Source organism: Cydia amplana, chromosome 14, assembly GCF_948474715.1.
Source record: "Cydia amplana chromosome 14, ilCydAmpl1.1, whole genome shotgun sequence".
NCBI classification, from domain to species: Eukaryota; Metazoa; Arthropoda; class Insecta; order Lepidoptera; family Tortricidae; genus Cydia; species Cydia amplana.
Genome location: NC_086082.1, coordinates 6,530,345 through 6,643,069, shown reverse-complemented (window position 1 = coordinate 6,643,069; position 112,725 = coordinate 6,530,345). Strand labels below are relative to the sequence as shown.

Here is a 112,725-nt window from a genome sequence, read left to right as displayed (position 1 = left end):
ATTGACGTACGCAGGGCGCGCTCAGCGGAAAAAAAATCTTTTGGTTCCATGTACATTGCTGCTTTTCTTAGCGCAATACTGCTCTTTGAGTGTTGCCCTACTTTAGTTTGCTTTACATTGCTACTGACAAGATTTGGTTGACGGACTATATATCGCATGATTAGTATTGGCGAGCGAGCTTCTTCCTGTAGCTAGTTAGCCGTATCGCGATATCTTTACGCGAGTTAGATAAATCCCCAGAATTGTTATATCGTGATGCATAGATGAGAGACTATTAAAAGTTTTGATGATTAAAGGGAACCTAGTGAATGCTGTGATAAAAGCTGAAACTTGATTTGTTAATGACTAATGACATTTTTAATGCAATCGGCAGCAAAATGCGTTCTACTACATGTCTGCCTTATTATTTTAATGAATGTAAAAACTGTTTGGGTTTTTTCCTGGTTATTTGGGATGTTGGTAAAGTCTCTCACAGGTATTTTGATACGTAAGTACTTAGTTAATTTTAAACTTGTTATAGCAATTGTTGACCAAAAATTGCGTGTATCGAGATGTTGCGTTTCAAAAGTAATTGAGTTATATTTAAGGTTCCCGTTATCGCAAATGTTGTGTAAGATCAGTTATGATCAGTGCCCTACAGAAAAGTGCCATCGACAAAATACGTAACTTTTGGTATAGAATTTCATTAGTACAAATTTGTTAAATGTCGGGAACATTTTCTAAATGCCACTAACATAAAACGGGACCTTAGAATATACAATCCGTATTTCTGTAAAAAAAAAAATACAATACCTGTACATACCTAAATAATTATGTTAAGTATATAAGTAAGCAGATATTTAAAACATTCTCAGACCCGTTTGAACAGTACCTACTCTTGAATCTGATCCAGCTTTTAGATTTTAATGTGGGGTAAGGAAGGGTTAGACTATCGGTAGGTAAGGGTAACATTGCCACTATACCTTAACTCCGTTTATGAAGTCCGTTTGTCATCGAAATGGCCGTCATATGAAAGAGTTTCTTAGGCAAGGTGAACTTTTCTAACCGCGGTCTTATCCCCGGTCTTTCCTATGCTAACTCTAAAAGTGTGGACCTGATTTCTCTACGGATAGAGCAAAAAGGGAAATCAATAGCGCGACTGAATTACGTTTTCATTAATGGAAACATCTCCAAAAACTTCAGTATCGCTTAAATATGAATGACATGGAGGCCAATACGAAGTTACATTCCGATATCAAACTGATGTCATTTTGTTTTTGTTGTCATTCACGCAAAATGTATGTTTGAATTGGCTTCATGGTCCGCAGTCTTATAGCGTTAAGTGGAACCCTGTCGTTATTACGATAGCTTAACACTTCAGTCACAGTCGTAGTGTAGTGTAGTGTCTCTATGTGATATTGATAGAGATTCCTTTAAGATCTGGTCATTGACTTCAGTTCGTTCTATTTGTATTTGTGAAACCGGCCCTCAATATATAAAATTTAAATTAATTTAAAATTTATTTTGGCAAGACCCATGTGTTAGTAGGTATACATTATTCAATCCAATTCGGTTAATACATAGGAATATAAATTAAATTAAAAATTAAATAACAGTTAAAAATTTAACCCAAACGTCATCGTTTATTTACGGTGTGCACGAAGGTTGTCTTTGGGGGTCAAATGGAATCATTTGATTTCAATCGTCATACGAACGCCGATGACGTTCGACTTTTCTATTGCGCTGTTTGACGCTAAGGTCTGTTTACTTACCAAGTTTTCGACTTTAACTTAGGTTAAGTAATGTAGTGTATTGTTACTGTGGTACTTAGTCAAACTAAGAAACGACGAGGATGTGATAGCGATTACCTTATACGATATTGTAGCGACATCGATATTAATTACATTCCATAATTAAGTTACCTTTTAAATACGTAATCATCAAATGTACCTACTAACGAATAAACTCTGCACCCACTAAATAAGTACCTAAATTGGACCGTTCCGTTGGCCTATTTCGAATATCTATAAGAACTTTTGAGATCAATGAAAAACTTTCAGGTCGAATATTTTAAATATCATTTGAAATAGTGACGACATGTGTATGTACAAAAGCAGTATTATGTAACGCTTTAGAGAAATTTAATGAAATGAAGATTTGCTGTCTCTATCATTAACTCGTCTCTACTATTAGAACTTTTACATGTGCTAAAGTATTTCGTAGCGAAGATAATTCATGAAAATATTTTTATTGTAGTGAAACTTCTTATGCTGCGATTTGATAATCGATAATTTGATTAGAATTAGAGAAATCCCGCTGAGTTAACATCAGAGAGGGGACAAATATGATGTAGTAAGAAAGAAAAACACAGCTTACACATTTTTCAAAAGTTTACTCTCTTTTTACGCGTAGGTTCGGTGCTGTCTGTATATACGATTATTTATACATTCCCGCTTTTTAAGTGTACGGCCTGAGTGAACGCTCGAAGCGGAGCGTTCGGCGGGGCGTGCAGCGTGGCGTCGGGCTTACAAGTGATTTGAGCAGCCTTAGCCGCTCCTATACGTTTGCATTTGTTTAACATGCACGCCGCACGCCCCGCCCCGCTGCACGCACAACTCTAGCGTCCACTCAGGCCTTACACTAATAGGTACACATCTACTGTGGGTAAAGATAAAAAATAATTTCTTCAATTTGTCACAATTAATATTAAGTTATTCTCAACGAAGGTTGGAAGTTATTACTAGGTAATACTAAAGCATATTTCATTATACTGACCATAGGTTGTAAGGTAAACGTGAATTTGAAATTTGCTCAATTTTGGCTTAGTATATGTCAATAAATTACTTTTAATTCGGGTGTTAATGGGCTTCCGTGTAAGTGGATGTATATAATTAATAACGCGGAAATGTGGCTGTTTCATTATTGTCTTAAAAAGGTATAATACTTAATATATGGTGTATAGCAAATTACGAAAAATTTTCAAAACCATTGTGACATTCTTAAGCAGGAGGGAACATAGAGCTGTGCATTTATATTAATGCAGCATACATTGTAAAAACTAGTGCCCACGCCAATTACTGGGATTAGTTGCCAAGCGGACCCCAGGCTCCCATGAGCCGTGGCAAAATGCCGGGACAACGCGAGGAAGATGATGATGATACATTGTAAAAGCACCTGGGGGGCTAGCCAAGATGACAATGAATAGAATAAATGTAGGTACTTATTAAATTGTATATTTCGGAATTATTTCCATACATTACGTTCACTGTCCCGTGCCCGACATATGGGTCACGGCAAGCCTCTATTAAAAGGCCGTAAAGTTGACAGTTAACAGTTGGGACAGTGATCGTTTCGATTATTGTTTTCTATCCACGATTGTCATGTTGGCTAGGTTGTCTGCCATGTTATACGTCCCTGTTCCTTGAGAATGACACATTCTACTGTACATTTTGTTTACCTACCTTATAGAGGGACCGGTAAAGTTGCATTTATTGCAATAAATCCAAAAAAACCTGTTAACTGTTCAGTTAAAAATATATTTGTAATATGTTGAAAAAAGGGAATAAAGATATAACTGAAATGTTTAAGTGTGTTTTATTTATAAACAAGATAAACAGTGGTAGATCTGTTTACAATCTTAAGAAACCTGATGAAAAGTTTAAAAGTCAAAATTGTCATTAAGTACGTACATCCCTATTAAATTATATTAGTAAGGTAACTCTTAACCGGTAAAAATATAACGATAATAAATTATCAACATCAATAAATACTGTAACATGCAGTAATACTTCAATTAATACAAATTTAACGCTGTTTTAAACTATTGTGATTTGTTTCGTAATTAAATATGAAGAAAATAATACACTACTTTATCTTTCAAGTGAATGTTTTTAACTAAGTGATGCAAGGTAATATGAAATAAACGAACAATAAAATTGACAACCTTAAAGCTAATCAACAATATGGCATTATATTACTAGGAAATATTTCAATTAATCATCTTATGTACATTAATACACAATACATAATGCGAAAGACTAGCAAAGTTACGTTAAACATTAATACGTAGGGTAGGTGATTGGGATCACTGACAAAATCGAATGCAAATTGCAAACAAGAATTTCGGCCAATTTCTCGAAAAAAATTCTTTAGATTGCGACTAGTTTGGCTTGCAAAGCGGTATTATGCGTTGGCTCTATCCCAATACGAGGCAAATTGATTTTTGGAAATGTGTACGACTTTTTGTTTATAAAAAATCAAATGAATTCTATATTTCAAGTTATTGAACTTTTGTATTATTTAATAAACCTTTTTTCTTTGCCTGCTGAAAAAATACATTTATTTAAGTACCGAACCGTTCCGTACCAGCTCCGGTTCGCCTCGGTTTACCCTATGTTACATACTTATTATTGACTCAAATGTAACACGTAACTATCAAAGCACCTAAAGGATTTAACTCTCAACATGTAAAATTACTTCTAAAATATCTTACTTGAAACTTGAATAGATTAAGTACCTACCTACATATTTTTGGTTCCGTAAGTTTTATTAACATTGAGCTGATCTTTGACCAGACCATCAGCTTATTGTGTATCTAATCTAAAGAAGTAAGTACGAAGAAAGGCACTATCTTGAAATACTTAAGAATACATATGAATATATGTCTACAGTCACTTTGAGAAATAATTATATCATACTACTAATTACTAATTGATATTATAAATTATTGAAATTATAAACCTACTTTGTTACTTTTAGCAGCGCATAAAATTTAGATATAGGTAATATGTACACCCTCCGTCCACCTCGCAACGAGGATCTATTTTGAAACAGAATACATAAAAGAAATACTCAACCCATATCCCATCCATCATAATATACACACTTCAAAGTTTTTCAAACTAATCATTCTTATCCCTAGGAAAACTGTCCGGTAACCTGAACTCAGTGATCGGCGATATATACAGCGGGTTCAATTCTTGAGCGTTTAACCTACTCATCTCCGCTTCCTGGACAAACTTAGCATATGCGCGTCTATCTGACACTATCTGTGCACTCTTTATGCCCATGATAATGACTATACCACCTGCTATCACACAGACCATGATGATTAGGGCACTGGTCATGAGCTTGGCGCTCGTCAGCTGTCCGCATTGCTTGGAGCGGATGACTATTTCCATGGCGACCATGTCTTGGGCGCTGGCGCTGTACGTGTACCTGTATTCGCATTCCTGGTTGCCTTCTTCTACTCGGAGTATGCAGGATACTTCCTCGCTGCCTTCCGTAACTGTAAAACAATTCGCCATTTTGCTCCAAATTATTTAATCAAACTAAAGGGAGTGCATAGGTAAAATACATTTAAATAAGTAATTTCATATGTAGAATTGTATGGGTAATAAACATTCATACACCTAGAGTTAACTCACGTTAATAAACTTTCTGAAATGGCGATCTGCATTCGCTAATGAAGTTAATTTTAATAGTGTGAAAGGCAGTTAATTTAACAGTAATTTGTTCACCACAAACCGCATTGTGCGACCGTAACGATTAAAGGGGCTTTCGAGTCGCCAACGGACGACCACAAAGTAACAGATCATAATTAACCTATTTTCTACCATCATTACTCAAACATGCATGTCACTTTCTTGATTCCCGCTTGTTCATAAAAAGATGATTAAGTTTAAATATGATGAAGAGTCTTAAGGAAATAAAGTTCTTGATTAAGAAAATTTGATTTTACTCAATAGAAAACTGTTCTTGAGTCATTATGAGCTGTTAATATTTAAGGTGTTGTGAATACTAATGATTATCATAAAGACCACTAGGTACTGTTATATGGACAGTTATATTTTTAATGAATTATCTATATATGCGATGAAATCAACGCACCAGCTTTGGTTTTTAGGAACGTATCTATATAGCGTTCTGCCGAGACTTTGCCGAGAGTTTCTAGTAAGGCGTTTGATATGAAAAAGTTTTTCGAAACATATTTTTGGGGTTTATTTTTTATGACTTCTATTTCATCGACCGCTGACAATTTGACGTTAGTGTAACCAAGTAATTATGATGCCTAATAACTTCAATTGATAACTCAGAAATGCAGAGATAATTATCAATACCTACTAACAATTGTCCAGTTACCTATTGACATTAGATCTGTCTACAGATCTATGTTATGCCATATAGATACCCTAGGTAACCTTAGCTCTTCTTTAGAGTTTCTCATCAGCCACAGTATAGTTGCTGCCTCCAATGATGCCCACCTCACGACCTCAGTATTAGGTACCTACAGTTCTTGGATTGGAAAAGGTGACGTAGGGCTCTGTATTTACGCAGAGAGGGCTAAAATCTATAACCTAGAGCACCTAGACCAATTCTTAGGATGTTACTCCCGGGATCAGTAGCTGGAGTCACGACTGAGAACAAACTGAAATAATAAGAGTAATGAAGACCTCACCTGTCTCTGAGAGTTTTTCAGCCACAGTATAGTTGCTGCCCCCAATGATGCACACCTCAGTGCAGTTCTTAGACAGGAAACATGTGACGCAGGGCTCTGCGTTTGCGCAGAGTGGGTTCTCGCACGTTGCGCACGTTTCGCAGTACGCGCCCGTGTACCTGCTGCCTTCCTCCGAGGATGAGCACTCGCAACGACCTAAATATTGGAAAGGTATTGACGATTAAGGCAATTATTAGTAACCTACATATTCCACTCCAGTCTGTTCTGAGAACTTTTACAATCCGGCTCGAAGGACCATGTCGATACCTATTTGAATTTAAGGTTTGTTAACAAAGATCAAGAGGCTTAAAAATATTTGAGATTGCGAGTAGAATAATTATTAGAGGCCCTCGCCTATACACATATTGTACATCGGCTATAAACCAATCAACTACTATCAAAGAAATATAATTATTATCAATTTATCAGCTACCAAGACTAATGCAATTTTCATTTGTCAAAATACAGAGGAATAGAATTAGCAATTAGACTTGAGGCTTAATGCTAGTTTCAAGGGGAGGGGGGGAGGTGGAGTCACCCCCGTGTAAGGACAGCAAATAAAAGGTCATATTTCAGATGCACCGGCCGTATATCAAGTCGCCGCGCCGTAACAATACCCGTGATGCTTGCCGTCTCATTGTATGTCATAAGCCCTGGACATAAGGTCGACTTTACTCTAGCTCATGTCGTAACCGGCGAAACAGTCACACGTGCTGCCGTATTCTGTGCCGTACGGACTGGACGCAAGGTCCACTCTAACTCACCACAAACACAGTCCCCGCGCCCCGAGCACACCTCCCCTCCCCCCGGCGCGATGCACGTGTCGTTCCTGTCGATGCAGTCGCACGCGCTGCCGCTCCAGCCTTCAACGCAGACGCACTGGCCGCAGGCGCAGTCACCGCGACCGACGCCGCCGCATTCTATGCCGTTCTCCCTGGAGATAAGAGTTTAAATTAGTTTCACAGGGGTCATCCTCTGGTCAACTTAAGCGTAACTTGTTGTAAGTTGATAGTGCTCTTACGAGAAACATTCTGAAATTCTATAAAAAATACGATAGGTAGGTACATATTTTTCTAGCTGGTTGTCCTGGTTACTACGTGAGCGGAAAGAATGAGCCATGAGCGTTCGGATTTGCTTTAAGTATAAGTAATTCCAACCAGTATTCTTAAATGCAACAGGTTTTAACAAATGTATCGTTTCATTATAAAAACCCACCATACGCATGATTGAAATTATTGCAACCAAGCGCCTGAAAAAATAGTATGAGCAATATTGTGTTAATCACATTTACAATCGGGTCTATCGCGAATTTATTTTGTTACCTTTATTTACCGATATCTAATGTTAAGAAATTCTGACGTCAAAAAAATCAGTAGAAGAACCCGCATTAGTAACTACTTTTTTGTCAATAACTGTTGGCCCATTGCTCGGAATGGTCATCAAGAGCTTAATTTGAGCCATACCGGATGATTTCTGAATTGGGTTAGGACTTTGTCTATCAATAGAAGAAAACAAGAGACAAACCGATTAATCTCGCACGCCTTGCACTGGCAGTATTTCCCGTTGAACCCGCGGTCGCAGTTGCAAATGCCGCAAATGCAGTCGCCGGCGCCCGAGCACGGGATGTAGTTCGTCGCGTTCGGCGCGCGGCACTGCGCGATCAGAGCCATTGATTTCTCCTCGTCTTCTATAGAGCAGTCGCATGACGGGCCAGACCTGGGTAATAGCACAGAATATATAATAGTACTACGGTAATAGTAAGTTTTTTTAACAGTTTTGAATGATTCACGGTTAGTTTCACTAATTTATAATGTATGGTCTTATATAAGTCTAGTTAGTTTTTTGTCAAAAACACAAATGTTGCCGCTGACTGTACTTTTCTTGCAACAGAAGCGCTGGTGGACTAGCGGTAAGAGCGTGCGACTTGCAATCCGGAGGTCACGGGTTCGAACCCCGGCTCGTACCAATGAGTTTTTCGGAACTTATGTACGAAATATCATTTTATTTGATCATGATAAGAAGATAAACATAATTTTGACTGTAGCAAATTTATAGTGTAATTTTCATCTTGAAATAAAGAAATCTAATCTAATCTAATCTATTTACCAGTCGCTTTTCGGTGAAAGAAAACATCGCGAGGAAACCGGACTAATCCTAATACGGGCCTAGTTTACCCTCTGGGTTGGAAGGTCAGATGGCAGTCGCTTTCATAAAAACTAGTGCCCACGCCAATTACTGGAATTAGTTGCCAAGCGGACCCCAGGCTCCCATGAGCCGTGGCAAAATGCCGGGACAACGCGAGGAAGATGATGATGATAAAAAAAACAGCTATTCTATAGAAAACATCGACCCAAAATTATGAGACGGCAGATATTTACTCGTGGTTTCGGGGTTGGTCCCATAGTAAATCTTGTTAAGTATGACCTAAATACATAATAATATGTATATTCACCACTCAGAGTTTGGTCAGATATAACAATTTCATCCTGTATAGTCTTCCGTGTTAATAATAGGTAGGTATTATAGATTACATTTAACCACATAAAATTGACCAATTTATAAATAAAACAATAATAATCATGATAACGATCATGTTGCAGCTGTATTAAATAAGTACCAACAATTTCCCTATCTTTTGTTGAATGTTAGAAAAGCCTGTAAACTAGAAAATTATTGGCACTTACGTGAAATTTACGTGCCCATTAGTCTTGTTTACGAAAGCGGTCTAATTAACAAAACCGTTTGCAAGCTTCTAGCCGAAATATGTCGTTTGAAATGGAACCGTATTTTTTCAAACTTAAGGCTGAAATTTAAACTCAGTACTGTGTTCTTTCTGGAACTCAAGTTATACCACGGAATGAAGGAGAATTGCCTAGAGCCGTAACCAAGCCGTAACATTGTAAGTAGGTGGTTCCTGTTCCGACTTTGGACCCCCTACGTCGTACAACATCGCTTCAAATTCTGCAAAACACCTAGCTTTTAACAATAAGTTTGCAGTAGAAACATTTTAAACACTTCGCGCCGATTACATACTTCTGCTGCTGATCGTAGTTAAAGTGTATGTTCTGTCATCAAGATCCGAATTGCGAGTGTCATGGTTTTTATTAAGCTGATGTATAATAATTAGATTAGATAAGAGCTAAATAATTAATAGATGAATCCACATTCCACAGAGGTATTGTTTTAATTAATAATTAGCTATTACAAGTACATATTTATAAACTCTGAGATGCACAACCCTCATAAATTCGAATTTATCTGCATTTTCTAGCGCTATCTATCGGAAGTAGATAGAGAAATTTCGATTTTCGATGTTCGAGGCTCTTGGTGCTCGAGGTGTATGAAATGTCTCAACCCCTTAAATACTGGTTTTTTGTTCTACCCTTACTAAAAAATGGCTCTCCCAAAGTCGAATATCGATATCCTGCCACTGCCAAAATATTCGTACCTATATGAAAAAGCCATTTTTTTCACGATTCCGTGGTTGGGCAAAGTAAAAGTTACTCACATATTCATCTCGCAAAATATAGCTAAGGGTTGAAAAAACACCCCGTATTTTATAATGAACTCACCATCCCTTATTGCACTGGCACACGCCGCAAACGAGGTGCGAGTTGGCCGGACAAGTCCGCGAGTCCTGATCGGTGTTGGTCTCGCACTCGCATCCGCACTGGACCTCCACCTCGAGCTGCAGCGAGTCCTGGCCTAGCTGGCTCTCCGTTATGCGTATCGTTTGGTTTGACTGGAATTTTACAATGTATGAAAGTTAGATATACGGTTTTTGCACTGCCGTAATAATATTTACCTGCCACACCGTCATATATACATACATATAAGGCTACGGTTTTCATAATATCTTTAAATTAATGATGAAATGAGTACCTATATAGATTTATTGAAATTAAAATAATGGGAAGTAAATCGCATTTCAACATGTAAATGTCCTCTAGACGTTGTCCTAAAATTAATCTGAACCCAATGACACAGTCACACAGTGGAGTCTAATTGAGTAATTCGACTGATTAACAATTCGTTATTACCTTATTACACACTATTAAAGAAATTGACTGCTATGTCTATATTCGAAATGCATTGACCTAGAAGGTCCATATAGATTTTGACAGTACCTATTAACTTCTGTAAGTAAGTACTTCATATCCTACTTTGTGGGGTGCCTGCCCACAAGATTGTTGATATCACGTGCAGTCAATAAACAATCTCGAATTGATCCAAAACAACAATGTTGCTTCTATTTTTTAGTCGTATCTACATATGCATTATATTGCTGCCATAACAGAAAGCAAAGATTTAAGTACTGTATCTAACTGAAATTTTACGGCTCATAATAAACCGAGCCGCATATGAATACTCTACTGAGTGCTACAGTGTAGTGTGTCTGTGCAATCTGTGTTAACACCCAATCATAAACTTTAGTGCATCTTTTTCCGTATGGATTGATCCGCACTTCCTGGATGGTTTAGATTTAACTGAAGTTTACTGTTAGATATACATTGTATGTAAAATTGAATGTTTAATAGTTTAAAAGGCCGTTGTGTTCGTTTTATGTATAGTCTATGAACGCAATTTACATGCATGAGCCTTTTTTGGAGTTGATACTTTTAAGGCGCTGTGAACTGTTCACGGCTCCACTATTCCGATTTGGTTAGGCAATAGGTATGCCTACGCACAAACATTTATACAGTAGGGTCCTTAACCCTCAGTTGCATTTTGAAAGAGCACGTGGATGTCTGATTAGAATACATAATGTTAGCGCTGTCTTCAATTGAAATATTTCCTATTGCTTATGCGTTAATGCATAACAGAATAGAATTATTTTGATGTGTACATTTCGAGTGCATCTTCAAAGCGTACGAACGCACGTGAGGGACGTAACGGAACTGATACGACGCAACAATAATGCGCTGCGTTCAGCTACAGAATACTTAAACAGAGGCGGTACTTGATAGTAATTAATTGACTACCTTCTTGTATTCGGGGCATGACTCCAATGTGACATGGACCTCGTAGTTAAGCGTCATGCCGTATTCGACGCCGGCGCACCGCGTAGACTCTATAAGCGAGCCCCCTTTCACTCCACAATCCGTGAAGTACTTGACCTTCACTGGCCCTGCACTAGAGTCATCCTCGAAGTCCACGACACTCACGATGTCTTCGTAACCCGTTTTGACTAGCTTCAATATGTTCGAGCTGTCACTTTCGAGTTTAGCGACGTACGTGAAATCGGCCATCAGCTGGTGAATGCTGTCGTAATGATCCTTCACTCTTTCCGTCACGGCGAATATCACGTTCACCTAAAAATAACCACATCTTTATTCGAGATCATAACGATGTAAAGTTGTAAACAGTGGGCTCAGCTTGCATACATTGGCCGGACTTTGTGTAACGAAAGCTTTAATCCGGAGAGGAAACATTATTTACCTTGTACTTATCTAAGAGTCTATAGACTTGGGCGAGCGACGGATAATCATAAATGGAGTACTCGGTGTAATATCCATTATCGTCCAAATGGCACTGTTCGTCGTTTTTCCTGATAGCTCCACCTGAACATAAATTCAGATTAGAGTCATGTTGATGAAAGCGGCTCAAATAGAGCTTTTTATAGCCTCTATAAAAACCGGTAGCATTCAGGTAGAGCCCTTAAGGGCCCTTATCATAGTGCATAGAGTTTACAATATATGTATTCCTTTATGATAATATTAGGTATGTACAGTCGACGTCAAATATATTTGTGCACCTTACTCCATTGTAATAAAAAGAAAAATGTAAAGATTAAATTGCCGTCAACTGTACCTTGGTCTTACGTATGTGACTTTGGAAGCTTGGAAACCTTCCGCATAACATTCAAACATTAGAATATGTCAACACCAAAGGAACTCTGCACTCTGCTCTCTGGCTTGAAATTGGAAAGTAAGTACACAAGGTACGTTACTGTCACTGCTACTGTCACTAACAGTAACGTAACTACGAGTAGGTACGTAACCCTGAAAGTGATTCTTTTTCAATGCGATTTAGAGTCGATGTTAGCTTTACTGCGTATGTTTCTGAGCGTAGATTCGGGATTCGGTACTTCCATAACTTTTCAAATGAAAATTTAATAATGTAATAATAATATGAACAAATGTTGGCTTCACTGCGTATGTTTAGTTAGATTAACTGCTGGATACAAATATTTCAAATTTCGTAACTTCCCGGTGTATGATTGAGCTGAAATTTGGCATAAGTGCTATGTAACTTTCAAGGCGATGCAATAACAAGTATACTATTATTAAGCTAATCCGCTGATGTACGAAGAAAATGGCGAAATTTGCTCCTTGGGAAAAAAACGCAAACAAATCAAGTTAGAACTCATTGAAGGAACTGACTAGATATAGCGTGAGTTGCGTTCCCGCGCGCGACTCCATACGTCTAGCGCGACTTCAAGTATGGACTCGCGGGCGAGAACGCAACTTATGCTAGTTATATGCTAGACTTATTATGATAGATGTGCAAAGAAAAGAAAGGCATATGTCAAAAAAGACAGTTGATTCTTACCAAGCTTCCCATCTCCCGCGGTGTGCAGCAGCCCATCAGACAGTAGGATGACGATCTTCCTGCTGTGCCGTGCCCAGCCGACTTTGTCCCCGCAGGTCACGACCTGCACTAGGGCGTCTAGCTGTGCTTCCGCGTCGTCCAGGTTGGCTGTTACCTTGCTGTCGTTTACGTTCTTGATGAAGTCGGTCACCTGGACAATGAAGGATAAATAAACGAATGAATGAAGTAATGGAGTAAAAGTTTATTTTAACCTACTTTAAAGTGAAAGGAAATATATTTATGCCGTCGTTTGGAGAATGAGTTTTAGTAATTAATTTAGCTTAGGTACCTTATTTCACGCCAGCTTTATGTAGCAATACACAAAAATGGATACAAAAAACGTAATTATTTATCTCTGAAGTTAATATAAAATCGCACATACAAAATGTAAGTACGTATACTTACATCGATTGCTCAAATAATACAGTTTGTTAGTGTTAGCAAAAGTGCGTAACAAAACCGCAAAGTGCGGAATTCTAAACAGAACCGCTGACCCGTTGCCAAATGGAGCAGCTCATAATAAATTAGATTATATTTGGCATGTATACTTTACTATTATTAATAAGGGCAGTCACATGCGCTGAACTGCTAGACAGGCTTATAAATTAGTTGTCTGATTACAATTCTGATAGCTATGTGCGTGACTTCGACCAAGCCTTTTTAAAGAGTTCTTTAGTAATGTACACGTCTATCCATTACCTTCCCTATTTAGGCTCTATGATGTCAGGAAACTGATAAAATGGATTTCAATTATTTGATTACATTCATGGAAATTAGGTACTTTTCTCCGATAGTAGATTCAAGCGCGTGCACACAATATAATATAATTTAATAAGAAACTAACGTGACGTAATGACGTAAAGGTATTTTCTGTAAAAATACGAGTAACAAAGTGAATCGAGTGCGCCGACTTAACATACCGTAGTCTAGCCTTAGTAGAAAAAAATACAATATGAAATTCATTATGAAATCAGTTTATAGCGTCAAAGCCATCAAATTAATAATTAATTAGACATGGGATATAGTATAGATAGATATGTGCATATTTGTTAGGAACAGTCCTCCGTTGTGCTACGCATGCATAGGCAAATAAGGCATGTAGAATCAAGGGAGATATCACGTCATCATGGTAACACTTACCTGGTTAGTGAGAGAGAGATGGTGCCGGTAACTGTATGTAGGTTCGCACTTTTCCTCTTCGACGTTGCAAGGGTTCTCACGGCGTTTCTCATCGATATTTATATACGGCAACACCGGTTTGTCCGCGAAACTGCCGAAACCTAATCTGAAATTGAGATTAACATGGGTTAGCTACAGAAGAATACTAATAACATGTATTAATGACAGATGATACTGACCTTAAACTTTGTTTGAACACAAAGACTTAAATGTAGTTTAGGCTAGAAACTTTGTACCTACTTAACATTTTAAAGAATCGGATTAAGAATAAGATCAAACTCATTAATTTGCTAATCTCTTCAAAATAAATAAAAATCTACGTCTTAATATAGTTAGGTACCTATAGATAGATTCTATAAACATAACATAAGGATGATTATTGATATTCAACTAAGTATTTCATTGAAAATAAACAAATTAATGAGTAATTGTTCCTCTAGACTCTCTAGAGTCTAGATGACATCATGTTACCTACTAGCCTATAATTCAAGGTGCAGTAATTTCATGGCAGATTTAATAGTGCCATTCGTACCTACTCGTACTTTGTCCAATCATAGTACCTATACCAGCAGTCATAATATATATATTTTTAAACGAGTTTCTATATAAGAACTTGTTCCTGTTATAATTTTAATGACACTTCATAATAATATATTCTAGGTAAGTACTTATTATATGGAGTTTTGCGAATAGCCCACCAAGAGCGCGGCCTTTTTAACTTTGCAGGTCAATCCAGTCATACCTAAAATTATCAGTAAGGTTCTTCAGCATGCTCGGCAGGTCGTCTCTGAGCGACACCAGCGTCTCCTTGTCGTCCTTCATCGACCACGTCAAGTCCATCAGGTAGTACAAGTCGAGCGGGTAGTTCTTCGCAGGTCTATATGAGAACTTTACCTTCACCGTCTCTCCTGGAAATAATGGGATTTTTTTATTCCGGATCTTTTACCCGGTCCGTAAAATAAGTTGACAGGACGCCAGTTGCGTTACATTATTTTGCCAATGGAGCCGGAAATGTTTCAGCTTAAGGATTTATAATTTTATAAACGCCTGAAGAAAAACAGACAAATCTAAAAGTTCGGTGGTTCGAGAGTTTCCAAGTGACAGCCGGGAAAAAAAAATTAGACGTCGTCCAGAAATGAAAGGAATAGAGAGATATGGCAGATGCTTTTATGATTAACTTTACTACATGATAAAATCCCAAACACTTGAAACTTGGTTGGGCTTCCGACCTCTACTGACACGTTAGCATGACTTTCGATTTGACCCACACGCATACGGTTAAATTCAAAGGATCTTACGTGGTTTAAGTGACAGCCGTACCCTCTGCGGTTGTATCTGCACCACTGCTTCTACGTCGTTAGAGTCTACGTCTTGGAGTGACCGGTTCTCGGCCACCTGCCACACCGGCTTCGCTGGCTTCTGGATCATGTCTTCTTTGCAGCCACTGGCCACTAAACTGAAAACATTAATATTTGATGATGCGTTAAATTAGTAAACTAAGGTAAGTATGCCAATAGGTGCGCAGTCGGTGGAGGGGGAAGTGGCGCTGATCGTCACAAACACAGGTCTGACATTAGTACTAGCGGCAGCCGCTTGAACTAATTTTACTCCATAAGATTTAACGTAGAAAGTCTGCCAAAATGAGGGCAGCACCAGTCGTGCACCTAGCGAATACTTACAGTGTACCTATGATGAGTAAACAGAACATTGCAGTGACAGTTCTTTTCACTTGCAACAATGTTCTTTGCCAGGCCTACTCAACCACCAGTTTTTAAATGAAAGAGACTGATTAGAGAGAGAAATAGGTATTAACCTTTTGGACGCCAATGACTGATATATCCGCACCGTAGGTTCAACGCCATAGACCTACGCGCATATGCATAAAGTTCAATTACAGTTTTGACACTTCGGTGACGTGGCGTCAGCGTGACAGCTTTTGTGTTTGACACGGCGTCGAAAAGGTTAACCTAAGCCTAAGGAATTAATGCTGAATAAAAGCCGCGAGATTGTCAGAATGATCTGCACACGCTCTTACACTCTCAACAATAAAGGCTGCTCTATTACTGAATGTACAAAAACAAAACCTACATATTTTCGACAAATGCGAGGTAGTTAAATGTAAAGAGTAGGAAATAGGTAGGGAATCTTGGTTTTTACATAGTTAACGGCATTCAAAAACGTAAAAGGGTGGGTACCTTTATAAGAATAGCTTTTATTTTTATAGGTGCTTTAATTGTAAAGTTCCTTCGTCAGTATGCAAGAGACCTCAAAAGGCTTTTAACCGCCCACATTAAGATTTTAACCATTAATGAAAGCTCGTAACGATCCATATTTTAATTAACAATTAATTAAAAATCTATTCACACTTCCGGTAGCAGTGCTCGTTAGGAGGTAGGTCAGGTAATAAATTGACCAACAAATTTATTAATACACCCGTGGCTTCCGCACTCACATACTTGCTGTCTTACATGATGTCTTAACCAATACGATAAGTGATAACAACGCGACCTCCATATCCGTAGGTGTACTGTCCGTACTAAGAAAAGTGAGGCATTGAGAAATTTTCATTATGAATTTTGCATTGAGCCTGCAATTTTGACTTACAAATCGGGGGTCGCGGGTTCGAACCTCGGCGCGCACCTACATTGAGTTGTTTGGAAGTTGATTACGAAATGTCATTTGATATTGATTAATAGCAGTCGCTTGCGTAAAAACTAGCACCAATGCCATTACTTGGGATTAGGTAGCCGAGCGGACCCTTAGTTCATTTTAGCAAGTATAAGAAAAAAAGTACTTCTTTCGTTTGTTAACTCGTACATTATGTGTCAAACTTAGTGAGTAAAGTCAAGTGTTTTGCCACAGATGCGAGTAACCTTGGTCATGTAGGGAATAGAAGCCATTGAGTCATGCTAGAGTATATCTACTCGTTTAAGAGAGGTTTTTTTAACAGGGCGACACTTATTGTTCATAAAAACTATGCAGTAGGAATGTGAATACTTATGACATGCCTTTTGTACGCTCAGTCAAATTACCAATGAAGCAAGAGATTCCTTAAAATTTAAAATAAGTATACCTACGAGTAACTCCAAATAGATATACTTTTATGGTGGTCCATGTTTTTATTTGTAAGCCTGTACCTACGATGACAGAAGATGGATGAAGCTACAAAATCCAAATATTCTCACGTTTCAAATGATACGGACAAACAAACAAAAATTAGGCTCATGACCAGGGGTCGGACAAAAAGTGCGGATGACGTAAAAATGACGTAATCTTGCACACAGGATGATGTTTGAGTTTGTATTTAAACTTCCGTGTGACATGTAGTAACAAAGTAGTATTAATGAAGTAACAAAATAATCGTAAATAAATCCATGGAATTAATAATACATCAGGTGGTAGGGTGATGTAGTGAATAAAATAAATTTCACTAAACTTGTTACCATAAGGTATAATTATTTGAAATTAGTTAGAACACTTAGAACAAGTCTGTGGGATCCTCAGATAAATAGGTTTAATAGTCAAAAGTGGGAACAGTAGGTAAGATTAGTAAAAATAAAAAAAGATAATTTGATGTTATTATACTTTTATAGCTAAATTTTAGCTAAATATAATCGTGAAGATACAATAGCTAAACAATAACGAAGTCAATTTATTGTTCATCTGATTGACAATGCGTCAGTCAAAAACGTACTTACTCATTTCAAGTGGCGATATCGTTTAATAAAGAGGTTGATAAATGATAAGTGATAATTGTTTATGAAAATCAAAAATACTATTTGAAATCATCCTATAAGTGGTTTGACGTCATCCGCACTTTTTGTCCGACCCCTGCTCATGACGAAATGATGAGCCCACGGTGTTTAGAACAAACCCATTGAAAACTACTCATCCGAGTCAGCCGTGTAAGCACAATCAATAATCAATCACGCTGATCGTGGTTACGGGAGATCGGGCCTTTTTGGACCATCGAGACTAGTGATGTAGGTACCATTCCCGTGGATATTCCCGACGAAACTCGGCCTATTTCTCGGTAATATTCGTCCACTAAATGTAGAATTCAAAAGTTTCCTTTCTATTACACTAACAATATTAGTACACAGTTCGAAAAATGGGCCCCTGACCAGGATTGACCTTACAAGGGTGACACGTAAAACCGAATAGTTAAAGCGTGTAAGCTACACGACCATTTATCAATCACGTTGATCGTGGTTACGGGAGATGCGACGTTTTTGGTAAGTAAGTCGAATTTAGTGATGTGCCATTCTCGTGAATGTTTCCGACGATAATACTTGTTCGACTACACTCAACCCAAAACATCCGAGTCACAATCAATAATCATTTACGCTGCTTGCATCGAAGTTACGGGAGTTATGGCCTTTTTGGACAACATTTATGTCAAAATATCGCGAAGTACATAGGTACCTACTAATATTTTTAACTATTGTATAACATTTTATTTTGGTATCGCATATAAACAAAAATTATGCAAATAATAATTAAAAATCTTTGGCCTAAAGTTTAACTGGTAGAGAATTCCGTTATTAAGTCCGATTCAGTCAGTCTTTTGTAATTGTATATTTTTATTGTGCAATAAACAAAGGAACATTATTTGTGATTTATTATTATTTTTTGGATGATTGATGTTTCCCGTCACTACTCCAGCCCGAATGTCAGCGAACATCGGCATCGGCCGATGTTCGTCGGAACGTGGGAACAAAACGGGACCTCACAACCACACCGCACCGGACGGCTCCAAAGAATGCGCTAATGCAACGTCTACCAAACTATCAAATCAATAAAAGACCCGCCTTTTGTAAATCTTATCTCACAGCTTTTTCATCTGAGATAACGCGGCAAAGAGCAAACGCAACGTGTTAAAAGCTTAATACTAAATAACAAATTGACCATTAATGTTGGTAATTAGTCCCCTGCTGTGCGGCCCGACGCCTGCTGCTTTAGACTATGGAGTTATCAGAGTTAATTAAACATAGTGTTAATACTTTGGCATCGGGAAATACTTAATTAAGTGTTTGAGAATAAAAATGGAAGGACATCTGTGTTTCGTTAATTAAGTTAATTTGCATAAATATGGCGCCGCCGGGTACACTACATAATTCCGAAATATTTTATGCCGAATTTTAGAATATCGAATTTTATTATTCCGTTTTTTAAATGCTTGACCCATAAAAATTCCGACTGTCGTAATTAGGAACGATGAAAATCACGAAAGTGTATATTTCCGAATAGCAAAAAAGACGATCTTTTTAAATTCCGAACCATATAATTCCGAATATAAAAATTCCGATAGTGATAAACACCGAATTTAACATTTACGATTTTTCAAATCACGAATTCCGAAATGCCATTATTCCGAAAATTTGAATTCCAATTTGACGTGACTCCTATTTTAAATATCCCCATTTTTTTAATACAGAATTTATCGAATCGTGCTCCGCATCTGCTCCGGCGCTACGGGCAAAGCAGCCCCTTCGCCTGCGGCGGGCGAGGGCTGCTTCCCCTCCGCGCCTCCGGCTTTTTACATACACTCTAGGGGTAGGACAGACAAGACCACGTGGATAGTGGGGTGTTCCGATTCGGATATTGGTTAGTTAGACTTAAAAAAGTGCGTTTAAGTCTTATTTTGAAAATCACGAATTTCACTATTCCGGAGTTACAAAAGATCGAATTTCTGAATACCAAATTACTTTATTTCCATTTTTCGATTTTTCGGAATAGACAAATTCGGAAAAAATATTTTCGGATTTTTTCTAAATCCGAACTAAGCTTTCGTCCATATGACAATCCATAATAGCATTGACATTAATCAAATTAATTATTTTTCTTTGAATAAAATGGAGGTAGGTATACACCCCTTATTAATTTACAAATTAGCATTAAACGTGTGGGATACTTACTAGAAACCGGAAACACATCTAAATAAACGGTCACTTCCAAATATGCACACATTAGTAAAATGATGATAATTCCCACAAAACAAGAATATGACTAAAATCGTAATGAGATATTGAGGTCGAAGTTGACAAATCAAGCTAATGACGAGTCTTTTCCCAGACCGAGTTGAAAAATAATTGAATTACAAATAACATTTGGAGTATATACATTCTGTTTGTATACAAATTGACCCGTTTTCATTGCTATTTTATGCAAGGCAATGTAACTTGTACTAATATATAGTATAGTACAGTGGTTAGAAAAATTCATGTCGTATCATCAACCTATCCTTATACGAGAGACTCGTAAAGATAACAAGAGATTAACATAAGCTTCGTAAAGGTCACATAATCTAAATAGAGGTACCGTTAAAACATATCTAATAGAATTATCTTTAGTAGTTAATCCTTTTGTGGAGAACTTACAACATCAACAATTTTGGGCCGCAGACATACACAGACAGAGTTTTTACATCACTTTTTAACATGGCTTATTATTATTATTATTAACTCTGACCACAGAATAAGTAATAGTCACTGACTAAGGATCAATTTAGCATTTGTAATAATAAACAATTTTGCTAACTGCAGCAGATGCTGATGATTTTAGTACATGTAGTAAGTACGTATATATTTTACTTAAATATTATCTGTTCCTCCTTTAGTTAGCGAAACAAGGACTTATTTCACAAAAAATTAAGATCAACATGGGAAGATAACATTCAAAATAAACAGAATTCGGATGTGTGCATGATCTGCCAGTAGTGCAGTTACCAGATTAGGTACCAGGGCATTAGGCTTGTATGATATCCTTAAGGGAAAGGCATCCTTCTATTTCTTAGATACAACTGTTCATTAATAACTCACCTCTCATCATCATTGCATCTGGCAGCAGCGCTGAAAGACGGGTCCGCGCACCACCGACAGTGCGAGGCAGCGGACAGGCACGCGCCGCAAGAATCATGCTCGATGCACACCAATTTGTTCTGTATTTGTTGAGGCACTGTAAAAGAAAACTATGATAAGCTTGGCTCAGAGCAGCTTCGGTGTCTTAGTTAGGTTAGTACTAACCTATCAACACTCCTGGCCATCGGGGCACCTTATGTCGTCACAGTAAGGTTTTATTTATTTAATGATATAAAAGGCAAAAAGTAGACGAATTTTATTGTCCGACGGTAAGCAATTAGAAATGAGCGATGTAACGTGAACGAGAAAATCAGTGATTTTAATGATATGGGGTTTTCTAATCATGTTATGTGTAGGATAAACTCCTAAATAAAGTAATATTTAGGTCTGTTTAAAATGTGAATAGGATGAACAAATGAGTATTTTGGTAATGTTAATGGTATTGACCCGATTATCTCATAATTTATAAGTAGGTATTTTTGCATAGGAAATACAGATTCAAAGCCTGTCTAAAGGCTTTAAAAACAAAGTACCTAGTAGTAGAGTAGTACGAGTAGTATAGAAGTAACAAACGATGACGACGATCCATTCATAACTTCGAGTAAAACAGTAAAACGGTAGAGCACACCCGTCTTTATTCTTAGAAATAAGTAGTTAGGTCACTTTTTAAAGCATCGCATTACGGTTGGAAAGTTTGCTACAGAACCAGTCGCTTGGCAGATTGATATATGATAACTAAATAATATTATGGTTCCATTTATTAGTAAAGCGGAAATGCTGACGAAGATACTAATCTAAACTAAAAGCGAGATTGACCGAGGTAATACTCTGTATAGTGTTCAGCATGGCAATATCGTAACTTTCAATTTCAAAGATACTGAGTGGAATCATTAAATTAACTGTGTGGGTGGATGAGAGCATACATCAGACCCTTGAATACTGAGTTTTATTAGCAATCTTAGATTTTTACTACCAATAACCTATGCATGAATTGAACGCTCAATTAAGTCAGCACTGTCGATGTCGAGAGACGAAAAGCTCGTGTAGGAAAAATTAAATAAAATCGGCATACAGAGGACAAATGCAATAAACACACGTTACTTCATTGTCCATTTCTTCCATCTTAGGGAGACACTAGACAATATAGCATTGTCGAAAGTAAGGGACTATATACTTATATGTAAATAATCCTATACGTACGTTCTATCCGTGAGGAATGCCTCTGAAGTGCATAGGAAAGTAGCTAGTCCATTCATATGCCATCTAACTTACTTGTCAGTATGCAAAAGATACTTACGCTAGGAGAAACGTATAAACTCTACCATTCACACTGATGCAGGAACAACCTGCGTATTTATATTACTTATACGCTACATCAAGTCTCACAGGCAGTTTATTTAGGTTTTCAAAATCGTGATGGCACTTAAGTTTCAGAAAACTACCTCTAATGCAACTGCAATTTTATTTCAGTAATATTAAATACCTAGGTATTAAAGAAACAAAATCCATGCGGTAGGTACATATATATATTTTTATTTCATGGCACCTTTTTCTATGCTTTATATTTTTAAGTGCGTAACGCGCTCTGCTTAGGAACACATACAAATTGGACCTTAAATAATAACGAATAAATTCTCAAACTTGCTAAATTTATGTATTTTTGAATAAATAGCCCAAAAAGTACCTACTTATAAATTTGTCTTTATATATATTGGATTTTAGGTTCATGTAAATTCACGCATTCGTACGACTGTTGTAGGTACATAGCTAAATATTTTAATTATGAGACTGTATCTGAATAAGAGCCCAATTTTGTCTTCAAGCCCGTCACAAGCTGAGTACTAAAACTCGCCACAGATTTAATGTGCAGCCTACATTTTCCGGCATGTGTTTGCGAATGTAAATCACGAAGTCCACTCGTTAATTTTAAGTAAACGAAGTCGGCTTTCTAGTACCAACAGCACTCTTCACTGACCACTAGTTGACTGCAATAAGGTTTAGGTACCAATCTTGACTTTTTTTTTCGTAGAGGAACAGAAATTATTGAAGCATATTGTAATAAAACCATGCGACTGCAACACTGCAATATTACTTTTTTACAAGAATACAAACCATATTTACTATAAAACTGACGTGAAACGTGAGAGTCGAACATATTTAAAATTATTTACGGGTTACTCACGTATTATTAAGTCGAATAAACATTCGACATGTTTCGAGGATCTCCTTCTCGGACGACGACTAATAACGACTCCTTTTACTGGTCGAAAATCAAAAATTGGATCAAAACATCCCGATCGTTTATTCGACTTAATAATACGTGAATTATTAAGTCGAATAAACGATCGAGTCGGGGTATTTAAAATAATTTTAATAATACAAAAACCATAACTTGTAGAGTGGACTAGGAAAAACAGTATAAATTTGCAACTTGATTTAAATATAATTCATTTAGGGATCTTAATTTTTAATCAATAAACCAATGAGTATGCTAACTAAGCACCTATTGAAAGATATACATATAACAAACTTTGTTACAGCCAGTACAGCCACTTGCAATACAATCTTGCAAAATACATACGCAAAAAAAATAGTAACATTTTGAAGGGTCTATAAAAATATTGAAAAAATTGTGTCCGATACTTATGGGCGCTATGGTTGCGCGAGATTTAATATTAGCTACCTCTCTGTGTAACATGGCAAACCTGCATAGTGCAGCCACCGCGCGCACTGGCCGGTTGTAAAATAAAAACTAAGCCATTCGCCCGTCTTTTGTTTTTTCTCATCAATATTCAATTGGAATTCTGTTGCAAATTGCACAACTTTGATTTTATTTATTAAATGAGACTCGATGCTTATGATTTGTACTAAAAACTATATACGAAGGCTGCCACTAATGCAGGTAATATTTGTATTATTGTATATATAGTATTAAGTTTCTGTTTATGTTTAAATTAAACCTAATCCAAGTCTTATTTGTACGTCACTGGTTTCCTGTAACGAAATGAGGCTTGGGTTAGGTTCCGACCCGACGTCTAAGAACGTACGATTGTTGCAGCCTTTACTTCTGCCTTAAAACTGAAGAGGTACTTATTACTGTTGCTGTTTCTTTTGATGGATATTTGCTGCTGAAGTTTTTCTCTGCGTGGACCTTGCTGAGCCTACGACATCGGATGCGGTAGCACCCGCGGCCAGAATTGATCGTTTGGTTCGACAAAGATCGGGATGCAAGAACGTTAAGGCCAGTGACGATATTTTATTTGTTTAGGCTTACGTACTGACGAAAATTACTTTATTTTATTGTACATATTTTTAATATTATATTGTTTTACTATATGAACCTAGTTTCATTTTCTACCGCTCTAGTTAGCCGGTTACATCTGTACAAAAGTACAAGGTACTAACTTTGTACTTTTAACTAGGAAGTTAAAAAAACTACAAGACACACTTTCTAATCTTCAGCAAATTAGGTCCGTCGGCAGCCATGGGTATGTTTTATATGTAAAGCCGAAGAAATAAATCCTTACCAAATTCAACATTTCAATGGAGCGGCAAAGGAATGTCGCCTCTGTCGCTGTCTTTCTAAATTAGACTGTTTATATATGGACTCTCTATTTTAGCCGCGTCTCCACTTGACGTCCGCGCGGAAGTAAAATCAACCACCAAATAGGTTGCGTCGCTCACAGACATATACCTAAATAGACGACGTATGCACGGGAAACGTAAGGAAATAAAGATTGCCAGTTCAATAGGTAGTTAAATAGGGACATGAGATGTGAATATGAGTTTTAGTGAGGAGATGCGTACATTTTTATTTAACAATTTAATTTTTGAATTATATCGGTTAAATTTGTAGGTAACCATCCAGATACGAGTAAACTAATTTAAAAAAAAATGATTAATTACCCTCCTTCGCCAGTCGAGTAAAAAGCAGTTTTAATACGATACAAAAAATATTTCGAATTGACTGCAATGAATTGTATGTACTCGGGAAAGCATAATCACTGGCATGCTTAATGGGCTTTGGGAAGTAGACGATATATATCCGCAAGTGGTACCTATGTGGTTGTGGTAACGTTGTTTACGTTCCGTCGCTGTAATTTACGAGTGTGGGCGTGTAAAGTTGCGGGGTGAGGTGTTAAGGCTGATTTAGATTAATCCAGTCACTGGCGCGACGATGACGTCACCGATCGGCGACTATCGATACAAGCAGATGGCATTGTGTTTACTTTTATCAGTAGGTATACATGTGTGTGCAATGGAAAATGGTATTACATACTTTGTGAGCAATTATTTTTAGATTGCTTTTGACTAGGTTAACTTAGTTTCATATGTATAGAGCCCGTCTACAATAAGTTTGTACCAACTTAGTGACAATGCATGGGAGCGCGATACTTAACATAAAAACATAACGTGGTCAAACTCTAGTAACTAGGCAATGAATGGAGATTCATAGACATAGACAATAATGCAGTCATATTACATAAGCGCACGTGTAAATGCGCTTTCTCTACGAATACTTCCTACTTTGCAATCGATCCTATCGAAGCATTATTTACAAAATTGTCGAGAATACCTACTGAAAATGACCATTTCCAGGTTTAAAGTACTAAAATACCAGTTAAACCCAACAAATATTAATAACATTATAGTTAGGTATACGACATTGCCAGTACTTTTCCAGCAAGTACTAAATCAGCCTAAACGGTGGTGTACCAAAGTTGCTCTATTGGGAGCTGGCGAATTAGGAGCCGACAGCCGACATCGTGTAAAGCAATAAATTGTTCAGTAAATGGGCTTCCCAAATTAATGACAAATCCGAAGACAGGTAATTGTCGTAATTGGGGCTCTAGTGATGAAAAACATTATTATACTTGGTCAACCAGATCTTGACAGTAGAAAAAGGCGGCAAATTTGAAAAATGTAGGCGCGAAGAGATATCGTCCCATAGAAAATTTGAATTTCGCGCCTTTTTTTGCTGACAAGATTTGGTTGACCAGCTATAGTTTTTTTATGATTTTCGTGTGTCTTATAAGCCTCCATTAGTCCTGTATCTACCTCTGCTCAGATCTATACTGGACTGATAGAGAACGCTATTTGACTTTAATATCACTTATATACCTACCTTTGTAATAATAGTGTAATGTTTTAATAGAATTTATATAAATTTCACAATCTCAACCGGTGCGGGCCGTGGTTACATATTTTCGTGACGGTTCAATGCACACTTTATTTTTACACATGATTGTACATGTACAATTGTTTCGATATCTTCGAAATTAGGAGGGGTATTTTTATATGATGCTTATTATTTTAGGCGCTTATACTTTTGGAAATAGAAGATACACTTACCTACCTACTTTATATGCGTGTGTAATAAACTATAAAAATAATACATTTGTTTACCATACATAGATATAATTTATTAAAACATCACACGTGCCCCATACGGCTCGGACAAGGCTTAGATCGGGGTGATAACGCCCATTGATACATTAATTGCGTCAATTACTGGTTGGTTGTTCATTTTGTTACTATTTTTTAATTATTGTTACTGGCCAGATGTTCTGTTTATCGTGTCTCGTATTACTATAACTTTTGTTTTGACTCGACTAAGGGAACTCCATAGCAGTCTATTTTTTGTTTATGTCGTGTGCCGTAGCGTCAAAACTATTGAGCCGATTCTGACAAACTTATTGTTTTAAAAGGATTAGGATGTTGATGTTGCACCAAATGATTAGACACGCATCCATAGTAACGACTATTTAATTGAGGATGCGGTGACCGTTTGGTAACGCACAGATTTATATTAATAATTTGCATCCCGTAAAACGTAGGTACCTAAATGGAAATGATCCAGACAGGAAAAAAGTAGGCCACTTAGAAAACTGGCTAAAGCAGTAAATTATAGGTATTCGAAGGAAATATACTACGAATGTCAACTACAGTTGCTAAAGTTGGTGCATTTCCCAGGCGGGCCATAGGGCGCTGTCCTACTTTACTGTCCTACATATTCTATATTATTCTGGTGTTTATGTAGACCAGGTACCTAAGTATCTTTTAGTACCTCACTTAGATAGGTACTTAGGTACTTTTGTTACCTTACCTATTACTGGGATTTTTTTTTCAAAATTTTACAATTTCTTTTAAAAATAACCAACTTTCCTAAATACAAACATTTAAAATACCTAATAGAATCTGATCCATTAGAATTTTTCAAACCTACCTAAATAATATATGAAACATGCATCACACATACATGACTTAAGAGTCATATAATATAAGCATACCTAGTCAAACAGTATCCATTTTTTTACCTATGTATTTATGTAGGTACTGTAAAACTGCAGTAATCCAATTGTTTTCCTAAAGCTGTAAAAGCAATCATGTAGATAAATGGAAAACAGTGGGATGTTGTTGATTTTGCTTATATATCATATAAATATTTAAATTCAATATTTTATACAGTTTAATCATTTTTACATCGAAGTATTTGTTGCGATAGCTACCATCCTAACACGCGTCAATCAAATTATTTTCGCCTTAGCACATTGCCCTTCCTGCAGTTTTACACTTTATAAATAACACTGTCAATCTATATTAGCATATCTCCTATCTTAGTAAAGTAATGCCCGTGGCAGGTGGCGGAGCGGTGGCGCCTCGTCTACGTCTATTTTAGTATATTTTAGTTTAGACATGGATGTAAAATAAATCACTCCTTTTGAAGCCACGTAGATAAGAACGAGTTTTATTTCAGCCTGTAAAACCGATTAAAGACGCTGCTTATTTGAACACGTGTTTTCTTCAGACTTCAGCCATATGCATACCTATTCTTAGTACCTATGTGATACTTAAGTAATGCAATATCAGAACTTATTATTGTGAGTGACTTTCGTACAAAAGATAAGTTAGGTACAGAAAGTTTACTAGTTTTCGTCAAACTATGTCAATATCACATTAAACAAACACACGCCTAACACGTTTTCAGTTATCACGTACCAGTTTCAGCAAAGAAAAGCTTATCACTCTTATCAACTTACCTTGGCCTCTCGCGTATTCCAATAACACATAAACACACAAATTAAACACAATATTCCTGATCATGATCATAATTAAAGCTCACATATTAAGCGGGATATTCGCGAGTGTGCTGAATCGATCGGAGTTCGTTTGCGATGAGTAAGTGATAAGGTCTGATAAGGATTGATAAGGAGATATTAAGGGCGCGAGTAGCGCGCTCGGCGCACTCGCTCGCGTCTACGCGCGGTGGCATCTCATGCTACTCTAGGCAACTTGTTGGGCGCTCCCTCCACAGTTTAAAGGCTGAACACAGTAACCTATCTTAGAACTTTTAGGAATTCACTTTCGGCATTCAAATCTCGAATGAAATTACGACTATCTCTTTCTTATCGAGAATAGCTGTGCCCTTGTAGCATATATCATCAGTTTTACCTTTGCCTGTGAGATTTTTTGAACAGATAGAGTACTTTATACATACTAACTCTGCCCACTCGTTCCCTTCGTAGTAATGTCACTGTAATTGAGTGTAAGAGCCGATAAGATGTAGTTTCAGGTCTGTCGCTGTAATGAGTTCACGCTTCAGCTGTCCGGGCGTGTTTGGTTTGACGGGCCGATTAATGATACAGGGAGATAAATATTCATGTAATGTTGTTAGTGTTGTTAGTTTAGCTTCGTGTAACTATGAGACTTCGTTTGTTATTTATTTGAAGGAATACATATAGTAGAAACCGCACCATCTTTAGTACTTTTTCTACTCCAGCACTTAAATGTGTCAATTAAATGACTGACAGTGATATCTAAAGCAATGTCATTTGAATGCTTTGTCTATAGGCTCATAAGATGACTGCTAGCAGTCATCTTATGAGTATAATACAACTGCTTTATTTTTTTTAAAGATACAAGTTCCGATCATCTTGATTGAAAGAGGTATGTTTTCATTTACAATAATAACTCTTTTTTTTTTTTAATAATAACTCAATTTTTTTTAAATAATAACTCTTTTTTTTTAATAATAACTCTTTTTTTTAATAATAACTTTTTTTTTTTTTTTTTTCTGCAGCTGTCATAGAAAAAGTAATGTATGCAACAGCTCATAATTGGTTCTTAAAATTCTCGGGTCTTTTTTTACAAAACTCGACTACGTCTCGTTTTGTAACTTCGACCCTTGAATTTTAAGAACCCTTATTATATCACTGTTGCATAAACTACTATAATAGTAGCTGTACCTACGTAATATAATTTTGTAAGTTTAAAAGCTAGTAAAAAAACTAGTGGATCGGAACCCCCATAGCCATAGCCGTTTTGAAAAAATCCAAAAACTAAATCATTGAACCTGCTCACAAATCTTTCACAAGAATCGGAGAAAAATGCGACCTGTATACGAGAATTACGAGAACATCCGGTTATACTTACGGAAACAAAAAAAAAACACATAAAAATATAACGGAAACATAAAAATGCCCAAGCTGAAACGGAGACCTTCGCAAACGCTCAGTCAATTATATTTTATTTCGCAAAACAGAAACATATATTAATAGTTCATCCCAGGATCATCTTAGCATTTCGGACATGTACCTTCCGAATATGTTGATACGTCCATTGTTTCAAATATATATATATATATACGAGGGGCGTTCAAAATATTCTCGGTATTGATATCTTACGACCTCTTCTAAAATTTCTTTCGTTAGTGGCCGCTAAGGTTTATTCATTGACATTAAAAAAAAGTATAATTCGAACCGAGATAGTCTTTTGTTTTTCTGCAATTGCTGAACAAACTTGAACATCCTGTGCGAATTGACAATGTTAACTAAATTAGAACATCGATGCGTGATAAAATTCTTGACAAAACAGGGTAAAAATCAAAAAACCATAAAAGAGGAAATGGATTGTGTTTACCGTGAGTCTGCTCCTTCTTTATCTACCATTCAAAAGTGGTCAAGCGAGTTTAAACGCGGAAGGGAGAGTATTGAAGATGACCCTAGACCTGGCCGGCCTGTAGTAGCTACTTCACAAGAAAATATTGATAAAGTGGAAAAACTTATATTGGAAGATGGTCGAGTGAAGGTAAAATCTATAGCACAAGTAACCAATCTCTCTATTGGTACCGTACATGATATTATACATGACCATCTTAATATGTCAAAAGTAAGTGCAAGATGGGTTCCGCGAATGCTGACTTGGCTTCAAAAAGACATGCGTGTAGCTTGTTGTTCCGATTTTATTGACCTGTGCGGTGAAAATCCTGATGAGGTGCTGCAAAGAATAGTTACTGGAGATGAAACCTGGGTTCATCATTATGACCCAGAGAGTAAACAAGAGTCCATGCAGTGGCACATTAAGGGTTCAGCTCATCCCAAGAAGTTGAAGGTCATCCCTTCAGCTGGCAAGGTCATGGCCACGATATTTTGGGATTGTGAAGGAGTATTACTAATCGATTATAAAGAAAAAGGTGTAAATATCACAGGACAGTACTACGCTAACATTCTACGTCAATTAAAGGATGTAATTAAAGAAAAGAGGCGAGGAAAGTTAACCAAAGGTATTCTGCTTCTGCATGACAACGCCCCCGTCCATACTGCTCATATTGCCAAGGCAGCTATTGTTGAACGTGGGTTTAAAACTGTTACTCACCCACCGTATAGTCCGGACTTAGCCCCCAGCGACTTCTTTTTGCTCCCCAATCTTAAAAAGGATCTGCGTGGAAATAAATTTTCTGACGATGAAGCATTGAAGGCGGCAGTGGAGGAGCATTTTTACACGAAAGATAAAAAATATTTTTACGAGGGATTAAAAAAATAATTGATCGATCTTTTAAGTGTATGAACATAGGGGGGGAGTATATTGAAAAATAAAAATATCAAACTTTTCGTACTTGTTTGTTTTCATTCTCATACCGAGAATATTTTGAATACCCCTCGTATATATATATATATATATATATATATATATACGTAAAAATGCCTTGCGAGATAGTTATATACATTCAGACTGACATCCGTAGGTATATTACCTAAGTAAATGTGTATACAGATGCAAGTAGCTACTACAAGTAAATCAGTTACGTATGAGAAGCCACACAAGACACAAAGTCATTCATCAACATGAGAAAATTGCTACACATCAGGACAACTATTCAAGTGTCGTTTGCAATAACTTCATCTGCTAATAAAATGATTTCCTTGAAACTTAATTCGACCCAGATACAAGCGTCGTAAACCTAAAGTTAGTTCAAAAGCTAATCAATTTTCATACGCGTCACTATTAATTCCCTGTCGTTCTTGGACGTTATTAATACAGCGCTGCGTTACTCTGCAAGATACACGACTTCGGAACACGCATCATAACCACTCCTAGATCCACAAATGTTCATTATTCGGAAACCAGCATAAATTGGACCGCCTCTCCCACCGCCTTCTAAAGCACCTGTTACTGCGAAGGGGAAATGGCAGAAAAGTTAGAGGACATGATATTTTGGTGAGTTGTGGGCGTACACTCGAGGCCGAAATAACAAAGAGAAACAAACGTTCGTTAGCTAAAGCCTTAACATTATGTTTGGTCAAAGAAGACTCCGTGGGCGGGCATGTCCTTTATATTTGGTGATGCAAATTGTACGCTAGATTTGGGCACGCAAAAAGTTTGCGCAGCCTACTCATTGCGTGATCGCATACATTTAATTTTATATCTATTACAACATACTATTAATTAGGCGTGACTAGATCGTGAACATACTTGGTTATATGAGTGCCACAAATAAGATAGAATTTATTAATTTGGAAAGCTTTAACTTTAAATGAAAATGTTTAACGTAAGTACATAAAAGTAGCGTAGTGTTTTAAGATTTATTGATTTAACCTTTCACGGTTTTCACACATTACGTATTCAATAATGAACGGGACTTAACTATTAGTTACTTTTACGTTTTGATTTACGTCTAATATAATATTGCATTCACTACGACTTTTCGGATATGTTTCGTAAGTTACATTGAGCGTTGCGTGATCATGAGAACAAATATTAGGTAGGAATACAAAATTCGGTGACCGATTCTGTTGTAACATTTTTAAAATATGATTTTCATCTTACTATGATACGACCTTGACCGTGAGCACCAATAAGCGTTAGTGGCTCATGCTGATTGGTGCTGACGAAATGCAATTAGGATTCCTTATATAAGGCATTTTGCTGGCACCAATTTTTACGCCTGGGATGCCTGATGATACGACAGCTCGATGAGATGAATAAAACCATATCCAATTATTAAAAGAGAATCGGCTATCTGATCTTGTAAATTAGAAATCATATTTAAGATTTTGTCTCCATTTCAAATTATATTAAATATAAAATTAATTTTGTATTAAGCAGAAACGTCTGCGAACGATGCTATTAAGCTTCGAAATAAATTAAAAGTGGAAAAATTCACTGTCTTGGGCGGGACTTGAACCCACGACCACTGGATCACTAGTACAGTGCTCTACCATCTGAACTACCAAGACCGAACCCAATTCAGCGAATATTTCCACCATATATGAGCCCTAGGGAGGCTCATAGCGACATCTAACGTAAGAGTCCTACACTTCTTAAACGGCTACCAGAGTTCCAAATCATATTGGAAATCCAGTCTGTACTAATGGTCGTGGGTTCAAGTCCCGCCCAAGACAGTGAATTTTTCCACTTTTAATTTATATTAAATATATTTTAGATTTAATGCTAATTGTAATATAGGTACCCATAGTCATCCTTTGTGCAATCAACACATCAATGACTTACTATACAACTCACATTCTATCAAATTCACGGTTACTAACCCATGGAAACAAGTTTTGTAAATTAACAATACCATGTAGGTACGAAGTCGGCCCTTAAAATACCACTGCCACCGAGCATACCCACTTTACCGTAAGTGAGTTCAAAAGTGAAGTGTCACTCGCGTCTAACAGTTAGCGTGCAAGGTGCGTCTCACTAAGTGACTATTTTGTTTACACAAACGCATTGGTGGTATTCAGTGATGTACATTCGACGCTATGTTTGGTGCAAACCAATATAACTAGACCCTTTAAGCTTTTTAATTTTTATCATCACTGAAGTCGCGAATGAAAATTGATGTGCCTGAATTGGGAGCGGAAGCGGTTTTTATGGTAAGTGGTAACTAATACATAAGTATTCGATTACTAGGATATAATATACCAAATGAATTATACCTTTTAAAGCAAAAATAGATGGTTTCATGGTACCTACTCTATTTCCTGCCTACCCGTAAAAACAGTTTGTTGTGACTAGCCACCGCATCGACCACAAGTACACCGAGATGAATAACCACAGTTAGCGAGATACGAGATACTGTAGATGTTTACTTGAATCATTTGAGCAATTTCTTCGTTAGTGTTGGCATGTAGGCAAGTGCGATATCCGAACGAACTTAAAAGATGATCAGGCCGCGTAGCCAATCTGCCAATCGCTAACGCTCCGTAGCGATCGAAACGCAACAGTCACTGTCGCACTAATATGGAAGAGTGATAGAGAGACACAAAGCGTTTCGTTGTCGAAGCGATAGCGATTGTCAACTTGGCTAGGTTTGAAATCGACGCTCCAATCAACTTTTATTTTTAGACAAAATAAGAGGTAAGTATGTATTGTGAAATGAAATAAGATTTCGTCTTAAAATAATATAATCCGAAAGTAGCTTACACAGCAAAATAGCGTGCAATAGTGATTAGCAACCTTCAGCAAATCTGGGTACTAAGCAACTACTTATTATAGTAGGTACCTACCCAGTTAATGCGTGTCAAACACTTTGTCTGCGTAACTCGCGTAAGTACGAGTAGCCTTCCTATGTCAACGTTTGATATTTCAGTAAGTATGGAAAACCGTATTGTCAGTTGTTTTTCTAATTATGTTGAACAGTCCTTTCCTGGCTACTCTGCGATTTCTCACTCGGCCTCTCTAACTCCTGATAGAAGTGATTCCAAGGATCCAGCCGTACAAATCCGACGTCCGGCCGTCCCAACCAAACATGGCCGTTCGGATCTGTCAGCACCGTCCCTTTTACAGGACAGTTCTCAACAAAATCCGTATTCAACACCGTGCCATCGGGATACGTGTATTTGCCTCTACCGTTGTAGGACCAGTCTTTGAACGGACCCTCGTACTTGGAGCCGTCGGTGTAAGTGATGGTTACATCGTCGCCGATGAGGCGGTCGTTTTCCCAGGCACCGCCTGTGTATACATCGCCTTCTGCCGTGGTGTAGACGCCGCGACCTAAAAACATTAATCATTGACCACCAACTGTCAAACACAAAAAGCATATCATTATCATCAATATCACAGTAGTCACATATAACACGTCACGACCAACCTATAAGCGCTACGGCTCTTTGGTTTCTAGCATTACTAAAGAAACACGAATATTTAGATAATAAAGGCGAATTTACTTCATGAATCGAACCAAACCAAACCAAAACCATGAACCAAAGATCAGGTAAACATTTTGACGAATAGTGAAGTAGGGGAGTGGTATAAGAGGTTTAACCGCATAAGCACTAGGTACCTACATTAATTGCCAATTCTGATCAATTCTCATGGGACTCCAAATCAAGAAAGGTGTGGTGGCCCTGTGTGCCTAATAGAGGTTATTTATGATTAAAGTAAAGTAGTTCCCCAGGACCACGAATCAACAATTTGTGAGATTATTACTTATATCAATTCACGTAGATAATACTTATGTACATACCTAATTCGAATGAAGCTTACTCATATATATATACTGATCGTTTGATAATGTGTATCTATACCTACCACTTAGGCACCAACTTATTAGAACCGTGTCGTCGTAAATACCTTATGCCAGAGCTGCTTATTGACACGTGATTTTATTTACTACGACAAAGTCCGATTAATCCCTCATTTCCGTGGGCTGAACGTATACAATGGATACCTACCGTACAATTAGAGCGTGAACGTTTCGGAATGATGGCACGGACCATTAACTCTGGATAAGAGTCAAATCCGGGGTTACTTTTACGAGCTCTTATTTTCCTAGAATTAGCTGGTGTAAAATGGACCTTATGGAGTTATAAATACGATATTGGTTTGGAAAAGTATTAAACCCTGTTAGAAGTTTTTGTTATTAATCGGACGCTTCAGATAATGCCTGTTTCTAAAAGTTTACCAAATATATTCTTTCCATGGACAATTTCATTGAGCCGAAAAATATGGGAAGGTACTCCTATTTCATTTAAGTATAATTAAATTTCAATAATAAAATATTTTTTGGAAAAAAAAAACTTAAGTATGATATAATAAACCTTAGCGTAGTGATTTAGAAATACGATACCTCGTAATACGGTATTTCTTTACCTCGTCGTTTTAGACGTGCTGTTTTTGTAGCAAGGCGATTTCCTTTGACGGTTGAATTGAACGTTAGCGTTAGCGTCTAGGTACTATTAGTAGGTAGTAGGAATATACTTTAAATATTAAGGTACCTACTTATTTCACCTCTCATCACCATTCCTCGCCTCGAAAGACTCCTAGTAGGTGCACGAAAAGCGCCTTTTCAAAGACAAGATTTTCTTTTGGCCGGCAGTCTCTCAGTCTATTTCACCTGTAATTGACCGTCTTAGTTCCTCACAGTTCGCCTTCAAGAACCTGCCGCTTCCTGGCCTCGAAGGAGCCTTCACACGAAGGAGTCCCCATGCAGTTTCGTGCACGGAGGCCCCATCGTCGAACACCACAGCGATCTCTTTCACTGGCTTCTTTCATTCCTCGGGTTCTACCACAGACAATCCAACCTCTAGACATAGCATAGTCGCGCTACCCCCTCTGCCACACATACGGTAGCGTTACTCCATCTTCGAGTCAATCCCGTGCCGTGATTGGTCCGTGTCTTTGAACGGACCAATCACGGCACGGGATTCGCTCACCTCGTCCCCCCGCACCCCCGTATTTTTGGCAGCATCGGTTTCATGAAAGAATTGGCCTAAGCTCAGTCTAGAGGTTGGATTGTCAGTGGGTTCTACTTACCGTTCATCTTCAGAAACCTGTCCTTCTTCCTCGCCTCGAAAGAGCCTTCGTAGATGTCTCCAGTTTCGTGCACGAAGGTGCCCTCGTCGAACACCACTGTGATTTCTTTCACTGGCTTTTTTTGTTCCCCGGCCTCTACCGGCTCTACTTCGTCAGTCATTTTTACTACTGAAGGGAAACATTTAAATAGGTATAGAACAGGGAAAAACTATCTAACAAAAATAAAATTCTAATGTAAAATAAATTCTATACAAAATTAGCCCATTTACTTACAAATTTATCCGTTATCACGTTCACGTCACTGTTTATTATAGGTAGGTAATAATGGCGTGACAACCTTGTGACGTGCCCGTCACAGCGCTGTCAAGCGTTTGTCTCGTTCACGCCATAACGTGGCCGTGACCCGGCTATAAACTAATGAGGTTGTAAACCACTTCTAGGGAGGGCCCAAATAAATAGCTGTTTTGTGCTAAAATTCTGTTTTGTTTATTTATTGTCTCACGCGATGTTCCAGTAGCTTTTTTGCAAAAGTTTGTTGGAAATTTTAAATGGAATGGAATGGTTTATGAAGTGATCGAAACTAGGTACAGTGCATTAACATCAAATTAACATCATCAATTCATCACCAACATACCAACATCACAATTTCATGTTCTTCTTTAAAATCTCTTTCGTTTAGTGAGTTGGATTTTAAACTTAACAGTAGAAGTACCTATTTATTTGGTGAGTATTTAGAGAAAATCTATTTTTTATTTTGAGAGTGTCTTACCTATAAATATGGACTTTATTACGATAGGGTTACCGTTGAAGGTCAAATACATGATCGGCCCATCTACTTGAGCTGGGTTAAATAAAACAATCCACTTTATTTATAAATAAAATATATTTACTAACATTCATAAAATCATCTATCGGCATCAAAACTCGGCGCATGGTAACAAAACGATATCTTGCGGCGAGTCACAACGCACGCCCAATAATACAAAGACCCAATCTGTTATAAAATCAATCTTAAATCAATACAAATAAGGTTCACAATTAAAAATAGCCTATCGGAATCAATATTGTAGAAAATCTGCGTCACAAATTCGATCGTATCTAACCCTTTGAACGCCGCGCTTATCGTGTGCAGCGCGTCATCGTGAATTTTATCGGAATGCACGAAGGTTTGATATTGGGCTGTACTCGCGCGCGTCAATTTCCGTCTTTGGCGCTCAAAGGGTTAAGATATAAGGTTGAAATAAAAAAAAAAAACTAAGAATTGGCCTTTATGTTACTACGCGCGCGGCATTTGTTCAATATGTACACCAGCTACTCTGCCAAGCTCACTTCAGTCCCCAAACTGGCACTAGTAGTAAATAAATAAAGATCTGTACTCCAAAATACATTCGAATTATATCCATTCCAAAACATCTCGGAGCATATTCTCTTATTATTGAATTGTACGTAATCATTCTTTCATTTATACTAAATAAATAAGCCCTTAAATAACGCACATCCTTCGATGTTGTGTGCTTATATGTATACAAAAATGTATTCAACAATATCTATACAAAAATGTGTAGGTTCAACGCTGAAACACAGCCTCGATTCTATTCAATAATGAATAAAAAATAAAAATATAACGACGATAACGAAGGATATGAGGTTACTAATGTCTAACCCTCGATTTATACAATGGACCTTTTGTTAAAAGCTCGTAAAAACACTGATCAAAAAACAAAATAAAACAATGATCAAAATAAATACAATGATAACGCTTATATATGTACAATCTCAAGCGAGCTAAGGACATTACATGCCCATGAATATCAATAAATGCTAATATGTAAAATTCACATGACAATATTTTTTGGAAATCAAAGTCGTGCATGTGCTCATCTGATAGGGCTATTTGGGGGTAAACGTAAGACTTATTTGCATAACCTAACGCCCAAAAGTCTAAAGCTTTGGATTCCTCCGAAAACGGTGCCATCATATGACGGCCGTCATATAGCGGCCGCAAAAGACGGCCGTCTTTACGGTGGCGACATGTGGAAAGTACCACGGCGTCATAACACACCGTCATCCACCAAGGTCAAAGCGGCAAATTTGAAAAATGTAGTTGCGATGGGATAACGTCCCATAGAAAATTTGAATTTCGCGCCTTTTCCTACTGACAAGATTTGCTTGATCATCTATAACTTACTTGGAGGATGAAATATCATCAGAAGATGAAAATAATCGTAGTACGGAATCATTTATTCAAATCTCGTGTCATTTATTCAAAATGGCGTCACCGCTATCTAATACCAAACCATCGACACCGTCATGACGGCCGTCATCTTACGTTACGTTGACAATCAACGTAACGTAACGCCGTCTAGGAAACCGCGCCATCTTGTTTATGTAAACAACGTTCTAGTGACGTCAGTCAACGCTATATAGCGGCCGTAATATGACGGCACCGTTTTCGGAGGAATCCAAAGCTTAAGTACTTGAATCCCAACAAAATTTAATCATTAGAACGGTCGCATATTCCTCGCTATCTACCCTGGCCACACACTCGACGAAGTGGCATGGGAAGTACTGAGGCCGATATTAACGAGTAAGGCTTCGTTCACACGGCATTGTCCTGCACGTTTTTTTGCAGTATACGTCTTAACGGATAAATAGTGGCACATACTTTGTGCATAGAACCATTCACACCGCGTTTGTACTGCATAAAAACGTACATTCTTTATACGTTTAAACGGTTACTCACCGGACTTGTCAAGCAAATCGAATGAACGTTAACGTATTCGGTTTGCAGTGGCGAGTAGTATAGTTCTGTTTCATTCACACGGCACAATTTTATACGTTTTTTAACGAACAAGCGTCTATAGTACTCGAGCGTTTTTCGGTGGGATCACACGTATTTTGTCTGGAATTTCGAGGTTATTTCAAAATGGTTGACGAATCTTCTATAGATAGCGAATTATTCATTAATTTAGTGGAACAAAACTTTATAGAGACATCCAAAATAAAGTTTAGCGTATACTATAAATTTTCAAACATTTTATTATGCACAGATTTTTCATTTATGGGATGTAGCCAAAACCTTCTATTTTGTCGGCGGCGAAACCGTTATCGCCATCGATACCAAAATAAAAGTACGATGAAGCGTGAATCCATCTCAAACGTCTGCCCACTGCGACAACTGCGTGAAAACTGTCGCTATTCGGCGTGAAAACGGTTTTTAAACGAATGAAAATTTACCGTGTGTACCGACTGGTTGTACATTTAAAATCGAATACGTGAAAAAACGTGCAGGACGTTGCCGTGTGAACCTAGCCTAACGTGCCTACTGCCCATGCCACTCGTCGAGTGTGTGGCCGGGGTATAGTTTGTAGCTTTCTAATAGACCCCGAAGGCTAATCCTATTGTCTATTGTTCAGTAAAACCGCACTTGCTACTTACCTGCAAAAAAGGGTCTTGTTTATTCTAATTGGCACCTGAGCGCGGGCTAGTCCAACGCTCAAAAAACCAGTGTAGGTGCGCTCTCCGATAACGCGCCTTTGTTACGCATCTCGATGACACATTTTAGACTGGTTCTGTAGCGTTCGACTCGCCGGCACTCAGTAACCGAAGTACCGATTTTTTATGCAGGTGGTTGTGGCACGTGGCACGAGCGGTTTTTCTTAACAATAGACAATAGGATTAGCCTTCGAGGTCTATTAGAAAGCTACAAACTATAATAGATTTAAAAGCAAACCGTTCCCTGTCGATCAAATTTGACTGGTCAGTGAAGCGAGCTTATCGGTCCAGCGGACAAATCGGGCGTGTACTGGGTGTTCACAGGATAATGTTGGCAGGGTCCTCGATGTTCTGTTTGAAGACCTTCATCCATTCGGCTCCGACCGCGCCGTCGATCACCCTGTGATCGGCGGACGCCGTGAACGACACGAATTTGGCTAATCTGAAACTGAAACAAAAAAAAAATAGTTTCAGCGAGGCCTAGAATCATTCGTGTGAAGGAGTTGCAATATGATTCAGTTTTAAAGTCCAAAGTAGTGTGAACAGCGTGATGTACCTAAAAAACACAACGGGTTGCACTCAGGGAGTGCCGGCAGAAGTGAAAACTCAATGACTATTGCAAAATGCACTATGTATAACTGAGGTTAACGCCATCTAGCGTTATTTCGTAGCATTACTTGAAACCCCTAAGCACATCACTGTTAGTACTCGAGTTATATTAATACCAGATAGAGCTACTCACTAGATAGCATTTAAATCAATAAAGAAAAACTCAATGATTACATGTAACATTTTTTCGATCAGGTCACGTGACCGTCACGTGATCTGTCTCGAGTTTAACATTTTTTCCCCACCTCAAAAAGTGCACAGCGCCGCTAAAGAAGTTTTCACTTCAAAAATTGACTGTACCCATTTTAGCCAATCTTATTACGTTGTATCCTAAAGCCTTTGAGAATTTCCCGAGAATACTCGCAGGCACTAAGTAGTTTCAACGAAAGCAACATATCATCTAATCAAATCTAACTTAGAGGGAAAACTAGGCCTTATTGAGATTGGTCCAATTTCCTCACAATATTTTCTTTCGCCGAAAGGAAGATTTTTTAGTCTGGTTTTGTATAAAATGATTGTTGTATTGGGCAGATTGGGCGGTAATTTATGGGTGGGATATGAAAACATCACTACATAGTATAAAACATAGTCGCTTCCCGCTGTCTGTCTGTCCCAATGTATGCTTAGACCTTTAAAACTACGCAACGGATTTTGATGCGTTTTTTTAAATAGTGATTCAAGAGGAAGGTTTATGTATAACTTTTTAACCCGTGCTAAGCTGGGGCGAGTATAAAATACAATTCATTCGTCACGTACCCTTTTTCGGCCTTCTCATCAGGAATAACCAACTCCTGAACACCACCGCACGCCAGGATCAGCGACTGCGGCGGGTTGATGATCGCGTTGAACATTGTGATGCCTGAAACATGGGCAAATAATTAATCAAATAAATATAGAATTTTTTTTTCCAGATCCAGAGATCCTGAAGCCGTGAGTTCAAGTCTCACCCAAGACAGTAATTTTTCCACTTTTAAATTTATTCTAAGCTTAATAGCATCGATCGCAGACGTTTCTGTTTGTTAAAAATTAAAAAATAGTATGGGTATATAGCGCATCGTAACTGGTGAATTTCCAATATGACTTGGAACTCCGGTAGCCGTTCAAGAAGTGTAACGCTCTTACGGTAGATGTCGCTCGAGTCCCCTTGACCCATATGGTGGAAAGATTTGCTGGCTATGGATGAGGTCTTGGTGGCTCAAATGGCAGAGCGCTGGAGTATCTATCCAGAGGCCGTGAGTTCAAGTCTCACCCAAGACAGTAATTTTTCCTCCTGCCTCCTTGGTACTCCTGGGGCTGCAGTTTGCCGTCCTTAGCCTTCTGTGCGAGCTCCTTCATGGTTTTGGAGATGTCGATTACCTCGCGAGAGTCAGAGTTGAAGATAATGGTATGTGGTATTAGACCATATTTACTCACCATACATTCCAAGGTTGGAGACAGTGACAGTGCCTCCTTGGTACTCCTGGGGCTGCAGTTTGCCGTCCTTAGCCTTCTGTGCGAGCTCCTTCATGGTTTTGGAGATGTCGATGACGCCGCGCGAGTCCGAGTTGAAGATGATGGGCGTGATTAGGCCGCTGGGCGTGGCTACGGCTACGCTCACATCTACGTTTGAGAATCTGAAAAATGTCAATATGATTTTTAGTAAAGCCCCCCTTATCGCTACACCTTATACATGGTATAATAATATACTCCGCCTGGTACTCTCTTCCGAGATTCGCGAATGACCTAACTGTCACTTGCCTACGTCATCATGCTGTTTACAGGTTCTCAAACTTTAAAATGTGGGAGAATTGTAACCAACGGTGAAAATTATTTTAACGACATTAATTTTAAGTTATTCATGTAGAAACATAGTAAAATAAAACAAATCTATACTGCCCTTTTCACTCCTAATCTTACAGTTCCGAATAGAACAGCCAACCATTTTCGTAACAAAATATTAATTACCAAGCTTACGACGTGAAAAGTTTGGAAAACACTGCTACTGCTGACACTGAGCGAGAAGGAAATAACAATTAACACGCGTTAGACAAGGATGACGGTCAGGGACAAAATGGCGGATTGTCATATGTGACAGCGCTATCCTGTGTTGCCAGTAGTGTAAACAGAATTACCCGAACGTCTGAAATTTCTTTCGTGAATCGGATGATATTGTTAACCAATAATTAAAAATTACGTGTTATTGTAAAATTTAAGATAAAATACATATAAATGAAAATTATAAAATTATAAAGAAATATTTTAACTTATTAACCATAGATATAATGTACCCATGTAACATGTTATGTTGAAATAAAGTGGCAATGTTATTGTGACGTAGGCAAGTGACACTCTGGGAAGAGAAGACCATGTTTTATTAGACCATGACCTTATAAAACAAAGTCCCCCGCCGCATCTGTCTGTTTGTGTGTTTGTATGTTGGCGATAAACTCAAAAACTACTGACGGATTTTCAGGCGGTTTTCACCTATCGATAGAGTGATTCTTGAGGAAGGTCTGTGTATAATTTGTTAACCCGTGCGAAGCCGAGGGCGGGTCGCCTTCAGTAAAAATATTAACTACTTTTGACAATTCTAAGGTTCCTTTCTTTCCAAACGCACTCGTCCGTAGAACGCTTTTAGTTAGGAAATTATAAACGTAAACAGATAATTTTAATTTCGTGTCATGTAATAGTTATTTACAAGCCACCAAACTAATTTAACCGACAAAGGAAAACAAATACGCGCAACATATTATAATAATTTGAAAGCCTGCGTATCATCGCGCTCCGCGATTGTTACACCATTTAGGGCCCTAGCAAAATTGGTTGTGCAATACTTACGCTATACAATTTTCAATTTAGCAAGAACACTAAATGGCATAACAATCCACCATACATTTCGTGGTAACCCGTTGGTTAAATTTATAATGTGTTAAATTTAAAAGTGGAAAAATTACTGTCTTGGGTGAGATTTGCTGGCTATGGATGAGGTCTTGGTGGCTCAGAAGGCAGAGCGCTGGAGTATCGATCCAGAGGTCGTGAGTTCAAGTCTCACCCAAGACAGTAATTTTTCCACTTTTTTCCACTTTTAAATTTATTCTAAGCTTAATAGCATCGCTTGCAGACGTTTCTGCTTGTTAAAATTTGTAATTATAATTTGTGTACCAAATTATGGCTCCAATGTGATAATTAGGTATATATGATTTTGATTTAAATGTCTAATAAACGTACTGTCTGATAGAGGTCTCCATCCAGTGCGAGTTGACGGTGGGCACGCGCTTGCACGCCGCCGCCACGGCTTTGATTATGAAATCGTTCACGGACACCTGAAAAAAAAACCCATAGCATTTTGGTTAGCGTATTAAGAGCCAACAGGAGCTAAGATTTAAATATTTTAGGTAAATATACCCGTCTCGCTAACGGAAGCGGCTCCTAAAACTAGTGCGATAAGGACAAGGCGAAAAATCCTGCGTAAAAATATCAAAAATCGAGGTTTCGTACTCGACTGTTTCCTCCTCCAAAACTTAACCAATCGTAACCAAATTTGGAAATCTAAATGATTATGACATTATCTGTGTCGGACCGTTTTGCTTTTTTGACTAATTGATGTCAGTTTTGAATAGCACGCCTCTCATTGCGGCATAGTCAATTAGGCCACATTGGCCATTTTTGAAAACCTTGCCTTAAAAAACAAAAATATCAAAAAAAGCAAAACGGTCCGACACAGATATTGACAATATTAATCTGTGTTGAAAAAATCATTGTTCTAGCTTCAAAACCCACGGAGGAAACAGTCGAGTACGTTTGTATGGAGAAATGACCACTCCTGTTGGCTCTTAAGGACACTAAATTCTAAGGACTGGTGTATTGCCAATTAATCGATATATACATTGTAGCATTTTAGAAATAGTATAGAAATAATTTTCCTTTTACTGGACAGAAGGGTCTTTGAAAGGTCCACAAAGCCGTCCATAGGCTACGATTGCTTACCATCAGGCGGGCCGTATGCTTGTTTGCCACCGATGTGGCATATAAAAAAAGTTTCAAAGTGGACAAACTTAACACGTTCACTGTCCCAACTGTTAACTGTCAACCTTACGGCCTTTTAATAGAGGCTTGCCGTAACCCATATGTGGGGCACGGGACATTGCAACGTGTTAAGTCACTTCTAAACAACAATAGGGAGTATTACTGCAATGTTTTGCCGCCAGAGTGCAGCACTAGTGACTTAAGTATACCATAGAGTAACTTATACATACTGTACCTTAAACTGTTTTTTGACAAGTTTTCACAGACAATCAAATATGACATTGATACATCAAGGCGGTTTGTATACAAAGGGCCTACCGGGAAACGCGAAATCGAAACTCAGCTATCTGCCTCTTTATCGCTCGAATATGCAAGAGTGATAGAGAGGTTAGATAACAAAATGTCGACTCTCTCGTTTGCGGTAGACCCTTAGATTGTTTACTTGTTTTGGGAGTGGCGCCCCCTACGCAGACATTCGCGTAATATTCCCTATTGCAGAAGGCAAAATTTACCTTAACACCGGGGCTTTCTTTAGCTAATCTAGCGTTGATCTTCTCTCGCATTTTCAACGTCTTCTCAACATTGACGGTAGCGACCAGCTGGTAATGCGGTATCTGCTGCTTCGCGGCGCTCAGTCTCTTGGCGATGGTTTCTCTCATGCCGGACAGGGGTATGTCGACGAAGGTTGCTCCGGGGGCGGGGGCGGGGGCAGCGAAGGAGACGGGGGCGGGGGCGGGGGCGGCTGACAGGTCGCCGCTCTTCAGGGAGCCGTAGAGGCCGGAGCCCGAGCCTGCGGGGACAGGATTAATGTAGTCGCCATCTATATCTGCACTATACAGGCGCCACAGGCGGGTCATTCCACGGAGTTAGGTACGTAAAGCCACGATTTCATATTGCTCAATTCTCATATTGCTATTTGTCCATATTAAATTATCTTTCACCTGTTAGTGTTTGATCCTTTCGCATTTTGGAAGAGATCCCTTTTAGGGATAAGTTCGCCTTTGTACATAACATTCTTATTTTTGTTTTGTTTTTGTCCGTTTTATGTAAACCTGTTTATGTGCAATAAAGTGACATACATACATACATTTCATTGCGTCGTGTATATACATATAAAACAAACGTACAAAGTGGCACAAAACGACTTCACAAAGGCCACTATGTTAATATTAAGTTAAGTTTTATTTATATTGTCAATAACTCTGATTATTGGTGGGTCGGTTATCTATCGCATTAGGTAAAACCTGTAATGATAGATTAAAGTTTTAAATACAAAAAAAAATGTTAATTTAATGTTTTTTTTAGGTATCACTCACTCTGTAAAAAATGTACATATGTAAATTTGTCATCATATTTAATTGAGTTATGAAAATTCGTAAGTGAAATAAAGATCCATGAGCCTGATTTAAATGTAAGTATAAGTATATAAAACTAGAAATAAAAAATAACACTCATTTAGAGATTCATTAGCACTTCAATCAGCATTATGTATAAAAGGAACACGTAATAAAATAGTGACTTAGGTAGGTTTATTTTGCCGTGGAATGACCTAAAATCTAGATGCTCATATTTTAAAATGCACTATCAAATCACGCCCAGATTTAGCCAGACATTTTTCAAAGGATCGTTAACTGTTAATATTTAATAAATAAGACCAGACAGGTACTGCAGTCAACTAATATACGAAATATGGGTATTGTAACTCTAAAGACAACTCTAATAAAAAATACATACGTCAGTATTAGCGCTAATACTGAATTACTGACCTACAAACTTTACGAGCAAAAGCTACAAAAAAAGAGTAAAAAAAGTAGAAATAAATTATAAAAACTAAAAGTACTATACAAGTTTTAGGCATAAAATAGCTACGCTAGATTAACGTGGACCAAATAAAAATACAGAATAAAAAAAAAATAACCAGGGAGGAATCTTATGCAGACACTTCTTTGACATTAACTAAAACAAAGAAATAATTGTATAGCAGACATCCATTCACCTTACAAATAGAAAAGATAAGCCATTCAAAAGATCTAACTACAACTGTGTACATACATCTGATCTCGCAACAGGGAACACGATGATTAATTGGTAAACATATAAGTCATCACCTACATTGCTCAAGAAATAACTTTCATGGTTTTTGAATATTATTATTACCCACAATGAGACTTGATCGCGTGTAAACTTGAAAATTAGCACCAACATTTCGAAAGCGACCTTGCCAAGTGGTCAAGGGGAATCACATACATATACTATTTACAACCATTTTTTCATATGTATTGTTTTAATTTCATTTAAGTGCTCACCATATCACATTAAATTCGGTAGCGAGTCATGTCGCAGAATCAAAGCAGTTTAGCAACAAATTAAACAATTTTTTAAATCAATAATTCAGTCCCCTTATCCATCCAAGCCGCACTTGCACACATAAAATGCCAAGCCCAATGCCAAATCGCTGGCCCAATATTACAGGGTTCTATGTTTCACTTTTATCGAACTGAAATTTGAACATTGTCATAGCATAGAGAAAAAAATACATAGAGTGCTCACTCCATACATCAGTTTTAGTACCAAAAAGACTATTAGCATCTAGCATCGAGTAGCGGAACTATCAGTACTGCTACATCTATTGTCAAGTAGCAGTACTGATAGTTCCGCTACTCGATGCTAGATGTAGACACTGAAATTAATAGTCTGAACTGATGTATGGAGTGAGCACTCTTGTCTTACTTATTTCTCTATGGTCATAGTGACATTAAGTCGAATTTCAACTATCTTGAAAATGTAACATAGAACCCTGTAATATTGGGCCAGCGAAATGCCCCTGCAGCATCCTCTCACCTCCCAGGCGGATGTTCCTAATCTCGGCCAGTCTCCGGGCCATGGGGCTCGCGTACACCCTACCTCCGGGCGCGGGGGCGGGGGGCGCGGGGGCGGTGGCCGCGGGGGCGGGGGCAGGGGCAGCCGCGGGGGCGGGGGCGCCCGGCGCGGCCGGGGCGGCAGCTGCCGGGGCTGGAATGTACACCTTATTTTTAATACGGTAAAGTTGAAATTACAATGAGCATTGGGGCGGGGGCGGGGGCGGAGGCGCCGGGCGCGGCCGGGGCGGCAGCTGCCGGGGCTGGAATGTACACCTTATTCTTAATACGGTAAAGTTCAAATTACAATGAGCACTGTACAGACGTCATCAGATATGTCGGAGCGGTCTTAAATGTAAGCCCCATTGCTAAAGTGTTACGGCGTTATTCATAAACGTCTGCTAAGTTAATCAGCTGATGATCATCGTTTGTCCCTCTCTATGGCATAACGACAGATAGGGACAAACGACGATCATCAACTGATTTAGTTTAGCCGTTTATGAATAACGCCTTTAGAGTATGTTGTATGTATCTGATAGCGACGGCACAACAGAAGGTAGTGTAGATATTTCTATAAAAAGCATATTTAAAGATGTGTCTCTAGGATTGTCCAATATTTATTCAAATACATAAATAAAAATAGCAATATCGATGCAATTATAATTTAACTCAAAAAGTAGGACTGATATAAAGTGTGATCATTTTAAGACGATTATTTTGCGAATAGCTTTAGGACGTTAAATAACATACTTAAATAAAAATAAAAGTAAGAAGTATGGAAGAAAAAATGATGGCATTTGGTTTATCGACAATCAAAACTTACTAACAAAACCTACAGGCTGCAGCAAACGCTACAATCTGCAGCAAACATACATACGTGCGCACTTGTGACGCATTCACTAAATCTGGGGCCCGTTTCTCAAAAGCTTGTAACTTGTAATACAAGCGGATGTTACATTACATTACAAGTTACAAGATTTTGAGAAACGGGCCCCAGGACGCACCTTTAAAATAATAACAGATCTACAATCTACTAGCAAATTTTGATTGTAAAGCATAGACTAGGAATCCTCTAGACTGAGTTTAGAGCAATTATTTCATGAAACCGATGCTGCCAAAAATACGGGGGTACGGGGGACGAGGTGAGCGAATCCCGTGCCGTGATTGGTCCGTTCAAAGACACGGACCAATCACGGCACGGGATTGACTCGAAGATGGAGTAAAACTACCGTATAAGTGGCAGAGGGGGTAGCGTTACTATGCTCAGTCTAGAGGATGTCTTGGTCTGTGTTGTAAAGTAACCGAATATAGATAATATTAGTTGTTTTATGTTTAATGGGTAACCTTTTTCGGCTGGACGCTTCGCAGGGGCTCCAGTGGCTGTGGATGAATTAAATGAGTTATCACACCATGCAATATCATATGAAACTTCTGAAAACCTTTAAATGTAAGTACAAAGCAAACTATACTTGCCGCAAAACTAAGTGGCGAGTCAGGTCGCAGATCATCGGAATCTTGCTATCTCTTTCGCACTTACACGGCCTTATGGAGCGGGACTCGCAAGACTAGTGCAGGTATGGTACCTGACTTTTACTGCCCGACTCACTATTTGTGGTGCGGCAAGTAGGTTTGTAGTAGTAATCATATTAGTCAACAAATAATAATTTTGGGCTTTTTCTAAAATAAATATTGAAAACCCGATTCTCACGGATCCTGGTGTTTTTGGGTTCTTTCAACTCAGAATCACTAGCATATTCAATCCTGATGATAAAAAAATGTCCCAAAAATTTGTATGAAAATTGTACAGTCCACTACGTCACGTCCATACAGTTTCAGTGAAAAACATTCTCATAAAAAAATGTGACGTAATGGAATGGACATTTTGGGACATCTTTTTTTAATGGAAGGGTGGAGAATGCTGTCGATTCTGAGTAGAATGAGCCCAAGAATGTCCAGATTTGAAAGAATCAGGTTTTCGATATTTATTTTAGAAAACGCCCTTTTACATGGATTATCATTAGTCATAAAATGGATTGTATTTATCTGTCTATGCGAACACTTCTGTGCATTATTATTTAATTATATTCGTTAGAAAATGCTAATTTCGTTTTTTTCTAATTTAATTGGTAATTCATATCTACACACCATTCTTTAAATCTAAACCTGTTAGTTCAATCAGTAAGGTTAAAATTGTAAATCCCTATAATAATCTAAATTGGGTCTTAATACCTTTAGAACAAGGTCTCAAATGTCTCAATACACAATCAAAAAACATGCACTAATTTTGCACACTTTTGAACTGAGAATTTGGATGGATGTGCAACAATGGTCAGGGTTCGAAAGGATAATATATCAATGATAGTTATCTTGATAATTATCGTGATTTTTTGATTTTTATGCCTGATATTTATCGATTTGATAATAACCTAAAATTTAAAACCTAAAATATTAAAAACGCCCCAACATATTTTTTTACTATCAAATAATTCAAGGAAAAGAAAAATAGTACCATCCATACCTGGGATAATTATCCGATATTTATCGGATCGGATATCGGATAACTATCAAAGACTAATTAATTTCGAACCCTGACAATGCTAAGCAGGATTTCCCAAAACTCCTCAAAACTTGTAACAGTAGCCAGGCGTGGCTCACTCCGCGATTTCGTCGCTTTGCTACTAGTAGTAGTAGTAGGTAGCTAAAAGTACATCCGTTCCACACCAATTTTGGTGGCTAGCCATAAGCCGCGCGTGGCGCTGTCGCCACCTAGCGGCCATATGCTGATCGTAACAGACGCGTTTTGTTAGAGAGTGAGTCTTCTGTACCTAGTACTATTATTTATTCTGTGCAGTATCTTACAGTCATCCTTAAAGTCCTTGAAGGCAGCAACGTCAGCCTGGTTCTCCACAATGATACAGAGCAGCTTCCCGACGGCGACGCCCTTGGTGCCCGCCGGGATGAGGATCTTGGCCAGGTAGCCTTCCTCGGGGGTCTCGAAGCCCATGGTCGCCTTGTCTGTTTCGATTTCGCAGAGCAGGTCGCCTGTGAAAAAGGTGCTTGCAAATCATAGTGTACACATAGATTTCAAGTGTGTACAGTGCAGGGATGTTGCGGATGCGGATTTTTTAAGGCTCACATCCGCGTATGCTGATGCGGATGTCAAGATAGGTACATAAAAAACGTCAAATATTACATTTTAGTAATTTTTATTAAAAAAAAACCGGCCAAGTGCGAGTCGGACTCGCGTTCCAAGGGTTCCGTACATTATGTCCCACTCACGCTTGATTGCTAATTTCTAATAGGTTTTTTTGGCTAATTACTAAATTACCTAGCAGTCTAGCACTTACGCCGATGCTAAGACGTTCCTGTACCGACCTGTTCCACATCCGCATCCGCATTAAATCCGCATCGATTTTATGCGGATGCGGATGCAGATGCGGATGTTGAAAACAATGCGGAAGTTCCGCGGTTGCGGATGCGGATATTCGCAACATCCCTGGTACAGTGTATACCTGGGTGTGTTTCGAATCCACGTTAGGCTAGCTTGGAAACTTTTAGGCGTTTTGCTCAAATCACCGCAGCCCGAAAAAAAACCCGAACCACCGCTCACACCGCTCGACACCGAGCGACTCGAGCAAAATGTAGACTAAAATCTATCTTGGACATCAGCGGCCGCGGCGTGCGGTGACGTTCGCCGCCGCCGCTGCTACCCGCACCGCCGGACGATTGCGTCCAGTCCGCAGCCTTACGCAAATTGCGAAAACTCTCTTGTAAAGAGTACCTACTTAGGTAATAATTTAAATACCTTATTAATATTTCCTCAAATCCTCACCTTGGCTTTTGATATACAATGTATTTGATACACAATATTTATGGAATCCACTAGACTTATATCGACCGGGATATGAACCGTGATTACCTTTTGTATTGTTTTCGAGCTCCCGATATTTCGGCGCAGTTACATGCATCTTGTTCAAGGCAATTTATTGATCGTATAAGTATGAGTGTGGTCTCATTCGATTCAGCGCAAAAAAAATACACGAAAATGACACCTCACTTGCCTAGTTTGTGAAACGTGATTGTTTTTAAATGAACCCCCTCTTCATACCCCCCCCCCCCCCCCAAAAGGGACGCCTAAATGTTGATAGGACTCGGTAGTTCCTCATGTCTAGTGGCAAGATAAAGGTCATAAACTATTTTTTATTGATGTACATAATTTGCCGCCAAATTGCCATATTTAGGCTTATTTTACCTGTGCTATCACGGGTATCCCGGTCGATATATGTCTAGTGAAACTAACCGTGAATCATTCAAAATTGTTTATGAACACCATTAATGCAGTAGTTTTAATTACCTTCACTGAGCTTATCCCCCTCCTTCTTCTCCCAGCTGACGATGGAGCCGCTCTCCATGGTAGGCGACAGCGCGGGGAGGTTCACCTTCGAGTGTGAGGGCAGGTCGGAGTAGTGCCTCAGCTGAGGTGTCCATTGTGGGGCGGCGAGCACTCGCTTCACGTGTGATGAGTTTTTTAATTACCTTCACTGAGCTTATCCCCCTCCTTTTTCTCCCAACTGATGATGGAACCGCTCTCCATGGTAGGCGACAGCGCGGGGAGGTTCACCTTCGAGTGTGAGGGCAGGTCGGAGTAGTGCCTCAGCTGAGGTGTCCATTGTGGGGCGGCGAGCACTCGCTTCACGTGTGATGAGTTTTTTAATTACCTTCACTGAGCTTATCCCCCTCTTTCTTCTCCCAGCTGACGATGGAGCCGCTCTCCATGGTAGGCGACAGCGCGGGGAGGTTCACCTTCGAGTGTGAGGGCAGGTCGGAGTAGTGCCTCAGCTGGGGTGTCCATTGTGGGGCGGCGAGCACTCGCTTCACGTGTGATGAGTTTTTTAATTACCTTCACTGAGCTTATCCCCCTCTTTCTTCTCCCAGCTGACGATGGAGCCGCTCTCCATGGTAGGCGACAGCGCGGGGAGGTTCACCTTCGAGTGTGAGGGCAGGTCGGAGTAGTGCCTCAGCTGAGGTGTCCATTGTGGGGCGGCGAGCACTCGCTTCACGTGTGATGAATTTTTTAATTACCTTCACTGAGCTTATCCCCCTCTTTCTTCTCCCAGCTGACGATGGAGCCGCTCTCCATGGTAGGCGACAGCGCGGGGAGGTTCACCTTCGAGTGTGAGGGCAGGTCGGAGTAGTGCCTCAGCTGAGGTGTCCATTGTGGGGCGGCGAGCACTCGCTTCACGTGTGATGCTGAGAGTAATCTGCAATGTATATAAATATTTTTTATACAAAATACAAATACAAAATAAAAATGCATTTATTTCATTACTTTTTACATCAGTTCCTAGGTATAATATAAGGGTTAGGTAGGTAATTAGTCCATCTTAGGTATATGGAGTAAGTAGGTAACTATTTGTCTAAACATTGTGCAACAAATTGTGTAAGTAATGAAAAAGGTGCGGGTACAGCTTGCTGAATTTAAACCCGCCCTTGATGTACCTATACAATAAATATATATAATATATATATGTACATTAATTTAACATTATCAATTTCGTAAAAACGTCTAGTTAGGACAAATATTTGGATTTTTTTTCTATCTATCTACCTACGATTTTCTCACCCTATCTTTTCTGCGACGGTACATCGCGCGCAAGACAGACTACCTTTCTTTTTCTGACTGTACTAATTAGAAACGGACGAATAGTCAATCTCGCGCAAGATATGCTGTCGCGGAAGCACTTTTGTGCAAAGCAGGCAGGAGATCGTTAATACAATTTTTATCCAGGTAACAAACCTTACTTAATTACTTGTATTCTCTAGTTCTGCAAATGTAAGAAAAATTAATATTGCGGAACTAATGAATTTGCCTTATCTCCATTATCATTATGCTAACAAACCTTCATCTATCAAGGAAGCATTCTATAAGAGAATGTATGAAATACTATTAAATTAAGAATGCTTTTTGATCTGATGATAATTTGTGGCTTTCCATCAGATAAGGCTCCTTATGCTTCATGTGCAATAAGAACCATTATATCAGAATTTCTGTTGGAATTTCAGATAAAAAGGTCCTTATTGCATTTGAAGCATAAGGACCCTTCTGTAATAGAAAGCCACATTTATGGGACAATATTATTCAACATTTTATTTTTAATTTAATTATTTTATTTCATTCAATTTATCCATTTAGTTCTGAAATTGTATTCCCAGCATTCTCAAGAATAACAGAGAAAGTGATATAGCTTAATCTACAAAAAAAAAAATAAGGGCAGGTACAGAAACACTCGTAAGTTGCATGATAAAGTTAATTTTAGAATTCATGTTACTTACTAGATAGGTAATTCATTACTAAAGAAGTTTTATTTTATAAATAAAGATACTTGTAACTTATTACTTATCAATGTCAGGGCAATGACAAATAAGCCTCTTATCAGATAGGAGGAAATCTGATTTGATGAGCAAGCAGTCCGAGTTACATGTACTAAAGTCAACAAGACGCAATTCCCTCCACTGTACTCTGTACATTTTAGTACACTACACGCGAAACGGAACGGAAGTGAGGAGTGACACTGACAGCAAAACGATTTGAGTGATCTGAACGTACTAAGTACTAACGCCGAGCGCGTGTGATGACGACCGAATGCGATGCTAATATGAACGAAACAGCACATAGCCGTCACGCCGTTGCAATGCATGGGAGTAAGCGAGACAACAAATTTTGAATTTTACTACTTTAGAAAACATCCGCATAATCCTAATATTTAACAAATTATTAAATATAAGGATAGCTTTAGTTAGTGTTATATAGCACTTGTGGTCCTGGAGAAGGACTATCAATGAATTTTAGTAAATAATATGTAAATATTATTAATGTTTAACTCAGTACATAACTTTAGTTACAATAACTATTTAAACAATTTCCTAATGTGGCAAATAAGGCATCCTATGAAACTGATTTGCAAGGTGCATGCCTATTCTGAGACAACAAGAAAATTCTAAGAACCAATTAGATAAGCACAATGCAAATAGGAAAACTCTCGGTTGATGACTCTGGATACAGGCATTATCAGTTGTTTCAACTTTCCTTTGCCTGCTTAACAAATAAATATCTGGGTGACCGAGCTTCGCTCAGAAAACATATAATAACTCGTAAATGCGCGTTTTCCCAGAGATAAGACCTAGCTAGATCGATTTTTCGCCCCCGAAAACCCCTATATACCAAATTTCATCAAAATCGTTAGAGCCGTTTCCGAGATCCCCGAAATATATATATATATATATATATAAATAAATAAATAAACAAGAATTGCTCGTTTAAAGGTATTAGATAATAAAAAATAATAAATAAGCCTATTAGCTCCAGTTTTTCTCTGATTTATATCATGCCCTTTAAGTGGCAATTCTAAGAAACATTTGGAAGAGACAATGTTTGGTGGCTGCTGGGGGCAAATTATGTTATACAGGGTGTCCCAAGAAGTAGTGATATACTGAAGCTGGGAGGTAGAGGACCTAGAGGGCTATCTGAATCACCCCCATGTATGTTCCGCGATTTTTCGTATTTTCGGAGTTATGATTTTTTTTAATTTTTCACCTATCGCCGAGTACGATGAGATTTTTATTTATGGTGACGTGAATTATTGTGGCAGATGCTTGATTTTTTTTGTGTGCTACGCTGATAGATAGGCCAATTCAGTATGGTAACATTTACTATCGTTAGATCTTTGAATGGAATTAAAAAAAAAATTAATGCCAAGAAAGATAAAATTACCCAGTATGTTCACAACTTCAAGGGTGCTTAGAAAAATAAAACATACTGGGTAATTTTATCTTTCTTGGCATTAAATTTTTTTTTAATTCCATTCAGAGATCTAACGATAGTAAATGTTAACATACTGAATTGGCCTATCTATCAGCTTAGCACACAAAAAAAATCAAGCATCTACCGCAATAATTCACGTCACCAAAAATAAAAATCTCATCGTACTCGGCGATAGGTGAAAAATTAAAAAAAATCATAACTCCGAAAATACGAAAAATCGCGGAACATACATGGGGGTGATTCAGATAGCCCTCTAGGTCTTCTACCTCCCAGCTTCAGTATATCACTACTTCTTGGGACACCCTGTATAGTCTAGCAAACCAAGTTTACTGTAAAATAAAGTGTTATATCCAAAAGTTAGGGTAAACAACATTTTGCATATGTAATTAAGGCATATAAAAGCATATGTAATGTATTATGCTATTCAAGATATCACAATGTCAACCTAATCATAAAAGATTAATACATTCAGTGCCGAAAACCCAACTATCAGATATTTTATGATTTTGTTCCCAGGCTGGACAACCCAATAGTCGAGATTGTGGTACTACAGCTTTATATGACGAAATTTTTTGGCCTGGCGCAGATGTCTTGTTTGGCTGGGTGGCAATGAATGTGTTAAATTTCATATACTTAATATTGTCGAATATGCTAACATGGGCCTGTAGTGAATGATGATGAACACAGTAAAAAAATCATGACCACATTAGAAATATCTTTAGAAGTAATTAATAAAACTGGAAAGACAGCTAGCAATAAAAATGTGTATAATTGTGTGTTGTGTATGATAGTTAGGTACACTGTAAAATCGAATATAACTATAATCTATTTTAATGTTTTATAAAGTTTATGTTAGGACCTGTGGTAATTTTATGACTTCTTCATGTTCCTAAGCATTTCAAACAGGGTTTCAAGGAGTTACAAATTACATGCTCTACATTTTTCACAACACCAATGTTTACATGTGGACTGTTGAGGCATGGTTGAGGCTTGACGGGAGCTGATCATGTTCTCGTGTGATGACAGTGATGACAATTCGCAAGGTGAAGACCATTGACGTTTTGGTTATGCAATTGTTACCGCTAACTAAACCTACTGGAACTCACGCAAATACGAAATAACGTAACTTATGAAAACAAAAAGTCTAACTTAATAGCTGAAATTAGGAAAATATACTAATTGTTTCGACTTTTTATAAACAATTACAGCAAAACTCACTTGCTAGGGTGCTTTCGACGGGCCAACTCGGTGCTTACACATCTCGTGATATTGCTCCTGACCACTTTATTTAAGCTATTGTTTAATAACTGGTTTCGTAATACAATCGTTCGCAACATGTTTGATTCTGGATGAAGCTAAATCTATGCCGTCCTGATGATCTGGACGGTTTTATGTTAAACCGTAGGATCGACCTTTTCCGATTTGTAGGTCGTTGAAATCACAGATAAAGTAGGGTTAGAGTGTCATTATGTCAATGTCACCGTGACATTTTTACCCATAGACAAAGTTCACAATCTTTCAAGTTTCAAGTATTTCAAGGGGAGATTAAAAGTTACACAAAATATCCTTTATTAATTAAAACTTAAATATTTTAATAGTGAAGTTACTTCATAGGTACTTTAATTTGCAACACCATTTTTCTACATACATTCTTTGCACATGGAGCATCTAGCTTGCTCCTGTTGATGTACTTGCGCAAGTTATACAATAATAAAATAAAAACTACGATAAAGAAGTAAACTCTGTTGTTCCATGAATTATACTTAAAATTGCGTAATTACTCTACGCAAGTAGCAAGCGTCTTTATTTTGTTCCAGGTACATGTGCCGTGTGCTATTTACTATGCAAAAAAATTGGAATCCAAACTCTTTGATTTTTTTTATTTACCATAAACAATTCTCTGTCTTTTTCTTTTCTCTTCTGTCAACTGTTGTGTTAGACAGGTTATCAAAAATGGTGAGAAATTAAACTCGTAAATATTACTGCAATCTTGGTGTAAATTCTGAGTTTAATGGACTGAAACAAGTGGTGACACAGTGTTCTAAATCATGTTAAGGCTATTTCATCAGTTCCGCTCAGGTTTTGAACTTTGTGATGGTGTCAAGTGAAATCGTTTTTAAACCGCTCTCCTCGATGTTTTCAGGCCAAACGCACGAAAAAGGTTGGAATCACTGGCAAATATGGCACACGTTACGGTGCCTCCCTCCGTAAGATGGTCAAGAAGATGGAAGTGACACAGCACGCTAAATACACTTGCTCCTTCTGTGGAAAGGTTAGTTTTGGTTTTTGGTTATAATTGTATTTGTTATCCTAGGCAACTAGAACACTTACGAATCAAAGTCTTAGCCGAGTTTGAATTGAATACTGCAATTGATTATTTATCATTTCAACACGCCGGTATCTTTGAAGAGCTGTTTAAAATGTGATATAATTGGCATAATTACCTCAATAAGTCATAATTTCAAGTAATTTATTGAAGAACGTATCCACAGCCACAAGTGGATCTTACTAACCTTTTTCAACATAATGATGCAAATGTGGACAGGTTCAAGATTTCATACATTTATATCGTCAACAAGTACTATTTCCGCTTTCCAGGATGCCATGAAGCGTTCCTGCGTTGGTATCTGGTCCTGCAAGCGCTGCAAGAGGACCGTAGCTGGAGGTGCCTGGGTGTTCTCCACCACTGCCGCCTCCTCCTGCCGATCTGCTGTGCGAAGATTGCGCGAAGTCAAGTAAACAGATACTAGCATAGGCCAATAAAAGAAAATCTAAATTCCCTCTTTCATTTCATTTAAACTCCTTGGCCAATGGCCAGGGTTATAATGCCCAGTAGATTTGTAAGACCAAAGGTTTTTAAGCTATGATTTTTTGTTTTGATAATCACTTTAAACAGTTTAACCTTCGTAATAACAATTAATCTAATTGTCTGACTTTGGTTACCTTTCTTCTAACTAATGGATTAGCTTATTTTAAACTCGATATAATAATAACTCAAAACAATCACAAAGTGCTCAGTCCCATCTAAAATTTGCATTGAGGAGTTTACAGTTTTACACTATTTGAATGGGTTTCAGTACCAGATTTTTAGTACAAACAATGGTGGCTTTAAAACTTACCTAGATGTAAAATCCATAGCAAAGAATAATCCTTAAACACTATCCAAAGAATCTCTTAGAAGTTTTTGAGTATGACGGAAGTAGACTAAATGAAATTTTATTTAAATGCCTCCAATCTTGGATGGTGGGAAAATCAATTTTAGATCAACAACAAAAGTAGCTATGTGAAGAAGTGCTCAATATGAATAGAATTCACCTATTGTCAAGATACCAGACTTTTTTGATGTCTATGCATGTAAGCAATGTCTTTTACTGCACTGGACAGTCCAATAAAAGTAATTAATGGGCTTGGCCGGTGAAAGCATTTGACAGATGGCGCCAGCAGAGGTTTTGCCTGTTGATCCTACAAATAATGTCAAATCTATATTTTTTTACTTATATGGCTTGGATTCCAACCCTTGCTGGTGCCATCTATAAAAACCTATAATAGTGGCCAACCCCTTTTTTAAAAGTTATTTCCTCTGGACTCTAGAAAGAGAATAGGATGCAGCAATCAAATTTTTATTTAAGGGTAAGTACCTGTTCATATAAATTTACAAACAATCTAAGCTGTGATATTGCTTCTTTGTTTCACAAGCACTATTGTCTTGGTTGGTGATCTTGAGAATACATAAAAAACACAAGGCTTATTTAAATATCAAATATATTGTAAAATATAGTTTTGTGTGACAGGTATTATGTTGTCATAATAGTTACTATAGATACAAAAATAATTTGGCAATTCAAAATAGTACATTGAAAAGTGTAAACTTATTTAGTTATAGGCAGTAGCACCAATTTTCGTTATTATTTTCCTTATAGTCAGAACAAATTGTAACCTTATGTTATAAGTACCTAATAATATGTTAATAAATAGGAATAACAATCACAATTTTTTGACTTAATAATCACATAATAAGTTTATAATGACACATGAAATTAAGTAACAATACTTTTACAAACAATTTAAGTATATACATATTTATTTAAGTAATTGAAGCAAAGTTACATCGGGTTGGATTAAGTCAAATTAAAGAGTCTGTGCAGATAGAGAACAGTTGTGGATTATATGTTATTATATGGGAACCAATACATTCTACGACTCTTCTCTTTCCGCACAGACTATTAGGGCTGACTTTTATTTAGTTGCAGAATTTGTTATTTCATCACATTTCGATAAAATTTGGTGGATAGACAGAGTTCCCTATTCTATACAAAATAAGGGTAATTTCACCGAATGTCCTAAAAAATTGTATTTATACCGCCAGAATGAAAAAAATCGTTAAAATTAAAATCTATGCATTAGGTGAACAGACCCAAAGGCAGCTATCTTATTGACCTTAATAGTTTAAATCTATCCCCAATTACACAAAACATAAACAAAATTACTGGCAAATTCATAAGTACTGAGTAAAACTTAAGTAACAGCATGTAACAGTTACTTTGAAATATGCAAAGTTTATCCTAATATTGTTATCTAAAAATGTAAATTGGATTTCATTGTGTAAGTTATTATTAACTTATTTTAATACAAACTGGAACACTATTAAACAAGGAATAATTTTATTTGCCATGCATATGTAATTATGAATATCTAAAAATATTTTTTGCACTATGAATACTTATTTTTGTAGATAACCAAATAAAAACGACTTAATTTTAACACTTAGTATATTATAATATATTCGAGAGATATGTGCTCAGTCAAAAAATAATGACTATGATATAGTTTTGAATGGCACTAAATAAAACAAAATGCCTCAGTAAAATTGATATAACTAAAACTGAACAAAAGCCACTTGAAATATCTCGAGTACATACATTAATCTCCTAAATCTTTGTCTTTATCTCCTATGGCATATAGTATATGAAAAGCGACACCTAACAAAGCCGTGCCCAGCAGGTCTCCCAGTGCTGTCAAATAAGGTATGGCAGAATTGTCAGGGTCCATTCCCATCTTCCACATCCAAATAACCATGTGGTGGCTAATAGCTAATAAGAGGAAAACTTGTAGTAAGGCTGCAGACATGTAAATGAGGATAAATATAGGGGTCATAGATGTGTGCCCAGCTTTCAAATAGCCTATAGTGTATATAAATATCAACTGTCCTGGTATGACCATCAAGAGTAATAATTTTGTTGTTTTGCCAACAAGAGGCCCGGGCTTGTCTCCTGTATGTAACACAGTTGACAGTCTAGAGGCATGCACTGCTACCATGTTGCCTCCTATACCATTAATAACTAATTGAAATACTGCAATACCCTCATAGTTAACTACTGTGTAGTCTAAAATTAAACCACCAATACTACTGATAACCATGGCAGAGACAACCGGCACCCACCCTTCATCTAGAGCTTGTTTAGTGAACTTATTATCCCAGGCAATGTAACCGCAGACCGGCACAAGAATTGCGCCAGCAATGATAATAATAGACGGCAGTACAACACTTGTGCCAATATTTGAGTACAGCAGCGATGCAATCCATGACAACAGTGCCAAGGTTGTCAGGTCACCTAGACTAGCAGCTATAGGAGTGGCAATATTGTCTGGGTTAATGTTTAGTTTCTTTGAAACAACTATGACACCAATCATGATCAGGCCTAGGATAAAACTCGCAAATGAAGCAGTGAGAACACTTGATGCTGCAAGCAGTAATGCATGATGAATATCGAACTGCCCATCTGGTATCCAACCCATTGCTATTGCAGCCATGGCTGCCAAAAATCCTACCAGAACAGCTTGACATTGTATCAAACACAAGTTTCCTACCACTAATGCACTCAGGTCAGTGTCCAGATGCCCTAAATGGGCGTGAGTAGACAAACGCGATGCCAACGTCATTTCTAAATTTCCTTTCAGCCCTAAGAGGGCAGGCACTAGTATATACACTTCAGATACTTGCTCAAACACCTTCCAATGCTGCACCACATCAAGCACAAGGCTTGCAGCAACCATACCGAAGCCGGCGAGCAAGAAAGACACAAACATCTGCACCCCCGCCACCCAAGAATTCTCTTTTCCATGTTTAATATCTGGAGGCTTACTTTCACTGTTGAGGAGCTTGTACCCATTTGTTTCTTCAGTTGTCTCGGTTCTTGCCATTTTAGAATTACTGTTCTTGCCTCTGTTCATCGTTACAAATATATTTATTAATTATACCGGTCTAATAAGACACGTAAACATTTACAATGACAATTCTGAACTTGAGGCCAAAGTTATGATATTCATATTATAGTTGAACACATACTGTTTTAGGACCGTTTCTTCATCTTGGCACTGACTAGTGACTTATCTCACAATTTCGTATTATTGTTGGCTAGCGATGAACAACAAATTTATAAATCTTTGTTTCGAAATGTTTAATTAGACGGCAATCGAAAATAATCTTAGATGGTGACAGTGTGAGCAATTCAACACAGTGTTGCCAGAGCGCTTCCAGCTTATGTACGGTCATACGTCAAAAAAGGTACCATTTTGATAAAAAAAGTACGATTTTTTTATTAGTAAAATTTTCTTACAGAAACAATATTTATATGTGGGTGTGTGGGTGGGGGGTATGGTGGGTGGATGAGACATGAGTATAGTTTTCCTGATTGTTACTGACTGACAAATTGATTTGACCAACTATAAGTGTAGTGTACTCGTCATAGTTAACCAATTTTGTTTGCATTGAAAAATGAAATTTGTCAAGCCATTTCCGTCAGTTGAAAAAAGCGGCAAATTAAAAAAAAAATGGTGCGAAGGGTTATGGTCCAATAGAAAACTTAAATTTCGCGCCATTTTATACTGACTAAGTTGTTTGATCGGCTATAAATGGCGGGCTGAATTTTGACTACCTGAGTTTTGTAATCTGGATAATAATGCCAAATAAAACGAAATACACACAGATGACTAAGTAACTTTCTACTGGATATGCAAATGTACATAGAGTCAGACCAAGAAAAGTCTGCAGCGGATTTGATAGCCCACGCAGTGCAAGTGTTATTTACACGTCATAATTTCATAGTAGTTTGACGTTTAAAATAACACTGGCACTGCGAGGGCTGTCAAATCCGCTGCAGACTTTTCTTGGTCTGACTCTATATAAATTAAAAAGAAATGCATGTGAATAAGATTGGTAAGATAAACAAGTAGGATTTATGGACATGACATGACTTAGGTACCTGACAGCCCGAGAATAAATTCTTTATATTTTTTTAACTTCTTTTTGCGTTTTTATTATTCTTCGAGCAACTGCACTGCATTAGAAGCAATCACAAAGCAATATTGATAATATTACACATAGATTATTTAATGTAGTTTTATGGATAATTGCCAATACCCTACCAGGGTGCCATGTCATCTATTTCCATTGTAACATCTATTCTATTGTACCATGGTTAACATGGTTTGCAATAAACGATATTACTATTAGTAAAGCACAGGTAAGAAAGACATAACTGCCGACTGCAACTAAAGAAACGTGTATTTTCTATATATAGTACATGGTACTTTTTTATGGTGGCTATTTGTTGTCAGATTAGATATTTTGCCCAGAACAAACCATCCTGAACCAATACAACGAAAAAAAAAGTTGATAAACAATCGTACATCAAAAGGTACGGTTTTAGTACGATGTACGCTGCTTACAAAAAAGGTACGCAAGGGTCCAAAATAGTACGCAAAACCGTACTAAAAGGTACGATCTGGCAACACTGATTCAACAGTGGTTTGACAGTGTGAGCTGTGACACTGACAAACAAAGATAACGTTGCGTCTCGTCTCTCTCTCCGCTCTCTCCCTCTCTGACGTGACATTGACATTCACATGCACAGTACGTTCCAAAACATAATAATAATGCCTAGATTTTTATTGATGTAGAGTCTGTGCGGAAAGAGAAGAGTCGCAAAATGTAGGGGAGCCCATACATTCTACGACTCTTCTCTTTCCGCACAGATCCTACAGGAGATTTATAATAAAATAATAAAAAAAAACAATAATAAAAAATTAAAAAAACATTTAGTATCAGAACTATTCAGAACGTATCTTTGTTTTTTTTTTTTGGATACGTATTTTTACGGACTAAGGTATTTGCATTAAGTTCAGCCAACTAAAAAAAATATACGTTGATAGCAAAATATTGTTAAAAGATTACAAATTAATAAGTTTGTAAATTACGGTAATTATGGCAGCAAATATTTTCCTCCTACATTTTATTTATTCAGTTGGTATACCTGCACGGCCACCAACACGAAAAGATGACGCGAGGTAGAAAGTTTGGTTTGACTTTTGACGTGACGTCTACGTATGGTCTACGTTTTCGATTGTCGACCGCTCAGGTGCTCATTACCGCTAGCCGATATGCACTCCTTCCAACTCATTTAATTTATTCACGGAGTGTAGAGTATTTTACTAAAAATCGATAAAACATAGAAAAGAAACGTGTCGGGTTGCGAATAAACACGGTAGTGCGGATAAAGTGCATAGGATGTGTTTGCCATAAAAGTTGTAAAAACATTGGTGCGATATCCACAATTTGGATCCGGAAACCTACTTCTAACATTCGCATTCTTTTTATCTCTTGTTTTAATTTAATCGTTCTTCTGTGATAATTACCGTAGATATTAGTTAAAAGTCTTTTATTGTATCGGTGGTTAATATCGTCGCCGCGAGTTTAGTTCCCTATCACTCGGTCAGCGCGACCTTTAAGAAACTAGCGTGTACGAATTGATATGTGGCAGTGAAGTGTAGAAGTAAACATGTTTAGAAGCAAGATAAGGATTCACACATGCAGAATAATCTTGCTGACATCGTTGGTGTGGTTGCTGGTGGATGTGGCTCTACTGACTTTGTATTCTGACTGTATTGGTGATGGCTGGGATTGCAATAAAAATAAAAATGCAGATTTCGTTGCGCCGGTGAGTAAACCTATATATGTTGTTAGAATAAATCCACAAAAGCTTATAAACCTTTTAGGGCAATGCCCTCAGACAAACAACAACACCTGTAGTAGGTATTTGATTATGAAGAGGGTGCTAAAAACTTTCATGCTTCTAGAGTATAATTTATTTATAAGATTATTTTAAGTTTTATAATACATGTAGTTTAGTTTTATTGTTTAGTTTGTCTTTTTATGTCTCAATAATAAAGATTTATACATTTGTTATGTTTTGCGGATCTCTAATATAATATGCAATGTAAAAAATTGGTGAATTAAAGTAATTCTCTGTGATTACAATAATTCTTCATGAACATTTGCTCCTCAAAACAAAATAATAAGAGTGTAACTCAAACTTTAAGTCAAACAAAGACTAAAATTAAACAACTTCCCAGCTCAAACAAAAAATGATGGAATGTGAACTAAAGTTTTAAATTGTTACATTGACTTGCAAAAATTGTTGACATAATTTTTCATGGTGTAACAGTTCCTGTTATTATCTTATTAGTATTGAAAAATAGCTTTGTCTGAGTAGCAACCTGAGGGTCAGGGTAGGTATAAAACATATCACACAACAATTCCATAGTTCATTTGTTTTACAGACACACTTTGCACACTTTTAACACCTCATTTCCCAGGACCTCTCAAATCCATACAATTCCGACTCATATTGGAGCCACTGGGAAATGAGAGGTAAAATGTACTATTTTATTGCAAATTTTTACAAATGGATAATTTAAAACAAATTTGTTCTTATCAGTTACTACTTGGCGAATATCAGAAAAGAATAAATTTAAAAGTGGAAAAATGTACTGTCTTGGGTGAGACTTGAACTCACAACCACTGGACCACTAGCCCAGTCCCTTATGGTGGAAATATTTCCTGTCCATGGATGAGGTCTTGGTAGCTCAGATGACATTGGCGAAGCACTGGCTAGTGAACCCAGTAGTCATGAGTTCAAGTCTCAACAAAGGCAGTACATTTTTCCACTTTTAAATTTATTCTAAGCTTAATAAACTTTATAACAATATAGGTAATGGTATTGGTACATTTGTACAAATTGGCAAGTGAAAGGGAGTCTAACTGGTTCCTAATGACTGTCAGTGTCACAGTGCTCCAGCCAACTAAACACATTACCTAACTCCATATGATTTCTATTGTAATGGCAAAAATATTGCAAAGATAACAGTGATTGCTCAACCACCCACATTTACAATGCTATTTTGATAATGGAAGAGAAACCTGCTGAAACAAGTCCTTTGTTAACTTCAAAGTTTATTTCACTGTGCTATGATAACTGTTATATAAAGCAGAGTAATTAAAGACTTAATAGCATCATTAACCCTCTGCAACTGTGGTGACTTTTTTAGAGAGATTCTACTGATGTGGTGTCTGTCAGCCGTCATTTTCAATAATTCATTAAAAATAAACTAATGGCAAAATGGTAACTATTGTTTTATATAACAATCAATCCATTTATAATTGAATAAATTCAATTGTAAAATAGGTTTAAAATAAAATACATAAGATATATATAATAAATTTTAATGAGATCACAGTTTCTTACAATTTGTACTTAGGCTAACAAAAAATAAAACTTAACAATCAACAACTTCAAGTAACTTCATTAATTTTCCTTCTTTTGAACATTATATAATACTTAAAAAAAATAGAGAAAATCTAAAGACAGAATAAGGCACTAATCAGTCCTGAAGTTGGTACTTATTTTAAAGGATTTTCGTCGATCAACCATGTAAAATATAATTATTTATGTGGTGAGGTCTCTCAGACACTATAGAAACATTACTATTTTTGTGAGGTGACGTCTGATAGACACCATAATTACTATGAACAAGTACATATTTTTATGAGGTGAGGTCTGTCAGACCCAGGACTTATTGCTGTGCTCACGTCTGTGGGACACCCGCAGCTCATATCTCCCGATGCATGCACCACATTGCCGCTCGGGCATCACTGTCCGATGCCGCAAGTCATTTGAGGAAGGTAATGAGCGAGGCAGAACTATATCGCGCCGTACGCCGACATAGCAACAAAAAAAATATTTGGCGGTGTCTGATAGACCGCACATCAGTCGCAGAGGGTTAAGAAAAATATTTTAATTATATTTAAATATGTAATAAGTGATTATTGATCTTGACTAAATATTCTTAGCAATAAATGTTTTAAAAGCAAGCGGGAGCAATCCAGCAGAGAGTACTTACAGACTCTAATCCTTTGACACTTTTGAGGAGGTTGAGACTGTCAGAACAATAAAATATTAGCTTCCTAGCATTCTTAGAAATTTTAAAACTTAAGGTAATAAGTGTCTCATAAGCAACTATCTGGGTTTTTCCTTCACAGGTTATCCATTAAATTCATTTGTAAAGATAACTGTATCCCTCTTAATCACTCTTTTGAAACTTTTGTGTGAATTATCCTAAGAATCTATCCTATCAAACAAGATGGGAGTATGAACTCAAACTCACAGCGGGCCTGAACTGGAGAAGAGTGGCCCACAACAGTCCCCAATGGAAAGAGCTGAAGGAGGCCATTGCCAAGCGGCACACTGAGTTAAGAGACATACTCTAACTCAGAATAAAAGGGCTTAATAGATAGACAGATAATAGATCCTAAGAAATCTAAGAACTATGCACATGTACCATGTTAGTATAAATTGTAAAGCGGTACTTGTAAAAACAACTAATAAAATTATTATGGTACACTCGGTAATAAATAAGTAGTAATAGCTCACTCTGAGAAACATCACATTAAAAATAGCTATTTAAAAGTTCGTCTAGATAACTAGGCTATAAACTGCCGCAGGTGTGCAACCTATATATAAACTGTTTTATATTTACTATACCAAGTTATACCACCGGGGTCTTTAGTTGACAAGCATAAATGGTTTTTATGCTTTAATGTGTTTTTTTTGTGTTTAGTTATATTTTTATAATATGTATGCTAGTTTTTAAGGTATTTATGTATGGGCCACTAGTTGCCTGAAATAAAAGATTTCATTCATTCATTCAAAGTAGGTACGCCATTCCTTTTTATAGATAAAAACCGGCAATTAAATTTACGCTAAACTACCTGATAATAAAATGTTATGAAACCTGTAAAAACCTAAAATTTAGTATACCCACAGAAGAAAACTTCGATCATCCAAGGAACGTTAATGATAAACGAAATCAACACATTCAGTGTTCCGTTTCCGAGTATCTATAGATTCTATAGCATAGCCAGTTGTTGCAAAACACGTCCTGCTATTATGATGACTGATGAGGCCTAGGCTTGTTACTTCAATTAGTCGATTACAGTACTAGCCTGACGACTTATTATTTTACTAGCGACCCGCCCCGGCTTCGCACAAATTATTCCTCTTGAATCACTCTATCAGATAGACAGCGGGCAGTGACTTTGTTTTATACTATGTAGTCATGCAACGGTCAGAAGAACCTCTTATCTTATGTCCATGCTATAAAAGCGAAAAAAACGATATTCAGTTCGCTCCGATTTGGGTGACGCAATCCGATATTTTTAAATATAAAAGCCAAAAATCACACCGCAAACGTAATGGTCTCTCTGCATACTACAATCAGCATCAAATAAGTGGTGACGGCCAAAGTGGCCAAATATATTGCTGCACATACCTTATTTCTATGGTAACAAAATTGTGTTACGATATATTTGGCAACTTTGGTCGTCACTATCTAATGATAGTATTGATGCTGACTGAATCGCAGTACACGAAAAACTGGACTTTACGTCAATTGCTCAAGTTGATACTGCGTCGCAAAATGTGGTGGCATCCTCATCCGCGTGTATTTATACACCGACGACTTGAGACAAAATGCATATAGAGTTTCGTATCTAGGTATAGCAAATTAAGTGTTCATTACATCTATCCTGCCGCCGAACATTTTCTGCTGAGAGGGACAGTAATATATTATTTTCCTGTCGGTCTCAGGTCTCAGCAGCAGGATAGCAGAATGTATTCAGCGAAAGTATATTAATAAAATAATAACCCCTTTATCCTCTTGCCTCGCCGCACCTTGCAAGTGGTGAATATCACTATTCCATTCCAATTCAATATCAACAACAGGAGAGATTGCCTTTATAAAGCCAGTATCTCGTCTTTGTCAACAGGACAACACACACAAAGAAGAGTATAGAGGCAAAAAAGCCGCTATAGCGGCAGCGCTCAAATCGGAACAAGAGAACGAGATAGAAGATGCCATCGCCGGCGAGCATGACGTCGAAGATGTTGGGGAAGACGGGCTGTTGCTGTCGCCTTATCCCAAGTCCAGGCTTAACCGGTGGGAGAAGGCGCCCTCTGTGCTACCGCAAGGGAACTCGCCTGGCGAAATGGGTAAGTGGTATTTGTATGTGTCCATGTACAAACAGCAACACTCCTAACTGTACATGGGTGGACCTTATAACAAAAGGCTTGGTCCACCGATGTACAGTTAACAGTGTTGGCGATGGTACTCCTTGTAGGTCACCGCACGAGGCCAGTCTGATTTTTATACATTTTTAGGGCGTTATATCACCGCAAAGCATCTTAATAGGTGGTCGTTATCGAGATACAAATTATAATGTGTTCACCGATCGCTATTTTGTGGCCGAGACCAGTAGTAGGTCGCTACTATTACACAGTCTACACACGCTCTTGTTGCCTATCATCAAGTGACGGTCGCGGTCTTCTGTCTCGGTCGCTTGTCTCTGTCGCGGCCCGAACCTCCACCTTTAGGCTGTGTTTACATTGGGATAGATTCCCATGTTTTATGAACATGATGCTGTCGATTATCCGAGGCAGCAGTCGACGAAGATCCAGTTTAAACCAACAAGAACTTAAAGCATTTAGTTACTGGCTGCGACTAAATGAGTATTCGGCCTTTAGGTACCTGGAAAAGTATGAAATTGTGCAATAGTGATGAACTTTCACATATACCTTACTGCCTACATGACATTGAGATTCGTCTTCACAAAGCTCGGCCAATGTGTTGAAAATACTTGTATACTATATTCGTCTACAATGATTGCTTAATGTTAATGATTCGGTGACCCAGTTTTAAATGGGTATGTTTGTTTATAATGCTGCCTGTAGTTTACAGCTAGAACATAATGCGGCATGTTTAGAAAACAAGGCTCAATGATTGCCGTTCCTATTACTTGCCCTAACGAAGCGTGGCATTTTGATGTCTCTGTCTTGTAAATGCCTAATAAATCACGCGACAGCCTAAAAATGTCACGATGCTATTAAGCTGTGAATTTACTAGGGGCAAAATTGTTTTACCGGCGACATAAGTCACAAAGCGCGTGTTTCCTTGACATTGTAGACAGTGTAACTTATTATAAACTGTAGAACTAAACCTTGTTTTTATATTCCAGCTACTAAAATGACTTGTGGGCGCGCTCCTTACAAAACATAAATACCTATAAATTGTTTTGAATTTATCACTAGTACGAATTTTTAGTACCTCGACGTACCTATTGTAGAAATTAGCGACTCGGCCCGGCTTCGCACGGGTTACACAAAACCTTAACAAATTATACACCTAAACCTTCCTCAAGAACCACCCTATTAATGTATGAAAAGCGCATGTTAATTGGTTTAGTAGTTTTTGAGTTTATTGCGAACATACAGACAGACAGACGCGGCGGGGGACTTTTTTTATAAATGTGTAGTGATGTAGTGTAGACGTGTCTGGTTGATTGAATGTTATCATAATCTATAAAGCGATGCTCTACCGTCCCGCCAGCGGTGAGACTAAGTGGCAATATAAACGTTCACCCCACGCTCCCAAATACACACACTCACTCGGCGTCAAATATATGTTTACACTTTTGCACCTTAATCCTTTGTAACTACTCTTAATACACGCCAATTGTTCTACAGTCAGTCACAATATCCATACTAAATTAGAGTAGGTATTTAAATCGCTTATTGAACGCAGGTGACTCAAATGCTCCGTTAACCATTATACATGCGTTACTGCACACTGTACTTGAGTTGCGAGTTCCAAGGAATTGAAGGGGAGCCCCGCTAGCCCGCCATATCATCAGATCATCACGCAAGGTGGTCGAGTTGCTCAACGCCGCCCTCGTCCTTTGCTTCTTATAGATAGATGCACGGATATCATACGCGGACTCTAGTTATTGATATTTAATTCGAGATCCTTTACACAGTTCTGGTTAGTTGGCGTGATGGGAACACGGACTAACGGGTTTCCGTGGTTGTTTATTGCATAATAACACACCTGGAATCCCGTATGATCCCGCCAGTGTGACTGCCACTTAACCTTTAATAGAAACATTCACTCCGAACTATGACATTACCCTAATGACAGTGCAACATACAATGAAATGAACGCGCAAACTGTTTCACACAATTCAGACAGACAGACAGCAGCAGACTGAATCAGGGTTGGTTCACAAATCACACCGCATCGCTTCACTTTATGTCACAAGGCAAGGCACCAACAGGGGCCCATTTTATAATTCCCTATACAATTTACAATGTTACGGGTCTAAACGACACTTGTGTGACTGATGATGGCGATGATTTTAGGCCGGCAGACAACTTTTCGGTCGGTGTTGCCGGTTAAGTTAATGTTAAAATTGAACTTATGACTTGTACAGCTTGTACTAGACAAATACAGGACATTATAAATGGGAATTCCCATTTGAAACAGATCTATTAAATATATTTTTTTAATATTTCGACTAACTTCTGACCGACGTTTGACCGTGAATTGCATATTGTGATAATATCACTAATCGGTCCGAGCAGTCGGCGAGCCAAGTGCGCCCGATCAATTGAAATACATTTAGGTAGGTATATACCACTGTTTTTACTCAAAGGTAGTTGTGACGGACTCTGTGGACTGGAAACTAGCAAAGAATCGAGACAAAACGTTTTACAAATTAGCTATGTAGCATCAGAATGAAAGCATCTCTCGTCCCAGGCATAACTGTCTATTGCATTCACTTCATCAGTGTAATTATTTACAGCCATTGACCACTAATTGCTAGCTCATTTGTTTACAATATCGATAGAATTGTACAAAGGTATGCGTGCTGTTGCCTCCATTGTGTAAATTTGATTATATATTTCCATCGTTGATTGACGGATGTACGTTCATTCGGCATAATGTGTATTTATATTTCCTAATTGTGTACTTCTATCCAATTTTCTACTTAACTATTAACAAATTGGGCAAGTTTGAACTAACAATCGGAAGTTTAAAGGAAATGAATGCTGGAGTTCAGTTCAAGTGGTGTTCCATAAATATGTTACGTTCAGTTCAAACGTAGGTCGCTCTTGTAACTTTTTAATGCAGTTTGCTCTTTTCCTTAAAAGTTTGCCGACCCCTGTTGTAGGACTTGTACCATAGAATAACTAATAGTACTTTGTAGGTCGATTAAAGGTCGTGCATTTCACTCAGAAACTCTATTCTGGTTCTTATTATTCTGATGTTAAAGTCTAATGTTGTTAAACACATTAGCATTCGTTTGACCTCCGAAATGTCGTGCATTCTATTTTTTGCAACCGATTTTAACGTAATGGATGACACATCGCATCAACGCTTTGCAACCTCTGACCAACTATCGCAGAAATTATGTGTCAACGTGCACTAATGCTGCTTATTTGTGCACACTATTCGCCAAAATTGGGTTAAACTATGGACCTAAATAGTGTCCTAAAAACCCATAACAACACTTGTATATTCAATATGGGGCATTATCTATGAAAAGGGCCCTTATTGTCGATGGCGCTTACGCCGCACAGCGTCGCGCGGCATTGTATTTATATGGGAGCATCGTTAATAATGGCTTAATAAAGCGCCATCGACAATAAGGTCCCTTTTCATTGATAACGTCACATATATTGATGATCAATAAGCGAGCGAGATATTGAAGAATAAAGCGAGTCCAATAAATAGTCGAAAACTCGCTTGTGACACCATTAAAGTTGCAAGTGTCGATAGGCTACGGTATCAACCTTGGTGGACTGCTTGGTGGTGATTGGAATTCTAAGTACCTACTATTTTCATAAGAAAAAGTATAGTCCAGCGTCAACGACTCCGTAGCGATTTTATATTCATGTCGTTATGAATAATGCATGTGGAGCAACGTTAATTGTGTTATTAACGACTCTTCACAACACCTTAGCTCGTACCATGAGTCACTGATAGTGTCAAAACTGACATTTACGCTATCGAGAACGTAATTTACTTTCTATACATCTCGCTCGTACTCGCATATTAGTGCAAACGAGATGTATAGAAAGTAAATTACGTTCTTGACGGCGTTTATGTCAGTGCCAAACTGATGGTAGCCGTACTTTACCATATACACATCTAAAACGACAAGTTATTCATTTTTTTTAGCTAAATGTACAATTGTTTGTTACATGTAATTGGTTGCCAACAATACGCTTTCTATCTAAATTAAAGATAAGACCGCGCCATTCTCACAGTTTTTACACGCGCTTTTATAGCTTTCAAGTGACATTAATATCGCACGACAAACAGGTTAGGCGATTAACAGTAAATGTTATTATGCGACAAACGTAGTTTTTTTGTTCAATAATGTGAGCGCGATTTAAGAATACCGTTGGGTCATACTTAGAAAACGAGAGTTGTTTCGCCTGTCTTGACAGTTAAGGACAGGCATTGTTGAGTAGGTATATCGTCTACAACCGGTGTTTATACGTAGTTTTGGGCTATTCCAAAAGTGATGAAAATTATTTCACACTTTCACTAGTTGTCAAATTTGGGTACAGAAAACATTAAAGCAGAACCTAAATCTCTGTATGACCCCCTTGTGGTGCTTCTAGCTAGCTCCAATAAATATTCTATCATATTCACTAACTAAGATAACTTGAAAGAAGTTTTAAAAAGCTGCCTGATTACAACGGAGATTGCACTAATAGGCACTATGAGAACCAATACAAATTCATTGACTCCTCATACTTACTTAGAAACAATCTACCACAAGAAAATATATAAATACAGGTTAAACACATTCATAAATCATTACTCTTCCTTTTCCGTTAGCCCGGTAAAATCGTGGCGAGTAAAAGCTTGACGAAATGTTACTCTATAATCTATATTCTTACAAACATTTCCGGACGTCCACCTAAATGTCAAAGGCTCTATAGACACTTGTAATTTATGTAAATATATTAAACGAATATGCCTACTCAATGCTAGCTCTCGAATGAATGGACCGTTTCGAATTACTATCAATATTTAGGAGAGCTAGAGATATTTACGACATGTACACTACTTTAAAAACTTTATAACATAGGATAATGCCTATACATACGTATTACGGCATCAAAAAAGGGTAATGACAAATTTCCGCAATTTCCGGTTTTTTTCACTACCATAGTAATTATGTATCATATGCGTATATGTCACTATCTGATCTGCTGATCACAAGCCTTATTATTATGTGCTATAATCATATTGAACGAAACGCTGTCGAGGCAACACCAAATAACGAAATATGCTATGTTTTTAGCAATTTATTTATCGTATAGCTTATGCTTATGCTTTAAGGCTTCGTCACACAGGCGCGTTTTCCGGGCGCGGCGTGAGCGGCTTTTACATACAAAATGCTCACGCTCATTTTTGCAATATAGTTGTATTGAGACTATTATAAACATAATAAAGCTAATACAGGCTATGTCGATTATTTTCGCGTAGCAACTTCAGCTACGGACTGTATATTTTTTCTGGTAACAGTAACGCTCAGAAGAATAAATCACCTCGGGACCGTCGTCCAAACAGTCAACCGACAATATATAAACCATATTACCAAGATATAAGGCGCAACGTTGGTCAGGGTGCTGTTAGAATTTAGATCGAATCTCGGACGGTACGGTACAATATAGCATGTGGAATAGTAAACCGATCCGATTATCATCTTACTGTTTTGCTTATTAGATCAAACGGTTAACAGAGTAGGTAAGTAAGTATTGGTATTGGAAACGAATCGATTTCAGATTTTGCCTCTAGTAATTGCACATAGTTCGTATAAATATAAATAGGTAGGTTTTCCATCACCTTAGTAATAAACCCAATCCATTTTACTGCCACTTTATATAACATTAAATTTAATCAATAGTTACCTATAGTTAAACTAGTTAGCCCACCCGAGATTCTTCTAGTGACGTTCTCAGGAAAAGGTATCGCTTTCAACAAACCGAGTCAATAAGGCTGATTTTCAAAGGCATCTTGCGTAGCAAAGTTGAATTAATATCTGGTGGTGGTAAACTGGTGGCCTTTGACCAAAAATGTCACAATTCATGTATGATGTCTTTTTAATTGGCTACAAAAACAATCACGCTTCATGAGTTTATATAAGGGGCATTTTATATGTAGAGTAAATATCCATATTCATTCGATTCAATACGCGTGTGTTTTACATAAGTAAGTACTTTAGATAATAATCGTTTCGTTTCGATAAGTTTTACGCCATAACGAGGTGAGAAATATGAATTTCTGTATAGGTTCTATTATCTACATACTTAAAATATCCAATGTAATAATATTTGAATTATGCAGTCAAGAGTAAAATCGATTCACATGGTTTGGAATTAAAGTACCGTCGTTTACACTGTTTAGTAACAAATTGAAAGACATGGTCAGTTGGACTGTTTGAAAATTGCTTATTACATGTATTTACTTACCTCAAGCCGGCTCAAGCTTAGATAGACGAATTGAGAACCTGCATGCGAGTTTAATTAAATTGCCGACCACTTATTCAACCCATCAATCTAATACTGTAATTTACGGTTTGTAATGTAACACTACTTAATTTTACAACTTAGGTCAAACAAATCAAATTATTTTATTAAATATAAGCCGCTAGAGTTGGTCTAAGACAGGGGTCTTAAGTCTTTCTAAGATTACATCTCGAGAAATTGGTAGTTACGGGGTAGCTTAGAGCCCCTAAAGGTCCAGGGCAGGGCTTTTAGTCGCTGAAATTGCAGACGCCGGCCAAAATTCGGCCTCCGCAACTTTTTCTGACGGCTTGTAGTCCTCTTTTTCTTTAGTTTATGACATGTAGTTCAGTTTCTAACACTAATTTTGTTACAGGTAAAGCGGTGAACATCCCCATAGAGCAAGAGAAGCTGATGCTGGAGAAGTTCCAGGAGAACCAGTTCAACTTGATGGCTAGTGACATGATCTCACTCAACAGGTCGCTTACGGACGTCCGATTTGAAAAGTAAGTTACTCTAATCTAAGATAATTTTATTCAGGTACTAGCGACCCGCCCCGGCATCTCACAGGTTAACAAATTATACATAAACCTTCCTCTTGGATCACTCTATCTATTAACAAAACCGCATCAAAATCCGTTGCGTAGTTTTAAAGATCTAAGCATACATAGGGACAGACAGCGGGAAGCGACTTTGTTTTATACTATGTAGTGATGATAAATTAAGTAGAAAAAGTCTTCAAGCCATAGTGATCAGCAACGCAGGTTTCGCAATGATGTATTCCGCAACACGCTTTGTCAATTAAAATTCTCAATTAAACTAGGCTAATGTGCCATTCCGACCAGAAATCATGTCGCACTTTATAGGGGGGGGAATATTACATATGATCACGATGGGGGGAGATGGTGTGGCAAAATATCACGTGTAATTTTTCGTGCATGGCGCCAAATTAAATATTAAGGCAATATTTGATCACATGATCATTGACTGTTTTTTGTTGCGACCCAACAAAAAATGCCTTAAGTCATAAATGTCGTCGTTTGTATTTTGGATCTGAATGATAAAATAATAGAAACTGCATACATTAATGAATACCTAAATCGGATAACATATTGATATAATGTTATCAGATTTAAGTATTTATTACACCCTGTCGTTTATAGCCAGTTTTTCCTTAGAGTTATTTTTTTGTGCTCTCCCGACACTCAATCAATGTGAATTATTTATCTGTCACTGTCACTGTGTGTCGTGTGATTTTAGAATAGCATAGATTCTGTGCGGAAAGAGAAGAGTCGTGGAATATACGGGGCCCAATACATTCTACGACTCTTCTCTTTCCGCACAGACTCTAATAACAATTTATTGAAATTCGGCTAAGGCCCTGTCTACACATTGATTAGTGTTGTGTGAGTTCATACATACGTCGCCACTAAATGCAAGTAGCACATGTAGGTGTATATGAACTCAATTCAATACACACAGGCCCTTTGTGTTGTGCGTGCCGGACCCCGCACTTGGATAAATACTATAGGAGAAACATAAAGCGCATTATCATTGCAAGCTTACGTCTTTTACGTCCTTTTCTGTAATGGGACACTTAAAAAAATATCATGCTTTAGCATCTGTCTCTTGTGAAGAGTGCTTCTCTTACTCGACTTCCAAATTTAATTTATGTGGCCGTGCCTCTTGTCTTGTCTCATATTAGTAACGGGCAGACCCAGATCCGTTACAATTTTATCCACGGAACCCTAAAAACGAACCTCGAGATCATTGTTTTACCGTGACAAGTGCAACGGCCTACAAATCATATTGGTTGAGTGTAAAACTGAAATTTATCGATCTTTTATGATTAACACATATGATTTGTATGACTTGAAGAATTTGAATCGGCTCACGCCAATCACGTATACGAGTAAGTTTTTTCACGGACCGATACAGGTTAAATTGCTTTTGTGATAAAGTAAACGGTTTGCAATTTCTCACTTCAAAATCAAATGACGCTATTGAAGTAATTTAACACGATAATTATGAGATTCTGACAACTTACAAAGATCGAAGAACAAATAACAGTCGGTCTTTATTTCGATTTTATGAGTTTACACTTCACAAGATAGTTTAATTTATTTTTGCTAGTAGATTTTTCAAACCGTGTTAAATTTCCACACGATTGTGTTGATATCATCATTGGCCCTTTCGGTTATTGCAGACGATTTATTCTGAAATCGGATTTCGTCTGCAATTTCATTTGAATCTTTGTTGTCACACATTTTCTTCCGTTAAATGCTCTATACCCCTCAGGCGAAATTCTATCCCAACATCTTTAAATTTAGAATAGTGTTAAATGCCTAATTTAAGTATAAATATACCTAATGCACTGGCGCCCCTAATTTTCCCAAGGTTGATTGACTATTATAGGCCCAGAACACTCAGCGAACACATACTTAATAATAAACAAACTGAAGAACGCATTTATTTTAACTCTCTTAAGTCTAAAAGCATGATGCGATTGCGTATTTGAAAGATTTATGGAAGTAATACTGAATTATAGTTTACTACAGTAATCGTTTTAATTAGCTAAAGTCACGCATATGAGAGTATGAAGTGTAAGTCAAGCAATAAACAATATTTTTTAGGTAGATGTATTATTTTAGTATCATTAAGAAAACGTGAAAATAGCAACGAAAGTTTATATTATCATTTTAAAGTATAATTTTATTTCAAAATTACATTATAATGTAGCCGGCATTAGCTAATTACTTTTACGACTCACTTTCCAGAGGAAAATTCTCATTTGTAGCAAAACTAGAGCAATGTCTTACTCTTAGGCAAGTTTGGCATTCTCTTAATGGTACTTAATTGATGCTAAGTGCTAAGGTCTCTAATAGGCTATGCCGAATTAGTTTCTTTCCTGGTTAAGGTTAGTGGTAGTATTTCAATAGCAACAATTTTCATTTCTTTTTATGTGTTTTTCAAATAAACCTGTAAATATAGACTGAGTTTTTATTATTCATTCATGATTAAAAACGATCAATATAAACTAAATATCATTTTTAAATCCCAACAAAATAATACCCCACTCGTCATAATACATACGTCCTTTGCATTGCGCTGTCAAGTAAAAATCAATTCCTTTACGCCGACTAAAATACGGAAGTTGTCTTAGCGCACATACTCGTATTACTCGTATTAACTGAATAGAGTTATTCTGAAGAACCATATTTAACATACGACCCCAGTTCTTACCAACCCTGTTGCACACATGGTCGATTCTACTCACGTTCAAATATATTTGCATCACGAGTTCATTTCCCCCATTTTACCATAAATATGTCGTTTACCGCATATGAGGCCCCATTATTGCCTTCACCTAATAAAGATGAGTCGTCTACTCGTCTCTTTTAATATAATACTCGCACGTTTACGTTGGGATTTTTGTTTCTGTTAAAAGCGGTTCATATTTAGTGTGCACAACATTTTGCAGTATTTAATGCATATTGGGACCAGGGATGTTGCGGATGCAGATTTTTTGACATCCGCGGATGCGGATGCGGATGCGGATATTTAAAGGCTCACATCCGCGGATGCGGATGCGGATGCGGATGTCAAGATTAGGTACTTGTGGGTACTTAGAAAACGTCAAATATTACATTTTTAGTATTTTTTTTTATTAAAAAAAACGAAACGTTTAGTATTTGAGCAAGAATATAGGTGCGTTATATTTAATAAACAGTAACTTCGCCGACTTTTCTGGATATAGACGATTTCGTTATAGGTAATGACGAAATTACCTAGCACTTACGCCGCCGCTAAGACGTTCCTGTACCGACTTGTTCGACATCCGCATCCGCATAAGCTCCGCATCGATTTTATGCGGATGCGGATGCAGATGCGGATGTTGAAAATAATGCGGAAGTTCCGCGGTTGCGGATGCGGATGCGGATGTTCGCAACATCCCTGATTGGGACCACTGGTATCTGGTGGTACCATGTAGACCGGTGGCCCACTAGTACTTACTAAACATGATAAGCGTAAAAGTGTCATTCATAAATATTTTAAATTTTTCTGAAACCACTTTCTGCCTAAACTTTTTTGTTTTTCTTGACATAAGAAGAAATGTCCCAATTGTACCGTTCCGGAAAACACGCTTTAGTGTGGACTTTATTTTATTGTACGTGCGTGGCGTAGTAAAAACGACAACTACGACAAGGGCACACAAACCCTAATATTTATCTGCTATTTATAAACATCAAGATCATATTTATCTGCTATTTATAAACATCAAGTGTTGTTAGGATTGAAGAGAGAGAGAGAGAGAGAGAAAAACACATCTAGTGCGATGGAAATATTTCGGAAAAAAATTAAAACGTTCTCTTATTAAGTTTCCCTAAACTCTCCCACTACTCTCAATTACAACTCAACATCTCTCTGCATAGGTCCAAAATTACTTGTAATATCTTCTTGTCTGCATAACACTTATTTGAACGCAGTTTGCAATGTACATATTAAATAAATTAACATGAAAGAAAACTGACGAAACCACGAAGGACATTCTTCTGGGGTTGTTGGGTGGTTTTACCTTCTGAAAAAAAAACACTTTCCTACTCATTGAGATAACCCGTAACCTCAAAAAAGTGGTTTTGGACATATATGGGTGAACACATAACTATCCATAGCGACATTATTGGTGCGCTCAAAGTCAGAAATAGCATAGCGATGAAAGGGATACTGAGCTTCCGCGTACCGAAAACCCGGTAGCTTCAGACAATGAAGTGTTAACGACTTCTTAACTTCATTAAACTTGTAAGGCAACTTTAGGCCGGGTATCGCAACGCAAGGACGTTAGGTTAATGAAAAATTACTCTGTTGACAAACTTTTGTCGATCAAACAATGGCTATGTTTAATCAGGTCGTCGGTTTTAAAGGCCGTTTGAAATTTTACGGCACACAAATAAATGTAAAATTGTAAATATTGGATATGGGAGTATTAAATAGTTATTTACGAAACGAGTGGCGATAAATTAAAACACGACCGAAGGGAGTGTTTTAAATCGACACTATTAGTTGCGAATTTCCTATTCGCGCGTGTATCGTACAACGTTTTATACGATACACGCGTGGCACTTTAAACTTTCAACTTACGCACGGAAAGTGCTCTTTCCCGCACTAGTCCGGGAAAGTAGTGCCATATGTACTGTAAAATTACATTTTTGTATAATAATAAGACGGCTTTAGACAAAGTTGCATGAAGGTATTTCTTTCTTTTTTTATGAGTTTAAGAGTTCAAAGGAAACATATTTTTCACCTCAGCAGCTCGAACAAGGTTACTTTGCTACTTAAAAACAGTGAGCAAAATCGCATTTTGCTCACTGAGTGAGACAAAATGACATTCAAGTGACCTTAATATTCAAATGTCATTTCAACATGCGGGGTCTAATACAAGTTCGAAATACTTGGATTCTATTATCTCTGTCCCTTTCACGTCTTTAGCAAAAAGAAAGAGACCAAAAAAAGTTCAACTACATTCAACGGTACATTGACGGTTTATAATAGACCCCCGAAAAACGTCAGAACGCATCGTTCCAAAATACATACGAGTATGGATTCTTAATAATTAATTAATGAAAATAAAATTTAAGATTTCATAAAAACTGATAAAAGCACTATATTTTACGTTATTTATTGTACGATTAAAATAAGGAACTCAAAAATACACAGAATATCACGTAAAATAAATAATTATAGTTTTAAGAATCTCTACTATAGTTTAGGTACAAATCCGCAATTCGGACCGTATCTTACAATGTTTTTTTTTTTTACAAAAAAAAGTTGTCGATTGAAGTGTCAATCAATTGATGGTCGTTGTTTCCATATATTACCTATTTAACTGAAATTTACTACGTTTTGTTTTGTGTTTGATTGTGGTAATTCAACTTAATTGTTAGTATGTCTTAAGAAAGCATGAGTGAAGACGTAAGTGATGAAGGAGGATTACATTTTTCAGGTTGTCTAATATGTTCTTACTGCTGAGGTGAAAAGTTTTGTGAACTACACGAGATCAAAGTTATTTACATCTCGTGCGCTTTTGAGGCCCTTACTACGCTCAAGATTCTAAATTAGATTCACTCGCTACGAACGTGAATCTACTATAGAATCTTTCGCTTGCACGGGACTCAAAATAAGCACTCGAAGAAATAACAAACTTTGATCTCTTGTTGTACAAATAACTATTTCACACCACCTATTCGGAAAAGAGCTTTTTCTTCCCTGCTAGGAGGGATCAAAGTGGCACTTTTCCTCCCTGCTAGGGGGATCAAAGTAACACTTTTCTGTTCTAGCACACTATTTTTACATTTTTTTGCACATTATTTTTTTAGCTTAAATAATCTGTTTAAGCATCAGATTGTGTCAACACTAAGAATTTTTTATTTTCCTCATAGTTGATGTGAAAAGCAGTATGTGTCACACGGTATCAAAATTATTTCGCCTTGGGCGTTAACACTCGAATCCCTCATTACGTTCAGGATTCTACTTTAGAATCCCTCACTACGTTTGGGATTCTATTGTAGAATCCATCGCTTCATTCAGGATTCAATGTACGCCCTTGACGGAAATATATCATTTTGATCCCTTGTTGTAACACAAACTACTATTGTTTGAACAACATAGAAAAGAATTTAAATGCCACTTCCAATTTTACGACAATCAAAGAATATAAAAATAAATCGATTTGAGAGCGATAAAACTGCCATTAGCCACCCACACGTAGAATGACGACTATTTCGCTATTTTTGTAGTATACACATTTTGACATACAGGTCATTTTAATACCTAACCTAATAATAATGACTAATGAAAGAACCCTCGAAAATTTGCTTCATACTAACAAATATAAAACACAAATCGACCATCAAGCTACAAAAAAATATTGGTCAGTTAATGAACATGATATGATCCGTGTAAATCGTTAAATTGTATAACGAGATGGAGAGACAGGAGATAGTTTATTTTCTCTAGGATAAGACACACAACACGGCACGGGCGCAGCGCTCGTGTAAGTCGCCCAAGACAAATATTAACTATTGCCTAGCGCCCTTACCGTTCCAGCTTCTCTCCTTTCTAAGCGTATTAATAATTCCACAGATGCAAAGACAAGAGTTACCCGGCGCTATTGCCGACCACCAGCGTTGTGATTGTATTCCACAACGAAGCGTGGACTACCCTGATCAGAACTATCTGGAGTACGATTAATCGTTCGCCGAGACCGCTACTCAAGGAAATCATACTAGTCGATGATGCTAGCGAGAAAGGTACGTCGTATACTCTGCATGAACCCTATATTATTTATTACGTATTTTTTAGCCTCAACATCAGGGATAGGATTAAGCGAACCACTTCATACATTGGTTACTTTATTTGGCTATTTGTCGCCTTTTCGATATCTGCGCCTCTGCGATTAGCTCCCTGGCAAATATGTGCACGTGCACGCGCGCTTTACATACCCAGCTACATTTACTTACTAAAGAGCGCAAGCAGTTAGTGAGTATTTCCCAAATACATTTGCGAAGCGTCAGCCAGATCTAGAGGCAACTTAACAACTTTGAAATCCTTGTATTTTTGACTTTCATACCTTGCTTACTTACGCACAATACCTCGGCAAAAACTCAGTAAAGAGTGCAAGCATAACGAGTATTTCGTAAATAGACGCATTCGCGAAGCGTTCGCCAGATCTGAACGCATCTTACCAACTTTAAAGTCCTTGTATTCTTGACTATACCTTGCTTACACACTCAGACCACCTCGGCAAGAAGCTGGAAGACTACATAAAGACGCTGCCAGTACCGACGCACCTGTTCAGGACAGAGAAGCGCTCCGGTCTCATCCGAGCGCGTCTGCTCGGCGCAAAACACGTCAAAGGAGACGTCATCACCTTCCTCGATGCCCACTGCGAATGCACCGGTGAGTTATTACATTATTTCTAAGTATAATATTTCTATAATAGGCTATTAACAGTGGCGTAGCGTGAACTTATCTAGCCGTGGCCGAAATCGCATCTGCGAGGCCCTTTTTCTTTCACTGTGCCCGATGGGGTCTCGCACGAGGCCCCTCTTGGGGCGCGAGACCGTGGGCGACGGCCCACTTCGCCCACGCCTAGCTACGTCACATAGCGTAATTAGCCTACCTGATTAGTTTCTTGCGTTCTCGTATAAAATATCATGGAAAATACGTAAAAATGCTAATTTCCTTTGCTCCGTCATCTGACAGAAAACTCAGGGCACTAACGAACACTCTTGACTTTTTAAATTAAATTCTTAACTAAACCCATTTCCTTTCGAGCATAGATATGTATAACGACAGTCAAGTGCATTTTATCAAGTGGGCTGAATCTATTTCCGCTTTTAAAACCCCTCACACTAGCACATGACATAAGGAGAGCGGTAAAACTTTCCTTGAAGTCCGTAGATAGCTAAAGTTCGATCTTATGTACTATGTACCCAACGCAAGTGCGATAACGTCACATTCCTCGGAGTCGGATATATTAAGATTATTAAGTTCTGTATCGCCTTCGTTTCTTGCCCTAGATAGTTTAGTTATACTAGAACTAGATGCAAAATATTTAATATAAACTCAGTGCTTTGATAAACAGTGATATTAGTAGGTGTTTAAATTACATACTAACTGTTTCAGTCGTCTTTTGCATTTTATTTACGGAAGTTTCTTGCTATATTAGCGCAGATGCAATTATAGGATATTAGGTGGTATTCATGTTTCCTTGATATTTCCGTCTGGCCGGTAGGTATCTAAAAAGAAACTATTTTAATTTATCCGGTATCTTAAGAAACTAATGTTAAACAGTCAGAGGTAATTTCCCACGTTCCTTTTCATTAGCGGAACCAAAATAGTTGAACATTATATTATATTAAGTTTAAAGGGTAACCCGTGAAACGTTAACATAGGCCACGTGGTTCCACAATGACTCTTCAAAAAGCAGGTCAACACACGACCCAATTAACGCTAACGAACGCCTTGCATTTTAGATTAAAGCGGCTAATCTACTTCGTTAATGAACAGATTTGTATTTGTTTAGTGAAATATCGCGTGTCCGGTTGACACACTTCTAGTAATCTGATTGAATTAATATCGGCTCGAATGTGTTGTTTCGACTTAAAGATTGTTATCGCACAGTTAACAACCCACACGATCCTTTTCCTAGTTAAGATTGCAAATACAGTCAGCTACAAAAATGTTATCGCTACTAACGTTCACGGATTCGGACATACCATAATACTTGAGACAGAAAGTTTCTATATTATGTCTTCTCCATGAAGACAATTATGATAATTTTCTCGTTTTTAGTATTATTTTAATGTAATCTTATCTACCTGTTGATAAAATCCAATAAGTAAAAGCTCATCGAGTATGCATAAATAAATAACTATAGATAACTTGCAAATTAATATCATGATATTGAATAAGTACGGTACGTTACATATCACGATCGTGATATTTATGTTATGATGCAACTCACACCGTCGAGCTAGTTCCACAGTAGGCTTTATTGTTATTACCCGTATGTTATTGGAACAAGATGATAAACAAATATTTGTAGTATAGATGGACACCTACCTACCCAAGGATGACGAAAAAAAATTAAGAATAAGAAGAATAAGAATAAGAATCTTTTATTTGCGAATTTGCGATAAACATGTAAATATTTGTGTGATGTTTTCATATATTTGCCCCCAGACTTGTTATTAATATAATCTATTATGTTTTAGAGGGCTGGCTCGAACCATTACTGGCCCGAATAGTCGAAGACAGAAGCACAGTGGTGTGTCCCATCATTGACGTCATCTCGGACACCACGTTCGAGTACATCCAGGCTTCGGACATGACCTGGGGAGGCTTCAACTGGAAACTCAACTTTAGATGGTATGTAATAACGTTCAGTTTTGTTTACCCAGAGCTTTGCGAGTTTTCGAACCACTATTGGCCTAAATCTTCGCGCCATGATTGGTGTCATCAGACACTACATTCAAACTACAGTTAATCAAAAGTGAACTCTATATGGTAAGATATAAAATTAATATTGACTCTTAGACATTGCCACAGTTTTCGTAGACCTATTTTTATTATAATCAGTTATGCAGATTAGAAAAAAGTCGGTTGGATCTCATCAATCATATTACCATGTAAATCAGATTTGTTTCAAAGTCTTCGTTCTAGGTATGATCTTTAAAAATGAATGAAGAGCGTGGGAGGGCCGGTATCTTTGCTCTTCCGAAGAAATTTAATTAAGCCAGAATTTATATAAGATATTTTCTTTGCCTTAGATGTTTGGCTTCATACTTACGTTATTTATCCTATCAGATACATATATATTTACAGACATAAAGGTTGGAAGTCAAAATATACAAAAGTAAATCTTTTTGTACCCTATTTTGGTACAGTTGTGTTGGTTCTAATAAAATATACATAGAATGAAACGTTGTTTGAATTGACTTACGGAAGCGTAAAGGCGCTTTTAGAAATGTTCGATCTACGTGTGATGTTAAATAAACAAAACGCACGGATTTCCTGAAAATAACCATGTATTAAAGACGTTCTTTAGTCTATGCAAAGTTGAACCCTATCACTTTGAAATTAAGTTCAAAATCAAGTGCCCTCTGGCTTATAAAGGCTTAAGTATCCGCTTTTTCATCTTTAATCTTACCAAATAGTATTAATTTTACAAATAAAAACAGATTTATGCCTCAATGAAGACAAACGCCTTCTAAAAAGAGCAACTCAATAAATATTGAGTCACATTATACGAAATACAAATTGAGGGATTCAAGTCACACTTCCACAATTACATCATAGGAATTAATTAGGGTTAGCCCCCTGAAATGGCTAATAAATAAAACAAATCGAAACCTCTACATAAACATATCGATATCAGTATCTTCTTTATTTGCTAGTCGGTAAAAAGATAACGTCATTGATTAATGCCTCACCTTGTACCGTCTATTGTATTGAGTATCTCAATACACCCTGACCGCTTGCGTTCCCTTTTACTCCAACTGACCTAAGGAATCATCCATCCATCCAAAGCCATTGTCTTGCCTGCCCTACGTTCTATTGTTCCCCATATGAGTCTAGCACAACACCCACAATATGTACTATACCTACTTACCAATCAATTACAACCGTACAAGTGATTAGGAAAACGGCCTGTGCTAACCCGGCGTACCTAATTAACTATTCCTAATCCGTATTGCAACTACATAAAGTCTACTTTTAGTCAGTTAAGTTGGTTTATTTATACATTGAAACGAGCCTACATTAACGCACTTCCTTCGATAAGATTTGCCAAAGCAAATTGCGTAATGCGATGAATTTCGTATCGAGGTTAGTAACGATGTTCTGCCATTGTAAAGTAATTAAACAACCATGCTGTAATAAAACTCAATGAGACTGCAACGCAAGAATATTTTTGCGTAAGTTAGTGGACAAATTGGACATTTAAATTCAAAAAAGGCTTGTGCAAATACGAAAATGCCTATAAGAAATTGCGAATCGTTCTGTAGGGAATAGATTAATGCTGGGGTCCTTCACATAACTTTGGGTGTCCTATTCTGTTTGAATGTAAACATTTTCTTTAGAGCTGTGTTTGTGTTTCTCAAAATGAGACGTAACCAAATGAATTGGCTTAGTGGTTGTCTCGTTTTTTATTTATTTTTTAATTAAATAATAAAGTACAGTGATATTCTTAACTATAATCATAGCCCCGCAAAACTCAACAATGAGTTTGACTGTGGGGTCATCAGTCTCTGGTTATATGTAACTTAATATAACTTAAAGTAGGTAAATTAATTACTACAATGTATCATGGTAATGTTTTTTTAACATAGATTTAAATTTGGACTTCTTGTTTTCTTTATCAATGGGAGTTTTCAGAAAATAGTGGAAGTACCCTAATAGCATGAGTTGTTAAGAAAAGTTTATCGCTGTCAGTTTTGTGTCATATTAATAACTAGAGACCCGCCCCGGCTTCGCACGGGTTAACAAATTATACATAAACCTTCCTCTTGAATCACTCTATCTTAAAAAAAAAACCGCATCAAAATCCGTTGCGTAGTTTTAAAGATCTAAGCATACATAGGGACAGACATACAGCGGAAAGCGACTTTGTTTTATACTACGAGTCTAGTGATTAGTTATTTCTGTAAGACACATCTTACAGAGGTTAAGAAAAAACAACGGGTTGCACTCAGGGAGTGCCGGCAGAAGTGAAAACTCAATCACTATTGCAAAATGTCTGCAGCACTATGTATAATTGAGGTTAACGCCATCTAGCGTTATTTCGTCGCATTACTGGAAACCCCTAAGCACAACACTGTTAGTACTCGAATTATATTAATACCAGTTAGATCAAAAGTCACTAGATGGCATTTAAATCAATAAAGAAATACTCAATGACATTGAAGTAACAGTTTTTCGATCAGGTCACGTGACCGTCTTACGGTCACGTGACACCTGTTACGAGTTTAAATTTTTTCCCCATCACAAAAAGTGCACAGCGCCGCTAAAGAAGTTTTCACTTCAAAAATCATTACACGAATTTATAAGTAAAATTAGAACTACTAGTTTTGTGGTAATGGTAAAATATTAGCTGTTAAAATTCGAGACACGATTTTTTCTTAAGACTTATCACCACTTCTACTATGCACTATGTACGAGTGTTAATAACTCTTCGTATGTATTAACGTCTTCATATGCGAACCCTACACGCAAGATCCATATTGTGATCCGTCGATTATATTGACGGATTACGATATTTATTGACGTGTATAGAGTAATGTATTGACGGATCACAATATTTCGCTGGATTTCTAGAAATGCTTGTAATCTGATCCTAGATCCTGGATCGTGATATTTATCTTGCGTGTAGTGTCGCGTTTGATATTTATCGCGTACCTGCCTCGTATAAAGAACGCTTCGTACTGACGCGATCCGTATTGATGGTGTAGGGTGTGCTGTGATCCGACTCAAGATACATAATAAATAATAATAATATAATAATTCAGCCTTTATACGTCCCACTGCTGGGCACAGGCCTCCTCTCATGCGCGAGAGGGCTTGGGCTATAGTCCCCACGCTAGCCCAATGCGGATTGGGGACTTCACATACACCTTTGAATTTCTTCGCAGATGTATGCAGGTTTCCTCACGATGTTTTCCTTCACCGAAAAGCTAGTGGTAAATATCAAATGATATTTCGTACATAAGTTCCGAAAAACTCATTGGTACGAGCCAGGATTTGAACCCGCGACCTCCGGATTGAAAGTCGGGCGTCATATCCACTCGGCCACCACCGCATTAAAAAAGATACATAATAAATATCATGATAATTATCACAATATTTATTCCCGTGGGTTCGCCATAGTGGACCTATTTCGGCTGACATAGTATTTGTATTTGTATTTATTTATTGCAATTCACATGTACATTACAGGTTTTCCAAGTACTTAAGAGTATAGGTAGGTACACAAATGACACATGAAACCCTGATGGGCGCAGCAATCAGGTTATATTTCTTCCCCAAGGTACCGTGTACCCGAGCGCGAGATGCAGCGTCGCGGCGGCGACCGCACGGCCCCGCTCCGAACGCCAACCATGGCCGGCGGGTTGTTTGCAATCGACCGGGACTACTTCTACAAGATCGGCTCATACGACCAGGGCATGGACATCTGGGGCGGAGAGAACTTGGAGATGAGCTTCCGGGTATCGTATTGGATATGTTTAATTTTAGAACTACGGCGATTTACATTGGATGCTATTCGAACGCCGCTCCGATGAGCGAACGGGAAACTATGTACGTGCATAGAGCCTAACACATCGGCGCGGCGTGCGGAACCGCATCAGTGTGATAATTTCTTAAGAGCCAACAGGAGTGGTAATTTCTCCATATAAACGTACTCGACTGTTTCCTCCGTGGGTTTTGAAGCTAGAGCAATGATTTTTTCAACACAGATTAATATTGTCAATATCTGTGTCGGACCGTTTTGATTTTTTTGATATTTTTGTTTTTTAAAGCGCTTACCCTTCAAAAATGACCAAAATGACCTAATTGACTATGCCGCAATGAGGGGCGTGCTATTCAAAACTGACATCAATTAGTCAAAAAAGCAAAACGGTCCGACACAGATAATGTCATAATCATTTAGATTTCCAAATTTGGTTACGATTGGTTAAGTTGTGGAGGAGGAAACAGTCGAGTACGAAACCTCGATTTTTGATATTTTTACGCAGGATTTTTCGCCTTGTCCTTATCGCACTAGTTTTAGGAGCCGCTTCCGTTAGCGAGACGGGTATATTTACATAACATATTTTAATCTTAGCTCCTGTTGGCTCTTAACTTTAGAACTACGGCGCTCGCGCGCTCCTTACATTGGATGCTATTCGAACGCCGCTCCGATGAGCGAACGGGAAGTGCGCGCATAGCGTTGTCCCGCTAACACACCGGCGCGGCGTGTGGAACCGCATTAGTGTGATAATTGCGTAAAGTAAAGCCACCGATCACAAATAATTGACACGGGTCAATGGACGAATTTGTTTAAGTTCCGTGGTCGTATTTTACCTCCTCGTGGGACCTAAATGTCTAATAGGGCGTTTTTTTTTTTCTGTCCCCTACACTTTTTTTTCAAATTTGGGATTTTTTATGTTATTTCTACTCAGAATCACGAGCTCTTTCTATCCTAATAGGAGAAAAAAAGTGTCCCAAAATTTCCATACATTTTTCGATCTTTCCATTCCGCGACCGCCATACAAAGTCTATGAAAAATGGTGACGGAATGGAAATAAAAACCTTAGGACACTTTTTTTCTCCTATTAGGATAGAAAGAGCTCGTGATTCTGAGTAGAAATAACATAAAAATTCCCAAATTTGAAAAAAAAAGTGTAGGGGACAACAAAAAAAAAACGCCCAATAACATTTTAAAGTATAATTTGCGATCGCGACATCTTATTGGTAGAGTTTGTAGACGTTTGCAAAGTCGTTTTTATGTTTAGGTATAGGAATGTTATATTTTGTCATAAAAATAAAAATTCTAACTTTTAGATTTCTGTATATCTTTGCCTATATGTGCTGTAGTGTACTACACGTCCTATACGTATCGTACGCTTGTCTATTAAGCTTTACGACTAATCGTAAAAATAATATCGGCTCGAGTAATATCGAAAAATTTACTTAATTTTGAAAGGCGTACGGGTGAATTTACCCTAGCAAATATTAGGAACATAATCTGTTTAGCTATTCTTAAATAACGCAAATTAAAATTACTTGTTTCACGCTAATACGAAAGTAAATTACGTACTGGAATATTCAAGGTGAAACGTATTATCTTGGAAATATTAGTAAGTAGGTAAACACTAAATACGTTATCTGTGGGAATTTAAAGTTATTTTTACTCTGTATTTTTAATTAAAGTACTGTAGCTAATAATTTCAAAATGATTATGTATTTAATGGTCGGGGATAATTGAATACTGTTTATCTAGTAATCAAAATTTGAAATAAAGATAGATCTAGTGCATTTTTAGTAAAAGTACTGACAGCTGAGTAACATAGGTTTATGTTTTAAAATTTCCGTCTGATTAAATTTGAAAAGAAGGTTTCTTGGACTTATTCGGATATTTTTTTGTAATCGTACACGATTATCTTAAGTTTTAAATTTTATTCTTAACATATTTTGACGTCAGAAGGTGACGTCCGAAAATAGTGAATGTGAATAGGACAGTAACCACAGACAACAATTTCACCCAGACATCCGGTGTTTAAGGTTCAAATAAAGATTTAAAAAAACAAGCCAAAATAAGAACAGTCACTAGCTATAAATTGTAATGAAAAGTGTGACAAGGCGGCGATCGGTCGAAGAGTCGTGTTCGGACGTGAGGCACTTGTTCCGTGACAGGAGTCTTTCTCGCGTTAAAATCTGCTAAAAGTAGGGTATATCGCCTCAAAAAGCCTTCTAAACCCTCGTTATAATGAAAGGTGTGGCAATTGCCACAACTTTCATTTTATTATAATGAAAGTTGTGGCAATTGCCACACCTTATAAAGCAGTCTCGTATGACGGCTCCTAAACCCTCGTTATAATGAAAGGTGTGGCAATGCGGCGGACGGCTGAAGAGCCGTGCTCGGACGTGAGGCACTTGTTCCGTGACAGGAGTCTTTCTCGCGTTAAAATCTGCTAAAAGTAGGGTATATCGCCTCAAAAAGCCTTCTAAACCGTCGTTATAATGAAAGGTGTGGCAATTGCCACAACTTTCATTTTGTTATAATGAAAGTTGTGGCAATTGCCACACCTTATAAAGCAGTCTCGTATGACGGCTCCTAAACCCTCGTTATAATGAAAGGTGTGGCAATGCGGCGGACGGCTGAAGAGCCGTGTTCGGAAGTGAGGCACTTGTTCCGCGACAGGAGTTTTTCTCGCGTTAAAATCTGCTAAAAGTAGGTTATATCGACTCAAAAAGCAGCCTCGTATGACGGCACCTAAACCCTCGTTATAATGAAAGTTGTGGCAATGCGGCGGACGGCTGAAGAGCCGTGTTCGGACGTGAGGCACTTGTTCCGCGACAGGAGTCTTTCTCGCGTCAAAATCTGCTAAAACTAGGGTATATCGCCTCAAAAAGCCTTTTAAAACCTCGTTATAATGAAAGGTGTGGCAATTGCCACAACTTTCATTTTATTATAATGAAAGTTGTGGCAATTGCCACACCTTATAAAGCAGTCTCGTATGACGGCTCCTAAACCCTCGTTGTAATGAAAGGTGTGGCAATGCGGCGGCCGGCTGGAGATCGAGCCGTGCTCGCACGTGGGACACGTGTTCCGCGATAAGAGCCCCTACTCCTTCCCCGGCGGCGTGCAGAACGTGGTGCTGCACAACGCGGCGCGCGTCGCCGAAGTCTGGATGGACGAGTGGGGCGAGTTCTATTACGCCATGAACCCAGGTTCGGAGTCGCTGCTAACATTTTTGCTGGGTTTTGCTAATCATACAGCAGCAGAAGTTGCTAAGCGGGCCAGGTGGTCAAATTGATCTTGACGCGCCTTTATTGTTAAGAGAATAAGAGCGTGTCAAGGTAATTTGAACACCTCGCCCGCTTAGCAACTTCTGCTGCTGACTGTACAAAAGGAATATATAGTCGGCTGGCAAACCTTTTAACTGCATTTAAAGATGTGAAATTTACGACTAGCTGCCGGGCTAGCACATGATTGGCGCGACAGTTTCTCGCGTCGAGATAGACTACCCGCTCTTTAATTGACATAGAAAAAGACGTTATGTCGCCGCGAGATACTATCGCGCCAATCATGTGCTAGACCGATTGACAATGTATTCCTTTATACAGTAAGACACCTGTGGTGTAATAACTAACCTATCCTAACCTATACAGGAAATAACCGTTAGATGACGTTGTAAGAGTATGGGATCTCAATTATCTTAAATGGTCATCGCCTGACCTATCGGTCATCATTACTTGTTGGTAATGTACGGACATATTTATATTGGCCAGTTTATAAGCTGTTATTATGTTTTAAACCTTTTAAACAAGTTAAACTTTTAGGATTTCTTTAGACCACTTTAAACGGAAAATAATAATACTACGCACTAACTAAGCATTTATAAATAACCTGGGCAGTGGGAGCAATTTATGTCACTTTCACGTCAAACGTTTATGTAACTTAATTCCATACATTTTACTTAATGGCTACTTAGAACCGTGTGTGACCATGTTATACTTTCGTTGGAAAATTGCTACCCGTTCCCAACCACTTGACATAATGAATTGCTAAAGTCTAAGCGAAATAATGGTTTTAAAATAGAAAACTCGATAGTTTTTTAAAGTATATGTCATGTATGACATTCTAAGAATGCAGTTTAGTAAAACTTTAATTGATATGAAAGGTTTTACTATTAATTATACTAACTTAATCACTTGCTCCTTTATGAGACAGTACATTAGTGCGAGAATAGTAGATTATAAAACAAAGGCATAAAATAACTCGCCGCTTACACGCGACTTAAACACCAACTTTACGAACATGAGAAGTGAAAAAAATCATTATATCCTTAATTAACTATAAAGATGCATACATGTATAATTCGTGTTTAGTATGGTATCTCTACAACTGGCCTATCTAGCGGTTTTTGACTGTCTCCAGATAACATAATGAGAATTAACATCAATTAATGTTGCAATAACAAAACTAATTACCCAAATAACCGTTATCATAGCAATAACCCCTGCATAATGATAGCAGTAGACGTACAACTAAAGTTTTGTTGTGGCTTGGGGACTAAAATTGCCTTACGACATTAAAGATTTATTTATTATATAATATGTGTAGTCTAAGAAAAAATCGTGAACTTGAGTTTGATAGGTAAAGTTAATGACGCTGTATGGCACCATGTTTTGGGGTAACTGAATTTTCAAAAATCATCTTTTTACAACCAGATTTACCGCATAGCACAGAGTCGTGAAGCGTATCTACATCGGGGTGCTTAGCCAAGATGCCAATCGTTTGCGCCGTAGCGAACGATATGCTAATATCTCTGTCGCACTTTACTTAGAGAGATTATACCGTTTCGTTCGCTAAGGCGCAAACGATTGGTATCTTGGCTAGGCCCCCTCAGCTGTCAAACTCGGAGCACGAATCTGTTTTAGACTTCTATCTTATACATTAAATCAATCATTGGTTGAGATTAATGAATGTAACAGTTTGAGCTATCTTAACAGCTTCATATTAGCCATTGCGGCTGCATTCCATACATTTCGCATGTTCATTTTTGTTTGTTTCCTACTTCATTTGTATGTTTGTTTCGTTTTTTTTTAATCTACCTTGATGAGTAAATAATAAACATGTAATCTCTGTATAAAATTGCGATTCTCGTTATTAGTTTTAATGCTTTTATTGCTTTATTACATTCTCAGTTAATTTACTAGACGACATTTTAATAGGATATCAGAGTAACATAAGTACATAATATATTTGGCATTGTAACCTTTTTTATCGAAGGAACGAAAATTTTTACAGAGATTAGCAGTATTTACTATTTACAAGTCTCTGATATTACTTCAAGTCTTTTTTCTTACATTTTTCTACCTACTATTTAATCTTTGTGTTTTTATTTTTCCTATTATTTGCTTCTATACTTCTGCTTCTTCTCAATGCAGAAGCAATGAGTAAACTTCGGGGTTTTCAGAATTATTGTGTCAGTTACCACACCAATTCTTTTGACTAAGAATTGTATTACTTTAAGAAATCATACTATATTATTTAATCGTATGGCGTAGTATAATAAACAGAAACAAACAGTTATAAATTCAAATTAAGTCCTATCAGCCACTTGGTGGCCTCGTCGCTAAGGACTAATTTTGCAGCACATAAATTGTTATCAACTTATCATTAACCCTTTGTCCGCCAATCACTCACGGACCTCACGGTTACAGTATAATATTATGAGTCGATTTATACCCTTCGTACATTCCAATAAGGTTTACTATCGCGAGTTATATATATTCGTAATAGCCGTGACGTTCAAATGGTTAAAAACAAGTATCCCTGCTGCAAAAGCTGCAAAACAAGTACACTTTTGCAGCTCGCAGTACATATATTAGTTGTATTAAAGTATTACAGTTCTTAGTTGTTAATCATGGCTTAATAGAATTGTATCTATTATCGTATCGCAATTATGTTATAACATGGCTTATAGACATCAGATATGAGATATTATGAGTAATTTTATCGTATTTAATAATGATTAATTATTGTATGTCGATAATGTTTTTACTAACCTTGGTATTTCATTATATGCATAGATAGGTAACAAAGCTTGAATATTTGACCATTTAAAAATACTTAATGATAATAACATGGTATTTTAATACTAATAAGTTTATACAACTGTTTCGATATTGACGTAACATTACCACTAGGATAATTCATTTATAGAATAAAAGATTAATGACGTATAATAACAGTTAATAGTTTAATGACATTATTTGTTTGAACAAGTGCAAATTTTAGTAATATGATACGTCAATGTCGTTTAGCTACGTGTGACTTTACTTACAAAAGACTTAACATGCGATTTGGGTACACAATGTTCAATGAAATACGTATATTATATTATACAATAACACTGTGAGTCTTTATTAATTGGAAAATAGATTAATTTATTAGGTATGTCGTATTATATTATACGTAGCTATCAAGTAAACACGTGCTCAAATTATATTGTATGTATAAGTATAACAAAAGAAAATTGATTTTATAGTAATTTAACTTAATTTGCTACGCTAACCGAATCGTTTCATAAATCTATCAATGAAACCGGTCTCGGATATATTTACATTATTATAAGTGGGTATACGCTATTAAAATATGTACATAATTCCACTTGCAATAAGAATAGTGCCTCCGACTTTGTTGGATACTATCAAACATTAAAATACAGTTAGAAGCGGATATAAGACAATTTATTTGTCAGAGCCAACTTGACATTGCGATTGGGCCTGTACGACATGTGCCTTCTTGCATAAAAACAGTGTTTTATGTACCGTAGTTCGTTGAACATTGTCACTAACACGGCTAGGTGTGGATGTGCGGTGGCACGCTGGAGATCGCACCGTGCTCGCACGTGGGACACGTGTTCCGCAAGACCACGCCCTACTCGTTCCCGGGCGGCACGGGCCGCGTGGTCAACCACAACAACGCGCGGCTGGCCGAGGTGTGGCTCGATGACTGGAAGCATTTCTACTACAACATCAACCCAGGTTGGCACTAGACAACCCTTCTCGCTCCCGGCACCGTATGGCCAACTACAACGCCTGGCCGAGGTGTGGCTCATTTCTACTACAACATCAACCCAGGTTGGCACTAGACAACCCTTCTCGCTCCCGGCACCGTATGGCCAACTACAACGCCTGGCCGAGGTGTGGCTCATTTCTACTACAACATCAACCCAGGTTGGCACTAGACAACCCTTCTCGCTCCCGGCACCGTATGGCCAACTACAACGCCTGGCCGAGGTGTGGCTCATTTCTACTACAACATCAACCCAGGTTGGCACTAGACAACCCTTCTCGCTCCCGGCACCGTATGGTCAACTACAACGCCTGGCCGAGGTGTGGCTCATTTCTACTACAACATCAACCCAGGTTGGCATTAGACAACCCTTCTTGCTCCCGGCACCGTATGGTCAACTGTAACGCCTGGCCGAGGTGTGGCTCATTTCTACTACAACATCAACCCAGGTTGGCATTAGACAACCCTTCTCGCTCCCGGCACCGTATGGCCAACTACAACACCTGGCCGAGGTGTGGCTCATTTCTACTACAACATCAACCCAGGTTGGCATTAGACAACCCTTCTTGCTCCCGGCACCGTATGGTCAACTACAACGCCTGGCCGAGGTGTGGCTCATTTCTACTACAACATCAACCCAGGTTGGCACTAGACAACCCTTCTCGCTCCCGGCACCGTATGGCAACTGTAACGCCTGGCCGAGTTGTGGCTCATTTCTACTACAACATCAACCCAGGTTGGCACTAGACAACCCTTCTCGCTCCCGGCACCGTATGGCAACTGTAACGCCTGGCCGAGTTGTGGCTCATTTCTACTACAACATCAACCCAGGTTGGCATTAGACAACCCTTCTCGCTCCCGGCACCGTATGGCCAACTACAACGCCTGGCCGAGGTGTGGCTCATTTCTACTACAACATCAACCCACCAACCAAGCCCTAGTCAACGCGTGGTCACCACCACCACATTCAATCACCAGGTTGTTTATAAGAGATACTACAATAAAATATGAACTCCCAACAGGTAATTGCAGAATGCATGCCGTTTTGTTTTGTTTGCATGATACCTTTATCCGGTTCTACACATTGATTCGAGTTCATTGCCGATGTTGTAATCAATTATTTGCAGCAATTGAATCGACGAGGAAATTTCAATCGTGAGTTAATGTTCTGATGGATTATTTGCTTTTATGTTGTCTTATTGATCTCTTTTTCGTTATACATTTGTTTTGACTTCTCAAATATTGCAACGAAAAAGAGAGGCATTTAAAGTCTACTTTTTTATTCGGTAGACTAAAATGACATTTCATATTATGAAATGTTATTTTATGTTGATATTATGAAATGTCATTTTAGTCTACCGAATAAAAAAACAGACTATAGACAACACTTAGGTACGTTTATAAGAAATGTTATAGTTACGTGTTTTTGTTAAGTAACTTAATAATACCTATATCTCTATTGTATTTTATTTAGATTAACAATTATTAGTATTCATCATTATTTTGCCAATCAGTAACCACTTATATGTTGTTTTATCATGTGCTTGGAATGATGTATTGAAATCATTAACACAATTAACCAATTTAACATTTTCATCCATATTCGCTTTTTGCGTGTTTAATTAAGCTTTGTGTGAGCTACATGCTTCATACAAATACGCAAAGTTCACTAACTGCTTTAAGGAATAGTGTGTTGACTGACGAATTTGATTTCTATACAAACCCCTCATATGTACCTAATGTTTTCTGTCAAAGAAGCCCGCACATGTACGGGTGTTGTTAGATTTTTTTAACTGTCCTTGTGAAAAAAAGCCAGCAGCGTTTCTATAAAAAAAAAGTCATTGTCGCAAAACACAGTAACAAAATAAAACAAACAAGGAAAAAGAAAAAAGACACAATAAGCACATAAGTCCAATAGGGTTGTTGACTGTATAAATATATATATATATATATGTTTATAGAGACTTTCCAACTACACTAGCAAGTTTTCCCCACGTTTACGCCTATTTTACGTACGGTCCAGGGGCGCTCAACGTGCCGGTTGGCGACGTGAGCGAACGAAAAGCGTTACGTGAGAAACTAAAGTGCAAGAGCTTCCGATGGTACCTGGAGAATATCTACCCGGAGAGCCAGATGCCACTCGACTATTACTATCTTGGAGAGGTTTGTCATAAGTTCATAATACTAACTATACTGGATCAACCAAATCTTGTCAGTAGTAAAAGGCGGCAAATTTGAAAAATCGCGGGTTAGCAACACTGTGTTCGAATAATTCCAAAATCGCGTGTCATCTATGTGTTATCTGTGGAATGTGGATCGTGAATGACAGCCATCATCTTGTTGTTTACATTCTGAATCGTTTCTATTTCAAGAGAAATTTCTGCTGTCACCATTAAATACCAAGATTATGCATGACCTCAAGCAAAGCTAAGGTGCCTACAATGTACATTCATGCTCGTTGACGGTAAACATTACTAAAATTTGAGGTTATGATAATTCACTCGAACTGACGTATGAAGGGCGAAAAATAAACACGTTTTGGTTTGATGTACATTGCTGCTTTTCTTAGCGCAATTCTGCTCTTTTAGTGTTACATGGTGTTACCCTACTTTAATTTGCAGTACATTGCTACTGACAAGATTTGCTTGACGCACTATAAATAAACTATCTAAGGGAGATATTCCACCGGTCCAATGTGCATTACGTCTCACTGTCTCATTAAGCGAAATGTGAGACGCAAATACACATTGGACCAAGAATTTGGACAGGTGGAATACCTCCCTAATATATGTGGCAAGATAGAATTACTTTGTGAAAAGCTGTATTTTGTTGCTGTGGTGTAGTGACCGAGAAGATTCATACTGAAATATATATATACAAGAAGTTACATAGGTAAATTGACTTCAGGCTCAAACTCTGTTAGTTTTGTATTCTTTTTCTCGTACAATAAAGTGTTTACTTATATACTTCCTTACTATGTATAAGTGACAGAAGAAAATTTGACAAGTTTACACTAACCGACTAGCCCTGTAAAGCAATATAAACGAAGAGATTTCGGTGGAAGAATTATTTAAAAAGTAGTCCGTTTGAATTTATTTACGATACAGAATTAATATAAGTTCTCATTGCCGAAATGCCCTATCCAATATTCGAAATCAGTAACGATAATTTCGCACGACGTGTGTATTTACATTTAATTGTTTATTCTCAAAACAAATGTGAATGAATGAAGATGAATGAATAATCGAGTCATTGATAAAAGTACAATAGTGTTATGGTTTGGGAAGCGCTGGTGGCCTAGCGGTAAGAGCGTGCGACTTGCAATCCGGAGGTCGCGGGTTCGAACCCCGGCTCGTACCAATGAGTTTTTCGGAACTTATGTACGAAATATCATTTGACATTTACCAGTCGCTTTTCGGTGAAGGAAAACATCGTGAGGAAACCGGACTAATCCCAATACGGGCCTAGATTACCCTCTGGGTTGGAAGGTCAGATGGCAGTCGCTTTCGTAAAACTAGTGCCCACGCCAATTACTGGGATTAGTTGCCAAGCGGACCCCAGGCTCCCATGAGCCGTGGCAAAATGCCGGGACAACGCGAGGAAGATGAGTGTTATGGTTTGCATTGTTTTCAGATACGGAATGCGGAGACGTCCAACTGTCTGGACACGCTCGGGGGGAAAGCGGGGCAGCCTCTCGGCATGGGCTACTGCCACGGAATGGGAGGCAATCAGGTAAACCATTTGTGGGTTTCCACCAGAAAAGGGTCCTTATGTACATGGATCATAACTATCATAAGTACCCTTCTCTGATGGAAAGCGACATTTGTACTAGAGTCTATTGGCTAGAGTTGCAATCTTAGATCCGTTTGAAGGAGTTAAACGATTTGCGTTAGACTTTTACTAAATTTGCAAACTTCTTTGCTCTTCCAAATGTATATAAAAAAATGTAACTTAAAATACTTTAAGATTGGTTTCATGTTTTGCAATAAGATTGTATTTTGTTCTTCTTACTTATAAGTACTTTATTTAATAACCTTGTTATTTCAATGCTTACCTTATTGTGTAACTAGCTCAATCATTTTTAACTGTAACTGGTTCCCCGCGATACAGGCGTAGCTTAGTGCGGAGACCCCTGACATATTCTGCTGTGTTTTATTGATAATAAAATTTATTCTTATTCTTATAAGAGGCTTGTAACGTTTGCGGCTATAGCTGATGATAAGTAGTGTTTCAAAATTCTAAATTAAGGTCAATATGAAGAAGACCGGTTATACAATTTACTGTATACCTAATGTACATAACACCAAGCATAACAAAACACAAACAGATTTATATAAAAATTAACACTATTCTTTCAACATTCCTTTTTTAGGGTTCCGTAGCCAAATGGCAAAAAACGGAACCCTTATAGATTCGTCATGTCTGTCTGTCTGTCCGTCTGTCCGTCTGTCTGTCCGTCCGTATGTCACAGCCACTTTTCTCCGAAACTATAAGAACTATACTGTTGAAACTTGGTAAGTAGATGTATTCTGTGAACCGCATTAAGATTTTCACACAAAAATAGAAAAAAAACAATAAATTTTTGGGGTTCCCCATACTTCGAACTGAAACTCAAAACATTTTTTTTCATCAAACCCATACGTGTGGGGTATCTATGGATAGGTCTTCAATGATATTGAGGTTTCTAATATCATTTTTTTCTAAACTGAATAGTTTGCGCGAGAGACACTTCCAAAGTGGTAAAATGTGTGTCCCCCCCCCCCTGTAACTTCTAAAATAAGAGAATGATAAAACTAAAAAATATATGATGTACATTACCATGTAAACTTCCACCGAAAATTGGTTTGTACGAGATCTAGTAAGTAGTTTTTTTTTATACGTCATAAATCGCCTAAATACGGAACCCTTCATGGGCGAGTCCGACTCGCACTTGGCCGCTTTTTGTGGACATAAAATGGAATATTGGTGTTCCAGGTGTTCGCGTACACGAAGCGTAAGCAGGTGATGTCGGACGACAACTGCCTCGACGCGGCGCACCCGCGCGGGCCCATCAAGCTGATCCGCTGCCACGGGATGCGCGGCAACCAGGAGTGGACCTACGACTCCAAGGTATCGACTGTTGGTGTTTCAGGTGTTCGCGTACACGAAGCGTAAGCAGGTGATGTCTGACGACAACTGCCTCGACGCGGCGCACCCGCGCGGGCCCATCAAGCTGATCCGCTGCCACGGGATGCGCGGCAACCAGGAGTGGACCTACGACTCCAAGGTAATTTTGTTTGTGACAATAACGATCAATCGACGAATGGTCAGCGAATATGCCCCGGGCACGCATAATTTGATGCTTCGTGAACGTCAGCTACAGCTCCGTTGGTGGGTAGTATGGCCCATCTCCCCAAACACATTTACATTACATTACGATGGCGGTAAGGAAGCACTTGTAATTTTTATATTTTTTAATTAATTAATTTATTAGTGATTGCCGCACAATGCACGTTTTTCCAACTGTGGAACGTATGTGTAGTGTGAACATTTGAAACTATAACTATCCTGTTTATTGTCGACAGGCGCGAACGATAAAGCACACCAACACGGGGATGTGCCTCGACAAGCCCGAGGCCGCAGACGTGTGGAAGCCGGTCCTGCGGCCGTGCAACCGCTCGCGCGGCCAACAGTGGCTCATGCAGGTCGACTTCAAGTGGCAGGCGCGCCGCAACCAGAGAGAGCAGGACAGCTAGTCCGCGACCCCCGCACAGGTGAGACAGCTATACAGGAACATCATGTGACAAGCCCGAGGCAGACGTGTGGAAGCCGGTCCTGCGGCCGTGCAACCGCTCGCGCGGCCAACAGTGGCTCATGCAGGTCGACTTCAAGTGGCAGGCGCGCCGCAACCAGAGAGAGCAGGACAGCTAGTCCGCGACCCCCGCACAGGTGAGACAGCTATACAGGAACATCATGTGACAAGCCCGAGGCAGACGTGTGGAAGCCGGTCCTGCGGCCGTGCAACCGCTCGCGCGGCCAACAGTGGCTCATGCAGGTCGACTTCAAGTGGCAGGCGCGCCGCAACCAGAGAGAGCAGGACAGCTAGTCCGCGACCCCCGCACAGGTGAGACAGCTATACAGGAACATCATGTGACAAGCCCGAGGCAGACGTGTGGAAGCCGGTCCTGCGGCCGTGCAACCGCTCGCGCGGCCAACAGTGGCTCATGCAGGTCGACTTCAAGTGGCAGGCGCGCCGCAACCAGAGAGAGCAGGACAGCTAGTCCGCGACCCCCGCACAGGTGAGACAGCTATACAGGAACATCATGTGACAAGCCCGAGGCAGACGTGTGGAAGCCGGTCCTGCGGCCGTGCAACCGCTCGCGCGGCCAACAGTGGCTCATGCAGGTCGACTTCAAGTGGCAGGCGCGCCGCAACCAGAGAGAGCAGGACAGCTAGTCCGCGACCCCCGCACAGGTGAGACAGCTATACAGGAACATCATGTGACAAGCCCGAGGCAGACGTGTGGAAGCCGGTCCTGCGGCCGTGCAACCGCTCGCGCGGCCAACAGTGGCTCATGCAGGTCGACTTCAAGTGGCAGGCGCGCCGCAACCAGAGAGAGCAGGACAGCTAGTCCGCGACCCCCGCACAGGTGAGACAGCTATACAGGAACATCATGTGACAAGCCCGAGGCAGACGTGTGGAAGCCGGTCCTGCGGCCGTGCAACCGCTCGCGCGGCCAACAGTGGCTCATGCAGGTCGACTTCAAGTGGCAGGCGCGCCGCAACCAGAGAGAGCAGGACAGCTAGTCCGCGACCCCCGCACAGGTGAGACAGCTATACAGGAACATCATGTGACAAGCCCGAGGCAGACGTGTGGAAGCCGGTCCTGCGGCCGTGCAACCGCTCGCGCGGCCAACAGTGGCTCATGCAGGTCGACTTCAAGTGGCAGGCGCGCCGCAACCAGAGAGAGCAGGACAGCTAGTCCGCGACCCCCGCACAGGTGAGACAGCTATACAGGAACATCATGTGACAAGCCCGAGGCAGACGTGTGGAAGCCGGTCCTGCGGCCGTGCAACCGCTCGCGCGGCCAACAGTGGCTCATGCAGGTCGACTTCAAGTGGCAGGCGCGCCGCAACCAGAGAGAGCAGGACAGCTAGTCCGCGACCCCCGCACAGGTGAGACAGCTATACAGGAACATCATGTGACAAGCCCGAGGCAGACGTGTGGAAGCCGGTCCTGCGGCCGTGCAACCGCTCGCGCGGCCAACAGTGGCTCATGCAGGTCGACTTCAAGTGGCAGGCGCGCCGCAACCAGAGAGAGCAGGACAGCTAGTCCGCGACCCCCGCACAGGTGAGACAGCTATACAGGAACATCATGTGACAAGCCCGAGGCAGACGTGTGGAAGCCGGTCCTGCGGCCGTGCAACCGCTCGCGCGGCCAACAGTGGCTCATGCAGGTCGACTTCAAGTGGCAGGCGCGCCGCAACCAGAGAGAGCAGGACAGCTAGTCCGCGACCCCCGCACAGGTGAGACAGCTATACAGGAACATCATGTGACAAGCCCGAGGCAGACGTGTGGAAGCCGGTCCTGCGGCCGTGCAACCGCTCGCGCGGCCAACAGTGGCTCATGCAGGTCGACTTCAAGTGGCAGGCGCGCCGCAACCAGAGAGAGCAGGACAGCTAGTCCGCGACCCCCGCACAGGTGAGACAGCTATACAGGAACATCATGTGACAAGCCCGAGGCAGACGTGTGGAAGCCGGTCCTGCGGCCGTGCAACCGCTCGCGCGGCCAACAGTGGCTCATGCAGGTCGACTTCAAGTGGCAGGCGCGCCGCAACCAGAGAGAGCAGGACAGCTAGTCCGCGACCCCCGCACAGGTGAGACAGCTATACAGGAACATCATGTGACAAGCCCGAGGCAGACGTGTGGAAGCCGGTCCTGCGGCCGTGCAACCGCTCGCGCGGCCAACAGTGGCTCATGCAGGTCGACTTCAAGTGGCAGGCGCGCCGCAACCAGAGAGAGCAGGACAGCTAGTCCGCGACCCCCGCACAGGTGAGACAGCTATACAGGAACATCATGTGACAAGCCCGAGGCAGACGTGTGGAAGCCGGTCCTGCGGCCGTGCAACCGCTCGCGCGGCCAACAGTGGCTCATGCAGGTCGACTTCAAGTGGCAGGCGCGCCGCAACCAGAGAGAGCAGGACAGCTAGTCCGCGACCCCCGCACAGGTGAGACAGCTATACAGGAACATCATGTGACAAGCCCGAGGCAGACGTGTGGAAGCCGGTCCTGCGGCCGTGCAACGGCTCGCGCGGCCAACAGTGGCTCATGCAGGTCGACTTCAAGTGGCAGGCGCGCCGCAACCAGAGAGAGCAGGACAGCTAGTCCGCGACCCCCGCACAGGTGAGACAGCTATACAGGAACATCATGTGACAAGCCCGAGGCAGACGTGTGGAAGCCGGTCCTGCGGCCGTGCAACCGCTCGCGCGGCCAACAGTGGCTCATGCAGGTCGACTTCAAGTGGCAGGCGCGCCGCAACCAGAGAGAGCAGGACAGCTAGTCCGCGACCCCCGCACAGGTGAGACAGCTATACAGGAACATCATGTGACAAGCCCGAGGCAGACGTGTGGAAGCCGGTCCTGCGGCCGTGCAACCGCTCGCGCGGCCAACAGTGGCTCATGCAGGTCGACTTCAAGTGGCAGGCGCGCCGCAACCAGAGAGAGCAGGACAGCTAGTCCGCGACCCCCGCACAGGTGAGACAGCTATACAGGAACATCATGTGACAAGCCCGAGGCAGACGTGTGGAAGCCGGTCCTGCGGCCGTGCAACCGCTCGCGCGGCCAACAGTGGCTCATGCAGGTCGACTTCAAGTGGCAGGCGCGCCGCAACCAGAGAGAGCAGGACAGCTAGTCCGCGACCCCCGCACAGGTGAGACAGCTATACAGGAACATCATGTGACAAGCCCGAGGCAGACGTGTGGAAGCCGGTCCTGCGGCCGTGCAACCGCTCGCGCGGCCAACAGTGGCTCATGCAGGTCGACTTCAAGTGGCAGGCGCGCCGCAACCAGAGAGAGCAGGACAGCTAGTCCGCGACCCCCGCACAGGTGAGACAGCTATACAGGAACATCATGTGACAAGCCCGAGGCAGACGTGTGGAAGCCGGTCCTGCGGCCGTGCAACCGCTCGCGCGGCCAACAGTGGCTCATGCAGGTCGACTTCAAGTGGCAGGCGCGCCGCAACCAGAGAGAGCAGGACAGCTAGTCCGCGACCCCCGCACAGGTGAGACAGCTATACAGGAACATCATGTGACAAGCCCGAGGCAGACGTGTGGAAGCCGGTCCTGCGGCCGTGCAACCGCTCGCGCGGCCAACAGTGGCTCATGCAGGTCGACTTCAAGTGGCAGGCGCGCCGCAACCAGAGAGAGCAGGACAGCTAGTCCGCGACCCCCGCACAGGTGAGACAGCTATACAGGAACATCATGTGACAAGCCCGAGGCAGACGTGTGGAAGCCGGTCCTGCGGCCGTGCAACCGCTCGCGCGGCCAACAGTGGCTCATGCAGGTCGACTTCAAGTGGCAGGCGCGCCGCAACCAGAGAGAGCAGGACAGCTAGTCCGCGACCCCCGCACAGGTGAGACAGCTATACAGGAACATCATGTGACACTATAAGCGATGATGATGATTCATGATATACAGACAGAGCGGAAGACGAGACAGATATACGGAAAGAACATTTTAAATGGGCCAGTAAAGCTGGCTTTCGCATTTTTTCCACATTGAGTTTTTATTGGGTCGTCCCCAACTCCCAAATATAAGATGATAATTGTTTATCGACAAAACTCTTACTCATTGTTTTTTATAGGTATTAATATGGTTTTGTTTGTTTCAGAATCAACAACGATAGACCATAACAGTCTTCCCCTCTCGTTAGATATCAGATTTTATTCCTTATTCCTATATCTGAAGTTTTATATCTATTAGATGTATTGACATTAGTGAAGTCCTGTGAATTGTTGACAATACATAATGTATGCTGTAATAAGTTGTATTCCCTATAAATATTGCTCAAACTTATGTATTTGTTTGGTGTGTCGTAGAGTGAGTTATTTTTGTATTGTTTGAATTTTATATGTCTTTGTAAATCGGGGATGTTTTAAATTTTATTTGCGAAACTGCTGTTTCAAGGGTTCGTTTATATGTGAGAGAGTATTCAAAAACAAGGAAATTAGTTGACAACCAATACTTCTTAACAAATCTTATCTTGATTACTAAGTGCTGACTTACGAGCTTTATTTTACATACAAATACCTAAATTATATTGGTATTTGTTACTTCACGAGTTTTGGTTGTCAACCTAAAAATATACTTAACCTTTCGTATGTTTATGGCCCCATATGGGTAACTAAAAAATAAATTGTTCTATTAAAATGTAGGAAAGTGACTGAAAAGTTTCATTAGGATCCTCATGAAACAGACGAAAGTTTAAACCGATGGTGAAAGCATATCCACGGTTCATTATGTCGTACGTATTGTTTTCAAACGTCCCCTGATAGTTATTAACCTTTTGAACGCCAAACGGCGCGTCCATTTGCCGTGCCACTGACGCCACGGGGGTAAAATTTAGTTTTGTGAATAAATAATGCCAACCTAAAAGTGGGGTGTTTTTCAGTAGGTTTTCATCAAAAAACGATCGACGTCAAATGCCGTCTTTGGCGTCGTTGTCACGATTTTGCGTTGACGTCATATGCCGTCTGTGGCGTTCAAAAGGTTAAAATAATACCAATTCCATGACCAATAAGTTTATCGCAGGCTCACAATATAGTATTCTAATGGACTTTATATACACTTTATATTGTTTAGTCGGCAATGTTTTATATTAGTATAACGTTGTTAATACGCTGGTGTTCTTATCTGAGAGTAACGTGTAGAAATATTATTAAAATATTATGAGCTAGCAAATATGATTAGCAAGGGCTAAGACATTGTGTATAAAAAACGTTAAAAATCACAACACTAGAAGCTTCTAGTAAATATTTCGCTAAATATACTAACTATTATCAGTATTTGATACGATTTGTCACTTGATTAAATTGGCATAGTCAAGCGGAATCCGGCCTACGTAAGTAACATCCCCTAAACATTCAAAAAAAAATTGTTCATTGTAGGGATTGGTTGGACACTTTGCTTGATTACCTATTCCTTAAAGCTTGTATTTTATGCTGGTGTTAAATATGCTGGCCAAATTTACTACAAGCTAAGTGATGAAATCCATCCTACTTGCCGACCTTTGTTGTGAGTTGGGTGTATTCCCCACTAATTTTATTATAAACCTCCGTGAGAGTCACAATCTCAACCAAGAAAAAAACCTGTTGAACAGTGATAAAAGTGTGGGAATATATGTTATAATGTCACAGATATGCACTGTTAGACTTATTTTTATGTAGGTAACAATTATTTTCACAGAGCGGTGCTAACTACTTTGCCACTAAGTATAAATTACTTGTATATTTTATTTACGCTTTGGTAAGGACGGTTCGGCACGTAGTTTGTGCCATATCTTACGCCAGACAGCCCGGATTTGCCACATATAATCTTTTTAGAAAAATATATAGCTTTGGCAAGTAAATAGACTTGTCTTTTGACTATCATAATTCCACATAGTAAAGACTATAGTTTTATTTCATCTAAGATGATTTTATTTTTCCATTTTTCGAGGAATGAGTTTTGTGTCTGAGAAGGAATTGTTATACAATATTATAGGATGCCTGACGTTATGTAACAATAACTTGTTTTGTTTATTAGGACTGTTATTATACTATTACTGCCATGTTTTATAAAAAACGGGGAATCTACGTCAAATAAGGTTATTTTGTAATGTATACACCGTCACTTTATACTCGAGTGTGTTGTGATACCACATCTCACGAAATGCTAGTGTTTCAATCATTCGTAGATCTTTCGCGTCTGAGATTACTGTAGAAGGTGGAACTATATCGCCGTGCATTGCGGCTATAATAAACCGAATCCCGCATTTTATGTATTTTAACTTTTATAGTCATGAGATTAAGATTCAAATTGGCTTGCGGGAAATACGCGAAAAGCACGTGTGATGAGATTGCGTTCTAAAATAATTTAATTGGAAGTTGCCTTGTTTTTATTAGGTCTCAAATAAATTCACGTTATCCGATATAGAAGTTTGTATAAATAATTTAAAGCATATCGTATGTAGGGCTTGATGGATTGTCGCCGTTATATTTTCTTAAATAATGTAGACATTTCTATTGTAGCGTAGCGTAAACGTAGATCATATTCCTCATATTACCCTGTTTAATAATAATATTTTATCAAAATCGGGCCCCTAACAACGAAAGTAAATTAAATTAAACTTTTTTATTGATTGTATTATATTAGGAATAGTAATATAAATATATTTGTTCCATTTCGCTATAAAGTTAGCTAAGTGACGGCCAATCGAGGGCCATTTTGTCCTCTCTTTGCCGAATTATATGTAATATCGTATTATGCATTTTATTCATGTCCATTTAATATTTATTTTTAGTTTGTAGCATCACAGAGTGAGTATTTATGTATATTTTTGTGAAAAATTCTTCGTTTTAGGAGTTGCTCAGCACCAATCGGTGGTAGATTAAATTAGACCCACGGCGAAACGTGTATGATTTGTTTATTGTTGATAGATTTCAATATGTTGTAGATATACATTCTAAATGATAAGATTCGAAATTAAACTTATTTTTACGGAGCATTAGTGAAATATTTGGATTGAACATGAACATATCTGTTTTAGTTTATTTTTGAACTAGACATTAAACTACTTATTTACAGTATCTGCATTGTCACGTTATGCACTCGATGAATTAAAAAATTGAGATTGATTACATTAAAATAATTAAATTTTAAACTGAAAATAGTTATTTATTATGTACGCAACATTACGGAGTCGGTAATATTTTGTTATTCATGTCCTGTGTTGTTTTTTACGCATTAATATTATGTAGATATTATATAAACGAGATTGTATTTTTTTTGTAAATAATTTGTTTAATGTGGATTTGTCTTACTGTGAAGCTATTCCTTAGGCAGCTGTCCCACACGGCTGAAAACTATTAGCTATGAAACATTTTCGTGCTCAAGATACGTACAATAGTCTATGACTCAAAACAAATTTTAAATAGCAGGGGCCCGTTTCTCAAAAGCTTGTAACTTGTAATACCTACAAGCGTAGGTGGATTTTCGACAGCTTTTAACATAAAGGGACTTCCACTTGTATTCATTACAAGTTACAAGCTTTTGATAAACAGGACAGATCGTCCACTTTACTGACCAGGGGACCATTTCTCGAACGATATTAGTCTAATATTATTAGTGTGTTGTCTTGGCAACCTATACGATTTGACAGTTCATGGACTAATAATATTAGTCTAATATCGTTCGAGAAATAGGCCCCAGTACTGTACTGGCCTTACCACGACTGCCTTAGCAGTGTCCAACTGACATATTTGCTAACGTCTGCGTAACTTACTCTCTATGAATCTCGTTCGTACTCGAGCGAGATGTACTATATAAACTGGTGGTAGCCGTACAGAACTCTAGTTCTATTCTTCCTTTTCTACTCGTATCTTTCTCATCGAAGCCTGTGGGCCAGCTGCCTTGGTGTAGGCCAGAGACACTAATAAGAAAGCATTTATTTGTCGTCGGTATAACGACTGGAATTTACACGATATAATGCATTTAAAAAATATATACGTTTATCGGACTCGCTAGAATTTATTTATATAAAACGCTAACGGAAAATTGTCCAATTTAAAATGCAATAGCCTTCATATCTAAACGGAATCTCATTGTTTTACATAAAATTGATATTTTAAGTGCCAAATTCGCCGTTTATTTTAAATGTAATAATTGTGTATAACCCGCGAATACCATTCCAACTGACGATAACTAAACTTATATTGTGAGTATTGAATATTAAATATTTGGACTGAATTTTATGTTTTGTTTCATTTACCTACTTAGAACTTATACTGACGGACGTAGCATTGAATATGGATCGACCTATCAACTGCCTATCAGCAAAAGAGAAACTGGAAATAATAGTACCTGGTCGACTCGCGACGAGTCAATCTTTGGCCATGACTGTCATGAAACAGTTATGTTTAACCCTTTGAACGCCACGCCTACAGCGCGGCGCGTCATTGTGAACCTTGTCAGAATGCACGAAGGTTGATATTGGGCTGTAGCCGCGCGCGTCAGTTGACGTCTGTGGCGGTCAAAGGCCGAACTACACCAGCGGGGCCAGGATGGCCATCAAGTGCGAAAATGACATCGACAAAACGATAAATGCGTGACATATTATCCGTGCAAAGGTATATGCAGCACAGCTCAGAGAATTATAATAGCACAGCTCTAGCTTTCTGCGTAGACGCTTATTGTCACAGGCTGACAACGTAAACAATGTAAGAGCTGCCATATACTCGTATTTTCATACATTACAACCAGAATTATTTTGTTTGGCAGGCGAACTAGATGTCGCTGAACGGTGCCATATTTTGTGGTACCTATCTAAATTGTCAAAGGGCAACTTTTGATAACCAGTGTTTTCAGAATGTACAGGGCTATACAGTGCCGTTTTCTTCAGCTATCAAATTCTATGTACAATCCCCAGGCTTATGACTTCCTTTTCTAAAATCAACAAGAGAATACGATTTTACTAGCTTAAGGGGATCTCCGCAAATAAATAAAATAACAATTTTATATATCTATTTATTATACGTTATTTTATTCTTAATACTAAATTCTATCTTACATTTATACAATCAGAACAATTCCAAACACACAAAATTTATAATAACGAAATATAATAAAACCTGTGTCGGTGTGACCTGTATGGGAGTGTGTCTTGCCAATTTCTTCACATGTCTAATGGGGAGAACAAAAAGGCACTCTTATTGCACAATGTAGCACTAAAACGTGCTAAACTTACACAAGTAACATAATGAATACACAAATGTTGTTTAAGATAATAAGTACATAGAATACAATGTAATTAGTTAGGTGGGACGCCGCTAACATTTCATAGGAATTAAAACAATTCGTGAATTTTGCGGATTCTGTGCCCTATAAGAAAATTAAACAGCTTGACTGAATTTGTTAAGTATAAACACCATCTACATTATATTTAAAGCATTAAACACTGCAAACAACTACATGACTTGGTATCTGGCACGAAACGTGCGTTCAGTGTACGAAGGCAAGACATAGTGAAGGCTTCTTGAGATCAATATACATGAATGTATCTACGGATGCCTCCTAAGAGGGGACCCAAAGTACCAGTATAGCTTACACTTTACAAAAGGTAACCTAGGTAAAGGTATTCTGAAACAGACACAGGTGAAGCATCCTAAAACAACATTCGGTTGTCTGTTACCGGTGATGTACAGTGGGCCAAGAAAGTGGTCTACCAGTTTTGACTAAAGTTTCTGCGAGATCTAACGATCGCTAAGGTTGACAATAGGTTAGATGACAAATTTTCATTTATGGTATCAATCAATCAGGTTTGTTTTTTAGGATCAAATGTCTATATGGGACCTATTGCATTAAAGCAATACAAAAGTCAGAAATGGTACTCAAAGTCCGACAGTCGTACTTCACTCGCGAAACGCCCCTAACAAGTCGCTATGTGAACGTGACGTCAAGGTCACTGAGATCGCATCTTGAAGTATGAACAAAACAAGAAAATTGCATTTTTATCAGAGAAATATTGCGTTTATGTATATAGTTGCCATACAATCTTTTTTTGGATAAGATGTGAGGAATCGAATGGTATCCTTACTTATTTCGTTTTTGAAAGTAAATAAAAACTTAAATTTTGAAACTTTCAGGTGCTGTATTTTTGTATTCTTTTCATATTTTTTTTTAATATCTACAATATTGTGATAAATTGCTCATTTGCTATCTATTTTAGTAGATTTTGTTATAAAATTCAACATGTTTCATTATCCCTATTGTCACTGACATAATACTAAATCGACCTTGTTGGCTCATGACAGTCATGACGTTCAAACGAACTTCAACCGTAGGATGGTAGACCACATTTTTGGCCGACTGTACCTGTGTTGGTACTAAGGTCCCTGGCTAAGTATAGTCATAGAGAAAAAAATACATAGAGTGCTCACTCCATACATCAGTTCAGACTATTAATTTCAGTGTCTACATCTAGCATCGAGTAGCGGAACTATCAGTACTGCTACTTGACAATAGATGTAGCACCGACCGGAAAGTCTTATCTCAACAGCATAAGACTTTCCGGTCGGTGGCGACATCTATTGTCAAGTAGCAGTGATAGTTCCGCTACTCGATGCTAGATGCTAATAGTCTTTTTGGTACTAAAACTGATGTATGGAGTGAGCACTCTATGTATTTTTTTCTCTATGACATAGTGAAGGCTTCTTGAGATCAATATACAAGAATTTATCTACGGATGCCTCCTAAGCGGGGACCCAAAGTACCAGTATAGCTAGAGGTACACTTTACAAAAGGTAACCTAGGTAAAGGTATTTTGAAACAGACACAGGTGAAGCCATAGACTAGGAATCTAGACGGAGTTTAGAGCAATTATTTCATGAAACCGATGCTGCCAAAAATACTGGGGTGCGGGGGACGAGGTGAGCGAGTCCCGTGCCGTGATTGGTCCGTTCAAAGACACGGACGTCACACAAAGACACTGACTCGAAAATGGAGTAAAACTACCGTATATATGTGGCAGGGGGGTAGCGCTATGCTCAGTCTGGAGGATGTCTTGTCTGTGGGTGAAGCATCCTAAAACAACATTCGGTTGTCTGTTACCGGTGATGTACCTGTGTTGGTACTAAGGTCCCTGGCTAAAGCTTTGGATTCCTCCGAAAACGGTGCCGTCATATTACGGCCGCTATATAGCGTTGACTGACGTCACTAGAACGTTGTCTATGTAAGCAAGATGGCGCGGTTTCCTAGACGGCGTTACGTTACGTTAATTGTCAACGTAACGTAAGATGACGGCCGTCATGACCTTGTCGATAGTTTCGTGAACGTTTTATTAGATAGCGGTGACGCCATTTTGAATAAATGACACGAGATTTGAATAAATGATTCCGTACTACGATTATTTTCCCCTTCTGATGATATTTCATCCTCCAAGTAAATTATAGATGATCAAGCAAATCTTGTC

General features: G+C 38.6%; 6 protein-coding genes and 1 long non-coding RNA gene across 8 annotated transcripts; 3 read left to right on the top strand and 4 right to left on the bottom strand.

Moving 5' to 3' along the window:
• Positions 1 to 4,834: 4,834 nt before the first annotated feature.
• Positions 4,835 to 28,477, bottom strand: LOC134653993 (integrin beta-nu). The gene is made up of 13 exons (XM_063509363.1): positions 28,146 to 28,477; positions 21,067 to 21,202; positions 15,544 to 15,701; positions 14,988 to 15,153; positions 14,207 to 14,351; positions 13,028 to 13,217; positions 11,915 to 12,036; positions 11,458 to 11,787; positions 10,048 to 10,217; positions 8,000 to 8,191; positions 7,240 to 7,409; positions 6,437 to 6,631; positions 4,835 to 5,266 (listed from the first exon to the last, which is right to left on the bottom strand). The coding sequence occupies exons 1-13, from the start codon at positions 28,213 to 28,215 to the stop codon at positions 4,881 to 4,883; spliced, it is 2,430 nt and encodes an 809-aa protein (XP_063365433.1). The 5' UTR covers positions 28,216 to 28,477; the 3' UTR covers positions 4,835 to 4,880.
• A 5,520-nt stretch (positions 28,478 to 33,997) lies between these two features.
• Positions 33,998 to 36,304, bottom strand: LOC134654330 (MORN repeat-containing protein 4-like). The gene is made up of 2 exons (XM_063509795.1): positions 36,145 to 36,304; positions 33,998 to 34,383 (listed from the first exon to the last, which is right to left on the bottom strand). The coding sequence occupies exons 1-2, from the start codon at positions 36,302 to 36,304 to the stop codon at positions 34,013 to 34,015; spliced, it is 531 nt and encodes a 176-aa protein (XP_063365865.1). The 3' UTR covers positions 33,998 to 34,012.
• A 3,583-nt stretch (positions 36,305 to 39,887) lies between these two features.
• Positions 39,888 to 51,627, bottom strand: LOC134653991 (dihydrolipoyllysine-residue acetyltransferase component of pyruvate dehydrogenase complex, mitochondrial). 2 transcript variants are annotated; one of them, XM_063509361.1, is made up of 9 exons: positions 51,466 to 51,627; positions 49,971 to 50,153; positions 48,456 to 48,491; positions 47,095 to 47,265; positions 44,766 to 45,043; positions 43,456 to 43,550; positions 41,662 to 41,861; positions 41,005 to 41,107; positions 39,888 to 40,087 (listed from the first exon to the last, which is right to left on the bottom strand). In XM_063509361.1, exons 1-9 carry the CDS (start codon positions 51,521 to 51,523, stop codon positions 39,958 to 39,960), a joined length of 1,254 nt encoding a protein of 417 aa, XP_063365431.1. In that variant the 5' UTR covers positions 51,524 to 51,627; the 3' UTR covers positions 39,888 to 39,957. The 2 variants fall into 2 exon arrangements, with proteins under 2 accessions (XP_063365431.1, XP_063365432.1); XM_063509362.1 differs by lacking the exon at positions 48,456 to 48,491.
• Positions 51,628 to 56,776: 5,149 nt separating this feature from the next.
• LOC134653811 (large ribosomal subunit protein eL43) lies at positions 56,777 to 57,712 on the top strand. Its single transcript, XM_063509175.1, has 3 exons — positions 56,777 to 56,889; positions 57,077 to 57,205; positions 57,532 to 57,712. The coding sequence occupies exons 1-3, from the start codon at positions 56,887 to 56,889 to the stop codon at positions 57,670 to 57,672; spliced, it is 273 nt and encodes a 90-aa protein (XP_063365245.1). The 5' UTR covers positions 56,777 to 56,886; the 3' UTR covers positions 57,673 to 57,712.
• A 1,985-nt stretch (positions 57,713 to 59,697) lies between these two features.
• On the bottom strand, positions 59,698 to 61,396 carry LOC134653990 (solute carrier family 41 member 1-like). Its single transcript, XM_063509360.1, has one exon. It carries the CDS (start codon positions 61,162 to 61,164, stop codon positions 59,854 to 59,856), a length of 1,311 nt encoding a protein of 436 aa, XP_063365430.1. The 5' UTR covers positions 61,165 to 61,396; the 3' UTR covers positions 59,698 to 59,853.
• Positions 61,397 to 63,316: 1,920 nt separating this feature from the next.
• Positions 63,317 to 101,276, top strand: LOC134653989 (polypeptide N-acetylgalactosaminyltransferase 5). Its single transcript, XM_063509359.1, has 12 exons — positions 63,317 to 63,929; positions 68,096 to 68,318; positions 75,061 to 75,190; positions 81,825 to 81,991; positions 82,476 to 82,640; positions 84,461 to 84,614; positions 88,270 to 88,447; positions 95,318 to 95,498; positions 97,553 to 97,692; positions 99,163 to 99,261; positions 100,504 to 100,638; positions 101,094 to 101,276. The coding sequence occupies exons 1-12, from the start codon at positions 63,771 to 63,773 to the stop codon at positions 101,262 to 101,264; spliced, it is 1,902 nt and encodes a 633-aa protein (XP_063365429.1). The 5' UTR covers positions 63,317 to 63,770; the 3' UTR covers positions 101,265 to 101,276.
• A 3,726-nt stretch (positions 101,277 to 105,002) lies between these two features.
• LOC134653810 (uncharacterized) lies at positions 105,003 to 105,543 on the top strand. Its single transcript, XR_010097287.1, has 2 exons — positions 105,003 to 105,132; positions 105,391 to 105,543. It is a non-coding gene; the product is annotated as an uncharacterized LOC134653810 (long non-coding RNA).
• Positions 105,544 to 112,725: the final 7,182 nt, after the last annotated feature.

What these genes read in the sequence shown, in the direction of transcription:
- LOC134653993 (XM_063509363.1), bottom strand. Translation starts at nt 28,215, where the DNA reads ATGATCATGATCAGGAATATTGTGTTTAATTTGTGTGTTTATGTGTTA. An exon ending in CGCGGGAGATGGGAAGCTTG is followed by an intron (nt 12,037 to 13,027) that starts GTAAGAATCAAC and finishes ATTTATGTTCAG; the next exon opens with GTGGAGCTATCAGGAAAAAC. An exon ending in TGCCAGTGCAATAAGGGATG is followed by an intron (nt 8,192 to 10,047) that starts GTGAGTTCATTA and finishes GCTATTACCCAG; the next exon opens with GTCTGGCCCGTCATGCGACT.
- LOC134654330 (XM_063509795.1), bottom strand. Translation starts at nt 36,304, where the DNA reads ATGACTGACGAAGTAGAGCCGGTAGAGGCCGGGGAACAAAAAAAGCCA. An exon ending in CAGGTTTCTGAAGATGAACG is followed by an intron (nt 34,384 to 36,144) that starts GTAAGTAGAACC and finishes TAATGTTTTTAG; the next exon opens with GTCGCGGCGTCTACACCACG.
- LOC134653991 (XM_063509361.1), bottom strand. Translation starts at nt 51,523, where the DNA reads ATGGAGAGCGGCTCCATCGTCAGCTGGGAGAAGAAGGAGGGGGATAAG. An exon ending in CTCCAACCTTGGAATGTATG is followed by an intron (nt 41,108 to 41,661) that starts GTGAGTAAATAT and finishes CCCATGTTTCAG; the next exon opens with GCATCACAATGTTCAACGCG. An exon ending in GATGAGAAGGCCGAAAAAGG is followed by an intron (nt 40,088 to 41,004) that starts GTACGTGACGAA and finishes TTTTTGTTTCAG; the next exon opens with TTTCAGATTAGCCAAATTCG.
- LOC134653811 (XM_063509175.1), top strand. An exon ending in CTTGCTCCTTCTGTGGAAAG is followed by an intron (nt 57,206 to 57,531) that starts GTTAGTTTTGGT and finishes TCCGCTTTCCAG; the next exon opens with GATGCCATGAAGCGTTCCTG.
- LOC134653990 (XM_063509360.1), bottom strand. Translation starts at nt 61,164, where the DNA reads ATGAACAGAGGCAAGAACAGTAATTCTAAAATGGCAAGAACCGAGACA.
- LOC134653989 (XM_063509359.1), top strand. Translation starts at nt 63,771, where the DNA reads ATGTTTAGAAGCAAGATAAGGATTCACACATGCAGAATAATCTTGCTG. An exon ending in ATGCAGATTTCGTTGCGCCG is followed by an intron (nt 63,930 to 68,095) that starts GTGAGTAAACCT and finishes CTTTGTCAACAG; the next exon opens with GACAACACACACAAAGAAGA. An exon ending in GAACTCGCCTGGCGAAATGG is followed by an intron (nt 68,319 to 75,060) that starts GTAAGTGGTATT and finishes ATTTTGTTACAG; the next exon opens with GTAAAGCGGTGAACATCCCC.